The sequence below is a fragment of the Haemaphysalis longicornis genome, unplaced genomic scaffold, assembly GCF_048455015.1.
Source record: "Haemaphysalis longicornis isolate Haplotype H1 unplaced genomic scaffold, Haemaphysalis longicornis Haplotype H1 scaffold_7, whole genome shotgun sequence".
In the NCBI taxonomy this organism is placed as follows: Eukaryota; Metazoa; Arthropoda; class Arachnida; order Ixodida; family Ixodidae; genus Haemaphysalis; species Haemaphysalis longicornis.
Window position 1 is genome coordinate 119728841 of NW_027526422.1, and position 142890 is coordinate 119871730.

The 142890-nt window shown below is 47.9% G+C and overlaps 1 long non-coding RNA gene and 12 other non-coding genes across 13 annotated transcripts; 8 read left to right on the forward strand and 5 right to left on the reverse strand.

The window, feature by feature from the left end:
* Nucleotides 1-5880: 5880 nt before the first annotated feature.
* On the reverse strand, nucleotides 5881-5953 carry Trnak-cuu (transfer RNA lysine (anticodon CUU)). Its single transcript has one exon. It is a non-coding gene; the product is annotated as a tRNA-Lys (tRNA).
* A 2290-nt stretch (nucleotides 5954-8243) lies between these two features.
* Trnak-cuu (transfer RNA lysine (anticodon CUU)) lies at nucleotides 8244-8316 on the reverse strand. The gene has a single exon. It is a non-coding gene; the product is annotated as a tRNA-Lys (tRNA).
* A 5160-nt stretch (nucleotides 8317-13476) lies between these two features.
* On the reverse strand, nucleotides 13477-13548 carry Trnah-gug (transfer RNA histidin (anticodon GUG)). Its single transcript has one exon. It is a non-coding gene; the product is annotated as a tRNA-His (tRNA).
* A 7366-nt stretch (nucleotides 13549-20914) lies between these two features.
* LOC144144986 (uncharacterized) lies at nucleotides 20915-57885 on the reverse strand. The gene is made up of 3 exons (XR_013317393.1): nucleotides 57784-57885; nucleotides 24253-24506; nucleotides 20915-21363 (listed from the first exon to the last, which is right to left on the reverse strand). It is a non-coding gene; the product is annotated as an uncharacterized LOC144144986 (long non-coding RNA).
* Trnal-cag (transfer RNA leucine (anticodon CAG)) lies at nucleotides 48201-48284 on the reverse strand. The gene has a single exon. It is a non-coding gene; the product is annotated as a tRNA-Leu (tRNA).
* Trnah-gug (transfer RNA histidin (anticodon GUG)) lies at nucleotides 57082-57153 on the forward strand. The gene has a single exon. It is a non-coding gene; the product is annotated as a tRNA-His (tRNA).
* Nucleotides 57886-74621: 16736 nt separating the features above from the next.
* Nucleotides 74622-74694, forward strand: Trnak-cuu (transfer RNA lysine (anticodon CUU)). The gene has a single exon. It is a non-coding gene; the product is annotated as a tRNA-Lys (tRNA).
* A 7927-nt stretch (nucleotides 74695-82621) lies between these two features.
* Nucleotides 82622-82693, forward strand: Trnah-gug (transfer RNA histidin (anticodon GUG)). Its single transcript has one exon. It is a non-coding gene; the product is annotated as a tRNA-His (tRNA).
* A 4072-nt stretch (nucleotides 82694-86765) lies between these two features.
* On the forward strand, nucleotides 86766-86838 carry Trnak-cuu (transfer RNA lysine (anticodon CUU)). Its single transcript has one exon. It is a non-coding gene; the product is annotated as a tRNA-Lys (tRNA).
* A 985-nt stretch (nucleotides 86839-87823) lies between these two features.
* Nucleotides 87824-87895, forward strand: Trnah-gug (transfer RNA histidin (anticodon GUG)). Its single transcript has one exon. It is a non-coding gene; the product is annotated as a tRNA-His (tRNA).
* An 8063-nt stretch (nucleotides 87896-95958) lies between these two features.
* Nucleotides 95959-96030, forward strand: Trnah-gug (transfer RNA histidin (anticodon GUG)). Its single transcript has one exon. It is a non-coding gene; the product is annotated as a tRNA-His (tRNA).
* A 7698-nt stretch (nucleotides 96031-103728) lies between these two features.
* Nucleotides 103729-103801, forward strand: Trnak-cuu (transfer RNA lysine (anticodon CUU)). The gene has a single exon. It is a non-coding gene; the product is annotated as a tRNA-Lys (tRNA).
* A 2626-nt stretch (nucleotides 103802-106427) lies between these two features.
* On the forward strand, nucleotides 106428-106500 carry Trnak-cuu (transfer RNA lysine (anticodon CUU)). Its single transcript has one exon. It is a non-coding gene; the product is annotated as a tRNA-Lys (tRNA).
* Nucleotides 106501-142890: the final 36390 nt, after the last annotated feature.

Genomic DNA, 142890 nt, shown 5'->3' on the forward strand with positions numbered 1-142890 from the left:
TACTCTTTTACGCGCAGCGGAAAGCTCACACTTTTGTTGCAAAGTTTGTCGCTTTTTTCTCACCCTTTCCTTCGTGTTTTTGGACGCCGCCATCTTCACATGTCTACATCATCGATTCCCAGATGTTCGTCATGAGCTAGACATCCTGCTATTGGGCGGCTTTTTCACGCACTTCCGGCAAAGAGATGAGTCGTCTGCTCAGCGTCGGCTCGCCGGCTGATCTGCCAGCGGAGTGCCGGAGTGCTTTGACATTTTACGACAAACGAAACAAGTGTAAACAAACGCTTAACCGTTTGTACTGAATGCAACACGGCCATAACACGACGTGGATTTTATCTTACGTGAGTACGTACCATAAAGAAAGTCCCGTGGCACTTCTTTGGTGCAATCGCAGAAAACGCCCTGAGCCGAATGCCCGGGTTTGACGCGTACATTTTATTCAACTTCAAAACAATCCAGAGATGCGTTTCGAACGAACGCAACGTCACAACATGCGTTGCAAGTCTGAACCGCGATTGACAGACGATGAGTTGCCTCCTCCTGCCCGTCGTAAATTCGGCACTCACCTCACACCCGGTTTGCGGGGACGAGCAGCAAGTCACAACTCTGGCGCGCAAGCGAGAAGGCTTTTAGCCAGGCACACTGCACATACCCCATGCGAGGTTGAGTGGTACGTCGTTCGAGAAAGATAATCCAGACCATGGGAAGCACTATCCACCCGCAGAAGTACAATGTCGCATTTCATCGCGAAACGAACGCGTCCACAACACACAGGAGGCGATGCACACACACACACACACAGCTTCGGTCGCTGCATTGGCTTAGCTGCAAGCTTCGTTCGGACAATCAGCGATGCTACGACGATACAGAGCTGCGTGAGGACGACGTGCTAACCACTTCACGTATTTAAAAACACAGGGGCAAAGAACTAGGTTCATCGGAAGCAAAAAATCTTTCCTCCGATATAGTGCCTGAAATATACTGGCTAGTGTGCCGAGGGCGGGCTCCAGGCGGGCGCCGGGAGCGATGTACGCGGCCGTCTGCCGCTTGGGGCGCTGCCGTGCGGGAGTGTGCGCGTTCATCCGGCCCGAGCAGATCGCGCGGTTACCTCCGAGCTGCGTAGCAGACGGCAGCGGCAGAACTTTCCATTCCCGCTTGCGGCGAAAGCGAGCGAAAGCGACGGGAATTCTGTCGCGCAACCAAAATTTGTCCCGACCATTCGACAAAAACGATCGTCGCGCGACAAAGCGACGGAATTCCTGCCGCTCTCACTCGCTTTCGTCGCAAGTGCGAACGGGCCTTTATGCGCAATCTCCGCCCCACATAAAACAAGCTCTTGCTTGTCGCCTGAGCATACGGTTGATATCTAACTACGTTACACTGTGCTTGCCAGTGTATTTAAACGATGTCACTAGGTTTGAAACGTACGCGCTCGGCGTGCAGCTTTGTAAACGCAAGCGGTTTCACATACGCACGCTATTTTGCTGCTAATAGAGTTTTAGTACAGCGTTTGTGGCCTTTGCATACGCTAAACGCTAAATTTTTGCGTCCCGCTACGTGACACCGCGATGGGAGTTTTAGAAGAGCGTCTCATCAGTTTTGCGTAGCGACACACTAATGCATACGGCGCCATCTGTCAAATGTTTTCCGAAATGTCTCGCCGGCTGATCTGCTAGCGGAGTGCCGGAGTGTTTGGACATTTTACGACTATCCAAACAAGTGCAAACAAACGCTTTCCCGTCAGTGTTGAATGCAACACATCGGTGCAGCTTGTCAGAACACGGGTTCTCGCTGATCGAGTGCAGCGTTGGTTTGCTCTTCGCCTTCACGTTCATCGCCGCTGATAAAGCGATCCGATCCGGCGCGTTTTGTGCACGGGTTCTGTGTCGGTTGAAAATGTCTTTTTTCACATGCCGCCGGTAGTAGGAATTACAACCACCGCAAAATAACACCCGGCACCAGCGGGGCCACATCTGAGACCGCGCTTTTTGGATAAACAGTGCGCGGTGCACCAAAGGGAACGAGCGCACGATTCTCCCCACGCGGCTGCGAGTTCGCCGCCGATACCAACTGCACCTACGTACACCGCGAAAGGGCAAGGCCAGGCCGCACACATGCGGCCAGGTCATTCGTTCGCTTTTCCAGCCTGTGTCCATGGTGTCTACAGAGATGAAAAAGCCGAAAGAGCTGGCCCGTAGCAGACGGCAGTCGGTGGGAGCGCAATAGCGGAAGTACGTCACCGCTGAGGAGCGGAACATCATGGGAGGGGAGGCCAACAGCGAAGAAACAGTTGAAAGGAGGAGGAAATACGGTGCGACGATAATTCGCGGTTTTTGATTTACGATTTCTCAGCTAATACTCATCGCTTTAACAAAATTCTTGCAGGAGGAGATTGCTAATACATTGCTTTATTTGGTTACATGTACATCCATGCATCGGCGGAAGGCATTTCAGGACCCCTTTAAGGAGCAGCCCTTTGGCGGCCGTCTCTGGGCTGTACCGCGTTGTCGGCGCAACCGGGTGAATGTTGGCAAGTGAAACAAAAAACGAACGATGAAAGAAAGCAAAGGAGGATAGTGTCGCGAAATTGGGAGGGGAGGGCGGTTCGCCGCGGCGGCGCGAGCCAGCGCTCTCCGAAAGTGTGCGGTGTGGAGAGGGGAGGGGCAGTATGGTGAGCCCGCACGAGGCGCTCGACGGCGCGACGCTGGGGTGAAAACGTTAGGGAGGACGTGCGCGTGACTATGATTTGCGTTCGCTTAAGACGCAGTTCGCGTTCCCTTCCTGAGACGCACTTCGTGCCGCTACCGCAGAGGCTCATCATCGCTGTCCTCTTGTAATTCCCCGAGTGAATGCTGCCTCAGCGCACAGCTGCTGCGCCCAAATATCGCATTAGCCGGTATAGTAATCGCCAGCCAATTTTTGTGTAGCCTGGCAGGAGTTACATTATGTTGCGGCGGACATAGATAAATGATCCAGATGAAAAAGAAAGAGAGAGCGAGAATGAACGTCCTTAGTAGAAACAATATGGAGCGTCGGGATGGCTTCCTTAGTCCAGCATTCCTTGAGCACGGCCCGCGTCAACCACCCCCTCGACAGTTTGCGTTGGTCATCTAAGAGATGGCACATCATGGGGTAGCCATGGGTGCACAGAAGAGCGAACAGGAAGGTCGGAATCATCCGATGTCATATACCTTCCCCGCATTAGTAGTCAGTTCACTCTGAAACCCAGTTAATCATTGTTCATTGGGGCCGTGGACTCCTCTCTTTATGAAAAGGTGCTGACATGGGAGCAGCACGTCTGCTAGCCCCATCTGGGAAGCTTCCTATAGCACACAGGGGTTGCAGGTAAGGGAAGCTTTATTTATTTTCCAAAAAAGAAGAAAATAATTGTTTCAGTGCGACTATGTGTACAGCGGTAAATCAGAAGCTAAAAAGAAGCAGCCCTTAATTTCTGGTATCATATGCGTGAGTTCTTGACTGCTCTTCACACAGAACTGAAACTTTTATATCAATTGAGGATGCTGCAACGCCACCTCATATACTCCTCTATCGCCTGCTGGGAGGAAGGCTCAATAGCATCGCCAACAGCCCATTATTCCTAAAGGGGGTACGCACACTGAAAGCTACAAAGGAGAGACTTAGACGTGCGCAGCATCAGATAATTTACCACGTGCGGACGGATGTTATGGCCTTAGAGTTACTGGAACCAGTTGCTGCAATTCCGCGTGTCACTTTGTTCTTTATCGGAATCAGTGACCGTGAAGCGGCCTGGTGGCCTGATCATATGCGTTGCTTTAAAAATGTTGAGGCCCTGTAGATTACAAACCGACAGGCAGGAACGTCGCATTATCATTTGCCAATCGGACATTCTTGGCTATCTTTGAACGCTGTACCAACAGCGCTGGTGGGCGAAACTGCAAGCACCGCACTGAAATGACGTTCGGTCGTGTTGCCTTGCGTAATGCCCTGCCTGCACTACTTCACACTCCGAAACACGTTTTTAGATTGGGTGACCTAAAAATGCTAGGCTTCCCTTAACGCAATCTAACCTAACGTAACCTAACCTGACGTAACCTCACACAGCCTAATCTAACGTGACCAAATATAAAGTTATCTATCCGACACAACGGAATATTTAAAACGCTTAAAAGTTCGACACTAATCTAAACAAGGAAATAATTATCGCGAGAACAAAGATTCAAAAAGCCAAAAAAAAAAAAACACAGGTGACGAACTCGTACCTCGGCCCCTTGGTTCACGAAAATGAAACGCAACCGCTGCACCATTTGGCCAAACGTCCCCACTTATGAGCCTTGGCAGAGCGCCTTGAGAAGCTCCTCCCTCGACGTCCAGCGCAAGTCGGTAGAGAGGGCAGAAGACGCGGCCCGTGCCAATGAACTCCTGGAATGAGGTGGCCGCCCTAAAGAGTTTTCTTATGAAACAATAAATATGTTTACTTTCTCTCTCGCCCGCGCACCTCGCCAGCCAACCGTTAAAGTACTAGTGCCTGTCGCTGCAGCGCTGCAGCGCTAAACTGAAGCGCTGTCGATCGGCAATCTCGACACTGCGTCCTTGGCAAGTTATGCTTTGCCGCGAAGCCCGCTAATCAATGATGACACCACTTCCGGTTCTGATGCCACTTCCTCGTGTGATTCCCGACTTCCTCGTAAAGATTTTCATACGCGCCCACGGCTATAGCATGCAGACGCGTGTTCAGCCACCGGTCTAGTAGCATACGCAAGATGTCACTGCAGCCCCTGTACGCGACCGCTCGAAGTATCCACCCCTTGAGCCGGTCATCATCATCATCATCGTCGTCGTCGTCGTCATCATCATCATCACCAGCCTATCTACGCCCACTGCAGGGCAAAGGCCTCTCCCATTATTATCCAATTACCCCGGTCCTGTGCCAACTGTCACCAATTTATCCCCGCAAACTTCTTGATCTCATCTGCCCATCTAACTTTCTGCCGCCCCCTGCAACGCTTGCCACGCCTGCCTGTGCTTGAGCAGGTACATCCACACAACGGACAAAGTCCGTCACGTGATGGAAGGACCAGGGCCGTGTTGACGTAGACAGCATCCCCACGGCGCACAGCAGAGCAGAAGGCGAGCGGTCCAGCCGGCTAAACTCCCAAATATTCAGGGGAAGAGTGTAAGGGGAGGGAGGTGGAGCGAGGAAGCAGCGGCGACCGAAGACGCCTGTAGGTGACATGTGCAGCGAAGCAAACAGATGGCGGCCGATTTTTAATGTGAAAGCATTCTTGGTGGGACAGATGGCATCCTGTAAGAAAACTAATGCGTCACCCCATAGAGCGGTTGGTCGACTGATAAGCTCTGATAAGATCTCTGGATACACGGCGCGTGTGTGCGATCGGGCTTCCATTGTGTTAAAACGGTTACTTGAAAATCGCGAAAAAGAAACGGTTCTGGATGAGCCAATGCACGCATTAATCATGAAGAGGGACTACAATAGTATACCTTTATTTCATAAACAACGCATCGGAATCAATTGATCGTTAGTAGGTGCGTTTACGTAGAGCGTGATAAATCGTCCCATGGGTTCGATCTTCGTTTGCGATTTGGGTCTTTGAAGGTTTGAGGATCGATTGGGCGCAGTTTCAGTGAAGGTTGGATGCACTTTTAGCCTTTGCGGTTTTCTCAACTTTCCTTAGGAAGGGATGGAGAATTTCTCGCAGTCTTGTCCATGTAACGAAATCTTAATGTCGTTGTCGACAGAACGAAAAAACAAAACACCGTTTAAATAATCCTGACGTCCTTAGCAGAGCAGCTTACCTGGTGACGCAAGTGGGCTACGCACCTGGTGTTCTGGAGCTGCCTGCAATAATATTCTTCGGTGCAAAAAAAAAAAAAAAACCACGCCCAACGTGGGGCTCGAACCCACGACCCTGAGATTAAGAGTCTCATGCTCTACCGACTGAGCTAGCCGGGCGCCGGAAGTGGGAGTTGCACCGCCTGATGTCGCACTTGCAATAAGAAAATGGACCACACTATAGGCAGCGCAAAAGGTATCCCCGTTCCAAAGTGGCGTCTTCGAACCCCCGTCTCAGAGCTTAAAAGTCTCATGCTCTACACACAAACGTCTTTCCTACAGGTTGTCAACAAGTGGAACGAACTACGTACATTTCATGATGAGTTGATCGCGCGAACATTTCTGGCAAAATACAAACATGTAGACAAGCAGACAAGTATTTTGATGGCCACGCTCACTCAAAGCGCTGTTTAAATGTGACAAGGAATATTTTGGAACATTATTACATAATTTTGACGTAGTTTATATTGGGAGACGGACGTACAGGCGATTGCAACTCAACTCAAAGTTGTACCATTTTCACCGAACCCACGCTTATTACATAAAGGACGTGAAATTGTCACCACCGCGTTTTGTACAGCAGTGAAAGCCGTTGAATTACGAATGTCATTTTTTTTAAAGGATAAACGCCGTGCGACGTACCACAAGGTTCGTTATGAATATTCCGACGGTTAAGATCGTAATGAGGCGGAATTCAGGCGTTTTACAATAATGTAGTTACTCATTTGTTTGATGCTCAGTAGTCAGTTAGTACAATTCCCGAAATGTGAGTTATTTGTATTCGTTGTGGTCCTGTAATCCCCGCTTTTCAAAGTTTAAACACCGTTGGCTCTTTCAGGTTTCGTAGCGTATAGCTTGCAAGTATGCCTCGATCTCTATGTTTTTTTTTTTCTTTCTTATTTCGTACATACTTTCACGACTGACCTACGATGGACAAACGCACGCTCACAGCCACCGGCTGCCGGAGATCAAAGCCGAACGGGGAATATTCCCAACGTAGGCGCAATGAGGAATGCGTTAGCGTTTCTAGGCCCTGCACGGGTTCTGTATTATCCAACTTTGCGATATTTACGTGCTCCAGGAAACGCGTCATGGTCGAGTAAACTAGTGACAAGATAGTAGTCTTCGGTCTTTTTGAACCGTCATTATCATGCAGCCCTCTGGCAATCGAGTTTGAAAGCAGGTAGGAAAAAAAAAAACATCGAATAAAATAACAAGCGACAACTACAACTTATGCAGATGTTTATACATATAACCACAATTTATACGAAGATATTTAATGCAATAAAAGCATCTGCCATTGTGTCAAACGCAAAAGTGATAAAAAAAAACTACAGGGTTGCCATTAACTTTCTAAGATTCTGAAGGCAAAAGCTTAGTTGTACCTTCCGTTGATCGGCTCTTGAACTTTCTGTTGAACTTTGCTGCCGAGCCCATCACCACTGGTCCAGTCGTTCCGCTCGCTTGTCATAGCCAGGAGCCCGATGTTTGACCTTGTCGGTACCTTCACTAAGGTGGCTAGAATGCCACCATTCTAGCCACCTTGCCTTCACCTCTGAAGGCAGCTCACATTGCACTGGTGGCAGTGGCCTATTCTCCTCCGGCGCTGCTGTTTCCCTGTTCCTGAACGAACTCAGAGACTCTCAATCCTGTTTTGTGTATCTCCCAATTTTCCGGACCTCGCAACGCGTTCCATGAAAATTAAATGTTAAAAATAAACTTGCTGTGACGAGGACTTGAACCTGGATATTTCGGCCAGAACAATCAATCGCAACGAGTTGTATGGAAAATAAATATTAAAAAAAAACGTTGCCGTGACCAGGACTCGAACATGCCTGACAACTGGCCACGCTTTTAGCTGGCCCTTACGCTTGGTGGGAATTTAAAACCACAACAATCAATCACAACGAGTTGTATGAAAAAAAAAAAGAAAAAAAAATCGTGCCGTGACCAGGATTCGAACCTGGGTTATTGCGGCCACAACGCAAGGTACTAACCACTATACGATCTCGGCTGCCCGGGAGGACGGCGAGCTGCACGGAACGGAATGGGTTGCTCCGGAGTAGCGGGAACTGGTTCTCTCGCGAAACTGGGTGACGGTAAAAAAGAAAAACAAAATAAGACATGCGCAGAGCCACCCTAACGGCGCTGCTGCAGGTAAGGGTCACCACTTGCGTATTTCGTGGGCTTTTTCAAGTATGGACTTTCCCTAGGTTTCCCAGTTGTCTGTTCTCACCTGGGGTTGTCCACGCTTTCATCATCAGGCTCCTCAGCTGCTGTGTATACATGGTTAGCCAAACGGTTTTGCAACAGCTAAGCTGTTGTACATGCAAGTGTGAACCTGCGCTGGGTGGTCTCTACGTAAATGCAGAAACAATGTTCAGTTAACAAAAAAAAAAAAAAGAAACCACGCCCAACGTGGGGCTCGAACCCACGACCCTGAGATTAAGAGTCTCATGCTCTACCGACTGAGCTAGCCGGGCGACAGGAATCGGGGTTGCACCGGCGGTTCTCCACCGACGGGTCTCGCACTAATCATATGAAAACACTAGCCATCAGCGGTGCAAGAAAATTATCCCCATTCTTAACGTGGCGCTCGAATCACCTACTCCGAACTTAAAATGCCCATGGTGTAGTAACTAAACTTCGTTCCTAAACGTTGTCCACGCCATACTGGGCCACAGTTGGCTAAATTTAAATTTGTTTAAGTGGGAAGAGATGATTGCTATTCACGATAAGTTGGTCAGGCAGACATCACAGGCAAAATATGAAACACTTGCACACTATTTTTGAGCGGTGCGCTCCCTACACTTGATATCTAAATGTGACACGTCTTCTCAGGTTCTCAAATTATGTAAACGTTGCTTCGATTCTGGGACGGAAGTACAACCAATTCGTACCGAACTCAAGCTTATTACAAAGATGGCCTGATATTATCACCACGATTTTTTCTACAGCAGTAAAAACACTTTCATTGCGTACTCTCTTTCTATCTCTCTTGGGCTACTTAAAGCACTAGGGACACGAAATTTTCGTGTTATGTTTTAGTTTTTTTCGTTGTAATGGCACATTAGACAGTCGTTTACATCCTCATTTATTAGTATCAGTTTCGGTTTTGACAAAACGAACACCCAGGCGGCCTCCATTACAGGAAGGCGCTCGTGACGTCACCGTTCTAGTCGCACAACTGCCGGTGTGGACGCGCGAGCGCACGTGCACGTGCCCCGGCCCCCGACCAGCCGTGGCTTCCACCATCTCCACGAGACCGCGGAAAGCGTGACGTCAGCTCCAAAAGTCGTGACGTGTAACACAAGCAGGATCAGCTTGCGCCAACTGCAGCCAACGAGTTGGCCACGTCACGGGGGCCCCGACGTTGGCAGTTTGAGGTCCGGAGGAGCAGACGACTTCATGCTGACGCCAATTGTGAAATGTCATTTTTCTCGTGTGCGCATTATTTGAAGATCTTGGTTGTTTGAAGATCCTGGAAATGTTTTTGAGCGTGCCTACGAAAACGTCGCCCTCATAGTGAACCGGTGCACAGGCCGTCAGCTACAGTTCAACAAAACTTGTTGCTGAGCGAGTAACTTCATACTTGAAAAAGGAAAACGTGGCGTTAAATAGTTGTGGACGAAGACAAGATAGGACGGGTACAGGCGACCGTATCTGTCGTATCTTGTCTTCGGCGAAGCACGCTTGGTTTCTTTTTTGTTTTTGTCAGCTACAACTTTTGCGGCGCCGATTACCCGCTCAGTCATACATTCCTTCGGCTCCGGCATGACCAACGTTAGGTACGATCACGCACTGCTTGCTTTTTAACCGAACCCGCAGTTTCCACGGCTCACGGCTACCACAGAATAGAAAAGATTTGGGCTTGGAAAAGACGTAATGCTTAGTGGAGAAAAAAAATCCAGAAAACCGCTTATAAGAACGTAATTTTCATGCCAAGCCCAAGCCAGAAGCAGGAGTCTTCCCATAACCCCCTATGATGACATGGATTCCCAGGTGCAGTTTCCTCTCTATAGTATACGTACTAAGTAACTCTATGCTGTCACCTGGCAGCAGCCGTGGAAAAGACACGGACATGCCTGGAGCGAGGGTGCGTGTCCCACTGCGCCCTCTCCTCGCTTCCACGCTTGCCTTGTCGCCATGCCACAAGAGCGCTGAAAACAACTGTTTGCGATGCGGTGCGAGACGATTGCGGGCACTGCGTGCTCGGCGCACACGAGCGTTCACTCCCCGTCTGAGCCGGCGTCACATTGCCGACATAGCGTTGCATTTGGGGTGCAGTAACTTGAGCAAATAACGGTGGGCACCTGGGTCTCGCCCAAAACCATGTTCAGTGCTGCCCGCTCGGGCTCTATAAGCACTGAGCTGCCTGCAAAAAAAAAAGGGCTGCCAACGTTGTTGTGTAAGGGCAACTGGCCTGTAGAATGGTTGGAGCTGCCCAACTTAATTTTTGTGTATATTAGAATTCTTCCAGCCTACGCAATGCTTGCAGTTTATAAATATAACCGGAGACGAAGTCTGGCGGTATATTTATTGTTTGCTATCAGCACAGAATCTGCGAAGGGACTCAGCTATGACTGCGTCAAACAAAGGCGTGTTCTTGGCGGCTACCTCATTGTTCAATTCACGAGCCACTGCATCATGAACGCAAAACGATGCAGTGCCATCAGAAATTAGGAGGCGTGCTATTATTTTTGCCTTCATTTCTGTTTTCTTCAAGAAAGCATGATGAACTAAACAGTATGCCTTCCGACAGCGTGCACGCGTTTCCCGTGCAAGCGCCGCATTGCTCTCAGCGCAGTCAACACCCTCACCTGCGCCGGTAGTAGTACTTGCAGTGCTTGCAGCGCTCTTGCGGCATGGCGACAAGGCAAGCTGCGAGCGAGGAGACGGCAATATATCGCAGTGGGACACGCAACCTCGCGAGTCGCTACCGACATCTCAATTGCGCGTGTCCGTGTCATTTCCAGGGCCGCTGCCAGGTGGCGGCACCGGTATCTTCGGTCTTGCTTTCCGCGGTTTGTGTTTCAATTGTCCATGACTGTAGTACGTACGTGTATGCATATCCCCGGATTCAGCCGCCTGGTCAGATGCGGCTGAATCCTTATATAAACGGGTTTATATAAGGAAAATATTTTCAAATGACTAAATCTGTTTAAAAAGTACTAAATACGGCACGCCAGTTGTTTCCTGAGCCTTCACGACCATGTATCCCGCGACGTCACCTACCTGCACCATCTAGCCTACGTCGCTGGGCATCGTGTGACCTTACAATGGATACCCGCACATTGTGGCGTTCTCGGCAACGAGAAAGCAGATGAGGCGGCTCGCAGAGGGCTACAACTGCGCAGTGTAAGGAAAATTTTCTTTACGAAGCACGAGGCGGCTGCGCTAGCGAAGCAGCTTGCCTTGGTGGAACGAAACCACCTCTGGTCCTTTCCCGAAACTCATCACCCCTTTCTGTACCATATAGACTGGAACTCGGGAAAGAGACTCCCAAAGCGGAACCCACGTTCACTTCGTACGCTTTACCATTGGCTGCACCTCAACGCAGCACTTACGAACTCCTACCGACATCGCCTCGGTCAAACCACAAACCTTTCTGACGATAACTGTGGTCTGCAGAAACTGTTGAGCACATTTTATTAGAGTGTTCGCCGTACTAACAGGAAAGGAACCACCTCGCCAAGAATATGGAGTGCCTCAACAACGAACTTTTATCATTGAAAGCTCTTTTTGGACCATGGTTATCTTCATCATCCCAGCGAGAAGTGTTCGATGCACTGTCTGAGTATTAAACGACATCGGCGTCGGAGAGACAATGTAGAACTAGACATCGTCATCCTGTGAGACCACCTGCACTTTTATGTGACCCACGGAACACTACATGTTACCTTATTTTTTACCTCTTCCTTTTTTCCCCTCTCTGCCACCCTGCATCCTTAAGGGTCTTTATTCCCTTCACCCCATCCCCGCAGAGTAGAATGTAGGCGAATACATGCCTGCAGACCTCTCTGCTTTCTTCTAATAAAGAGTTATCTCTCTCTCTCTCTCTCTCTCTCTCTCTCTCTCTCTCTCTCTCTCTCTCAATCCTTACTAAATGTGGCAGCATATTCCATATTTTTCAACATTGTTCATCAAAAGGAAAGTATCAGCTATATATGAGGCAGATCATCAATGCATAAATAATACTAACGATGTCTTTTAATTAAAATAAATGTGGAAGCAATTTCTCGAGGGCGAACTAGACTAGAATCGCGTTAAGGGAAACACCGGATCACATTTTTATGGGGCTGACTAATTCATGACCCAAAGGCTTAAAAGGCATCGTGTACCGATCGTGTGTATGAGCTTGTGAAAAGTTTCGCAAGCTCATAAGAGATGTTCCTAACGGCCTAGTTTGCTTCTTTTAGAAATATATTACTTTTTACCGAGTCAAAAAAAAAAAACAGAAACACATTTTGGTTCATCCAGTTTTCAGTACACGGCGGTAGCTGTCTAGCAAGAAAGAGTTTAATTTTTTTATTCAGTACAGAAGGGCCATACCTTAAAAATAAGTTAACTATGCTGTTGGACGGATTAATGTTTATTTGCAAATCTTTTCCTGTTGCTGCGCGATGGTTTTTAAGTCCGTGGGGGATGTAGTAATAAATCCCATAAGAATGTTAACACGCGAGTCCCACTTTAGAACAATATTTTAACCAAAGAATACAAAAATAGCTAGCGCCCCAGCCTCGCGCTCGTGGCTCCACCCTCAAGCCCAACGGCAACAAATGAGTCCTAGCAGATGGCGCGCCAGCAGTGAAAATGAGAAAAAATTGAATTAAATCCTTATCAATCTTCATTGCGCTCATCATAGTAGCACTGAGACAGAAAGGGAACAGTGTGAGAGGTGGGCGGGGGACAGAGGACATACAATTACGTGGCAGAGGCGGCAGATGACTATTGTCTTCCGACGACATATGCAGCGAAGCGAGCAAATACGCGGCCATTTTTTTTTTGTTTTTTCGATGAACTTAATGCCTGGCGACGTACCACACCGATGGTTACAATCGTAACCAGCAGAAATTCTGGCAGTTTACTATAACTTGGTTACTCCTGTTTGAATTCACATTTATACCGCTACCGAATTCGTTATGGGTTTCCACACCCCCAACATTTCAAAGAGCAAAGGTGGGTATTCACATATTTCGTCGGGCTAGCTTGCAAGTCGGTAGCCGCAATAATTTTCTCTTCCTGATTGCGCACATGCCACTTTTATTACCTTCATAGGAATGTTGCAAGTGCGCTCACGGAGACCGGAGAACAAAGCAGAACAGGGAATGCTCCCGAAGTGTCCGCAATGGCAAACGAATTAGCGTTTTCAGTCCCTAAGCACGTTCTGTATACTCAACCTTCCGATTTTTGCGTACTACGAAAATCGCGTTTCGGATTTATTGAACTAGCGACAAACGGGCCATTTTTGGGCCCTTTAAATCACATTTATTGTGCGTCCCGCATAGCAACCGCGTTTCAAAGCAAGTAAAAAAAGGAAACATTGAAGTAATAGGTATCATTTATGCAGACGTCTCAAAGTTTCCGAATTGAACAAAATTTTCTGAGTGCAACAAGGCTAACACAATGGTAAAAAAAAAATATGCCGTGACCAGGATTCGAACCTGGGTTATTGCGGCCACAACGCAAGGTACTAACCACTATACGATCACGGCTGCCCGGGAGGACGACAAACAGAGGGAAAAAGATCGAGTGCTCTGGAGTTGCGCGAACTGGTTTTGCGACACTAGGTCAAGGTAAGCGGCAACACAACAAGGGGGGGGGGGGGGGGGGGGAAGAGGGGGAAGACCCAGAACGGGCACTACGGAAACACTCAGTGGAGCTTTCAACTTACGCAGCTTACTCGGTTTGACGAAACAAGGCCAAAAGAGCTCAGGTTATTTTTTCAAAACGAAAGCTTTTCTCGCGCTACGCAAACGCGAAATTTCTGTCCTTCTGTATATCTGTCACTCAATTCAACCGAGCGGTCAAGAAACGGGAAAGGTATGGTTCAACACGATGTATGCGCAGTCGAGGTGTTTCGAAACTACTGAAACTGATGACATGCCTCATCCTGTCAACCCATGGTTCCGCACACACACGAACACACACACACACACACACACAAAAACATTACGCGTACTTCAGATAAAGCCTCATTATATACTTGAGAGTTTGGCGTTATTTCAATTAAGAATGCACGTAAGAATTGTTTTTACAATTGCAAACATGAAGCATCGACTTAGAGTGGTCAATAAAAGCAAATACAAGTTTGGTTCATTCGAAAGATTGCGTCGTTAGAATAGCACGAATAAGCCATTCCAGGAGGAAAACATAGAATAGGCTGGCGACTCCCCAGCTACGTAACCGCACTAGAGCTCTGACGCATATCGGTCCGCTTGCAATATTGGCTGATGGAGACAAAACCAAGCGCCGCTAAACAGGTATTCTAAGCTTGTAACACGAGGGATGCGCTCTTGAAATGTAGTGAATATTTTTTATAGCAGTAAGAAAGGTAGGGTAAAGTTACGAGCCAACACGCACACATGTACGCTGCCTGCACCGACACAGTGAGGCAGGCTCGGGCTGCTGCAAGCCCAACGGAAACAAACGGTTCAAAGGTGAAGCGCACGAGCAGTGCGAACCGGGGAAAGTTGAACTGAGAAAATCTCCGTTGCAGTCATTACCTGAGGATCGAAAACGGCGGTGAAGAATGTGAGCTGTGAGAGGTAGAAAGAGGAGATGGTGTTGCGGGGCACGGGCCGCAGAAGAATAGAGAGTTTTAACACTCCATGTGCTCCGTGTTGTACGTGGTTACCGTGCTGACCGGGACCAGTCTGGGCACTTGCGCATACGTCGCGGTAGAGTGGATTAGTTTCGCGGGACGGCCCTCGCCATGCTCGCGCATTCGCCACGGTGGGGTGCGCCTCCTCGCCCTTCCCTCGCGCGCAGGCGCAGTCGGGTCTGGTCAACACGGGAACTACGTAACAGACAGATCATACACAGTGCTAAAACTCGGAGCGAGCAGAGCGAGCGATCAGATACGCGGCCAATGTTTTGTTGGCAATAGTACAGGCAGTTGTGACGCCCCAATTGTTTTTTTTTTTTAATTTGAGAAGAAAACCTTTCTTTGCCTATATTCACAAAATGAACCTCTTCTACTTTGCTGCATGTACCGGTGCAGGAGAAGAATTACCCTACAAGCGTTTCTCCTCAAACCAAAAATTGTATTTTGCATTGCTTTAAAAACCAGGACGCAGCTCCGGCGTTTTATTTTAAGCGAAGCCGACTAGTCCAGGTACTAACCCAGAAAACGCTTGTAGCGTCCCTTTGACCTTCTAGCTGTGCCAAGGTCGAGCAAACGTCTCGTGCGGGTTCGCGGCGCTGACGGAACCGCCACCAACTACGCTTCGACCGCCTGCCGAAGCAAACAACGTCGTCTGGCCTTGTGAGAGCAGCGCGTCTCGTTTTTCGGAGCAGAGATCTCGAAAAGCACTTTGTGAGGAACGAATTCGTAATGGCGCGCAATTAAGTCTTCGCCTTACGTCAATTGCGCCTTACGTCGCCCTCCCACCTACGTGTGGGATGCGTGAATTTTTAAACAAAATAGGCCATACACTGAGGCTTTTGGGCGGATTCGCAGAGTGGAGGGTGCAGCTGTTTGTAAATAAAAATTGTTGACAGACGCCCATTTATAGTGGCCCAACCATGTACATAATCTACCGGCTATCACAAATCAACGTTTACAAAAGATTATGATAAATTGCCGAGAAATTCTATTGCGTGTCGGAAACGTACCATTCCACATTTCGAGAAATCAAGTCCAAAAACACCTTAGCCCTTCTTAAGGGTTCTCAATGCGAAAGCATCACTGTCCGATTGATCGATTCTCTGCTTTCGCATCGCGTTCTCGAAATGCACTGTCCTCTTGTCGTTTGACACGATTTGCTCCGCAAATCACTTACCTCTTCCGATTTCGAATGGCTTTGATCTGCCTCCGAAACGCTGCCCCGCTGCTCGTTCCTGCGGCCATATATTGGGAGTGCCGACGGTGAAGGTGGATCTCGCTGCCTGTGCGCTCACTCGATAGCTTGCGTTTTAGAAGCGGAGCTGTTGTATGTCGAGCATTTTCGTCCGTCTGCTGTTGGTCGTGCGTCACACGGGGGTAAGAGCAGGTCTCATACCTGCCGGCCGGCCTCTATCGGTGGGTCTGGTAACCACCTCGCTGAAAATGGTTCCAACGCCCAACGACAGAGGGCGCAGTGGCCTCTCAGGACTGGGTTCATCTCCGTCCCGCAATGGGAGGGAGGCTCCTGCCACTGATGTTTAGCTGCCGCTTCCCTTGCGCGAACCTTGGAATTTGCGCGGCGAAGGCGCTGCGGTTCTCGGGAGAACGCCCGTTGGCGTTCAAGCCGGCCCGAGAGAACCACACTGAGCTGCGCTGTTTCAGCAGATTTCAGTACTGGTTGGAACTGGGTTTAGTTTCAGGGGCGAAGCCCCTTGGGGCTCGGGCTGTCGGCGTTTCCTGTCATCGTCGTCGTTTCATGTGGTCACGGTCCTAAAATACCGCGAAACTCGTTTTCGAACGCCTCGCGTTGGAACGCTTCGAGCTTCAAAGACACGAGACGTTTACACCAAAGCTATATACCTCTGCACCCCAACGGTTTCATTTCCGTGGGCAAAAACGCCAAGGCGCCCAGAATACACTAATGAACTGAATGCTTCGCTCCTCCCCAGGTTTCACGTTAGGGGAGATGGCCCGTGATTTTTCGTTATATGGGAAGGCGACTTGTATGTCCCGACGCGTGAATGAGGAGCAAAGGGAAGAAGAAGACGCTGAATACCGTGCCCATAATAGGTCTGCGATTTGCGTGTAGACGCGCACGCACATAAAACCGAAGCTGTGCATTTACAATTATTTGAGAGGTGTAGTTTCATGTCTCATTAAAAGAAGTGGTATACAACCACTGCGTACTACTGGTAATGAGAGAGAGAGAGAAATGACCTTTATTGATTAGTCCTGCGAGAAAGGTGCGGGTCAGGCCACGCAGGGCTTCGCCGCACCTCATCTAACTACCTGCGCTAGGTAGCGGGCGGAGCCCGAGGCATCGTGTCCGGCCGGCCGCGCGGGTTACTCGGATCTCCCGCGCCGTCGCCGTCCGCTCGACCCCCGCGGGGGCCGGGAGGCGAGGGGCGATAAGGGGCCCAATCGGGGGGTTTCGCTGAGCCCCTTGAAAGGAAACCTTCGGCTCAACGAGCCATGTAAAGAAAAATCATGAGCTATTCCAATCTGTGCAGGTGGCACGCGACACCGAGGTGACGCTGAATTTAGGTGGAACGTATGAACAGATTTGATTTCTTTTGAAAGTTAATGGCGGTCCTTCCTGCAAAGACACATAAACACCTTCATTCCGAATCTACTTATTTTTAAAACCGGTCTTGCCCACTATTGTTGTAGATCGAAGTGATGTCACGTAAAAGCTTGAGGTCCAAGTCATGTTTTGAACGGCGCACGACTTTAGTGGTGACCGCGTGCTAAAAGCGAGATAGATAGATAGATAGATAGATAGATAGATAGATAGATAGATAGATAGATAGATAGATAGATAGATAGATAGATAGATAGATAGATAGATAGATAGATAGATAGATAGATAGATAGATAGATAGATAGATAGATAGATAGATAGATAGATAGATAGATAGATAGATAGATAGATAGATAGATAGATAGATAGATAGATAGATAGATAGATAGATAGATAGATAGATAGATAGATAGATAGATAGATAGATAGATAGATAGATAGATAGATAGTGAGAGGGAGAGAGAGGGGGGGGGAGAGGGAGAGAGAGACTTTATTGAGCCTTTCAATTCATGGGGGGTGGCATCTCAATACAGATGTCCAAGCGTCGTCTTTGCCCGTTCCGCCCTCTCCGTCAGCATGACCTGGTCGGCGAGGTGTGCTCTGGACAGCGCAGTCTCCCATGCTCGAGGTTGTTTTCGTTTTCCAGCGCCTCTCGCTGTAGAACGCAGCGCGTTTCAAATACACGTGCAGCCTCGGGAGGTTTTGTCCTCAGACATGAAATGAGCATAACATCCTTTACTTATACAAGCTCTACTTAAAATGGTAGGGGAAGCATTCAGGGCTAAAAACACAACACGGATAAGCAACAAACTCGTGTAGGAGATATTCTACTTTATATTAATTTATTCCGCTGGGGAGTGGATATGCAGGCTACGTAATGCTGATGACGGACACCAGGTGGACCTTCTGTTGTACGGAAATAATATCAAGGGACGGTGAACGAGATAGAAGACCAAGAGCTCGACAAAGGGACTAACTGAGAATTGAGGGAGGGGGGTCAAAAAAGGCGGGACTCTGAAAACCCGCGATAAAAGTGTAGGAGGTTTTTGGGAGGGTCATTCGTCTTGCTGCGGGAACAGATGGGCTGCTGTTGATGATTCCGATGATTATTAGGAACATTGTCACAATTTTAACTATGGCGATGCTGATTATGACGATGAAAACGATGAAAGATTACGATTAATATAACTACAATGATGATTGATGGTTATTATGGTTGTTGTTGTTGACAAATAGAGGATGATTGTTTTATTGCTTCCAGCACAAACCCTTCTAGCTCCATCCTTCCGTGTTCCATCTTATTTTTAATAAGGTAACACTGAAGAAATCCCTAAGGTTGTCTAGTTATTTTATTGTGTGAAGACAAAAAAAATGCCACTAACCCGCTCTAGTCTCGTTCGGCTGCTTTACATTTTCTTAATGAAAATTGTAATTTTTAACAATCAAGATATCTGTTTTAATTGCGCCAGCATCCTCGCGGATTTGTTGGCGTTGGTCCGGAGTCCCAGGGTGTCGGAACGATGTGTTTTTCGTTCCGGTTTCTGTTTCGTTCCATAAATAAAATTTCCGTTTCGTTTCAGCTCCGGAACGAAAAAAATAATGGCTCGTAACGGCTCGTAGCGAGAAAAATTGATGTTTATGAAATTGTTAAAAAAGGATTGAGAATTGTGAAATTATGTTAAAGTGGATGAAGTGATGCTTAATGATTGTTTTGAAAAATATATAATTTTTGAAAAACTTGTATAGTTGTGATCTTATTGTTAAAAGTTTAAAACGGTCTGTCTCACGGAATACTGAAAAACGCCTGTTCTTAATCTCAAAAGAGATTGTGTGCAAGTATGTAGCAATGGATTACCTTCAGTACCTTCAACGAACCCCTCCCCCCCTCCCCCTTCTTCCACCGTATATATCCGAACGAAGGGATAACAGCATGGAAATTGGTGAATAAGTATTGCGCACTTCCGCATTGCAACCGTATTTTTCTAAAATACTATAATAGATAGGAGAGCCCTGCCCGACATTGTTGATTCCGCGCTCCTTATGAAATACTTTCCGCTGCGCTCTGGCAGCACTTGCTTACAAGTGCAAAATGACTTGTAGCTGTTTGCGTTGAGTGTGCGGCTGTAATCTGCTTTTTACGCTGCTAGTGGTGTATGCTGGTGTTCATGCAAAAGGTTGTACGCTTTGCTACTTGTTCTTATGTCGTGTTTTAGGATATTCCTGTTTATTTACGTATCACACCCCCTAAACAATGCTGTAGGGCTAATGTGGGTATTTTATTAAACTAAATAAATACAAAAATAAGGCCGCGACGTCTTCATCGAAGCCAGATGCCCGTGACAACCACGCGTGGACCTCAGCAGCGCGCCTATCGGCACAAATGGAGAGAGTATGGAAGCAGGCAGCAATCCTTCTGAAGGAGACTGGGTGCCATAGAGACGAAAGACGATTTCATGCCAGCAATCGACGGCAATTTCCCATTACGCTGAATGTAAATTCAATGAATCCTGAAACACATGAAATTGAAACTCAAACCAAAAACCGAAACAAATTTTTTTCGGTTTTGCTCTTGAACGAAGTAATAAATATCGTTGCGTTTTCGTTTTCGTTCCGGCCAAAAATTCCGTTTTTTTTCGTTTTTCGTTTCTGGTTTTCGTTTCGTTCCGACACCCCGGTCCGGACTACACGCTCGACCATGCGTCTTGCAAAAGTTAAGGAATTTTGAGCGCGGGTAACATGTACAAGCGCGGCATGAAGACACCAACAATCATTATTTACCACAAAACCTGTAGAAGTTCGATTTTGATCGCTTCAAATTGCACTGCAAGCCAGCGTGACATCACTGTGATAGTGGGTGAGGTGACGTAGACTTCGTTCAAAACAACAAAACGTATGGTCCCATAGATTTAACTACACAATGTGACCTCAGATGTTCGGTGAACTTAATTGCTCCTGATCAGTGTCTCATTGCTAATGGGGCCGCCCCGCCCCTCTACCCCCATCGTGTTCCGATTTCTGTCGCAACTGCTGTGGTATTACAGAGATCAGTTTTGGTAGCTATTAATAGTTTGTCTCTAAATGGCCCAACTTTGGGGAAAACGAGTTTCCACACTTGAATGGCGGTCCTATGATAACATTGAGACAGGAGGGCAAGAAGAGTGGTGGAGCCCGTAGTGACTTGTTGTGTCTCAAGATAGGGACTACAGCACCCTTTTTCCCCACTTAGACTCCTTGGTACTGCATGACATGGCGTCACAGCAGGTCTTTATATCACCGCTTTGGTTCGGTGTCGCACCCAGACACGTTCCCGGACATCACCCTGCCCTGCAAACTACACAACTGTAACTCTCTCAAACCCTTCACAGATGACCCCACAATTTCCATAAGCTCCTACACTGTCGATACCGCTACCCTCCCACTCACGCACAATTCTCGTTGAACAGTGGTCTTGCACGAGTAGTCTAGAGCTGCGAGTCTGCCACGCGCGCCTCCAGTGCTCTGTGCTGAGAACCACTCCATCTGAGCAGCGTCTAGCCTGGGTTGAAATGTGAATGCGTATGCCTGCATCCTCGGACGCCCATATACAGCTGGTTGTCCTCAACCACCACCGAGCACCACTGTACCCCTCCACCATTCTCTCCAAATAGGCCTAGAGCCTTCCCTTACCATAAAATTTTCCCCTGTAATTGCCGTTGAAGTAAGTTTATTCATTGCAGTGTCACGGAAAGTGCGAGACATGTATGTAATCAATTCTACGGGCTACTTCGCTAACACAAAGACTAAAAAGGTGGACATTCCAACAGTTGACGAGTAATACAGCCACAGCGACGTCCAACGGGACCAGGCCGCGCCAGCGCCGCTTGTAATAACCGGCTGTTCCCGGGTCGTTGGGAGGCTGACGACGGACTTGGCCTCGGCGTTCGAGCGGCAGAGCCCGGTCTCGTTGACGCACGTGGTGTGTAGCGGGCAGGCGCTGCACGGGGGTCCCGCAAGGTAGACGGGCGTGCCCGCGTGGTTCCCCGGCTGGTCGTAGTTGCACGCGTACAAGTTCCTCGTCTCGCCGTCTTGCGCGGAGACCAGGGCGAAACCGCAGCCCACGTACTGGCTCAGCGACCACACGAGCTGGAAAATCGGGAAGAATGAAAAACGAGGCAACTGATGTTGTACCAGAAGGACGGTTAACCAGCAGAGGTTTTCCAGATTACGAGTCCTTCGGTACGTTTTCCGACTTGACCTAGGGCGTAACAAGCACAAAATAAGGTAAATAAAAAATGCCAGCTGTAATTACTCAACCACTTAACCGACAAACTAACGTTCCTGAAAAATGAAACTTTTATAGGTGGTATGCAGCGAGGCTGGAGGTCTTTGGGAGAGTGGCCTGGTTGTGCTCTTCCGTGGACACAACCAGAATGATGATCACGATGATGATGATGCTGCTGACGATGACGATTCATTTACTGTTCCTTTATTTGCGGAAACGTTTCTGTACTCGGAAAGTACCATCACACGCTGACCTGCATAGTTTATGTTTATTATGCCCTTTCCGCGACCAATTTATCCCCGCAGACTTCTTGATCTCATTGGTCGCAGATAGCACAGGACTGGGATAATTAGATATCTATAGGAGAGGCTTATGCCCTGCAGTGGGTGTAGATAGGCTGACGATGATGATGATGCCCTTTCTTAATGGCAGCTGTCTACAGTTCAATCCTCCTGGTGTCATGAAGTACCACGTCATCTGTAGCAGTTGAAGGGATAACTCAACGTTTAGGGTATAGGAAAACCGGCACGTTCGATTGTTTACTTATTTAGAGACGGCCCGGAAAGATCCCCCCTATACAGCTTTCTTCACATTCGGCGAAACAACAGGTGATGTGTATGTGTACCACGCCAGTACTTTATCATTTATCTGGATGTCCTAAACACTGTGGTTTTAAGCCTGTTAAAGCTAGCATGTGAGAAATCTCCACGAAGAGTGCCAAATGGGTCCAGGACGGCAGTGCACAATGTTTCTCGAAGGCTGCAGTGGGGTAGACTGCAGGGGAAGGGCAAAGGCTTCATCAGTGCTGGAAAAACGCTTACGAAAGAGCGGTCATTGAGAGCGCTTGTCCTGTGTAGTTCTTCTCTTTGTCCCGCGTTTTTTCTGCGCTTTTAGTTAGCATGTCTCCGTACCAGCTTGCCCACTTGTCGGTGCTCCTAACATTGGGAGAAGGCGTCAAAATATTGGTACTGGAATATTAAATGCACACAGTCACAACAACCTACCAAAGCAATTACTACAGTCTAACCACAATTCCTGTACCAACTGTTTAATAACTTCGAATAGCCTATGGAGCGGAAAGGAAACTCTGAAGACATTCGAGTACTTCTTATGAGTTGTGAATGCGAAAGAATTGATTCCCAATTGCCGCTGAGTGTCAAATTAAATCTCACAGTGCGATCAATGGGCACGTAACAGACCGGAACGGCCAATATTCAGGCCAAAGTTTTTGCGGCTAGATAAGATGGACAAAGAGTACCACCACAATAAAGTTCCGGCGACAGACCTCTGTGGTTTCCTTTCGTTCTCTTGGCACTGACTTTAAAAATGTGGAAGTTGACACAACAAGTGGGCGTTATGATTGAAAGAAACAGAAACACGGGGCACCCATGTATACATTCAGCATACACTTCCTTATACGAAATAAGGGCGTCTCCATAATCGTATTCTAAGCCTGACTTTAAAATAGAGGCCTAGACCAAACACGGTAACCCACACGGTAAGGAACACGATCCCCATTGCTATTGTCATCATCATTTCTTGGATATTCGCTGTCAGACGGAGGTCCTTCCGAATGACTTCAGCCTTTTCCATTCAGCACTGAAAGTCCCATTTATTTATTCAATCTAAGCTTCCTGTCACGCTGATGGCATCTGCACCACAAAAGGCGCTGCAAGAACGCCAACTTTCTCTGTCGATGATGATGATCGTGGGTGAAGTGAAGGAAAATTGAAATGCTCTCAGTGGTTGGCCTCTTACCTAGGTCCCTCACGTTATGACGCCGACGTCTATCCAGTGGCGCCATTACCCATAGTCGAACCAGTTTCGATTGGGATATGGGTGCATACATGGACGTGCAAAACAAGACAGAAAAATCCTGTACCCCTCCGTCTGAGGGCGACGATAAATAAACGCGGAGCTTTCTGCGTGCGAAATCGAATGACGAAGAGTCAAAGTCGAAGCCGGTGCCATCAGAAGTCCAAATTGCGGGCGAGTCAAAGTGGAAGCTCAACGAGACAATGTCCAGACCATGTGCGAGTCAAGTCAAAACTCAGACGACAACCAAGGAATGCCCCACGAGAAAGCTTGACGTTCAATCATTGTCGTCGTTATGGGTGCATAATTTTTGCTCCTGCTTTCTTTAAAGGCCGTGTCTAGGGTGCCGTCCGACGGTATTATAAGCACTCCACTATATCGACGTCCACCGGCGTTTTGTAACAGAATTGCCTCGTCTGGCACTACTATCGCTCTAGATAACGTAAAGCTAGGCACCCTGACCTGAGCAAAAATTAACATAAAATGACCTAACGTACACAAAAAAAAATTTAAAACACCAAAACTATCCTAAGTCATAAAATTATAGTTCCATTTAAAGATGAAAAAAATCAAGGCAAAAGCCGGTCTCGAACCACCGTATTTCGGATGAAGAAGCTAAGACGGTCACTCTACACTACGACAGATGCTACGCCCTGTGCTAGCTTACTCTTAAATATTCGAACGCCGTCGCGCGGCACTCCAGCCATGCCTGCAGCAGAACTCTAGACACTGCGTTCTGTAAAACATCTCCTCCATCCACCTCGTATTCTCTCCCAATCAGCTTTGCTTAACATCTCTGTGCCAATATAGTTACTTGTCCCGTCTATATGTTGTCCACTGTTCTTTCTGCAGCATTAAACCGCAACCAGAAGTAGAAGGTAAGAATCGGGGTCACGTGGCTCCTCTCCGACTTTGAGATAAGTAATGTATCGCACCTGGGTGAAACCTTCGTAGGTACCGTTCGCGAACTCGCTGACATTTATAAAGGACTTGATGACCGCCGGCGATGACACAGCGTGCCCGCCGAACCAGGAATCGATGCAAGCCAGCACGCCCGTCTTCTGCGAGGACGCGGCCAGCGGCTGAATGCACAGGCTCTGGCCTTCCTCGATGAAGTTGCGCCTCGTTGCGACAGCGCCGGCATGGGGCGCGCACTGCTCTACGTACGATTGGGCGACAGACTCCAGTTCTGCGACATGCGGGTAGACGCGAAAAAAACTTGGTCATGCGTGACACTCCCTTGATGGAGGTATAAACAAGGACCCCAGTAAGTTCTACATTCCGCACAGATAAAGATTAGAGGGGGGGGCAAATAATTATTCCTCCGCACACTTTTTCCTATATATAATCCTATATACTTATACTTTTCCTATATACTATATACTTTTCCTATATATAATCCTATATATACTTCCTCTATACTTTTTCCTATCGCATAATGTGGGTGTAACTTTGGGGCCGGAAACTCAATTTGAGCTTTTAATTTTCCCCCACCTCGAAAGTAGACTCAAGCGTTCATAGAACTGCGGGGCATAACGAGATAATCAATTGTTACGGAGGTGGTGGACACTACATATCGCGTTCCTGCATCCACTATCACACACAGAAGCCATGCTAGATTAGACTGTCAGTAGAAAGGATGCGTGCTGGTGCAGAAGACAGCCAGGGCCACAACAGTAAAAACACGTTTTTTTTTCATGTAAGACCACCTATATTGATTCTAGAAAAAAATTATGCAATGCACTTGGGAGAAGTAGTGAAGCCTTAAGGGCGTATCTAATAAATGTTCCCAAGGTCATTATACGTTCACATTAAACTTCTTATGTTTCAACTAAGTTTGTCTCCCTAGGCTTGCATTTGGGTATCGTCCTCCGGGCGCTTCCCGCTTTTTGCGCCCGCGAAACTGATGTCTATCTGATTTTGATTCACTCAAAAGGTGCCGGCTTGTTACTCTCTCGCTTTTATTTACATTTTTTCTTGTGTAACTGCATAATAAACCACATGTATGTAACAACACAAATGATTTTCTGGTCACTTTGCGGTCACGCAAAAAAAAAATTTTGATTATTTTTTCTCGATATAGATTCGTCCGTAGAATTCAAATCAGCAATAAAAAAATCGACCCTGGGGGGACGCATTTGGCGAAAAAATTCGACCCTCAAAGGGTTAAAGGTACTAGGGATGTAGCGCTTCGTAGGGATACATTGTGTCACTGGACGTATTTCATACAAAGCTTAGGTCCAAGGGCGTCCGCAGAACTTTTTGCAAGGGGGGGAATCCATTAGCAGGGGGGAGGAGGTGTACGGTTGGATAGCACCACATGCGCTATTTGTGGTTACAAAAAGTACAAACAGAGAATTAGAACCAGACTTGGAGGATATACATTGGATTTTACTACCGAAAAAAGAAAAAAGTTAATAAAGAAAATGCGAAAAGTTACTGTTACTTTGTAGAGAGTGGCCAGTCTCGCTGCGTGAGGGCTCTCGGCTCACGCCAACTGATCACCAGCCCATGGAACAGTACAATACATTCACATACATAGAACTGCACTCCGTCAACCTTCCTTGAATAGCAGCTGCAGACGCTTCTGGTTTTTCTGGGCAAATTGCGAGATGACATGTGTGATGAAGTCTGTTGGAATAGCTCACGCAATAAAGATACTACTCGCCTCCCTGGCTTTCAATGCAATACAGGCGTACAAGCGTTTTGAGGGGCTCATTTATAGGTTTTGTTTCGGGGCTTCAGTGGTGCCGACATTTCGCAATTTCGAAGGAAAGGGTGTACAAGGGGATGGGACGGCACGGGAGGATGTTACACTCTCCCAACTAGGTGTAGCGGTGAAGATTTTTTGCTAGATATAGCTGCAACCTTGTCCGAAAACTGAAGTTTTTGCGGTAAGACGGCATAAATTTAGAGTTTAGAGAAAAAAAAAAAACGTGAAACCTTTCAGAATTGTTCGCTATCTTGAATAGCCAGCACAGGCAGTCTGTTTCACTGCCGTCACATGACCGGCAATGTTAGTGTCTAAAGTGCAATGTTGACCGCAGTCCTGAAGTGCGTTCCATACGGATACGCAGGGCCTGAGTGTGCTAGTTATTTGAGTAGCGTGGATTGTTGCGCTAGTTGGTTCACGTACATAATTAAAAAAAAAACTTTGCGCTAAAGGACGGGACAAAGGAGAGAACGTTGGTGTCGCTCTCTCCTCTCTTCCGTCCTTCAGGGCAAAGTTATTTTAATTATGGGCCAACCAAGCTGTGCAGCTTTTTTGTAGTGCATAAAAATATCCGAATTTCCAAGGGGGGGCAGTTGCCCCCCTTGCCCCACCTTCCGGACGCCCATGCTTAGGTCCTTCCTATTTTCCCAGAAGAATGTCCTCCCGGAATTATGTTTGTGTATAGTATTGAAACATCGTTTACAGGGGCTCGGTCCATTCCCACCGTAATTCGCACGGGAGTTTCTATAAATTTTGACGGTACTGCGTCATCGTCTCGGAGCAAGCACGGACGCGTGAATCTTTGTGCAGGGCACTACGATCGGTATCGGTGTATTCATATTTGTATTGCACATATAGGCGGAACTTTAAAAAAAAAAAAAACTAAATCATTCCTGACTCAACCCTCTCTACTTGCAGCAGGCGCACAAAGATGACATGGGCGCCGCTCAATTTATTTCGGGATTTTATGGGTAGTTAGCCCATTTATTTTCTAGGTGTTCTTTCCTCGTACAGACACCGCTGACTCTCTATATCTCGTCGTTAGGTTGCCATTGATTATGTGTGCACTTTCTCCGATCTCCGTTTGTGATCCGCATTTATCCAGAAGCAATATTCTAATCTCCGGCGCCATGTCTCTTCCAGACTTCAAGTAGGGTTTGCGTCTTTTTGCTACTTTCGTCTCCTTTTCTTGAGATCTAGTCTTGCTCTTATAGCCACCATCCTTGCATCATACTCTTGACACTGCTGCTGTTGATATATCTGCATAAAGGCGCTGTACGAAGGAAAAGAACAATGGCCATCTACTGGCTGCCGCCAGGATTAGAAACAAGCCGCTGGCTTAGAAACAATAAAAACGCAGATTGAGCTGGATAAATGTATCGACCGCCGCGTGCACCTTCATCCCAGATGACCTCGCACATGTCGGCCGCAGGCTCGAATCCGGGCAGTCCGCCCTTGGCCACCCGGCTGCGGTAGTCATTGTGCGCCTTCACGATGAGCCCACGCTGGTGGTCGGTGAAACCTCGCTCCGTGACTGTGCAGGGCGTTAAGAACTCTGGTGGCGGGTGTAGCCAGCCCCGCCGGTGCACTGCCCTCGCACCGTGCAGAGGCCGTGCGACGGCGACCAGGAGGAGAAACAGCCGGCGATGAAGGTCACACCCCATTGCTCCTTTTCTTCTTCTTCTTCTTCTTCTCGGAGGCATTTCTCGCCGTCATCTTATGCTTCGAGATACGCACAAGCCCGGCACTTCACGCGCGATGCAGAACGTTAATTAAAAGCGTTGATATTCCGCGCCCCGCACCTAGACAGACATAAAAGAAAACAAATCCCGGGCCATCTCCACTAACGTGAAACCTCGGGAGTGGCGAAGCATGCAGTGCAGAAGTGTATTCTTGACGCCTTGGCGTTTTGGCCATCGGAGATGAAAGCGTTGGGGGGGAGGGAGGGGGGGGGGGGTAGAGGTATCTTTGCTGTAAAATCTCTTGCCTTTGAAGCACGAAATTCTCTAGCTTGAGGCGTAAACGAGTGTCCCAAAATTAGGGGTCTCCCTCTGCCCGGACAAGGCTCGGTTAAAGTGTCTGCGTACGCAGATGACGTGACTATTTTTATCCGGGACACTGATAGCCTCACGGCTGTTTTAGGGGACTTCGAGTCTTATGCTTGACTTTCAGGTGCCGAGTTAAATGTCACAAAAAGTGCTGTACTCCCTCTGGGAAACGCTACACTCGCCCCCATCCATATCTTTAAAATAGTTCGAGACCTGAAGATTCTCGGCGTCAAATTTATCGAAGAAGGTGTTTCTCCAGACATGTGGCCCGAGTTAGTTGATGATATTCAAAAGAATGTTGCCAGGGCTAGGTCTTTGAACCTCTCGTTTTCGGAGAAATCATATCTGATTAAATGCGTTTTCCTTGCTAAATTCTTTTTTGTATCCAGGATTATGCTGCCTCCCAATCCTGTTACGCACAAAGTGTCCCGCGACATTTATTCTTTCTTTTGGAATGGAAGCACGGAGCGTTTAGCGAGGGACGCCCTGCGCCTCCCACGCCGCTCTGGGGGCTATAGTCTCTCTTGCATCGACCTTATGAGCCGGTTGTTGGCCCTTAAAGTCGTCTCTTTATTTCTCAGTGACGTAGAAGCTCCGGGCAGACCTCTGATCCTATACTTTCTCGGTTTGTCTAGACTTGTTCTTTGTCCAACTCTGGCCAGAAACCTGCACCCCAATGCAGTTATCCCGTCAAGACTCTTCAAGGCCGTCATTACTTTAGCTAAGAAAATTCGTGCACTGGATGCTGATCTCCATTTTGTGAATGAACAACCTGCCCGGCTGTGAGAAAAAATAGTTACTGCGAGATCGGGCAGACGTGTGGATCCACCAGATTTCCCCTGGTTACGGCTGGCTTCAGGTAGGCTGCCAGAGGACGCCAAAAACATCCAGTGGCAAAAAGCGTGGCGAATTCTTCCCACAAAAGACAGATTATTTCGCTGGGGAGTAACACAGAGCTATACCTGTCCCAACTGCGGTCAACCAGAATCCAAGGCTCACACTTTCTCAAGCTGCAGTGTTGCGCGTTGCTATTGGCGCATCATACACCGTGCCGCTCCAACTTTGGGGCTTGCACGGTATCAAATGAGAGAACCGTGCCCTGGCACACCCATAGGCAAACTATTCGTAGTAATGGGCGATTATATACTATGGCGTAATCGCTGCAGGGCTGTAGTACAGAATCGCAGGCTACTTATGCAGTGGCCCTTGCTTTCCTTTTTCAGACAACACCTCGTGACCTTTTTGGAAGGCGAGTTGGCCTTTTTGGTGAGGAAGAGTTTCTGCGACATTGGTCTACCCGGTTTATTGAGGTTTCGAACAAAAGGGTTATTATTCATGCCAGTTTTCCAGACCTGTGTCACGGATTTTCGTTGTAACAAGTGATTTTGGTGTTGATTTGTATGTTAGTGCGGTACAGTCCCCGTTGTGACATAAAAGCAAACCTTTTCTGTATATTGCTGCATTCTTGCAGCGAATGTTTTTGTATCATTGTTTACCTCGCATGTTAATCTTTTGGTTGGAAGCAACTCCAAATTGTTTGTATGTTAATCTTTTGTCTACAATCAACTTGAAGCTGTTTATGTGTTTCTGTAAGTGTCTGTTACTTGCAGCCTTCGCGCTCTATTAGTTTTGTAGCAACCGACGCTGCACTTGTTTAATTGTTTCTGGTTGTTACGTTGTATCATTGATACCAGGATTTTTTGGTAATAAATTTATCCTTTCAAAACGAGTGTCCCGGTGATTTTTAGTACGCATTACAATTAGCGGGGGGCGTGAACGAGTTTACGGGTGTTTTAGTACCATGACTACATTTATGACGATTACGACGCCGACATGAGACGCCGACAGCCCGAGTCTTTAAGGGGCTTCGCCCCTAAATCAAACTAACATAGTTTACTTAATTGGATTGGAAAAACGTTTATTTGACCTGCAGTAAAGCGCGCGCGCTTTAGACGCGGCCTACGTCGTCTTCTTGGCGCGCCTGCAAGTGTCTCGACTCGCCTTTTCAGGCTCGCCGAGTCCCTGCCTGGCTAACGCCTCGATGACCCGCTGGATGGCCTTGAGTTGCGTTTCTTGGTCTTCTGTCCGCGTCGCCCATTCGAGCGACGGCGGGAATATCCGTCTTCGTGCTTCATCCGGATGCTTTTTGTAATCCCACAGAATGTGTTCCATGGTGGCTCTTTCGTCACGGCACACCTTGCACTTGTCGTCTGGGTACGCGTCCGGGTACACCTTGTGTAGTACTGCTGGGTTCGGCAGCGTTCTTGTTTGTAGCTGTCTGAACAGGACAGCCTGTCTCCTGTTTAGGCTCTTGTGTGGTTGTGGCAGTTCTCTCCTTGCCAGTCTGTACAGTTTAGTGATTTCATCGTATCCTGTCATTCTGTCTTTGTTGATGTACCACAGCTCCGGGCATTCCTCTCGGCCGCGGTCCGTTAGCTCTCGCGCCCGAGCATTTGCCGTTTCGTTGTGGTTTGTGTTTTCCTCCGATACTTTTCCGGTGTGTGCCGGTATCCACTTGATTCTGACGTTTCGTTTTTTTATTTCTGTTGTCTCTAGGATGTTGATGGCCTTAGGGCTGATCCTTCCTTTGGCATAGTTCTTGACTGCTTGTCTTGAGTCACTGACAATTGTCATGCAGTCTTGATCAGCAAGGGCCAAGGCAATGGCTATTTCTTCGGCTTCTTCAGCCTTCTTACAGTTCACGCTGGCTGCTGTTCTTGTTTTCCCTTCGTTGTCCACCACTACTATGGCATAGCTGTCTCTGTTGGCGTACTCCGCCGCGTCCACGTATCTGACATATGTATCCGTTGCGTGCGTGTCCACCATGGCTTTCGCTCTAGCTTGCCTTCTGCCCGCGTTATGCTCTGGATGCATGTTCCGAGGGAGAGGGTCCACCCTGATGAATCTTCTGGCTTCGTCCGGTATTGAGCATTTGGGGCCTTGCTGTCTGTGATAGGTTAGGTTTAAATTGTCCAGAATTCTTTTTCCGGCCTTTGTTGTAGTGAGTCTCTCCAGTTGGGCTGCACGCTGCGCTTCCGCTATTTCGTCGAGCGTGTTGTGCATGCCTAGCCGGAGCAGTCTCTTCGTGCTCGTGTTTTCCGGTAGTCCTAGGGCCAGCTTATACGCTCTTCTGATGAGCACATTGAGCTTGTTCTTCTCGCTTTGGTTCCATCTGTGATACGCTGCCACGTACGTGATATGGCATATTACAAAGGAGTGGACTAGCCTTGTGAGGTTGTCTTCTCTCACTCCGCCTCTCCTGTTCGTGATCCGTTTGAGCATTCTTAGTGCGTTTGCTGCTTTGCCTGTTATTCGTGTGATTGTGCCGCCGTTTGTTCCGTGTGCTTCGATAAGCATACCGAGGATTTGGATCATGTTGACTGTTGGGATTTCGTTGCCGTCGCCGGTTCTGATCTTGATTTTTTCGCTCTCTCTGTTCTTGGTTCGGTGCGCTTTCGTTGGCTGGTAGATCAGCAGCTCTGATTTGCTCGGAGAGCATCTCAGGCCCGACCCTTCCAAGCTTTCTTCTATCGCCTCTACCGCCCTTTGCAATGTGGCCTCAATGTGCGCGTCGCTTCCGCCATTCACCCACAGTGTAATGTCGTCCGCGTAGATTGTATGGCACAGGTCTTTGATCTGGATCAATCTCTTGGCCACTCGGATCATCACAAGGTTAAAGAGCATGGGCGAGATGACTGCCCCTTGTGGGGTGCCCTGGCTGCCCAGCTCCTTTTCGTCTGCCTGTAGTTCTCCTGCCCTGAGTTCCGCTGTTCGGCCCGTCAGGAAGTCCTTGATATATTGGTATGATCGTTCTCCCATGTTAAGCTCCGACACTTGTCTTAGGACCGCCGCATGCGTGACCTTGTCAAAGGCGCTTTCCAGGTCTAGTCCTAGTATGGCCTTGTTGTCTCTTGTTTTGTCGTCAATGATTTGATGTCTGATTTGGATCATTGCGTCTTGTGTGCTGAGGTGCTGTCGGAAGCCGATGATTGTTTCCGGGTACAGCTCTTCTCCCTCCAGGTACTCTTGCCACCGATTGTGCAGGACGTGCTCCATGGCTTTGCCCACGCAAGATGTTAGTGCGATTGGGTGGAGGTTGTCCGTGCTCAGTGGCTTCCCTGGCTTGGGGATGAGGATTGTCTTGGATTTTTTTCACTGTTTTGGGAGCTTGCCGCTTCTCCAGCATTTGTTGTAATATGCTGTCAGGTTCTCGATGGATTTGTCGTCGAGGTTTCTGAGGATCTTGTTGGTGATGCGATCCGGCCCGGGCGCCGACCTGGTGTTTAGGTAGTGCAGCGCCGTCCGTACCTCTTCGACTTCGATGTCCCGATCGAGACGCTCGTTGGATCGGCCTCGGTACGCGCCGTGCACCACCGTGGGCGTCGTCGGCACGTACCTGTCTCTCAACTTCTGTGTGACGGCTTCGGCTCCATTCTCGGTGACTTCCCGGTGCAGAAGTTTGGCCAGTCTGTCTCGTTGATGCGACTTAGTCTTGGTTTCATCCATAAGGTGTTTGAGGAGATTCCACGCCTTACCGTTGTGTAGCTGGCCGTCGACCGCGCAGCACATCTCGTTCCATTTTTGGTTGCTCAGGACTCTGCAGTGGTTTTCGATTTCTTTGTTGAGCTCAGCCACTTTCTTTCGCAGTCTTCTGTTAAGTCGTTGCTTTTTCCACCTGTCTTGGATGGCTTTTTTCGCCTCGATCAGGTGTGCCAGCCTGCTATCCATGGCTTCCGTTTCCACGTCCGTTTCAATCTCCTTTGTTGCCTCTCGCACGTTGCGTGCGATTTTGTCGGTCCATTCGTCGATGTCGTCTATCTCTTCGACGTCCGCTTCTTCTCGGTTCCTGATCTTCCTGAACTCCGACCAGTCGATCCACGTGTATTTCTTTACGTTGTTCTTCTGGTCGCCCGGGACTGGCACCGTGATTTCCACTATTACATGATCACTGCCCAGGTCGTCTCCAGTGTTTCTCCACTTGATGACTGCGTCCGCGTCGTTCTTCACGAACGTAAGGTCTGGCGTGGTGTCCCTCGATATCGAGTTGCCGATCCTCGTCGGGTACGCTGGGCCCGTGATTAGGATGTAGTCGAGCTCGGTTGCGTCTTGTGCTAGATTCCTGCCTTTGACGTTGTTTTTGAGGTAGCCCCACGATTGGTGCATCGCGTTGAAGTCTCCGCAAGCGAGTAGTTTGGAGTCTTTAGCGATGTTTCCGGCCTTGTGGAGCAGTGACTTGAATCGCTGGTGCTTCTGGGACGGGCTGCTATATAGGTTCAGGATGAATAGGCTCTTTTTGTTGTTCTTGGTCGGTATAATTTCCGTGTAGACGTGTTCAATCTTGTTTTTGATTTCGTGTTCCAAAAAAGTCAGTCCTTTTCTGACCAGCGTGCATAGGCCTCTTCCACCTGCCGGGCCCACTTGCACTCTGTATCCGGGAAGGGTTGGCGTTGCGGTGAGCGTTTCTTGTAGTAGGATCACGTCCGGCTTTTTCTTGGCGTGTTCGATGTGCTGCTGTAGTACTGCCCGCTTTGGTTGGAGGCCGCGGCAGTTCCACTGCCATACGGTTATGCTTGGTGGATCGGGGGCCATGGTTGTCCTGATTGGTAGTTGTTGCCGGGTTCTTGGTTGATCTGGTGCATCACCGGTGTCATCATTTGATCTATGCTTGCTCTCATGTCTGCCAGTATGCTGTCTTGCTGTTGAATCTTTTTTTCGAGGGTTTCCGTAATCCTCTGGATTGTCTTGTTGAGTTGCTCCCGGATGTCGTGTATTGTTACTTTTTCTTCTTGTTCTTCAATAAGTCGTTTCTTTGCTGCTGGGCCCTCGTTCGTCTCTGTTATGACCTTGCTGATGCTTGGTTGGTCTGTCAGTTGCTGCCTGTCAGTCAACTCTCTCTTGAGGCTGTTCACGCTTTGGGTGAGTTGCTGAATCATCGCTCTCAGCTCCGCATTTTCTTTGCGAATGTCCTCGTTCTCTTTGCGTAGTATACCTATCATCTCCTCTTCCTTGCTCTGGATTCGCTGTTTCTTGTGTCCCGCGCTCTTCTCTGGGTTTCCCGTCTTGCCGCCGGTGACGCGCACCGTGTCTGCCCAGCTTACTTTTTCTCCGGATGGAGATCGTCCGCGTCGAGTGCTGTTGTCGCGGCTCTGCCTTCTTTGTTTGCTATTGTCCCGTGATTGCGAGCGGTTCCGAGAAGGCGTCCTTGGATTATGCGCAGCTGGAGTGTCGAGCGGTGGAAAATTCCATGCTTGCGTCAGCTGTTCTTCTGCTTTGCGCCTTTCCCACTGCCGCTTACGCACAACGTACGGGGTCTTATATCTTGCTCGGCACTGTTTATCTCCTGTGAGGTGCTTATCCCCACAAAGCTTGCACTTTGGCGTGCACGTATGACCTTCTTTGGGGTTTTTCTCACCGCAGCCTCTGCATGCCCGCTCGTTTGGTGTTGGGCACACATCTTTACGATGTCCTACTCGGCCGCATTGGTGGCACACGTCTACTTGTTTGCGATAAAGCTGACACTTGATGAGGGCGTTTCCATACCTGACATAGTTGGGAACCTTGCCTCCGCTGAAGGCTACGATGACTGTTGTTGACGTTCCGATGCGTTTAGCGCCCAAGGCTAGCGGGTTCCGTTCGTTGACGATTCTTGCGTCTATGTCTCTCGGCGTTTCGCTGAGCGGGATGCCTCTAATTACTCCTTTAACTGTGTCGTGCGGGGTCGTGCGATATGCGCTCACCTCGTGTTGGTTTCCGCTGACGACGATGCCTTGAATACCTTCATAGCGTCTTGCGTTCTCTTCTTTCGGCGTGCTGATGGCGACGATGTTTTGTTGCGCGTTTATGCACATCGTGTCTTCCTTTCCGGCCTCCTCGGTGATCCCGGCTGCCACGTGTATGGCGGCCATTACGTCAACTACTCCCGTCTTCGCCACGTGTATTCCGCCTCGTGGTCGGACTACAATCTTGGTTTCCTCCCTTGGCATCGCCGGCATCCTCGCTGCTTTGATTGCCGAGATCCTCGTATTTCTTGCCTGCTTTTCGGTTTTGCGTCTGTCGTCCCCTTCGTTGGTGGTTCCCGTCTTCTTCTGCCGACGCCTGGCGTATCGCTCGCCTGCGGTTCTCCATCCTGCTTCTTGGTTGAAATCTTCCGGTGGGATTTCCTCTCCCTCCACTTGCACATATTTTCCATGGCCCTGGTCTTGAGTGCAGGTTTCCATCTCTTGCTGTAATGACGCTCCCTCGGGCATGCCCAGACTCGCCGCCAGCATGGCGGCCCGTCTAGTCGTTCCTCGTTAGGCTTAGCGCTGCGTCGTCCAGCACTGACAGAAAAATCTAACAAGTCCGCAAATTTTCACTTGCCTGTTGGGATTTTGGTATCCACTGATGTCGCTTAACTCCCCGAACACGCTGATAAAGGTGGATGACCGTTGTGGCTAATTAGCACTGCATGATGAACCATCAATTGCGGAGCCGATGCGAGACACGTCCACTCACTTCGGCGATCGCAGCGCCCCCTCGATGCCCGAGGACGCAGGAGCGAAAGTCGCGGGCTAGTTTACTTAAAGAGTGCGCAGAATTAGAGTGCGCAGAATTCAGCTAAGGAGACATTTTACAGCAAAAAAAGAAATACAGGGGTCTTCAAAGAGGTCGGCGCTGCTGGGGCTCAAACCCAGGCCGTTCGCACCAAACCCCCGATTCTGCGTCTAGGCTATACTGGGGCCACACAGAGGAGGTCTCTTAGCAGTTGCTAAAAGACCTCCGGTTGATGGGTTGATCGAGTCTGATGCAACCAAGACAGTGAGTAATGTGCACAACTTGGCTCGTGCCTCTGAAGAAGACGTGGCGGACGCCTTGCTGTTTGTTGGAGAAAGTTCTGAGTTGATAGCACGTGAATCGGCATGGAACATTGCGTACAGTCATGGACAATTCAAATACAAACTGCGGAGCACACGGCCGAAGATACCGGTGCCGTCACCTGGCAGCGGCCGTGGAAAACGCACGGACATGCGCAGTTGAGATGTCGGGAGCGAGGCTGCGTGTCCCACTGCGATATGTTGCCGTCTGCTCGCTCGCATGCATGCTTGACTTGTCGCCATGCCGCAAGAGCGCTGCAAGCACTGAAAGGGCTACGGATTAATTTTGACCACCTGGGGACCTTTAACATGCGCCTAAATCTCGTACACACGGGCGTTTTTGCTTTTCGCCTCCATCAGAAAAGCGGCTGCCGCGGCTGGGAATAGAACCCACGTCCTCGTGCAAGCACTGAAAGTACTACCACCGCGGCAGCAGGAGGGGTTGGTCGCGTTGAGAGTACTGCGGAGCGTAATTGCCTGAACCTGCGGCCAGTGCCTGCGCTGGAAACGCGTGCACGCTCTCGTAAGGCATACTGTTGAGCTCATCATGCTTTTTTGAAGAAAAAAAATGCACAAAATGCATAGAAAAATAAATGCATGCCGGATAACTTGATGGCACTGCAACGTTTTGCGTTCGTGGTGCAGTGGCATGGCGCTTGGCTTGGCTTCTTGGCTTGGCGCCTTTGGTTAGCGGAGTCATGGGTGAGTCATTTCGTGGGTTCTGTGCTTGTAGCGAACAAAACATATACCATCAGAATTCGTCTCCAATAATATGCATTAACTGCAAGCATTGTGTGGGCTGGGAAAATTAGTGGCAGAATTCTAGTATTAACAAACATTACGAAGGTAAGTAGGTCCAACAATTCCAAGGCCAGTTACACTCGCACAACAATTTTGACGGGCCGAGTTTTTCGTGTTTATGTTTTGGAAGGCACCTCAGGGCTCACAGAAATCTGCGGAGCGGACAGTAATGAGCATGGTTTGGGTGTGACCCAGGTGTCCATCGTTTTTTTGCTCAAGTTACTGCCCCCATATGCAAAGCTACGTCGGCAATGTGACGACGAAACAAACGGGAAGCAGGTGCTCGTGTGAGCCGAGCACACAGTGGCCGCAGATACTATCTCGCGCCGCATCGCTAAAAACTGTTTTCAGCGCTCTTGCGGCTTGGCGACAAAGCAAGCATGCGAGCGAGCAGAGGGCGACATATCGCAGTGGGACACGCCGCCTCACTCCCGACATCTCAACTGCGCATGTCCGTGCGTTATCCACGGTCCCTGCCAGGTGACGGCACCGGTATCTTCGGCCGTGCGCTCCGCGGTTCGTATTTGAAATGTCCATGACTGTACGTAATTCGCCCAGGAGAGCGTTGTCGAACGCGAAAGTTCTGCATGCGCAGCTACTATTTGTTCCCGAGGTTCCTTCTTGTATGCGTTCAAGGGCGGCATATAGTTAGACGTGCACAAACCGCTCGAGGATATCGCAAGAAGATTCCGATTTTTGCCTTTATCGTATACCTTTAGTAAAGACAAGAAATGGCAGTCAAGGGTTTGTTTATGTTGTTACGAGACGACGAAAAGGCTAACAGTGAAACACGCCGCTGTGGTTCTAGACTATGACGACAAAGAAGGTGCGTCTCTGCGCAACACGTCTCGCTCACACATGCTTCGGCGGCGTACGGCGAGGGTGAAGTGTTCGTGTATTCGTGGCTCTCTCTACCCCTATCCGACAGATAACATATCTTGCCCGCGTCGGAGGCAAACTTTTGCGGCATATTCCATCCAATTTTTGTAGTTTTTTGCTTCTAACATGCATTTGGCCGGTAACTTCGAATGAGTACGCCACAACAGATAACAAATTAGGCCAAAAAAGAGTTTATTATGCGAAATTGGAAAATACGCGAGAAAAAAAAATCACGCCATATCCACGGAATGAATGATGATAAGTGGGGCGAAGCTCGAGAGGGGGAGATCATCGGTAACCGTAACTCTCCCGTGAAAGTTTGCCCATTACATCATTTAAAAAGACGTAGGACTGTGTGCGTACATTGTACAAATCAACTTTTATTTTCGGAGTCAATGCTCCCAGGCCCAGACCTGGTGAAAGACCCCGCGCCATCGAGGACTACCCCGCACCTCTACCACAATTTTTCACGTAGGATGGGACACAACGGTAAAGAAAGAACTTTTATTTAGGGCGAACTTGTGCCCGAACAAGACGAGAGGAAACGAGCAAAGGTCCTTGCGTCTCGTTCGATCTCCGAGAACGACTGCCTGCGTTCGTGGCGTGATCTCTTGCGTGATCTCCCCCTCGCAGTGCACGTGCGCTCGCGCCTCCGTTGGCGAAGACAGACAAGCTCGCGCTCCCGGTGCCGAGTTTGCGCTGCCGGTTGCAGCCGGTTCTTGCGCGTGCAACGCGGCCCACTTTGCGACATCTCCGAAAGCATGCGGTGGTCACGTACCACGAGACACAAGGGATGGACAGACCCATGACTTAAGGAGCTTCGCCCCTAAAACGCCAATTAAGTTTGATAAGTGGTCACCTTGCACACGTACTAAAGTATGCAATTGGAAAATACGCGACCAGAGATCGGCACGGTCAGAACCACAATGAAAGTCGGTATTCTACACCAATCCTTAACGTGAAAATATAAGCCCCGTGAAAAGGAAAGCGTCGCAAAAATGAAAGTGGCCACTATCGCCAAACGCGGAATGTAATAAGCTTTGCAGCTTGAAGTAAAGGAAAAGACAGGGCAACGCGCGTTGTTGGGCGCGCACGCGCACATCCATTTCTCGACACTAGAATTGTGCAACGACAGATGGCGCGGCGAACCTTACGTCGATCGCTTCTCTTTGTGAATACAGCTAACACCGCTGTAACGAAGTCACCGGGAACCGCAAATTACATGGTTAAATCGAGAACTTCGTAAAATCGTTACTGCCACTTTCCAAGCAGTTCATTCCATAAATTAGATGTCTAAAGGGAGGCCCATCCCAGCCGCCATGGCATTGTAATTGCGGCGGCCGGGACGCACGCCTTCCGATAATTTAGAAATGCGCTAAATGTCCGCGGTGAAAACAATAAGCCAGCCAGGGCTAGCCCTGAAGTCGTCGCGCCCCATCAAAAGCGCGAAACAGCTATTTTTGTCGTACCACCTCCCCGCTGAGCGGAACGTTCTTGGCTCTCGTATCCTTGAACCACGTAAACAGGGCTTCCTCCAACTTCTCTGCCGGGGTGGTCTTGAGGTTCTTTTTCTTCGACGAAATTCCAGACAAAGTGGCATGAATGACGGCGTCCTTTCCCTTTAAGATTGTTGAAAGCGTCTTGGCCAGGACGCCGTGATCTGAGGTCATGGGGTTGCTGAGTTTGCTCGTAGAGCTGCGTAAAAACGAAACTAGATGCGTCGTTTTTTTATTCTTTTTTTCCCTGACGTGGCTCAGTGTGCTGTTCGAGGTCTGAGGAAACCCATTAGAATTTGCTCCTTTTTTAATTGTGTCTGTTTCTCGAAATACTTCGTTAAGTCGGGAACGGCGCAAAATCTATTTCGTTAGTTCGAATTCAAAAAAGCATTGAGCCGTATAGGCACCCGCGGGGTAATCTGAATTTGTTTGTTCGATCTGGAAATTCGTAAGATCGGCTCTCGTTATATCGAGTTTTGACTGTAGATCACTTCACCATCAATCATGGATGACCTCACCTGTTCTGCCTCCATGTAAGAATATCTACGGGACGTCGAAAAAGTAACGTCCATTACTCCGGCTTTTTAAGCCCCACAACTTTAAGAAATTTGGGGAAAGCAAAGACGCCCGTGTGTACAAGATTTCGGCGCACGTTAAAGATCCTCAGGTGGTCGAAATTAATCCGGAGCCCTCCACTACGGCGCGCCTCATCGCCTGCGTTGCGTCAGCGCGTTAAACCATACAATCAATCAAATCAACTTTAAGAAATTTTCGCAGTTCGAAATTGGAATCAAAACACTATAAATCAGCGTCCGTTAGATTTTAACTCTGCAGCAATCGGTGTCGCACTAAATAGAAAACTATCACAACGTTAGCATTGATTTCAAACTTTACCGCTGAGGCTTCTATTAGATTACATGGCTGGGGGTGGGGAGGCGTTAACGAACGCAGTTCGTCGCGTCCGGTTCAATAGACGTGAGCGCAGTTAGGCGCACTTTCTTTCAGGCGGTCAGCGACCCCATAGAAGAAACGTAGAGAGAAGAAAAAGGCCATAAACCGTTCTAAATAAAATGTGAACAGCAGCACAAGAACCCGTAAATGCCCCGTCGATCTTCTCAACGGTTCCGGATGCGAGCGGCGACTGGAAGCAGGCTGGTGGGAATCGGCCCGCAGTTCCGGAAATCGACCCGGCGTCGATTTGCCGTAACGCGGCCGGCCGACGCCACCCTGACGTTTTCATCTCCACCGCCTCCCTCGCAAACGCACTGAGCTCATTCCCAGTCGTTTTACGCACCACTCGCGACCGATCAACTCCACGCTTCGCGCCCATACTCGATCGCTACCCCCCCTCTCACTTTCCCGCCAAAATTCCCCCGCCTTCCTGTCGTCTGCTGCTGGTCGTCTGCGAGCACCCAACGGGCGCCCCCTCTACACATTACTCCGTTTCTTTCTTTTTTTTTTTTTCTGGCTTCTGCTCGGATGCCCGTGCGTCAGCTCAGCCACGCGTGTTCCCCTTTTCGTCGTTGTCCGACCGCCTCGCAGTCACTTTCGAATGCGTCGTTACGTGTTCGCCCCCGGAGAACATCCGAGCGTTGTCGGAGGCGCCCTCGAAAGAGCACGGTGTTGAACGCCCGTCGAATGGCACCGCTAGACGCGCGCACCGTTAGCACGCCCAAGGCGGACGGCGAAAACGTTGGCGCAATCCATCACAAGCTCCTTAGCGCCGTTCACCATCGCGAAGACTCCACCATTACGCGACGCCGAAGCTCTCCCGCTCGCGAGGCGTGGTGTGTGGAAAGCCGGCGACGAACGGTAGTTCGCCCCCGGTAACTGGATCGCGCTTCCTTTGAATGCGTCATCATTGCGCAAACGGAAGCGAATAACATCTCCGCGATGTGGTCTCTCACCCGCTTCGCTTTCCCCCGTTGTGCTTCCTCGCGAACTTTTCCACGGAGTAACAAAACATGCCTCGCCGGGCTTGCTCGCTTCTCCTAGCGGCTTCAGAAAGTATGCACGCGTACACAAAATGGCGGCTGTTTTGCCTCCGCAGAAGATTGCTTGCACGTCGTCCCCGCTTTCGTGTTTCCTCCCTTCGTTTTGTTTGCTTGCGTTCGCTCGCTGAAGGCGCCTCCCAGATCTCGTACGAGGTATCGGGGAAGAAAAGGGTGGGAGCAAACACGGCGTCTGCTTGGATGGAACACGCGCAGCGACGGAGCGAGAGGTGTTGAAAAGTTGCGCGGAAGTCGCTGTGGCCGGGGACCCGTGAAAGCGTTGCAGTAGCTGTGGCGGCATTACGAATGGCTGGCTCCTACGAACTACCCCGAGGCGTTGTAACGGTGCGTGCGGAGACAGGATGCGGGAGCTTAGGAGGTGGTTTGGGCTGTTCTCAATTTATTTTGGAAGACGCGCCTAGAAGTTCAAATTAGGATAGGGTGGGAGCTCAAGAACTTTGGAAGAGGCGAGACGGAGATTTGTTCGGTTGCGTAACATCCCACCCCCTTCTCTAGTTTTTCGCACGATGTGCATTACAGGTGAGGCGAATTGGCGACAGTTCTCTAAGAACGCGGGATTCTGCTTGAACTATTAGAAGCGCTTGACACGTGTAAAAAATTATACTGCTATGCATTTTTGAAACGAGGTGTCATCATGTTACGTTGTAGAAGGCTCGTATTTAAACCAATAAAGAAAGCTTTCCTTGTTTCCGGCGAACGTTTCCGGAGGGCTTTGTAGTCTCGCCACTTGAGTCGCTTTGCTCTGCTTAACACTTTCGAATGGCTTCGGTCTGCCTCCTACGTGTTGCACCGCTGCTCGTTTCTGCGGCCGTGCATTTGGGAGAGCTGAAGACGGTGGCGAATTTCTATGCTTGTCTATTCGCTCGTTCGGCTGCAGTTTCCACTCTCTCCATCACAGGTGTACTGGCGTGGACGGCCATATCCAACTGAGTTTATGCTCGCGGTGTGGACCTGCTTGCTTCGCTGCCAATGTCGTCGAAAGGCGATAGTCCACGGCCGGCCCTGCTACATAAGTCATCGTCTCTCCTCCTCAACGAGGTCGCGGGTTCGATTCCCGGCCGCGGCGGCCGCTTTTCTGATGGAGGCGAAAAGCAAAAACGCCCGTGTGTACGATATTTCGGCGCACGATAAAGATCCCCAGGTGGTCAAAATTAATCCGGAGCCCTCCACTACGGCGCGCCTCATCGCCTGTGTTGCGTCGGCGCGTTAAACCCCAGAATCAATCAATCTCCTCCTCACCCCCCCCCCCCCCTCCCCTGAGACGACGAGTGCCGGCATGCCGGCGTTTCTCCGCCGCAATCTCCTCATCGTTGTTTCCTTGCGTTGTCTGGGCATGTTTTCGCGTCTAGACTTTCCACTTCATGACCACTGCCATGGTCACTGATGGGGAGAAAACCGCGTGATTTGGCACCGTCCTTTTCAGGGCTATGTGCACTCCGCACACAATGTATGCACGAATAGTACAGTTTTGTCACCGTGTACAGTCACGGAGAAAGCAAATACGAACCGCGGAGCGCACCGCCGAAGATACTGAGGGCGACATGGATGACGCCACCTGGCAGTGGACCTGGAAAACACACGGACATGCGCACCGAGGGCCATCGCCAGGTGGCGCCACCAGAACCGCAAAAGTCAAGAATCATCCAGCATGCGTACATTTTTAATAAAATAACCCTGTAAATATTACTGTTGTGTTGGTGGTTTGCCTGAGATACGCGTGATGTTCCTTTTTGGTCATCAATATTGACAAGTACGAACATTGCCGCCAGATTTAAATGATGATGAGATTTGCCTATATAAACCTCAAGCTTCATTAACTTCGGTCGGGCGGCTGGACAGACAGACAGACGGCAGACAGACAGACAGACAGACAGACAGACAGACAGACAGACAGACAGACAGACAGACAGACAGACAGACACAGACAGACAGACAGACAGACACAGACAGACAGACAGACAGACAGACCAATATTTCGGCGTTAAAGTAGCCCAATAAAGACTATCGTCTTTAAAGAAAACAAGATTTGAACGCATTCAACGCAGCTAGCTATACAGCTGGCGTCGTAGCGGCGTCGTCGGCTCGCTCAGATGGTCTCCCGTGATATCGGACGAGCCGAGCGAAAGGCACGCGATTGCGTCGCCGGCAGCTCGGCGGAACCAGCGGGCCTTGGGAGCGGCCCACATTCCCCGGCAGCCGGCGGCTCCATCACAGTCAGGGTCGCCAGAGCCGACGCGCTGATCCTGTCTGGCGTCTCTCGTCCGCGGACAGCGACATCGCCGCTGCGCTGATCTCGCCGCCGGGTAACCGCCGTCTACGACTACTGAGCCCCAAAGCAGCCAGGGACAAAGTCTTTCCCGCTTGCAGCGGCTACCACCCGTACCCGAACTCGCACCACCCGTCACGAACGAAGGTGGCACAATCATGTTCATTAGCGAAATGGAAGTTCGTTTGTTGTCCACTCCTGCTCTTAATGAGATAGCAAATGAGGCGTGGCCGGATAGACAAGCCGTGTCCTGTGCGCGGAAAAGATATACCTGGAAACCACCATTCGTTGGATGAAGCGTGGGGTAACTGCCTATGGTAGTATGTGTAACATATCATACCACCCCGCAAATCTTTCTTCCAACGTGTCACACCGCCGTTTTGACAGAGCGGTATAATACAGACATTCTTTTCGGGGTGAGAGTTCAGTAGCAGAGGAAGCAACAAAATTGCAGAAGCCACCAAGTGGGCAGTGTCCAAAAAATGCGCAAGCCTCTAAAGTCAGCTTCTGTCGTATGCACAAGTGATTTGCTATGAAGACTCTTTTAAGGACAATGTAAGAAATTTTGCACGAACTTACGAAAGACCTTTGGACTTATAATAAATACCTCCATAAAACCCCAAGTAATTTTATCATGCGCCGCATACATAGAGCCGTCTCGTTGTCGGGTAAAACCCGATTGTACTCTATTTTTACACCCCGAACATGCTTCATAAGAATCGGGGTTTTCCCCCGAATGGACCTTTGTTAAGTAGCGATCTGCACAATCGTGCGCTATCCGTCCGCCGTCCTCAACCAGTACTTGCTGGAAGCAAGCCCAGAAAACACAGATTTGTGCATTCTTTGTACATTCTTTTCACTTGTTTCCTTTAATTTATTTTTTTCTGCGTGTTGTTTTTTTCCTTCAGAGACGACAATATTTGCATTCGCTGCGTCTGTAATGGCCAGCAACTGCCGGGCACAGCCCCACAAGCCTTTTTTGGCTTTGGCTGGCCAGAATATGTATTCAGTGCAGTAAAATAAAGATTATTGTTATTATTTCGAACTCATTGAGTATTGACATGACTACCACTCGCTGCCCAGGCTGGGAAATGCTGCACTGACGTTGCTGTGCTATAGCTGACGGAAGCTGTGATGTTGAGAGAACTTTCTCCCGGCTGAGATGCGTTCAGCGATAGGATAGGTCCCGAATGGTGGTTGACATGTTGCGTATGCAGGTGATAATGTACGTAAACAAGGATGTGTAATGGATCGATGACGAGCGTTTTGTGAATAAAATAGTTCATTTCTTAGAAGTTACCAGTGCCCTTTACTGTCATCATTACTGATCCATTTTCAAACAAACGCCAAACTGAGGATAGCATTTTCTAGAAAATTCTGATATCCTTTCGATTACCAGCTTGAAACAAACACAAATGTTGGTAGCGCCTTAGAGTTAACAGGTTCGTGATACCTTCTGATAAAATTAACTGAGTGTGTTACGTAGTAGATGTGTAGGTTTAACCCGTGAAAAACCTGAATTCCAGAATGATTTAACTACAAACCCGATTGGTCCGCGGTTATCACTTTGAAAAATACCACCCGATTTTAAAAATATATAATACCAGAAAACGAACAGTCTTGCGCATACGGATTCCCTTTAACGTCAGCTTCACCGCTGCACACAAGTGCATTGCTAGAGAGACTTTTTTTTCTTTTCAGAGCAATACAACAGTGGTCTTGCATGAAAATGGAAAGGCCTTAGGGCCTCTTGTTAAGAGCATTTTCGTGCAAAAGTGTTACCATCAAGCGTTAGAGACGGAGAAATACAGGTTTCCCTGTTGAGTCCACATGAAAATGCTCCAGCATCTACAGCACATCAAGACCTCGGGCTTGAAAGGCACTGGTTACATCGTCAGCGACATGAATTTGGATCCAGTCGTCGCGAGGTACCATCAGGCGCCGCTTAGCCGCTAGATGCACTGCGCGATGCACTGCGCTTTGCTTTTAATTGTCCCGAAGAATCCAGACGATTAATGACCAGAGGGTTTTAGGCCAGGACTCGAATGCTTAGCATCATTTGCGAATTATAAGGGTTGGCCGAGGAAACACAATGCCTACACGTCCTACCATTTTCTTGTTTAGCCTCAGCTCCAGCCAATTCTCTTACCTTTTGCCTGTCGCACTCATCAGAACGGAGAAACTCTTCACTTTTCCGAAAGGGGCCCTAAACTGGGTTCCAAAAGTTGCGATTTTACGTCGCAATCGCTGGAGTCATATCCCAGTTACAACCTCCCGCAAAAATGGTTTACGAGCGTTATATATTATCCTAGTTGTCGTTCATTAAAACGGCCAGCATTAAGGCCTGGAGCGTTCGCCCTTTCTTCGCGCCTCCAAAGCACTGTAGAAGCTACGAGTTCCCTAGCCCGGCGGAAGGCCACCTAGAGAAACAGGACAAGGGCTTGCCACTCCAACATACGCGCAGTCATTGGCCCCACTCGGTGGTACGTCACGCTTTTTTTAGCAGTCCACGTGTACCATGGAGGAAAGAAAAGTTTAGGAGAGGCCCTGACGTCACATTTGTGAAGCCGAGTCCCGCCATGACTTGAGCCCACTGATCCCAGCACTCTATCCCATCATCCTTTGCTGCCTCCGGGTTGATTTGACTAAGATGGCGTCGCCCTGCCCTCCCGCTTCGCAGCGAAAACAGCTTCGTCGCTAATTCCTCGGTGCGATGTCATGTTCTAAGCTGTTGATTTCGCCTTCAATTTGCCCATTCTAACCCTCACCCAAAGTTTCAATCGAAAAACGGCCTTCGTTTTTGAGGTAGAAGGACGATTTTTCAGCTCTTAAGCCTGGCAAAGTAGCGTTTGTCGTCGTCATAGCAACAGGCTCGCGGGATGGCGAACGCATGCGAGTTAAGGCCGCCTCCGATGGCGGAGTTTTCAAACTGGCCTAATCTAAAAACGTTTGTCGTAGCGACTGTGCTGGTTTGCAAGCGTTGCGAGGCAGCCACATACCAAGCGCCTTAAAAATTTGTCCGTTCTATTTGCCCAAATTTGGCCGCCGCAGTTGTAAACAAGTAAGCAACATTGTCCATGGGCTCAAGAAAAATGACGCCACTTCCTCCACACTTTTCGCAATGCATTGGGATGCTAGGGGCCTCTCCTGAGTTTCTTTCCTCCATGACGTGTACCGCCCACTATTTTCTGGGAGAAGGGGGGTCGCCGGTCGGCCCGCTCGCGATGCCGGGCTTCTCGCGTTAGCCGTTCTTGCATCGTCACGTCAGTTTTAGAATTGGGGAAAGGAGCGCTTGAAAGCCTGATTGGGGTGGTTCCAAACACAACATGCGCGCTCACGGCAGTAATTGAAGATTTAGATCAACGATTGGACCGCGGCGGACCGTGACGTCGCATCACGTGACCGATTGGACCGCGGTTCCGTCGTGTGGATCGGCCTTTAGCGTTCTTGCATGCAGCGCTGTCGCGGCGAACAGGTCCCTCCGGGGCCGGGTCGCGCAGAAAAGGCTTAGCATCACCACAGTTATTCGGTCACTGCTTTGCGAAGCCGCGCCGACGATGATCCCAAGCGTAATTTTGCTACACCATCAGTCCCTTTCCCACATTTGTAAACTGATTTTCAGCAATAGTCCAGCTGTAGTGGGCGGTGACAAATTTTAGCTGCTGCGGTGTATTCCATATCCTGCATACGCCCCGGAGGGCTCCCTGTCGACCGTGCAGGCAGATGCTTGCCGCGGTCGAGCGTGTAGCGGTGTTTCCTCCTGCAGAGGGTTATTCATATCTTGTAAACCAGGCGCTACATCTACAAAACCAGCTAAGATCGTGTGACGGATGGCGGCGATCGACGTTCGCCCCTTAAAAGATACGACGTGCCGGAGTTTCGCTAGCATAAACGGCCGCCCAAACCGTCGAAACGTTCCCCGGCGGCTTCCCCCAATGCCGGAACGCGCAAACGCGCCCACAGCGGCGCCGTAGTCTCCAGCGCCAGCTGCGTTATAGAGTCTACGTCATCTCCGTAAAAGTTACATCAGTGCTTCCCTGAATGGTTGCTAGGGCTCACATGTAAACAAGGAAATAAAGAGCGATCTGTTTTGCTTGTCGGTAGGGCCCCTGCTATACGCAGAGGTGTAATATTTGGTATATATTGTCGTGAACATGTAGTCTAGCGATTGCGCGATTGCAATCACGACCTTCGGAAGTCTGTTTAGGGCCCATTTAATTTCGCAATAGCCGCGATGAACGCTCGGTTATGCTTCATGCATATGTGGAGAGAACGCTTGCCCAGCGAAGTGTTCCGGTGTCTGTCGGAATATAGGCCAGAGGCTAGATAACGCCACTGCTGCAAGATGGCGGCGCTCTGAAAAAAAAAAAAAAAGACAGTGTACGGACAGTTGATTTGCCGAGAGTGGAGACGCGGAGTGGAGTGTGCCTGTTCACATTTAAGGTGTCGCAAAGCACAGAAAAAAAAAAAAAGAAAAACGAAGTAAAGAGAAAACATGAAATTAGCGTTACCTGTGTTTCAACTTTGTTGCTCATGGGGTACGGAGAAGAATGCAGAAAACCGGGCAATGTTTCTTTTGGCGGCCGCCGCAAGCCCCCGCGCTCGCCGTCCCGTAGAAAACCGCCGCTAGTCTTGAGCGGGCGCTCCTTTGAAATACAGCATAGAAAATGCGGACGGGGCGCCGCGGCTGTGGCTACAGTGGAATAATAACGGCAGTCAGAACGGCGAGATGCTGATTCTGCGGCTCTTCGCTCCTCATCCTGTCGGGCTTTGTGTAAAACAAAATTAAAAAAAAAACGAAAAAAAAAACACAGCTGTCAGAAGTGGGATTCGAACCCACGCCCGGAAGACCGGACTGCGACCTGAACGCAGCGCCTTGGACCGCTCGGCCATCCTGACAGGACGTTCAGCAGCATCGCCGGGCTCGTTGTCACTCGACGTGCTATCACGACGGGTACACAAAGACAAAGTGAAGTTGTCGCGAGCGGGTCTAGAGCAGGCCTAGAGCGGGGAGTGGTGGTGGTGGTAGAGGGGGCGGGGTCGGATATAAAAGCGCTGGAGAACGTATAGTGCAGAAAATAAGATGTACTTCTGAAATATTTAGAGGACCCCTCCCCCCCCCCCTCCGCACGCACATACATGCACAAGCACACCCCTCAACATTTGTTGTCACGCCGCGTACGCGGGACGCCTTGTCTGTGCAAATGCTGGACGATTGCGAACAACCTGACTGGTCGCGTGCGAGGTCGAATTTTGTGCTTGGAAATAAATAAAAATTAAGATGACCACAAGGTAGTTCGGGGTGTTGGTGATAAATCATGGTAATGGTGACAATCCTCACCTTCTCCGCTGGAACGTACCTTCTGCTGGAGGTATAGGCACAGGCATTCTATTTTATTGTGTTGGACATATAAGTTGAAGCAGATGGCGTACCATGAGGGCAACCATGGGTCAACAGAAGAAGACGATGCCATACTTATGAGAAGGAATAGACCTAATCTAATGTATAATTTACAGTTAAAATTATCTCCACGGTATTCAACTCAGTTCTGACACAAAAACACCCACGTTAATGCCCATCAGAAAATGGAAGGAAGGAAGGAAGGAAGGAAGGAATAGTACAGGAAAGGCAAGGAGGTTAACCAGAATACTGTCCGGTTGGCTACCCTACTCAGGGGGGAGGGGATACGGGAAATGAACGGGAAAGAAAGGACAGCGGTACATATTAAAGGAGAAAATGAGAGAAAGAAAAGTAGAAAAAACACAAGGCGTGACCAGGCAACTATAAAGGCGGTACAAACAACGCACACAACCAGAAAATGCACAAAACTAATACGCTCCACTGATAAAATGGGCGAACTAAGGGCACTGCACTATAGTAATGTCCCTACAATCGTTCAGACAGGCCCGTGTCCTTCAAAAAGAGCAGTAGGGCTTTTATAGCCTTTTCGGCCTGTGTCGGACAGCGCCTATGGCACAAAATTGTCTGCGCCGTAAAGGGGAGGTCGTCGAGTCGGCGAAGTGTGGTGGAGAGCTGTTGCCTCGGCGTTATGAAGCGGTCACAATGGCACAGAAGGTGTTCAATCGTCTCGTCGGTGGCGCACGCATCACAAGCAGGGCTGTTGGCCATTCCAATGGTGTAGGAGTAAGCACCGGTGAAGGCAACACCTAGCCACAGGCGACAAAGTAAGGTGACGTCCGAGCGTGGCACGTTATTAGGTAGGTGGCGCTGCAAATCTGGGTCGAGCGAGTAAAGACGAGCGTTAGAGAACTCGGGTGTATTCCACTTAGCGAGAGTGATTTCCCGGGCAATGGACCGCAGCGACCTTGCAGCATCAGTGCGTGATAGAGGGACGCGGGTCAATCTTGCACTTGTGTGGGCGCCATGAGCCGCTCTATCCGCCTGTTCGTTCCCAGTAATGCCGCAGTGGCTTGGGAGCCACTGGAAAACGATATCATGTCTATGCCTGACTAATGTGTCATATAAGCACCGGATTTCAGCCACAAGTTGTTCGTATGGGCCGCGGCGGAGGGCAGATTGGATGCACTGAAGAGCGGACCTCGAGTCGCATAGCACAACCCATTTTTCTGGCGATTCCTGCTGGATGAATAGAAGGGCCTCCCGAATAGCAGCCAATTCAGAAGCGGTTGACGTCGTCGAGTTTGAAAGCTTAAAATAAATTTCGGTCGACTTCTGTGGTATCAAAACAGCGCCGGCAGAACTGGACGTGGTGACCGACCCATCCGTGTAGACGTGGACCCGGTCTCTGTATGCCTCATGTAGAAAGAGTAGGGATAGCTGTTGAAGACCGCTAGGTGGAAGGTCCGCTTTCTTTTTTATTCCCGGGATGTTTAAGTGCAGTTGTGGCTGTGACAGGCACCAAAGTGGCGACGAGGGCCGAGACGGAGGTGCTCGATGGCAAGCTCCCACTGTGAGCGGCAACCACCTTACAAAAAGATGCCTGCGGTCGTGTTGAAGGCAGGGATGCAAGGTGGTGATGGGGCAACCGGGTGAGTTGCCTAATGTGTGCCCTCAGTGTCTCCACTGTCATGTGGGTTGTGATCGGGTGATCCCTTGCAACGCAAATTGTGGCCACAGTTGAGGCGCAACGCGGGAGACCGAGACATGTACGAAGACCCTGGGCCTGTATGGCCTGAATTGCCTGTAGGTTGGTTTTACATGTGTTGGTTAATACAGGCAGGCTGTAACGCAAAACACCGAGAAACAGGGCATCGTACAGGCGTAACATTGAGTGCACGGAGACACCCCACGTCTTTCCGGCCAGAAACTTGAATAGCTGGACCACTGCAGTTAGCCTTTTTTTCAGGTATGAAACCTGAGGAGTCCATGATAAATCCCGGTCCACGATAACTCCCAGAAAACGGTGACTTTTGACGTAAGGAATATGTTGTCCATTTAAAGAAATCTTATATTGCGACATTTTTTTGCGGGTGAAAGCAACCAGTGTACATTTCTCCGGAGTGAATGGGGTGAAAGAAAAAATATGGCTGACGATTACGATACTTCCTAATGTGAAATTTGTGCGCAGGGCGGCTACAGCCTTCTGCCTGACGGCGCATAGCTGCTGCGACTCACGAATTGATCGACGCATCAGCGAACGCACGAAGGCGCGCGATATACTCTGGCGTTGTCTCGTAGCGCGTCGCCGCGGGGGACCATGAGTCGCACATTTCGCCGTACTTTCATCCTCCGCTTTCATGCTCGCTCCATCTTAGATGGCCTCCTCGTTCTCTCGGTTATCTCGTAACCTGTCCACGCCGTAGAGAATGTCTCGCGCCGCCTCGGCATACCACCCTCCCCCTCACACTTTCTCCGTGTTTTCCTGCTCCGCTTTCCTGCTCGTTCCGTCTCGTTTGTCTTCGGTGTCCCCTTCGTTCCCTCGGTTACAACGAGGAACGACGGTGCCGTGAAACCACAGGAGCGGGCGCTTTTAAGTGCTGCGCACTTAAATGAATGAATGAATGAATGAATGAATGAATGAATGAATGAATGAATGAATGAATGAACGTCGTTTAACTTCGATGTTGAGCAAGCTGATGGCGTGCCTGAGGCGCGCATTGTGACGCTTTGGACTAAATTACGCATGAAGCCATCGGTAAAGGTATTGGAATCCGGTCGGCGAGAGAGGGCTTCGTCCTGCAGTGGACTTAAATGGGCTGTCGTTGTTGTTTATGATGATGATGTTGATGATGAATCCGGGAGAAAAAAGGAAAGAACCCCACACTAACGCGTCAGACTTGAAGGTAACGAGGCTGTAAGCAACCTTCACGGCCGTCCTTCGCTGCCGCAACGACCTTTACTACACCATTGTTGTTAAAAGTGTGAGCTTCTTTCATTTATTTGGCAGTAATAATTATTGGACATCACCTTGGAGGGGCGTACGCTATGGGGTTGTAGTGACACCATCGTCATCACCAGCAACACAATCATCATCAGCGGTGTCTGGCCAGTGCCAGCAGTTCCACGCGCCGCACGAACGCGGCTGTGCAGCTGGGTTGTAGCACGTCTCCGCCGCTTCCACTTCTGGCCGGGCGTACGGTCTCCAAATAAATGTAGGGAGCCGCATCAGCCCCAACGACCGAGTCCGCTCCCTACAAGGGGTCTTTCTCGTTGGGAGCAGATGTTGCAGCCCCGATTACAGTGAACGTGGGTTTTTTGAATATGGAAAAACAGCGCTAAAACGGGACAAAAGAACGTGACAAGACTGGGCGCTGTCCCATTCTTTTGTCCCGTTTTAGCGCTGTTTTTCCATATTCAGTTATGTACCAACAAGCCCGCACCAACACACTTTTTCAGTGGGTTTTTTTTGTTTTTGCCAATCTTGGCCAATCCCTTAAAGGAACACTGACACGAAAATTTCATGTTATACTTTTATTGGTTTTATCGATGCTTAATGGTCTGGCGAACCTGAAACAGCACTTCAAATACTTCAGCGTGCGATAGTTAATTACATTGAACTACCTAAAAATCGTTTTTTTTTTCTCCAAATTTCCGCGCTTCCATCCCGAACGGCGCATATGACAGAATCCCGGCCTGACCTCACCGCTTTATGCCGTCGTCACCGCCGTCCGCTTGACAGGGTGTTGCTCCCGCTCTCCGCTCGTGCGGCCGCGCGCGTGAGGTGACGTCACGAGTTTTTGACGAGCGCTGTCGCGTCACTTCGTTTGGCTTCACGGGGTGATGTCACCCCACGGCCGGGCTGGAGGAGCGCCGGGCGCGCAGCGCGTTCGCCGCTCCTCCAGTCCGGCCGTGGTCACCCTGATGTCCATTTGCTGAGCGCCGCTCCGGGCGCTGCTCCGTCGGCGCGATAAACGAGATCCAATTGAACTATGTTCGCGTCGCAGGACGCTCATATTTCAGCCGGGGTATTCTGTTGAGTGAAGGAAGTGAACTGTGCAATAATGGGGATCCTCGATTTACCAGTCCCGGACGGTCCGCGGGCAGTCCGAGGACTGCGTTCGGACCGGAACTCCCATAGGAATATACAGGAGAATCGAGCGCCGGATCGCGTCTCGGGCAGTCCGCGGACGACCAGGGACTGATAATCGAGGAGGCCCAATATTAACGCCGAAAATTGGTGTCAGCGCTCCTTTAAGTGAGTACGCTTGGCTTGACAAACGCGTGCCGGGGACGCCAAGCGGTTGCCGCGAAGTCCGCACAAATGAACACTGGGCATTTTCTTGGTTTTGTTAACTACCGGGCGGTCGCCGCGAGGTCACGTGCGCGCGCTCGGCAATTTCTTGGTATTTTTAACCACGGACACGGAGAATTACGATTCGCTTAACAGCTTCGCTGTTAAAATAGTCGCAACCCCGAACATAGACGGTACTAATTGCACTACGGACATGAGGAGTGGCAGAAGATCAGCGCGAATGCCTTATTTAGCACGAAGCTGCCGCCGATACGAAGTGTGTAGAAGAAAGGAAAGCGGAATCTCGGCAGTGTCTCAGTGAGAGCGCCAGGTTACGGCGTCGATAAGGCAGGAAAATGAATGCGGGAAAAAAAGAACGCCAACATGGGCCCTGCCCTAGCTAACTATAAGGCATGCCGGGCGCCGCTGGGCAACGTGCATGCCGAAGATATTGACGGCGTACACGTCAAGGCCTCACCGATGACTAATGGTCGCTCGCTCCATTGTAAACTGTAACGAGTCCGCTCCATTGTAAGCCCACCGCTATCGCTACCCCGGACGTGTATGCATGCATATACCGGCTCAGCTCGACGGTCAAGGACGCGGTAAGTTTAAAACTAGATCGCGCCTCCGATATTTCCTGCGGCGCATACGCTGCATCGCCGTTGTCTACGAAGCGGCTATGACGAACAAAATGTTCAATGATCCGCATGAGTATAGTCGACCAAGCGGAGGACCTAACTCTTTTGTTTATTTCTTTCGTTCGTTTTGTTTCCGACCAGCGCCCTTATCTGTGTTTCTCTATTTTCTCACGGCATATAAAATGGCGCCTGTACCAAACAAAGGTATCGACATGAACAAAGATAACGTCGGGCCAGGCTTTGTTGAACACACATCCGCGAGCAATTAGGCGGCTTTGGGCTTTATCTCGCCGCCATTCCTGCCAAGCGTGACGCCATACATCTCGATTGCAATGCCAGCAACCACCCCCACAAAGCAGTACGGTTCAGACGCGTTAGAGAATGATCGAAGGTTTGTGCAACTTACCGTACATTCTAATGAGTATCACGATCTTGGGTTACAGCCTATTCGACAAGCTCTGAGCAAGGCTATGGTTACGTTTTATTTAAATGCGAGAGCTTCTCTTGGCTTCGATTAACTGCTGTACACGAGTAGCATATAAATAAAGCCAAGGAGCGATGCACAAATAAGAAATACGCCTTGTACAGCGAATACAGTTCGCTGGTGTGGGGAACTGAGAGAATACTATACTTACGTGTATACCGCCTGCCATGGCACCTTGCAGTAGCTGTGATTCTGAAGTATTGCACCTTGCGCACGCGCAATCAAACATAAACTGAGCAAAGTTTGGAGAATATAACGCAGTTTCTCCAACATGTGACCAGCTAGAAGCCTTTGAGTGACATTTTAAGAAAGTTCCTCTAAATCCAAATCCCCCGGCATCAATGAATTTTTTCATTTTCCATATGTTCATATGGTTGTTCATTTTCGGGTTTTTATAAATTTTTTGAAAAACCGGGGATCGAGTTGATAATCGGGCAGAAATCGTTTTTTTTTTTTTTCTAAGACTATTCCGACATTCAGCTTTTTATGGTTTGTATCTACAGATATACTAATTAATACTCAGTTTATTTTATCAGAAAGTATCACGAGCTTCTTAACCCTAACGGGTGAAAATTGTTTTTTTTAAGCTGGTAATCGGGGGGCACCAGGGTTTTCTAGCAAACACTCTGCGAAATTTGGCGTTTGTTTGGAAATGAATATCAGTAAGGATGACAGTAAAGAGGATTGATAGCCTGCAAGAAAAAAAAAAACATTTTATTCATGAAAGCTGGCCATTGATTTTTTTTTACGCATCCTCGTTTGCGTACATTATCATCTGAATGCGCAACATGTCGGTCTCCATTCGAGACCTGTCCGATCGTTGAACGTACCTCAGTCGCAAGAAACTTATTTCGACATCTCAACTTCCATTAACTAGGCACAACAATGTCACTGCCGCATTTGCCAGCCTGCAACAGCGAGTGGTAGAGCCATGCTAACACTCAATAATTCGAAAACTGTGTTTGTGGGGCTTGCTTCCAACAAATACTGGTTGAGAACGGCGGACCATCAGCGCCCGATTGGTCAGGTCGCTACTTCGAAAATCGATTTTTCATCGCGCGTAGTTTCGCTGATAGTGAACGGATTTTCATAATTCTTGCGGGAGGAGATTGCTGGGACAATAGACTTTACCCCTAAATACATTCCGAGTAGTCAATGGTAAGTGTTGCAGGGTCCCTTTAAAGGGACCCTTCAACACTTTCGATAAACGCTTTCACGCTTGCCTTCGCGCCTGGAAGCACTGCGAAAGCTACAGTTACCGCCAGCGGGGAGCGGCACTGCGTGATTGTCTCGTCGCACCAGATACGCTCCCTTTATGCTTTGTTTTTGTGGCTTTATTTTTACAGTTGTTGTCGAAAAGCGTTCATTGCTAAAACTACGTGAAATCCGGCCAACAGCCGCTACATGGCCTCAGTGACGTAATTCGGGCCGTCGAAGAACATCAAGACTGGGATAGAGTGAAAAACAAGAAAGAGGTTTATAAACTACTAAATCTGAGCTACTAAAACTACACGGGCTCCCCAGAGCCCGTTCCCAGAGGGTGGGGCAAGGGGAAGCGATATTAGGAAGCTGGACACTCACAAAGGGAATGGCAGCGGCTTGACAGCACCACATGCAGAGCATTTACGGGACGGGAAAAAAAAAAGAGGGGGGGGGGGGGGTGTTGGACAAGTTGGGTGCGATGGGGGAAGGTGTGTGGTTGGAGAACGCACCACGTGGGAGCTGCAGGGAGGGGGGGGGGGGGGGGGGAGGGCGAAGGTGGACTGGGCGAAAGCACGGTTTGGCGGAAGAGGCTGTGGTGTAGGGTAATGTCCCAGCTAGTGGCTCAGAAGCCACCGGTTCAGAGCGCCCGTGTGTAGCCGTAAAAGAACAAAGATCCCCAGTTGGTCAAAATTAAGCCGGATCCCTCCACTACGACGCACCTCATCGCCTGTGTAGCGTCGGCGCGTTAAGCCTTATAACCAACCAACCAGCCGTAAGAGGAGCGGGAGCCCGGAGAGTCAAAGCTCGGGCATGGTCGTGTACCGACTCATCAGCACCTATGCCAGTGTGGGCCGGAGTACACACCAGTGTCACGGGGGCGAAAAGACGATTTGCGAGAAGAATTTTAAAACACTACAGTCTCTCGGCCGTCGCTGCCCAGTAACACCCTTCCATCTCTCCCCTTCCTAACTTTCACGCCTATACCCCCCACTTTCGCTCCACCCCAAGGAGCAAAAGTGGGAGGCGCGATATGGAGGTTTTGTTATTCCAACTCAATTCTCCAGCGTTGGCTCTGCTCTCATCGCACGCGCCATCGGTGGGGACCTTTTGCTTTTGCTGGGTTTTGGCTCGAGGCGATATCTTTTGTCTCAGGGTTTCCCTTTACCTCGGATCTCTTCGACACTGTTTTTAACCGTTGCCTTCTATTTGCTATCATAATAAGTGACTCCACGTCCGAATCAAAATAACGCTACTAGTCGCGCATGCGTACTAATGGTTTGCCTCAAATATACCTGAAATTTTCTTCGTGCCGAAAAATGTTGACATTCGCGAGGCAGTGCAATAGATTTAGTGGTTTAGAAACCTTTTCCTTGCATATACTTCGTGTTCAAGCATTCCTTCACCTGTTTTTTGAGCGGGCGGCTGAATCGAGTGACAGACAGACAGACAGACAGACAGACCAAAATTGTCACATTTTGGTAGGACAAGGAAGGCTACCGTCTTAAATGATGAGTAGAACTCCCTCGACATTGTCTCGTCAAAGCGAGCAAGTTACGCACGCAGAGAACTCGCCGAGCGCTGCTCTATAGTCCACCTTTCCGTGTATGCCCCACCCCCGTCCTTTTTTTTCTGTGTTCCAGTTTCGCGAAAAAACCAGTTCCCGCTACTCCGGAGCAACCGATTCCATTCCGAGCGGCCCGCCGTCCTCCCGGGCAGCCGTGATCGTATAGTGGTTAGTACCTTGCGTTGTGGCCGCAATAACCCAGGTTCGAATCCTGGTCACGGCATTATTTTTTTTTCTTTCTTCATTTGTTTCACTGTAGTGTTCGCTCCGATGGCTGATACGTTTAATGGCATTAAAAGCCTTTTGGACATCTGCAGAAACGGTATTTATACGTTTCACTTTTTTTTTCTTTCAAGTACATCATGAACTAACTAGCCCAGCATTCTGTTTGTCCTGCTTTACTGACATGGGCATAGGCGTACCAACCGTCTTCTGAGATGGGTCACGCATGCTATAGAGGGCGATTGACAAATGCGTGAAAGTCATCTTAACAAGTACAAATGGTACAAGCCGTCATAGCAAATACAAACGCAGGGATGGCCGCTTTTTGATGGAGGCGAAAAGCGGAACCGCCCGTGTGTTCCGAGATTTTGGCGCGCGTTAAAGCTCCCCAGGAGGTCAAAATTATTCCGGAGCCCTTCACTAGGCGCCCCTCATCGCCTGTGTAGCGTCGTGCGTTAAACATCATGATCAATCAATCAATCAATCAATCAATCAATCAATCAATCAATCAATCAATCAATCAATCAATCAATCAATCAATCAATCAATCAATCAATCAATCAATCAATCAATCAATCAATCAATCAATCAATCAATCAATCAATCAAATGCAAACGCACAGGCTACTCACCCACTGACGTTTTAGAATCCTGTGTCGTATTTTCCTCGTGGCAAGACCAAATCTGGCAGGTTTGAAATCACTGCACCGTCTTCTTCACAACCACGCACGGCCAGGAAGGTGCGTCCAAATACATATCTCTAGCAGAATCGCGAACACAAAGTCACAAAGATGCACCGTACACTGTCAGAGAAAAAGCTTCTAACGACGGCTGCTGTAATGATTCGTTGCTTTTGCTGTCCATCAGCGAATGGGATGGATTAGACCCCTCCATTACCAACACACAATTATTGGCACAACTCACCTCGGAAAGTGAGCCAAATAACTGTTTTCCAGGTGTGTTTCTTGGGATGTAAAAATGTACACGCTTACCTGTTGCACAGAACTGTACAATTGCTTGTTCCTTCTTTCCAGGTAGCGACGAGTGGTTTAACTGCTTCCGACATGCATGATTTTTTTTGGGGGGCGTCAATGTTTACGGCCCCCTGTAAACGCGTCGTCTTATATCCAGCGTTTCAGAAGGCTGTTAGCGTTAGCTGTACCCTCGAACTGATGCCCACTTGCTTTTGTGCTTTTGTCTCGTAAGAGACTGGTAGCATAATAAATAAATAAATAAATAAATAAATAAATAAATAAATAAATAAATAAATAAATAAATAAATAAATAAATAAATAAATAAATAAATAAATAAATAAATAAATGCATAAATAAATAAATAAATAAATAAATAAATAAATAAATGCATAAATAAATAAATAAATAAATAAATAAATAAATAAATAAATAAATATTATTCAGAATCTCGCAAGCCAGCTTTTCTTATCCACAACCTTACATGATGTCTTCATGCTCGAGCTTCCTCTTTTAGTGGAGTAGGCAAGCACATGTAACTACTTGTGCAGTCTGTATACGTCAATAGGATCCCCGCCATGTGTAATATTACAGGCAACAGCCGTGGCTGTATACCGTCCAGCGCAAGGAGAAACGACGGCAGAAAGCGGAAGGCTGTCAGTCGGCTTTGCCACTGCACTCTGCTACCATGCGCGGGTGTTCCTTGTCTTGGGAGGAAGACGCGGAAGGCTGCCCAGTATAGATGTCCCTCTGTCGCCATTATCTCTCCTCCATTGGATCGGTGCTAGCGATTCAAATGTCTGAGAAATCCGCGTAACCAAAACAAAGCTTACGGAGCTGAGCATCTTGAGTAAACAGCGCAAAGCGACACGGACATGGTACGGAAGGTAAACACACCTCAAGGCTATAGCGTGCGGGACGGCGTCTAACGAAAGCGAAATAAACGTAGGCGTACTGAGAAAAAAAGAGAAGAAAAAAGATCTGCCGATATAAGCCCTTCTCAGATAGCGGCCGTAGGGTCTAAATTAATTCGCAGCGCACCTTAAAAGCGCACCGGTGCAGCTTCGGCGCATCATTCCGTAATTTGAATAAAACGAATAACGCACAGGTACAAGAGCACACGAGACAAACATAAACTGGCAGAAGGAAAATTACTCCCACCTCCCCTCGCGGGAACCCCTGTGTAGATGCGACGCATAGGGGGTTCCGTTGTTGTTTCCGTTAGGTTGATTCTCCCATCGCGTGAAACGTGCCGTGAACCCCTGCCGCGGCTATGACGCAACGTGGCGCGGCTATGACGCAACACAATCCAACACAATCCACTTTAATCAATCCAATCCAAATCCAATCATATTCAATCCAATCCAACCCAATCCAGTCCAATCCAATCCAATCCAAGCCAAGCCAAGCCAATCGAATCCAATCCAATGCCCCTCGCGAGAGAGTGTTCGCTATCGGAGAGGAGAGGGTGTGAGCGGCGGAGAGCGCAGCTCGCGCGGCGAGAAGAATGGGGGAGGGGTGTGGACGGACAACGACAACGCCGTATGGAGGGACAAGGCGAGTGAATGAAATGCCGTTGCATCTAAAAGTTACAAGAGGAGAAGTTGAAGCAGGGTGAAGCGGACCATTATCCATTGTATCCATTCATGTATCCATGTATCCATTGATATTTTTGTATATCTCCGCTTTGCACAGCCTGTAGCTTTCGCTTCTTTCAGTTTACACGCCAGCGAGCGTAAACACAGCTTTCAGTCGGCGCCGCGGATCGGGCAGAATTAGCAGGCCGCCAAGTCTGAGAGCGCGGCCAGTGTCCGTCAGCGAGAGAGAGCACAAACACGATGACGGTGATTAGCGGTTTCTTTGTCCCGTTTCCGATCCGCGCCAGCGGGGGGTGCCTCGCCCAAAACGCCTCGCCCAGCGCGCGGGGAGCATTGTTTCGGTTTCCCACGCTCCCATATGCACCGGCCGCCGGCGGCGCTGGTCAGCCACGCCGGGGCCGATTTGTCACGAGTTAATCGCGCAACCGTGTGCGCCGCCGCTGCCGCGCTTAGAGGCTGCTGCAGCCGCTCTTATGTATATGCGCGCACGGCGGCCGTGTGTCCATACTCACGCGTGAGTCAGCGCCGCGTAGCGGCGGCGCCGGCGTGCGTGTGTGCGTGCACGCGTAGCTTATGGACGCTCACAGCTGCCAGCCACTTTACGTACGCACGCACTCACGGTGCTTGGTCAGTCAGCGCTGCTGGTTATCCAGACCACCTGTGCGCACAAACATCTTTTGTATATTTGCGCCGCGGCTAGGCCGAAAAGCCTCTCTAATCTCCTTCCCACAACTGTTTGTCTTTGTTTTTTAATCGTTAACTGAAAGGCGGCGTTTAACGGTGTCCTCGTCGGTTTTCAGGGCTGTCGTGATGACGTAGCAGAGAGTCCGTGCGTCTCATGTAGGAGCCGTCGGCAATTCACTGCAGTGGTTCACTCACGCACGCATCTGCGTGCGCTGAAATTCAAACAGCAAAGAGAGAGAAAGATTAAGAGAGGGGTAGAGCCGATACGGCGCCCACCTTGAGCTTCAAGTGTAAGTCCACTCCGTCTCACTACCTGCGGAACGCTCATAACATTGTTGTGTCCACGGCTGCCTTGTCCTGAAGAAGAAGGATAACGAACCGTTTTATCGCTTTCCCTCTCCGGAAAGGAATAACCCAGGTTCTCCCTTTCTCGTCGTTTTATGTTAATCGAGTTTGAATCAATGCACATCGTTAAGACACGAACAAGAGGCGTCAGGGGTGACCTTGTTTTGCGGGCATGCGTGTTACAGTTCTAGAGGAATTTGGTGGCGTGTGTCGGCCCACCGTGCTCTGCGCAAATTTAAATGAGGCCGTTATGATCCCGCGTAATGAAGCGGCTGGCCTCATTAGCATCGCGGTCGCGGGGAAATCGGAAGATTAATTTCTTCGAGTAAAAGGAAAAGCTATAAAACACAGAGCTCGCGTGTGTTCCCACCATTCAAACGTAATGTGTACGAGATAAACGAAAGACCGCGAGAAAGAACGCCGGCATAATCTGATTTTCGTAGCGCTATTAATGAAGCCGTGAGGGTATTATACGAAATCCTAAGCTTGGAAGGTACAGTAATTGGCTTGCGGTTGATTGCGACGGATAAAATCAAACAACAAAACGAATCCTCTAAGTCTGGTCAATGCCAAGCGGCCTTAAATAAGCTGCGAAGGCAGTGCAAGCTTAAAACCCAGTTTGAATGCTTTACGTTTCTCGAGCATTTTATAAAATGGATGCAAAGAATTGTTTAATGCTACGCAAGTCTGTTTTGTACACGACACTGCAGTCATGGACAAATCAAACACGAACACAAAAATATGAACGAGAACTCACAATATAGTTAACCAGAGCTTGAAATGGGGCTAGTTGGTTTTTTACTCGGAACATTGCTAGCGCCAGCAATGTTCCGGGAACTCACAAATAGCGCGATTCTTTCCATGTAAGCCAAAATACCGCGTGACATAATTACAAAAACAAAGTTTAAAATATGGCTCTCCACATATACCAATAGCGCCCCATCATTAGACCCCCCCGAACAGTATTTTTTTGTTTAATTTTGCGTGTTGTGGTTCATATTTTCGCCTTCGCATTTCAGTTGTCCATGACTGTACTCTGGGTTTAGGCGGGGCCAGGGTGGTTTAACGTGCGTTTGATTGGCGCAATGGCGCCTGAGAGGAAACAGCTCCTACTGTGATGCTGATGCTGAAACTGTTACTGAAATCAGCTGCATGATTCCTGATCAGCCGTTCACCAAGAATGAAATATCTACAAATTAATCAACCGCATTTCGATGAACATCTCCTTTCGCCGTCGTCGCCACCCGTGATGCCAATTTAATCGGGCGCAATGCAGCAACAGTGAGCTCATAAATTGTCTGTTCAATTTCCGAAGAAAGTCTTAAAGGTTTAATAAACACGCCGCGTTTGTCGCTCACAAAACAATACCTACCCGCAGCTTCTCTAGACATAAAAAAAAAAAGTTATGGTGTTAAAATACGTAAAATTTCACTCTTTTCGTCTTTCGTTCTTTTGTGCGCCGTTCAAGATAAATCCGAGCAGTCCTCGTTCTCATGTGACATTTGTTTTACTCCCAAATGCGTCGTGACTAGCTGTGCACTTGAAATTCTTTTATCATGGTAGCCTCTACGTCTGTGGGAGAATAAAAAAAAAAACAGGTCCCGTATCTGATGTTTTCACGGGAAATATTGTCGGAAGGCGATATTCTTTTGGCGCCCCCGGCTCGTATTCCCTTTCCTCTCTCCCTCTTCCACCCCTCACAGTCATCGCCTCAATTTTCGCTCCTCCTGTGATGAGAATGCAATGGAGATTTTATCTGTTCAATTCAGAGTCTGTTCGATTCTCTTGCACCACGAGAACCAGTTCAGGCGGTGTAGCACTTCCCCGTTCGTTTCAGTGGTGCAGCCCGCGGCACCTGGACTCGATTCACCGATGGTGCCTACGGGTGCAGGACGACTTCACGGCTTTGTCTGCAGACGAAAAAAAATGCAGGCCTAGTTCAGCCGCTTATGCAGGGAGGCGGAACGGGCTTCGCACCGCTGTGAACTGGTTCAAGAGGTGCAAGGTGAATCGAACGGACCCTGAATCTTTTCGAGGTTGCACGCGCCGTTTGTTGAGGCATTTGGCTTGATGCAGCCAGAGGCGGTATTCTTTGCTTTAGTGTTTGCTTTTATTTTGCCTCTCTTCGACACCCTCTTTAACTCGTTGTGTTTTTTATTTGCAGTCGTAAGAACCAATCGCAAGTGGTTGCTGAAGACCGGCTATCCTCACCAAAAGAAAAATCGAACCCCTTCGGCCTTGTTTGGAGAGAGAGAGAGAGAGAGAGAGAGAGAGAGAGAGAGAGAGAGAGAGAGAGAGAGAGAGAGAGAGAGAGAGAGAGAGAGAGAGAACGTATTAAAACAGCGTGGGATGCACGAGGTTTAAGGAACAGGGCACACAGGACTAGCGCTGGAGCCCTTCTTTAAGTGTCATCCTTACCGCGCTGTCTTAAAATGTTTCACCGCTCCAGCAAGCTACTCGCCCACAATCATGTGTTGCAAAGAAAGTAAGATATGGAACTTCAGACCTCGACGGAGCGCTGACTTGTATCGATGTGACCTAGTTTCACAACGAAAAAAAAAATACAGCCCCGTTACTCCGGAGCAAGTCGTTCCAAAGGGCCGCTTTCTCCGTCCTCCCGGACAGCCGTGATCGTATAGTGGTTAGTACCTTGCGTTGTGGCCGCAATAACCCAGGTTCGAATCCTGGTCACATCATGTTTTTTTTTTTTTCCTTTTGACTGTTGCGTTCGCGACGACGGACGGTACTTTTGCTGCACTGAAAACTTTATGATATCTGCGTAAGTCATATTTAACTTTTAACAGCGGAGTTGTTGTTACTCACCGTAAGTTCGGTGTTCGTGCGCGCCGAAAACTCCCCGCGTGGGACGTAATCGTGTAGGCGTCGCGCAGCTGTCGCATTCCCACTCAACAACGAAAAGACACGTGATAGCGGCCGCCGCAACACTCGAGAGGAGCGTGCGCATGCGCATGCGCTCAGTATCGTATGGGAGCCTTTCGCGCGGGAACTCGCATCGTCGTGCTCATGCCCTCAGAAGCGTACAAGAGACCTTGCACGCAGCGTCTGCGCAGTTCTCGGCATGGCCCGGCCGCGCATACAGTAAAATCCCGAGAGATAGCCCTCCTAAGATCGAGAGCAAATCGAGTGAAAATATGACGTGGGCTAACTTTCGGTGTGCAGTAAAAAAAGTTGAGAGATGTATCGAGCGCCAAAGAACGAAAACGAATTTATTACCACTGTATTCATTCGTCTTCAAAACCGTCAAACGAACAGTCGCTCTCACTGTCAAACAAAAGGTCGACTATCTCCTCACGCACGGAGTTCGACGCGGTTGGCAGGCAGCAGAAGAAGGGATCGCCGAAAAGAGCCGCTCAGAAGCTCTGAGTCTTATCCATCGAGGGCTGTGGATATACCGCACCTTTGCAGGTTCCTGTGACCTGTTACCTGTTATCTCACCCTACCCACGCTAGCTAACCTCGTTTCCCCGGGCGTCATCCCCGGCTGGGATGATGCTATTGTCAGGGGTGGGTTATCTTTCGGTGTTTTTGAAAAAATTGGAAAATTGTGCCAAAAACAGGGGTGGGTTATCTTTCGCGGGCGGGGCTCCTCTCGGGATTTTACGGTAGTTAGGCAAACATGGCTGATGAAGAAGCCGCGAAGCGAAAGGCAGAGCGTGCTACTGAAACTATGCGTCCTTCAATGTCCTACTGCAAGAGCTTCGCAATTAAAATCTTGCGTATGAGTGCAAGCTTCCCTTGATTTTTTTGTTATTGTTTTTTCTCCTGCGTGCTCTTGAACACTGTTAACGGCGTATTATAAAGACATTTCGAAAAGGCATAGGACGACTCGTTTGTCGCTAGTTAATTCGACCAAAACACGAATGTTGGAGCGAGTAATTTAGTAAGTAAATACCGTAAGATGTAGCACACAGAACCAGGGCTTACACAGTTCTGGACCTAAAAGCGCTAATTGATTTCTCATCGCGTTCACGTTGCGAATATTCCCCGTTCTGCGTTGCTCTTGGCTGCCGGGGATTGTGAGCGTGCGTTTGGCCATCTTATGTCAGTCATGCATACGTCGCCAGCAACGTGACAATCAATCAATCAATCAATCAATCAATCAATCAATCAATCAATCAATCAATCAATCAATCAATCAATCAATCAATCAATCAATCAATCAATCAATCAATCAATCAATCAATCAATCAATCAATCAATCAATCAATCAATCAATCAATCAATCAATCAATCAATCTTTATTTTCGGTGCCCAGGAACTACCCTAGGGTCTTGGTACTGATACACCATATACAAATATTCATAAAAACAAACTAAAATCAAGACGACACAACACAGAAAATCATATGTATGACAGAAACAATAAAGTAAAAATAGTTACAGAGATCCCAGAAAGCAAAACAGCAAAAAAAAAGGAAGCCTACTGTTAGAAGCCATGACACGCGGCCAGCAAAACGCTGAAGGCACTTGAAAAATTGAAAATACACAAGAAAATACTCAATGAACATGACGGAGATAGATTATACCCATAAAAAAGAAGGTCTTGTAATAAAATTTTAGGAAGTTTCAAAATGGAAAAACGAAGTTCAGCGTTACAATCACTGACACTCAAACCTACAGAAATTCAAGCGACACAAAACCGGGTATAGTGAAAGGCAAACCAGCAGGAAGATGATTTGCATAAAATAAATACGGCACATAAATTTGGAATGACGTAAAGGCACTTAAGCTACAACAATTCATTAGAGAACAAAGAAAAAAAGCTCTGGAATATATCAAGACGATCGGAATATTCATTATATGCACATTGTATTCTGAAGATGGACGAGCGTCGTGTACTTAAATAATTTGTTCTGAAAGCTCGAAATGTTCGGAAAAGTTTGTACGGCAAGTTGACATTGGTAAGTGCAACCAAGTCATCACACAAAATATTACCATGAAGAAGTTTATGGCAATATCACCAAGTTTTCTCCTTCCGGCATCACCCGATCCCCATTCACAACCCTACCCCATAGCAGCGGAGTGACTTCTAACCTGCAGCTCGGCACCGGCTCGACAACTCACCCCGGTGAAACGAGCACTGGAACCCGCGACGCTCGCGTCCTCCCAGACATGGGAGCCGGACCACTTCCCGTTCCCCTCAAGCTCAAATAAAATTTTACGGCGCAGCCTTTTGGCGGCCGTCTCTGTGCCGAGCCGCGTTGTCGGCGTAACCGAGTGAACGATGGCAAGTGAAAGAAAAATCGAACGATGAAAGAAAGCAAAGGAGGAGAGTGTCGCCAAATTCCTGGTTATGACAGGACTAGTACATCGTTTGTAGCCGTCGTGCCTTGGACGAGACGAACGCGACATAGACTCTCCACCACTCACCTCTTTATTCCCTCTTTCTCTCTTCCTGTCCTGAAACCCCTCTTCCCTTCCCTGGACTGGGCTGTATGAGGGTGAACTCCCCGTCGAGTTCAACAATATCCCAGTTCTTTTCTCTACCATGCTTTCTTAATAAATCACCACCACTGGGGCAGTTCGCCGTGGCGGCGCGAGTCAGCGCTCTCCGAAAGTGTGCGGTGTTGGAGGGGATGGGGCAGTATGTTGTGCCGGCACGAGGCGCTCGACGGCGCGACCCTTGGCGAAAAAGTGAAGGAGGCGTGCGCGTGACTATAATGTCTGTTCGCTTAAGACGCAGTTCGCGGTCCCTTCCTGTGACTCACTTCACACCGCCGACGCAGAGGCTCATCATCGCTGCCGCCGAGAGAACCCACGAGTGAGTGGTGCCTCAGCGCGCTGCTGCTGCGGCCAAATATCGCATTAGGGAATATTATAATCGCCAGCCAATTTTGTTAGCCACCACCAATGTCCATTTATTTTGAATGGTGGGTTGCACAAATTTCGCCTAATCGGTCATCTTGCATAAGTTTTCGCGGCGCTTTCTTCGTATTCGCATCGCCACTTCCATAAAGCAGCGATAGAAGAGCACAAAAAGAAATAGGGGAGAAAGCGCGTGTAGAGAGGACAACTGCCTTCACTACACTGAAGACGTCGTCACGGAGACGACATGTCGAAGCGGGGTGCGCCAGCTGCTTGTGCCATCGACTAAGCTTCTGACTCGTGCACCACCGCATGTACACATTGTAGAACCGAGTCTTCGGCCACTCGGGGTGGCAAAAGACGAACGAGGGGGAATTGCGGCGATGGAATGCCTTACTGGTCGGCAACAGAAGGAGTGACAGAGCCGATGCCCCAACTAAAAAAATTAGCAGTGGCTTAGCTCGGCTATGCCAGGATATACGTAGCGTGAGCAAAGGTTCAGCTGGCTATTTTTAGGTTTCCTGGTTGTCTAGGATTAGCTGATTATCATGCTTACTGCTGCTAAAACGATTTCCAATCCAATCCAGTCCAGTCCAGTCCAGTCCAGTCCAGTCCAGTCCGGTCCAGCCCGGTCCAGTCAAGTCCAGTCGCTGCTCCTCGCGCATGCGCAGCACGGGCTCAGGCACCGTCAGACTCGGCTACAACGCAACGGAGGCGCACAGCTGGCCACGCGCCGGCGCCAGTGCGTCTGCCACGGCTATGACGTCACTCCTCTGGAATGCGCAGACTGGCGAAAGTGCAGACCCAATTCTCTACACACCCGTAGTCCAATTGGACTGGATTTCCAATCCAATCCAATGCTCCTCGCGTTTGCGCAGCACGGGCTCATGCACCGTCAGACTCGGCTACTACGCAACGGAGGCGCACAGCTGGCCACGCGCCGGCGCCAGTGCGTCTGCCACGGCTATGACGTCACTCCTCTGGAATGCGCAGACTGGCGAAAGTGCAGACCCAATTCTCTACACACCCGTAGTCCAATTGGACTGGATTTCCAATCCAATCCAATGCTCCTCGCGTTTGCGCAGCACGGCCCTTCAAGGTCCACGCGAAACTGCTCAGCCTCGGCCAGTGCAGCTTACGCTACAAAACTAGCAAACGTGGCCACTGAGGCAGTTCGAGCGCTAAGCACGGCTTGCGCGGTGTACAAAGGACCTAGCGAGAAACGGTGCGTTGCGGACTTAGGTAGCTGGAGGAAGGCGGGCTCATCAGGCCGAGCCTCAATGTTCACTCATTAATAAAGATCCTCCAAAGGATCAATTATTTTTTTTTACTGATGTTACTTTCAGGCGATCCGGTGCAGGGTCTGTTTCCGTCGCCCGGCTAGCTCAGTCGGTAGAGCATGAGACTCTTAAAGGGACACTGAAGTGATATGTAAACATTGCGGGATTACTAGCGCAAATTGTAGTCCGGAGTCCCCAGGCCATGTTTCGACCACTCTAGGCGCGTTTACGCGATTTTATTTAGTAGAAAAACTAATTCGAAAACGCTGTCCTCCTCTCTTTACGCTCGCCCATTTTCTGTGGCGTTTTCGTGTGACGTCAGGAGGGGATGAGCTGGCAATTGGCTGCGGCGCTACTGCACGGCTCCCCGGCCAACAGAGTCAGTCGGCCCAGCGTTTCGTCCGCCGGCCGCCGGCGGGTCGTCGCAGTCCAGGGGGTTAAAAAAAATTGCTTTGTCGCAATTCGTTCGCTTAGTTGAAACGAAGCCAGGACACGTTTGTGAATGGAAGAATGTGCCTTTCTTTACTTGGTTTGTTTGTACACTGTATCTAGCTCCAAGTCAAGGTCGCTTCACAGAAGCGCTGCACAAGCGCACATGCGACGCTTCGCTGACTGGTACGCCAGTAGGAAAATATAAGGCCTCTTGAAGGCGGGAGAAGGGTCAGTGAAGTCAATATAGGTACTATGGAAATAAAATCAACTGATATTTTTACCGTACAGCGTAAAACTAGGGCGCGGGAAGCACTTTTTTGCGCTGGGCGAACAAGCACAGCGGTCAGCAGCACGACTACGCATCTGCGAACGCTTTTCCGTCTACGAAATGCAATTGCTAGACGTGAGCTACTGTGGAAACTCGGGCGACGCTTACTGCACGAGCGCAGTACAACAAATAGTCACCTAAGCTGCTTGAAATGCCAAAACTAAATAAAAGTGTAAACCGGTTGTAGAATATATACCCTATACTAGCCATGCCTTCGTATCCCGCTCCGTGGTTCAGTTGTCTGAGGCGCTAGGTATGTCACCGCAAGTGTTTTGCAAGTCACGAGTTCAAATCCCCCCGGGTACGTGCTTTTTTTTTTTTTTGTAAGTAAACTTTTTTGTTTTCCGCCGATGTTTTCTATATTGAGTTCACCTTTTTTTGGGCCACAACGTTCATGGCTACACGAACTAGTTCACAAAACGCGCGCAGGCTGGCACTGGCGCGCTAGCGAGTTCTCGTTGGCGTGCTGTTGCCATAAGCACCGACTGCTTGCAGGCAGTGGGCACATGCTAGAATGAACAGACCCTTGGCCTGGTGCGAACACGCTTTTTACGATACAGGCATGAGGGAGGCAAGCTCCAAATATGGGGGAAAAGCGCACGACATTTGGGCGTCTGCGGGTACGCGGAGGGCGTTCATGCACTGCGTAGGTCTCGGCTAGTGAATGCTACGACTACAAGCCGTCCTGGGAGGCTTATCTTGTGCATTTTACAGCCGACAACATGGCAGAAGCGCGGTACGATGATTACTGAGATATTGAGAATGACCATCCAACAACGCCATCGGTTGTGTTTTACAAAACCGAAACCGAAACCAAAACTTGTTTGATTGCTAACGTTGGGCATCGTCCAATTACGGCGCCCCTCCTCCCAACGTCACAGCCTTAGTTGGTGCGGCCGCCGCAAACCGCGCATAGTAGTTTTTCTTCTTTCGTGCTTTGTAAAATAATTACCGATTTGTCAACCGGATAAACGATGAAAAGTGTGCTAATTTGAGCCAGTCTACGCAGTGCAAGCAAAAACGGGAGCTTGACAAATTCACTTCAGTGTCCCTTTAATCTCAGGGTCGTGGGTTCGAGCCCCACGTTGGGCGCTTTTTTTTTTTTTCACCGGATATTTTTATCGTAGTCAGCTCGAGATCAGACAAAACAGACCACGCTTCCGTCACTGGCTATCTCCTCTGTTAGCGAATACAGGGTTGAAAAAATTTGCTTTCGCTCCGTGAACGACCAAATTCGTTCCGATGACAAAACTCAGTAGAAATTGGCCGCGTATCTGCTTGCTTAACTGCAAATGTCGTGAAGCTGCGAATGTCGGGTGGTGAAACACCCGGCATGCTCTACCACTCCACTTTCGCTCCTCCTAAGATGAATGAAATGGATATTTGTTAAACTCAATTGGCACCTTTTTTGTGTGCTTGTAAAAGCTCGAACAGACTTTGTTTGTTTTAGTATTGGCCTACCATCGCCTCTTTGTGACCCCGTTTTTGCACTCTCCTTTTTTGTTTGCGGCGAAACAAATCTTACGTGTCATCATCACCAGCCTATCTACGCCCACTGCAGGGCAAAGGCCTCTCCTATTAGTCACCGACTACCCCGGTCCTGCATGTGCTAACTGCGACCAATTTATCCCCGCAAACTTCTTGATCTCATCTGCCCATCTAACTTTCTGCCGCCCCCTGCAACGCTTGCCTTCTCTACGTATCCACTCTGGTACCCTTAATGACCAACGGTTATCTTGCCTTCGCATTGCACGCCCTGCCCACGTACATTTCTTCATCTTAATCTCTACTAATATGTCCTTAACATGTGCTTGTTCTCTGACCCATTCCGCTCTCTTCTTGTCCGTTAATGTTACACCTATCATTTTCCGCTCCATTGCCCGCTGAGTGGTTCTCAATTTAAGTTGAACCCTCTTAGTGAGCCTCCAAGTTTCTGAATCGTAGATGAGTACCGGTAAGATGCAGCTGTCATACACTTTCTTCTACAGGGACAATGGTAGGCTGCCATTCATTATCTGAGAATGTCTGCCGTTTGCAATCCACCCCATTCTTATCCTTCTAATTATCTCTGCCTCATGGTTGGAAAGTAGATATATTCTTTTACCACTTCCACTGCCTCGCCACCTGTCTCAAACCGCTGTGCTGTCCCCAGGTTATTGAGCCTTACTTTAAATTTCTGCATATTGATTTTCAGGCCCACGGTTCTACTCTGTTCGTCCAGTGCGGAAAGCATGCTTTGCAATTCGTCCCCCGAGTTACTTAGCAAGGCAACGTTACGTGTATGCCTAATTAAAAGAACGCCACTACTCTCAGCAACCTGCTTAAGGTTTGCCTCAGGTATGCTTAATGCATGGGTTGTGCTAACAACTTTGACATAAAAGAGGGACGCCGCAAGCCCTACTACGTTGGAAAACGTCATGCTTACATACACTTCGTGTTCAAGCACCATTTATCTTGCTTTTTTTAAGGGGGGGGGGGTTCAATGTAGGGGACAGACAGACAGACAGACAGACCGACCAACCGACAGACCGACAGACAGACAGACAGACAGACAGACAGACAGACAGACAGACAGACAGACAGACAGACAGACAGACAGACAGACAGACAGACAGACTATGTTATTGGGCGACCTAAGTGCGATAGAAAATTGTCGGGCTTGGGTAGCCCCAGCAAGGCTATTGTTTTAAAAAAAGATCACTCGAACTGAATATTTTGGCCTTGTCTCGTAAAATAGAGTAAGAATTGCGCAAGTAGGCCGTTCCAGCGAGCGCTGCTCCGTATGTCCGTTCTGTGATGTAAATTTTTACCTTGATCCAGTGTTGCGAAAAAACCAGTCCTCGCTACTTCGGAGCGCCCGATTCTCTTGCACTAGCTTCGCCGTCCCTTGTGGCAGCCGTGATCGTATAGTGGTTAGTACCTTTTGTTGTGGCCGCAATAACCCAAGTTCGAATCCTGGTCACGGCACATGTTTTTTGTTTGACTGGGTGGTTGGGTACGATGGAAAATACTTTCCTGCACTCAACAACTTCGTTGAGTTCTGCGTGCGTTAGAATGGTTGCTTGGTTCTTTTTTGTCATGTTTATTTCTACCTGGTGTGGAACAGGGTTTGTATAGGGGGCATTCCCAGCCCACTATAAAGGCTTTAGGAAGGAGCAGGAGCCCATTCTTCTTTTGTAAGTTTAATTCGACCAAAGCGCGAGTTCTGCAGAAACTAAATATGGGTAGATGGAGTAGAGAGAACTCGCTCATGGCCTAGAAACGCTCTTGTATTGGTAATTGTATCCACATTGGGAGGTTCCTGCTCTGGGTCGTTCTCCCTGCCGGTAAGGGGTTTGTCTGACTTTACGTCAGTCTTAACTGTACGCGCGCACTGAGAAAGGAAAGAACAGCGTCTGTACATCTCGGAAGCTAACTCGATGAAACCGGTAAGCTCCCACACTTGCCCTTTCATGTTTTGTAGGATTTAGGGACCACTACGAAGACTTTAAAAACCTTACATTACAGCTGGTGCGTCCGACGTATACCCAAACAGAAATAACTTTATTATTGTAAATTGCCCAAATTCCTGCTGACGGCGAACTTTACCGTCGAGCTTACTCATGAAAAGCCTAGTGGTACGTAGTGTTTATAGTTCAAAAAGGAGTTTGTAATACAGAAAAAGGAGGTTGTAATACCGCCGTAGAAAACACCATGGTGATCATTTTAGGCCCGTTTTGTAATAGCTTGAGTTCGGTACAAACGGAACAATTGTGAGTTGGATAGGCTGTACTTTTGCCACACAAGAGAAACTACGGTGCAATGTGAGGACTTTTCAACTCTTGCTTTGTCACATTCGAACCGCATTGGAAGGAAAGGTACGATCAAAAATGGCCATCTTTATGCTTTCATTTTGCAGCTATGTTTGCGTGGCTAAAGTATTCTTGGCAAAAAGCCGCAATAAAAAAGTTTGTTTGTTTGTTTGTTTGTTTGTCTTTCTCATTATTCGCATCTTGTACAACGTACATGACACTGGGAGCGAGCAGTAAAAGCTGTCAAAATCGACAGCTTGACAGAGCTGCAAGCCCCCAAGCACTGGACAGCGTTACGGCAAGATTAAATACAACTTGTATCTTGAAAAGAAAAGGAAAACAAAACAAAATGGACGAAATTAAGTATTCCTTAATTGTACGCAATCCGTTCCACTTATACTTGTGCACGACAGGCCTTAAAACGCGTTCGAACCGAACGTCATGTGGCTCAAATGATCGACTAAAATTTTGTTGTCTCTTCAAAGCTTCAACAAATACGCGCCATGGTATACAGTGGCGCTACTGCCCACAGAATTTCGTTTTCTTGCACTTGGGCCAGATTCGGAATCTTAGGTGATCTTTCGCAATGAAAACATTGCTACTGGTATATAGAGTAGCTATAAATGCACTTTGGCAGTTTTTCTTGTATACATTTACAATCACTTCCAATGCGTTAGTTAGCCTTTTGCTTGTTGGTATGGAGAGTATATATAATGTTAGTATAAAAGTTGCAACAGTTTTCTCAGTTATACAAAATCAATAGCGCGTTGCCCTCGGTAAAAATTGTTTTGTTTAACTCAACATGCTGTTTTCAATATTAATTTCCCGGAAGTTGCGTGCAGGCACTCGGAGGAAAGTAAAGCATTTGTCTCTGAAAGGTGTTTTAGGAACTCGAATGCCATTGGCCAATGACGAATGTCGTTCGCCTCGAATAGGCGTCAAGCGCGTTTGAACCGAATGCCGTTGACAAACATAGTGGAGAAGCATAAGATTGGCATTTCAATAGAATGACATTAGGCTCGAACGCATGCAAGACGAAAGTAGGTATTGTCAAATGTGTGCCGTGGACAAGCTTTAGAAATGAAGTTTAGTAGGTCGTATGACACTTTTAAGCTCAGGGTTGTGGGCATCGAGCCCCACGTTGGGAAATGGGAGGAGACTTCTTGCCACCGCTAATGTCCGTTGGTTTTTAGATGCAGAGCATCTGATTCACTCGCCTTGTCCCTCCGGCGTCGTCGTCGTTGTTGTCGGCGTTGTCCACCCCTCTGCCATTCTCCTCGCCGAGCGAGCTGCGCTCTCCGCCGCTCACCCCCTCTCCTCTCCGATAACGAACACTCTCTCGCGAGGGGCATTGGATTGGATTTGATTTGATTTGATTTGATTTGATTTGATTGGATTGGATTGGATTGGATTGGATTGGCTTGGCTTGGCTTGGCTTGGCTTGGATTCGGTTGGATTGGATTTGGATTGGATTGGATTAAAGTGGATTGTGTTGGATTGTGTTGTGTCATAGCCGCGGCACGTTGCGTCATAGCCGCGGCAGACGCGCTGGGGCCGGCGCATGTGCAGTACTCTCTCTTCCGCGGTTTCCTCTCCTTCGGGCGCGCTGCGCATATAACCGGTGTGCCGTTCTCCGGCGAAGCAACATCCACGCTTTGCTCAAACACCTAGAGTCCACGCCGCTTTACAAGTACGCCAACGTCGTCATCGACTGGGACCAGCTTACGCAGTCCCCTCAACGTTATGCGCGCTATAAAACGCGTTCCCTTCGCCGCTCCGCCTATGCGTCGCATCTACACAGGGGTTCCCGCGAGGGGAGGTGGGAGTTTTTTTATGATTGCTAGCTGTAGACCAGCCGGGGCAGCGCGTCCTCTCGAGGCACGGACGGAGGATCGCCGGTCGGGTGATGCCATTTGCGTGTGATGTGGGGAGTCAATGCAGCGTTCGCGCGAATTTTGTTAATAAAAACTCCGACAGGACGAGTTAGTAATGGGGCGTTATACAGGAAACCTACAGCAGTGGGAGAAGCAAGGTGGTTGTGCCTAGTCTGACGAGCGTGATCCAGCTGTTGCCTGAGGGAGAGTGGGGGAGCAGGACTGTCAACCAGTGGAGGAGTCACTTGAAGATTCTCCTGCGAGAATTTTTTCTACCGCCAATGTCTGTTGGGTTTTATTACTGTTAATTGTAGGTCGGCCAGTGCGGCACTTCCTCTCGTCGCCCGGCTAGCTCAGTCGGTAGAGCATGAGACTCTTAATCTCAGGGTCGTGGGTTCGAGCCCCACGTTGGGCGAATTTTTTTTTTTTTTTGCCGGCTTTTTGTAACCAGTTCGGCACCATCTCTGGCAGACCACACTTCCGTCGCCGAATAGGTTTGTACGTAGGGAATACACGGCTAACCAAATCGGTTTTTACATTCCATCAACAGCCGATTTCTTTCCGTGGGCAAGCATATGTAAAAACTTGGCCGCGTATCTACTCGCTTCGATTAAATTACCGCCTGTAGACGATAGTCTTCTGCACCCCTGCCTCTTAGAGAGACTCTGAAGACGAAATCACGCCTTGCTCTGTTTGCTCTGTTTGAATGAACTATACTTTGGTAGCTCGCAGAGCTCCGTTCCAGCCACAAAAGACGCCATTTTAGCAAAAAAAGCTATAAATATTCAACAAATTCAAAATTATCCGCCATAGTTGCGTGGTATGAGGAGCAGTGACGTGTTATCTACGGGAACTAAAACCATTTTTATTAGTGTAATAACTGGGCATTAGCGTATAAGCGATAGGATCAAACGAAACTAAGGGCTAAGGTACAATCTCTCAGTCATTATTTTTGGTGGTGGCTTGGATCGGCGGCCTCCAGTCGTGCAAACAAGGTTCTGTGACGTCATGGAAAAATTGCCGGGAAGGGGCGAGGGGGTCGCCACTGTAGAAAATGTTTTCTTTAATATATATCTCGATTACTTCTTCGAAGTTCGAGGCAAACTTGGTATTGTTGTTATCGGAACAAAACAGCCTTTTTAATAATTCGAACTTGTATTTTGTCTTCCTGGACCTTTAAACACCGTATCTTCATCTTCCTCCCCTCACGCTTTCCTCGTCTTCTGTCGCCCCTCCTTCGATGGAAGCAATTGTGGTTTGCTTAATTCAATTTTCCCGCGTTCGCATAGCTCGCGTGGCACCTGTTGGGACCGTTTGTTCCTTTCGTGCCTGTGACAAATCCAACAGGTATTCTGTTGTAGTGTTTTTTTATTTTATTTCGCCTCTGTGCGGCACTCTTTCTGCGTGGCCCATAAAGACAACATTTATCTTTGTCTTATTCTATGGATATCGTGTTTTATAGCCCCCTCTGTATTTGTCAAACAGCGCACGATGATTTATTCCCCGAGAAATTGAAGAATTCATGCCAAGATTTCAGTTCTCCCGCTGTATCGTATGTTTTCTGACATCAGTAATGATGAATAGATGAACATGGACCTTGTGCGATTTTATGAGTGCCTGCACCAAGCTGGGGAGCGTTAAAAAGGCGTCTGCGAAACCTATGCTGGAACTCGACTGAAGTTGTGCTGTTAGTTTCTAGCCATTTGTCACTCAAAAGAGTTATGATGGGTCGTAGTATTTTGCAACAGGTTTATGTAAGCGAGATGTCTCGTTTTTTTTTTAAATTGCCAGAATACGAGCTAGGCTCCATTCGTGCGGTGTGACTTCCCGACGCAATCTAAACAAAAAACAGCTGTCACAATGTGATATATCGGCTCCACATAACGGCACAGAAAAGAATTCCCCCCCCCCCTCGGGAGTTATGCATAGCGACAAAGATATGCGAACACTATAAAAAGCACGAACCTGGACAAGTGGGGTAACGCCCATTAGGGTTATGTGTCGAATTGCATATGGGTGAACGTTTGTGTACCGCATTAGGGTCATTTTGTATATTTTGTGTACACACATAATAATAATACTACATCACATTCTGTCGTTCTAAGAAAAAGTGCGTATACGTAATGTTCATAGGTGCATCCATTCTAATGGCGTATCATTGTATATTACCGTATATACTGCTCGTAGCCTATTGCTCAGTAAGGGTACACGACATGTTTCAGTAGTTATGATTTCTAATGGGTTTTATCAACTCGTTTATTCGGCTTTCTCTCATTCCAACGTTTGGAGTAGCCCGCTCCTCTTTTGTTTAGAGCTAACTAATACAAGTAATAAAATCTCTCTCTACTGGTCTGGTCCCTCTGATGACTATTCTTTTGCGTTTAACACAAGTGCAAGGACGCTTTAGCAAAATAAAAAATAAAGTGCAATATCCGTATGACCAGCATGGCAGGTTATTTTGAGTATGGGGAGAGAATAACAAATAAAACAACTCGTTAGTTGCATTAGAAATGGCTTTTGGTTGTGTTATAGAAACATTGCGCCCTCCTTTTAAGTGAAAGGAAAATAAACGATTCGATTTGATTTGATTTGATTGTTTCGTTGTATTTGCTCCAAACATTTCTTAGTGCTGCCCAGAAAGCGCCAAAATTATTCAGCTTGTGTTGTTGTGTTTCTTTCGGGCAGGAGATAAACTAGCGGAAAGCTGCGTCTTTTAAGCTCTTAAAGAGATCACCTCCGCCTGAAGTTGTTTTCTTTTTTATTACAGAAACTTGATAATAAGCCTAACAAAAACTATATAGGAAGTGGCCATCGTCCTCGCCGTTGTACAAACTAATGCAGCGGTCAATGTCACTGACTCGCCGCAGGCTTTCTCAGAATTTCGCTAGGGGACGCCTGCACACAACAACGCTACGCATCATCCAGCAGCAGCCCCCGAAGAGCATAATCAGGATTGTCCGGGCTCCGGCACGTCACGGTATCCCTGCAAACGAGGTGGCTGGCGCCATCGCTCGAGAATTGACCCACCGAGCGGGCGCCGAGAGCAGCGTTGCCGAACCCGAGCGCATGCAGCCCTTGACCTCTTACACAGAGTTCACGCAGCACTACAGGCTGTCGCGTCAGAGACTCGCCCCCCCCCCCCCCAAATCTCTACCCCGAGAGCACGAACGTCATTTACGTGCTCTCCAGATGAATACATTCCCCCATCCTATCCGGTTTTCACCTTTTCAACCGCCAGAACTCCCGCTTTCCGATTTTGTGGAGAACCCGGAACGTATCGAAGTTCGATACACTTCGATATAAGTGTATCGAAGTTTCCCGATTAAATCAGTTGGTAGTCCAGCGCTGTGTTTGTGTCCCTCCTTCTCTTGTCCTGCGTGTGCTTGCCGCTGGTTTCTTTTTTGCAACAGTATGAACCAACAAGCCCAGCATTTCTCTCTCTTGAACCCGGAACGCTACGCCATATCGTCGGAGGGTGTGACCAATCCCTACTCATTCCCTCCAACCTGCGACTTTCTACTACCGAGCTTTGCGAGAGCGCCTTCGGGAGCACCTGCCTGGACGACCAGCTTCGGCTGGCTCAAAGGGATGTCGATGCTGCCCACGCTCAAGGCATCTTGGACTGGGGACGCCTGCTTCAAGCTTCAGCACAATTCCCTCTGTTGATTGAAATAAACGTCTATTCTCTCTCTCTGTCCCTCCCGAAGAAACCAGAAAAGTTGCCCCGTATCAGTGAACGCTTTAAATAAATGACATTCCTATCAACCCGGGGATTGACAGAACTTGTTTTCATTTTGCTACAACGGAAATAAAAACTAAAATAAAAAATAGCGCCTGTTCCGTCTCTTTTTGTGTGTACCGTCTTTGATTTTTGCGTTAAACATATTTTTTTATTTAAATACCTTAAGGGCCCCGAGGGCATTGCATAAGAGGGTTTCATACAGCAACCAATGACAACATCAATTATTTTTTTAACAAGAAAACAAGAAGACAAAAAAACATGCGCAGTATATACAGTCCATCAACCAAAATGAGCAAGAAAGAACACAGCGAGGTTCTGACGAGTGAGCACACTGAAAAAATTACGCCCACCTCCCCTCGCGGGAACCCCGGTGTAATGCGACGCTGAGGGGGGTTCAAGCGCAAGCGGAGAGCAACCGTCGACCGAAAGGCAGCCGGAGAGCGGCACACCGGTTATATGCGCAGCGCGCCCGAAGGACAGGAGACCGCGGAGAGAGAGAGTGCCGCGGCTATGACGCAACACAATCCAACACAATCCACTTTAATCCAATCCAAATCCAATCCAATCCAAGTCAAGCCAAACCAAGCCAAGCCAATCCAATTGAATCCAATCCAATGCCCCTCGCGAGAGAGTGTTCGCTATCGGAGAGGAGAGGGGGAGGGTGGCTGCGGACAACAACAACGGACGCACGCAGGAAGGACAGGGCCGCCGACAAGAGATGCTCTCATCGTCACATCTAAAAGTTGCACATCACGTTATACAGCAGCAACAAATAAATGGTAATGGCTAAGATTGTCTATCACATTCAAGGAACGTAAATAATGCAGTCTGGAAAGTTGATTGCTGTGTATGTGTTACAATGCTAGCAGCTAGGCAGGTCATTCCACTCGTTTATTGACAAAACAAGGGGTGAGTGTTGGCGTTTCTTTGTGCGAGAAAATATAGGATGTATCTTCTGATTATGGTCGACGCGTGTGGAAATGTACAAAGCTTGGTGAATGAACCTATGGTGGAACAAGGAATCACTGTAATGTAATCTGTGGAAGAGAGATTTTCTTCCGCAAGATTTAAGAAAATATTTTAATGTAATATTACATTTTTAGAAAACGTTACATTTAAGAAAGATATAAGAACATAAAAACGAATACATCTCACGACAACCCTTTTAAATGTCAAGCCACAATGAAGCATGATCATCCTCTCACATACTGTTGGCAAATGCCAACAGTTCATCTAGGATTGCCTGGTCGTCAGAGTGGGTAAAATCATTCGCTATTTTTGCATTAGGCTTCGCACTTTTATCACAGTTATTAACCGAACAATAATAAAAACAAGCTTGTGATCTGATACGCGCTCATCTATAAGTACACCATCTTGCGCCATAAAAAACCCAACCATCATCATCATCATAAGTACACCATACCGGAATGCAGCTTTGCTCATAAAAACGGGTTCCACCATCACGCCACCATCGCCGTCTACTGTTACCTTCTGTACTACTTGCTCCAAGTCGCACGCCATCGTGTCAAGAAGCGGGTCATCGAGTGCTTGGGACGTGTGGTCGTCTGTCCAATTTACTGATGACAGGTTAAAATCTCCCGCTACACTAATCTCGCCGAGGATTGTTGCTAGCGTACAATACGAAAGTAATGTCAAGAACTATATATAGGGTTGGGAAGATGGTGGCCTGTGTGGTGCTCAAACTGTAAACACACGGCCCCAGCAAGTAAGTAACTTTCAAAAAGAGGCTTTCGTGAGCAGCAGTCCGATGAATCCCAGTGGCTGAAATGAGTTTTTGTTAACATGACAGCGAGCTCCCTCCTTACCGGCTTTCCAAAGAAACGATCGCTACAGAATATTCAGTGCGCTTCAGGTATACCATACCGTCGTCGATCATACCATTATACAAAGACGTTTAACTCATGGCTCTTCTTACATTAGGTCCATGTGACTAAAGAAAGCATTCTAACTCTGCAGTTTTATTGAGTATATTTTCGGCATTCAAATTTTTTACCGCGCTTAGCTGTTTTGCTACCGCGAAGTCTGGCCGTCAAGGGTGAGCACGTGCGACTGGATTAGCGCATGCTATGTCGGCGGCACCCGCGAAAGGCTTAGTACGAGTAACATGAGTGCGCGTTGCAACACATTCTTGCCTGGCATCGTTCCTGCTATATATGGTGCCATCCACCGTCAACATACCGCAGATTAGCGAAGCGCTGTTGCCGCGCCCCTCACCCGCTAGAGGATTGTCGCAGTATTCCGCGCTTGCGTAGTGTAGATTGGTTAAAGTTATTTTGAACAAAAAATTACGAATCCTCCATAAAAAAAAAAAAGTTCAGAGAAGCGAAACAGCTTTCCAACGTCAAAACTGCGCCAAAAGTGACCTAAGAACTTCGCTGAAAGTGCGTCAAATCGATCGCCAAACCTTCAAAGGCTCAAATCGCAAAGGAAGAGAGTACACAATTAAGCGACGATTTTTCGCGCACTAAGTAAACACATCTATAAACGAACGATGTAAATGCGTACCGATGCATTGATTGATTGTAGGGTTTCACGCACCTACGCAACGCAGGCGATGAGGCGCGCCGTAGTGGAGGGCTCTGGATTAATTTTGACCGCCTGGGGATCTTTAACGTGCGCCCAAATCTCGTACACACGGGCGTTTTTGCTTTTCGCCTCCATCAGAAAAGCGGCCGCCGCGGCCGGGAATCGAACCCGCGACCTCGTGCTCAGCAGCGCAATGCCTTAGCTCCTGAGCCGCTGCGGCGGATTGCGTATCGATACGGGATTTATAAAATAAAGGCATACAATTTTACTTCTTCATGATCGATGCGTGTGTTGTCATACCTAGAACCATTCCTGTTTTTGAGATTTTCATGTAACCGCTTTGATCACACAATGGAAGCTCGGTTTGACGCACGCGCCGTGTGTCCAGATATTTTACCAGAGCCTCTCGGTCTGATTTAGTCATTTGTTTTTTGACAGGACGTCATTGATCCAACGTAGAAAGCATTCGCTTTAAAAAGCTTTCGCTTTAAAATAACTACATCAATCTGGTTCAACTTTCTGGCGCTCCGTAGAATAGCTTCTTTTTCCAGAAAATACTAAATTTAAACGATCACCAGCCAGTACTGCTGCGAAGGGAGATGCAACGTTTGGCCGCGTTGAGGCGGAGCCGTAAATTGGCTCCCGCCTACTGAAGGATCGTCGTCAATAAATACTTTGCCAATCCAATCCAATCCTTCTTTCCACCGCTTTTTCCATCCGCGCTACGGGGTGACCTCGCAACGGACTCTCTAAGCTGCATGCGGCCGCAATGTTTCATCACTTTTCTTATCTCATTCCTCGATATCACACACCGCAAGGTTAGACTGTCGGCTGCGATTTTCGAGGCAAGTCATTTTGTTGACCCGCACTTCAATTAGGTTATCGGCAACGTTCCTTCAGCTTCGCCGGGCCCACTATTACTAATTATGTATTTGCCTTCATTACCCTTGTAAACCGATGATTTTTTTTTTTTGCTATAATATAAACGAGCCCCGCCTGTATTTTCAATGTCAAGAACGTTGCTGATCTCAGCTGCCTACTTCGTTTTGCTTCATATATGCCTCGTATGAGACATGCACCTCCAGCTTTAGCAGTCTGGAAATTATTGCTAAAAATACCGTTGCTTTATTTATTCTGAGCATTCGTTTACTTCTGTTTCGGCTGGGCGGCTGATTCGAATGACAGAAACAGACTGGCGAAGGTTTTGGCGTTTAAGATAGTCAAATAAAGGCTATCGTTTTCGGAGGATAACGCAAACTCTAGGACCTGTCTCGTTAAAATGAGTAGCTTACGAAAGCTGAAAGTTCGACTGAGGGCTGCTACGTAGTAACAGTTCTGTGTGTGCTCTTTTAAAGCGAAGATTTCGTGCCCTCACCAGTGCTGTTGTACGCCAATACGCCCTGCAGTAAAGCCAACTTTCTTTGACGATGGTGATGATGACTGATCGAGGGCGAAGTGAAAAAAAAAAAAAAAAAAAAAAAAAAAACGCGTCGCACGGCCGGAATCAAATCTGGGTCCAGAGGAGACATTTTTTGATTTTATTTCGCCTCTCTCTGACACCGTCTTTAACGCGTTGTGTTTTTTATTCACAGTCGTAAGAACCAACCGCTCGTGGTAGCTGAAGACAGGCTATCCTCATCGAAAGATAAATCGAACCCCTTTGACCTTGTCTGGAGAGAGCGAGCAACACAGAAACATAATAAAACCACGCGGGATGGACCAGACTTAAGGAAGAGGACACACAGGACTAGCGCCGGAGCCCATCTTTAAGTGTCGCCCTCGCCGCGCTGTTTTAACATGTTTCACTGCTCCAGCAAGCAACTCGCCCACAATAATGCATTGCAAAGAAAGTAAGCTACGCAACTTCAGAGCTCGACGGAGCGCTGCTCCGTAGTGCCCATTTTGTGTCTACACCTCTCCCCATCACCCCCCCCCCCCCTCCACCCCCGTTTTGTTTTCGATGTGACCTAGTTGCACGACGAAACAAAAATACAGCCTCCGTTACTCCGGAGAAACTCGTTCCAAAGGGCTACTTTCGCCGTCCTGCCGGATAGCCGTGATCGTATAGTGGTTAGTACCTTGCGTTGTGGCCGCAATAACCCAGGTTCGAATCCTGGTCACGGCATTTTCTTTTTGGACTGTCCCGTTCGCGACAACGGAAGGTACTTTTTTGCACTGAAAACTTTCAGATGTCTGCGTGAGTCATATTTAACTTTTGTTATCGTTTTTTTCCCTACGTTCTAGGTTTTTCTAGAGTTCAATACTAACCCAGAGCTTTTTCTTTTTAATTTCAATAACACTGAAGTGGCGTATAATTTCCGGCATATAAACTTTATAAAAGCACGAACTAGAACTAATTATGGCACTCAAACACTTAAATGGCAAATTCCTACTCTTTTGAACAATCACGCTGTACTATTTGACATGGTTGAACACACTTCCTCGGCATACGCTTTTAAACGGAAAACCAAAATGTATTTTCTCCATGATGTGTAAGATTTTTCTTGTAGATCTGTTGACTTTGTGATTTTTTACGCTATATTACTTTTTCTGCGCAAAAACGAAGAGTGGGCACGGTAATTTTATTTCTGTTACATTTTGTTACGCAAGAAAAGCGTGTAATTCTCTTCAGTTATGTCTTCTTGGTATGCTTTATTTTGGCATATGTTGCTGTTGTTACACCGGAAGTGTGCATGCTTGTTGTTTGTATTTTGGCATGTATAGCTGCTTCTGCTGTCGCTTGTGCTGTCAGGTGCTAGGGGCCTAGTCAGGCTAGTATTGCAGTCGTCTTTGGCGGCTGCTGCTGCACCTGGGGCGACTGCAATGCCTCAATCGCCTTTTGCCTCAGCACCTTGGCAATTTTGTTGTCAGAAGTTCAATAAACAACAACAACGTGCTCTTGAACACTGTTACCAGCGCATGATAAAGACATTTGGAAGAGACACACGGCGACTCGTTTGCCGCTAGTTAATTCGAGCAAAACAGAAGTGTTGGAAGAAGTGAGTAAGTAAATACCACAAGATGTAGTACACAGAACCTGTTCTGGGCCTAAAAATTCGAATTGATTTGTCATGGCGTCCACGTTGGGAATATTTTCTGTTCTGCTTTGCTCTCGGCTGCCGGGGGTTGTGGGCGTGCGTTTGGCCATCTTATGTCAGTCATGCATACATACGTATGTGCGCAGTAATAAATCGAAAAATAGTTAGCCTTACACTTGCCAGCTATTTCGACGAAACTTGTAGGCGCCCCCGCTTCGCTTACTGAACTATTGAGATAAACTTTATTAGCGCATAGCATCCAAGAGGAAGAGTGGGGAAGGCCCAAGTAGCTTCCGCGACCCTGATACCTCGGGAGGCGGCAATCACCTGATCCGAGACCTTCGGGCTCCTCAGGGTCCGCTCCCAGTAGGTGGGGTGGGTAAGGGTAAGCTGGACATTGGAAGAGGGAGTGGTGTTTAGGTGGCCACTGGATGGACTGTATGGAGGGCGTAAATCGGTGTTGGGGGGGGGGGGGGGGTCGGAAGGGGTGCAGGTGGGCATTAGGGTAGGGCAAGGAAAAAAGTAAGTTGGTTACATTCCGGCAGGTGTTTTTAACGTACATTCAAAAATGAGTAGTTACATTATTGGGAAACGCCACCGACTTCTGGTGTTGACGATTTTTACCGTCGAGCGTACTCAGAACCAACCTGTACTTAATACTTCGCGACATTTTTGTTTTCGCTGAAAACAAAAGTTCGCATTACACGGGCTTTACTGCTGTAGAAAATATCGTGGTGATAATATCGGGACGTTTTTTGTAATAACACTGAGTTTAGTATAAATGAAACAGCTTTTAGAAGGATCGCCTGTACTTCCATCGCATCATTTGATGTTATACGTTCAAGTAATGTAAGAACCATTCAATGCGGGCTTTGTCACATTTAGACAGCGCGTTAAAGGAGAGCAACGATCAAAAATAGTTATGCATGCATATTATATTTTGCCAGTTATGTTAACGTTAGCAGCTCACCGTGAATAGTTCTTAGCTCGTGCCACTTAAACAAACGTTATATTGTCACGAAGCAAAAGATGACACAGTCGTCTTGAAGGGAAAATAACTTTATTGGAGCGAACTTGTGCTCCCCTAACAACTAAGAAAGTACACATGCGGCGAAGCAGCAGTCAACAAAGTGACGTGTGTAGGCGAGCGTCGGCGAGCCGAATACCGCGGCGTCTTCTCTGCAGGCTTTTTACCTTTCGGCACGAATGTTTCTCGAACCGTCGATTTACATCCAGAACATTGTAGATCAAAGAAGAATATTCTAGGCTAGTGACGTTAAGGCGAAACAGTCTCCTTATCCGAACGAGATAGCCCGTGCGGCATAAAAATAAAGAATGGAACAATCGCTTCGCTTGGGACACAGATAACAGAGCCGGGCGCGGCCCGGCAGTGAAAACAAACAATAAATAAACAAACCCATACATGGTTCGCGTCAATATTGCCAATGCGTTAGAGCATATTGTGGACGTTCGGAAACGAAGTTCAGTCGGTATAGCAGACCTTCAGGCTCAAGGGAGGGGGGGGGGGGGGGGTCGAGAACTACGTTAGGGGGGGAGAAGGTAATTTCCTTTCGCACCCTACCTCACCATCATCACCGATTCCCAGCAAAGCATGCCGAGGGCACCAAACTGGCCAGGCACTCCTTCAAGCTCCTTCAAGAGAGGAGAACTGCTTTCGCTACGTTGGAGACGTTGTCACGGAGACGACATATCGAAGCATGGTGCGCCAGCTGCTTGTGCCACCGACCAAGCCTCGAACTCCCACCAACGCTTGTAGGTTGTATTCACTGGCGTTGCACGTATGCGGGCAACCATGTGCGTGCGCCGCTATGAGTTTGTCCAAGCGTCTGTGTTGATAAGACGACGCCGCAATGGTTACGTCGGGCTCCACGAGGTGTCAGTACCCGTCCGTGCTAGCTAGAGTTCCTCTATATAGCTTATATAGAGGAACTCTAGTGCTAGCGCCCGAAAAAGCTAGCACGACTGCAGCGAGCTTTTCGATGTTCCAAATTATGCACCACCGAACGCGAAGTAATACCTCGGCGCCAAACGCTGTTATATGCAGCGCCATACGATATTCTTGTCCTCGGGCACGGTTTAAATCGTCGCACGGCTGGGTAGAGCGGTAAGAACTTCGGAGCCTACGTAGGAGCGCAACTGCGTGGCAGCGTCGTAATGGACAGAGTCGAGTGCATGTGCATGTGAAAGCGGATTGTCACCCAAGGTTTGTCACCTGTTTAAGAACAAGGAAAACAACGGAAATATTGTTGTCGAAAATTTTGCCGCGTGGAAACCAAACTCAAGTGATTTGTGCAAAGGTCGCTAGCGATTAGCCAGCGCTTGCGGCGGCTGGGCAGTACGAGCATGGCACGGATCGGGAGACGGCCTCGCATACACTACCTGCTCCGCTACCATCGTATCTAAATCGGCGTAGGCGTGAAACATTTCTTCAAACCCATTTTTCCGTTTTTTGTACTCAACCACGCATTAGAAGGCACTTGTGGTGACGTCCGGGGTCTCAGGCAACTGCAGCGCCGGCCTCTTGCGGGCCGCGTAGCTTCCGTTCGCAGGCGCGGTTTCATTCTCCGGGAATGCGAACAGCTCGAGGGCAAATAGAGCGCCACCACATAATAAAATATCTGTTGACGCCCCCACCAAGAATTGGGTTGAAACGCGGCAGTCGATGCATGCTGGTGCTTTTTTTTGTTCTGCGAGATGCGGACGGAAAGCGCATGCGCAGACACAGCGGGCACGGTCATGGCGGCTAAGAGAAGAAATCGTCCGCTAAACGTTTCAGTGAATGCTGTCTATACACATTGTAGGATCGAGCCTTCGGCCTCTGAGGGTTGCAAAATACGAATGAGTGGGAATCACGGCGACAGAATGCAATACTGGTTGGCAAAATAAAAAAGAAGTGACAGAACCGATGCGCTACTAAGACTAGCAAACGTGGCCACTGAGACGGTGAGAACTAAGCACGGCCTGCGCGCTGCACAAAGGACCTGCGGGAAACGCCGCGTTGCGGACTTCGGAAGCCGGAGGAACGACCACACATCAGGCCGAGCCTCAATGTTCACTAATTAATAAAGACCCTCCAAAGGATCAATTGTTTTTATTGTTGTTACTTCCAGGCCATCCGGTGAAGCCCCAGCTTCCACCGCCCGGCTAGCTCAGTCGGTAGAGCATGAGACTCTTAATCTCAGGGTCGTGGGTTCGAGCCCCACGTTGGGCGACTTTTTTTTTTTTTTTTTTTTTTTCGCCGAATCTTATTGCAGTCAGTTCAAGACCAACCAAGGCAGACCATGCGTCCGCCACGGACTGTCTCCACGGTTAGTAAATGCACAGTTCGAATAACTTAATTTTTTCGCTCCGCAAACAACCCAATTCGTTCCGATGACAAGCCTTAGTAAAAATTAGCCGCGCATCTGCTTGCTTCACTCCAAATGTCATGAAGCTGCAAATGTCGTGTAGTGAAACACCCCACACCCTATACCCCTCCACTTTCGCTCCCCCTATGACGAATGCAATGTACCTCCGCAAAACTCATTTGGGACCTTTTTGTGTGCTTGTAAAAGCTCGAACAGACTTTTTGTTTTAGTATTGGCATACCATCGCCTCTTTCTGACCCCGTTTTTACACCCGCCCCCCCTTTTTTTTGTTTGTTTGCGTAGAAACCAATTTTACGTGCATTCACAATTAAAAGAACGCAACTGCTCTCAGCAACCTACTTAATGTTTGACTCAGGTATACTTAATATCTTCGTTGTGCTAACAACGTTGACATAAATGAGGAATGCCCCAAGCGCTACTACGTTAAAAACGTCATGCCTATATACACTTCGTGTTCAAGCACCATTTATGCTTTTTTTTTCTGGGGGAGGGGGGGGGGGGGGTTGAATGTAGGCGACAGACAGGCAGACAGACAGAAAGACAGTCTATATATGTGATTGGGTGACCAAAGTACGATAGAAAAATGTTGGGCTTGGGTAGCCCAAGCAAGGCTATCGTCTTAAAAAGATCACTCGAACTGAATATTTCGGCCTTGTCTCGTCAAAGCGAGTAAGAATTGCGCAAGTAGGCAGTTCCACCGAGCGCTGCTCCGTAGTGTTTGTTCTGTGATGCAAATGTTGTACCGTGATCCAGTGTTGCTAAAAAACCAGTTCTCGCTACTTCGCAGCAACCGATTTTAATCCGGACGGGTTCCCGTCCGTTGTGGCAGCCGTGATCGTATAGTGGTTAGTACTTTGCGTTGTGGCCGCAAAAACCCAGGTTGGAATCCTGGTCACGGCAAGATTTGTTTTGTTTCACTAAGGTGTTTGTAATGGTGGAAGATACTTTCGCCGTACTTAACAATTTTGAGATTTATGCATACATTAGGCTCCTCGCTTGGTTCTTTTTGTGGTGTTTATTTCTAACTGGGTTGGAACAGGGTGGCTATAGAGGGCATTCACAGCTCACGATAAAGACAATTGTAAGGGAAGCGAACCTACTCTACTTTCGCAAGTTTAATTCGACCAAAGGCGAATACCGCAGTAACTAAATATTGTAAGATGGTGTATATAGAGATCCCGTTCAGGGCCTAGAAACGTTAGTCCATTTCTAATTTGCATTCACGTTGGTAGTTCCCTGCTCTGGTTCGCTCCCCGGCCGCCAGGGGCTGTGAATGCTTTTATGACCTTCTCAGGTCTGTCATACAATTGTACGAGCGCGATAACAAAGAAGAAAAAAAAAACAGAACGGATGTACACTTGGAAGCTAACGCGATGAAGCCGGTAAGCGCCCACACGTGCCCGTTGATGTTTTGTGGGTTCTGGAGGACCTTAACGAAGAGTTCAAAAGCCTTACATTAGGGCTGGCTTGTTCTCCATATACCAAAACAGGAACAACTTAATTATTGTGATATGCCCGAATTCTTGCTGATGTCGATCTTTACCGTCGAGCTTACTCACGAAAAACCGAGTGGAAGGTCGCGCGGATTTATTTGTTGAAAAAAAAGGAGTTCGTAATACATACAAAGGAGTTTGTAACGCTGCTGCAGAAAACACCGTGTTAATCTTTATAGGCCCCTTTTGTAATACCTTGAGTTCGGTGCAAACGAAACAGTTACGAGTTGGATCGGCTGTATATTCGCGTCACAAAAGAAACTACAGCATAACGATAAGAACCGTTCAATTCTTGCTTTGTCACATAAAGCATCACTTGAAGGGAGGGCATGATCATGAATAGTCATCCCTGTGTTGGAATTTTGCAAAGCTATGTTTGCGTCAGTAAAGTATTCATTATTTGTACGCAACCCGTTGCACTTATACCCGTGCACTACACGCGTTCGAAAAACGCGTTCAAACTGAACTTCATGCGACTCAAATGAGAGACTTCGAATGCCGTTGGGAATTCACACTGCTAGACTAAACTTTCGATGGCAATCGAAAACTTTAACAAACATGCACCGCTGTTTCCGTAAAGTTTCGTTTTTATACAGTTGGGCCACATTTGGAGTCATATAATCATTCGCAACAAAAACATTGGCGCTGGTCCGTAACATCAGCTATAAATGCAATTTTGAGTTTTTCTTTTATAAATAGCAAATCCCTTTCAATGCGTTAGTTGGCCTCCTGCTTGTTGGTATGGACAGTATATACAATGTCAGTATAAAAATTGTAGCGCTATTTTAAGTTCTACAAAATCATTCGCGTGAGGCAGTTGTTAAGAATTGTTTTGTTCAATTCAACATACTGTTTTCAATACTATTTTTCGGAGAGTTCCGTGCACGCCTTGGGAAGAGCGTTAAAACATTTGTGTCTTAAGGGTATTTTAGGGGCTCGAATGCCGTTGGCCATTGGCGACGATCATTGGCTTTGAATAGGCTACAAGGGTATTTCAACAGAATCCCGTTGAAAAACATAGTGGGGCAGTAGAGGATTCGCATTTGAATAGAATGACAGTAGGCTCGTCCGCATGCGAGACGGAGTTGCTATTGCCAATTATGTGCTTAGTAACGAAGTTCAGTCGGTAGGGAATGAGACTTCTAAGCTCAGGGTCGTGACTCGTGGGGTTCGAGTATCATGTTGAGAAGTGGGAGGAGAAATTTTCCCACCACATTCTTTTATTTTTATTTATATAATTTTATTTATTTTTATTCTTTATTTTCTTTTCTCTGACAATTTACGCTGATGTAATTGCTTAGTAATGTATTCCTTTCCGATGTTTTGTGTACTTGTAGTTCATATTCTGGTATTTATTATTCCTACATGTTTGTCATAATTATAGAGTTTCTTTCCATGTCATAGTTAATTATTATTACTGCAGTTGTCCGTTTATGCATATTATTCGCGTTCATGACTGCTACTAAATGCTTAGTTGTGTACAATAAATAAAAGGGGTCCCATTACCGTTTATAACTCTGGGACCCCTTTCTGTATATGTATTTTTACACACTGTATTTTCAATACGAGAATAAACTGAACTGAACTGAACTGAACTGAACCACCAATGTCAATTGGTTTTTAAGTTTCGAAGTTGCAGACCAACCGGTGCAGCCCGTGCGAACGTCGCCTCCTCAGTCTTCATAGTATAGGGAGGAAGAGAATGGCAGTGAGGAATGCGGACATAAATGCCCGGTCTGTTAGAGAAAACTTCATCGAAAGCGTGCAGTATATAGGGTAAGCGTTTCGTGCAGAGGGTGAACCCGCTTAGTGGTTGCCTGTGCTTGACGATGTAGTGTGACTCAGAAAGTTTTAAAGCCACTGAGTCAGCCAAGTAGGGTTGAAGGATCTTAACAATATGACATGATGTGTGATGTAGTGTAAAAATGTCGAAGAAGGCAATTGACTTTAAGAGCGCATAAGTTACCATTTACCTTTTCTTCTTGTTTTTACGGGTGAGGCGAACAAGAAGCCGCCATAGGTTTTCTAAAAGAAGTTGTGGATACTTTTCATTTCTTTACTGCGCGGTTTTTTCTGGAGTACCTGTTTAGGAAGGCTATGACGACCACTTCAATTCATAATCTGTTCCCCGTGCCGCTTTATCGCCAGCCATACTAGCGGGATCATAAGAATAATGTTTTAGACCGTGTCAAGCGTATGTGCGTGCCGCCAAATGCCAAAACGTTTTTCTTTAAGCTTCATTCGCAAACGCTTCCAGTTAAAACATATCTGCGCGAAAAAGGAATTTGGATCCCGTGGTAAGACAATTGCCGCTTGTGCAATCAACCAGAGACTATTGACCATTGTTTTGTGGTGTGCCGTGACGCGGTGTTTTTCTGGGACGTTTTGCAACGCACACTAAAGAAGGACATTAACGTCACCCCCTACACCATTCGCTTCTTGCCATTTGAAGATGTTAATCGGGTGCCATATGACGTTTTCGTTCTCCTAGGATTGTTTAGCTTGTGGAAGTGCCGCATGACTGATCGGCATGCGGAACCCCCTAGGCCGACCAAGTGCATTTTTCGGGAACAGGCGGCGTTGGTGCGGAGCGTTTATGCTGCGCAGAGTGATCCACCAGAGTGGCTGCCTCTTTTGGATGCGTGCGTTTGCTTGCCTGAGTTTTGAAATGGTGCCAACCTTTGTTAGACCGACGGGCTTGCCGTTTGCTGTCTTTTAGTGTTTTTACTGTGTGTGAATTGTCTCGTCTGAGTTTTTTCTAAAATTTCCATGCACTAAAGAAAAAACAAAAACAGAAAAAAGCGCGGCGAGCTCAGTCGGTAGAGCATGAGACTCTTAATCTCAGGGTCGCGGGTTCGAGCCCCACGTTCGGCGGCTTTCATTTTTTTTCCGCCAACATTGTAATTGTCAGTACGGCACCACCTCCGGCAGACCACACTGCCGTCTCCGGCTAGCTCCGTTCGTGGGAATACAAGGGTAGCCAAATGGTTTTTTTTGTTCCATCCACAACCAATTTTTTTTTCTGTGGGCAAGCATAAAATAATTCGCCGCGTATCCACTTGCTTCAATGCAAATGCCGTCTATAGACGATAGTCTTCTGCACCGCTACCCTTAAAGGGTACATGCAGACAAAATGCAATTTTTTTTTTCTGTTTGAAAGAAGCAAACTTTGGTAGCTCACTCAGCTCCGTTCCAGCCCGCAAGACGTTTTTTAGCCAAAAATATGCAATAAATGCTGAACAACTTTAAAATTTCGTGCCGTAGTGACGTAATCTGGGCAGCAGTGACTTGTTAGGTACCGGAACAATAAAAAAACATTTTTATCAATGTATTAACGGCGTGTTCGCATACAGGTGATACGGCCAAATGGAACTTGAGGCCTCACTACAATTCCTCAGTCATGTTTTTCGTGGTGGCTTAGGTCGACGGCATCCAATCGAGCGAACAAGATTCTGTGACGTCATGGAAAAGTTGCCAGAAACTGGCTGGGGAGACGCCAGTGTTGAACACGTTTTCTTTAATATCTCCATTGTTTCTTTGAAGCTGGCGATAAAATTGGTATTGTTGTTATCGGTACGAAAAAGCCTTTTTAGTGACCCGAGCTTGTATTTTTCTTCACAAGCCCATCAACACCGTCGTGCTTTTCCCGTCTTCTCTTGCTCCTTCAATGATTATTGCAAGTGTGGTTTGCTGAATTCAATTTTCCCGCGTTCGCGTCGCTCGCGCAGCACTTGTTGGGACCGTTAGTTCCATTTGTGCCTGTTAGAGCTCGAGCAACGTCTTTTGTTTTAGTGTTTACTTTTAATTTGCTTCTCTTCGGCACTCTTTCTTCTACGGGGCCCATAAAGACGACATACAACTTGGTCTCATTGAAAATATTTCGTGTTTTATAGCCCCCTTCGCATTTTTACGGTATATTTCATAGGTGTATTTACCGAGACATAGAACAATTTAAGCCAAAATTTAGATTCTCCCGCTGTATTGCATGTTTTCTGATGTCAGCAATTATGGAATAAATCTTCACCTTGCTGCAACAAGCTGTGGATTGGTATTAAAGCCTCTGCGGAGCCTTAGTTAGCACTCGGAAGTTGCGGTGTTAGTTTTGAGAAATTTGTCAATAAAAAAGATAATGATGTGTCGTAGCATGTTTTTGCAACATATTTATGTAGGTGAGATGGCGCAATATTTTGCTATTTGCAAGGTGCTTCCTTTTTTATAAATTTCCACAACACGATCTAGGCTCCAATCATGTGGTATGACTTCCCGGCGCAACCTAAACGAAAAACATGTGTCACAACGTGGGATATCGACTCCACGAAAGGGCACAGGAAAGCATTTCCTCGCCCCCAGAGAGTTCTGCATAGCGACAAAGATATACGAACCCGATAAAAAAGCACGAACCTTCCCTAGACAAGCGTGGCAACAGACATCAGGTTTATGTATCGCAACGTAAATCACGGTCTACAAGTAAATCACTGCATATAGGTGAACGTATGTCTACTGCATTACGGCCATTTTGTATTGTTTGTATATAGGTGTATATAAGATTACTACATTACACTCCGTTCTTGTAAGAAAAAGTGCATATACGTACTGCGTATAGGTGCATCCATTCTAATGGAGCACTGTTGCTGTATATTACTGTACATAGCATATTATTTACTGAACGTACACGACAGGTTTCAGTAGTTAATATTTCAATTTTAATCTTATTACCTCGTTTACTATTAAGAAAAAACGACTGTACCTTTCCCTTACTCAAATGTTTGTTCTAGCCAGCTCCTGTTTTGTTTGGAGCTAACTTCTACAATAAACAAATATTTCTCTCTTACTCTCTCTTGGTCTGGCCCCACTGACAGCTTTGCATTTACATTTAACAGAAGTGCGCGAACGCTTTCACAAGATATAAAATAAAGGTCAATATCGCTCTGATCAGCAAGCTGCAGGCTCTTTTGAATATTCCTTTGCAAAAGCCCCCACCCCCTCCCCCACCGAGGGGGGCGACTGCGAAGGAAGGAAGATTGGGTGCAAGACAGGTACAATGCGGTTGTCGCCCATATCGTGTAACTTTGTTTAAATAATGACTGTCACACGAGGTTCATTTTGGTTAATATGCTTTCTAACTCTGCAGTTTTCGTGAGTATACTTCCGCCATTCCAATTTAACCGTCTTAGCCGTTTTGGTACGGCGCGGGCTCCCCGTGAGTGGTCAGCCCGTGCGACGAGATTAGCGCATTTCATGTATCCAGTACTCGGGAAATGCTTAGTATACGAGTGACATGGGTACGCACAGCGAGGCGTTCTTGCCCTATATCGTTGCAGGTACAGGTGACGCCATTCACCTTCACCTTATATAGGGGGCCGAAACGTCCTGCTATCCGGATACCTTGTCCGCTTTCGCTGACTGCTACAATAGTTAGCACTTGTGTAGCGTAGATTGACTGCAGTTTTTTTTTTTTAGTTTATATATCAGTGCCACTTAGTTTCCTAACGGTACGTATAAGAGATTTATGACTGAATTTAACTAGCGAAAAAGAAACGCGGACGAAGAAGAAGCGGCCTCCAATCAAACAAACGGCTGTGACGTCACACAAGATGCTGTGACGTCATAGAGGGTTCACCTGGAAGTGGCTGGGGATTCGCCGCTGCTTCACACAGTTTCTTCGATATCTCGGTTATTTGTGAAGTTTGCAATCAAATTGGTATTATTGTTATGTATTAGGACAAAGGAGTCTTTATAATTAACCATACTTGCATTTCGCGTTCATGGCCGCTTTAACAAAGTAACAGTATTTTCGATTACTGTACGCCTATTTCGGATGTCGGAAAGTTCTATTTAACTTGTGGCTTGGTATTCTGAAGTTTTTCGAACTGTGCCCAGTGGAAACACATGACAGTAAGCACGCTATAGGAAGCAGCATACGATCATCACTGAGAAACCTGAATTAAATGCAAAATGCACTATTTTTGTTATAATTAACACCCTTACACCCTATCAAAAAGAAATCAAAGGAAATTACCCTTTGAAAGCGTGTAATTACCGATAAAACACCCTTTAAAAGGGTACATTTTAAAGTTTTTGCGAGGATGATGATGATTGGGGGTTAACGCGCCGACGCAACGCAGGCGATGAGGCACGCCGTAGTGGAGGGTCCGGATTAATCTTGACCACTTGGGGATCTTTAACGTCCGCCTGAATCTCCTACACACGGGCATTTTTGCTTCTCGTCTCCATCAGAAAAGCGGCTACCGCGGCCGGGTTTTTGCGAGGGTGTGAGAGTGTTAGTTATACAAAATCCAATTTTCAAGGTAAAAACAAAATACCCTGCCAATAACCTGTAGTGGGGTCGTTCCGATCAACCGGAGGGGAGTAGGAAAAAAACTTATAGGTCTTTTTCTGCGTGGTTGGGCGGCACCCCGCCGGGGTCTTGTGCCGCGTGTTTCAGCTCACGATACGGTCGAGAGTATATCAAGTGGTTTATCCAAATGTAGACCTCTCGGCGACCAGCCCTGGAGGAATACCATGTCCTCTCCAACGTCAACTGCAGGAAGCAGTTGAAACGGTGACTACCAGGAAGGTCTGCTCAGTGAACAAGAATTTCTAGGTTATCGGCATCCTCCCATTCACTTCACAGTGCTCAATATCATCATCATCAGCGTCGTCGTCGTCATCACCATCATTATCAGCCCGTCTACGCCCACTGCAGGGCAAAGGCCTCTCCCATTATTCTCCAATTACCTCGGTCCTGTGCCAACTGTGACCAATTTATCCCCGCAAACTTCTTGATCTCATCTGCCCATCTAACTTTCTGCCGCCCCCTGCAACGCTTGCCTTCTCTAGGGATCCACTCTGTTACCCCGTTACCCGTAATGACCAAAAGTGCTCAATATAGCTTAGTTTATATTTGTCTTCATGGCCCGTTCATATCGTTGTTCCGTTTTATTTGCAATAGGAAATAGTAAACACCAATCTCACGTGTATTTCCAATTAAAACAACGATGCTATTATACGCTATTACTTCGTTTATCCTGGGATATGACTAATGTTTCCTTCGGGGCCAGCAGTGTCAACGTGCATCAAGCAAGCCACGAGCTTTAGAACGGTGAAACCTTTCGCCTATACATAACACGTGTTCAAACATTCTTTCACTTGTTTGTTGGTCGGGCGGTTGATTTGAGTTATGTAGAGACAGTCAGGCCATGATTTTGGCGTTTAAGTAGTCCGAGAAAGCCTGCCGTCCCTAAATGATGACGCCTTGTCGAAATGAGTGAGCTACGCTAGTGTCACTAAATAAGGTGACACTAAGCTACGCGAGTTGGCGGTTGAGCTGAGCGCTGCTGCGCGGTGTCTGTACCGTGCGAGCCCTTTTTCTTCCTATGATCCTCTATCGCGAGAAGAAAAAAGAAAACCAGTTCCCGCTACTCCGGAGCAACCCGTTCCGTTCGCAGCAGCTCGCCGTCCTCCCGGGCAGCCGTGATCGTATAGTGGTTAGTACCTTGCGTTGTGGCCGCAATAACCCAGGTTCGAATCCTGGTCACGGCACGTTTTTTTTTTTTTGTCGCTGTCCGTGTTGGCGAAGATATTATAGCGCTTTCCATTGGGCGAACAGGAGCACTTCTAACTGCACCCAAAGTGCTCTCGCGACTTCTGGCGTCTTCGAGTGGTCGGGCAGGAGCAGGGGCGTTGTGTTTCATTGGTCGATGAGGAGCACTTCTTTGGCGCCGAGAGCAGCCGAGAGCAGTTCTAAGTGCGCCGTCGCCAGCGGCGGAGTAGCAGGGAACGCCGAGGAAGTCACATGACCTCTTTTGCGTCACTTCTGGTTTTATCCCCGGGTGGCGGAGGAAAAATGGCGGAATCCAGCAGCCGCGGTAGTCGCTCAGTGCGTACGGCAGCAGCTAAGCGCGGCCGTCTGGACAAGGAATTGCTGCTACTTTTAGATGATGAAAGCACCACAGATTCAAGCGCAAGCTCATCATCGGACAGCAGCAGCAGCGACGACGACGACGACGATTTGACATTGCATGAGTTTATGTTCGAGCACCTGTTTACCCCGCCGGAGCAGCGACCGAAGGTAGAGTCGTATCTGGAAAAGACGGTGGACGCTGTAATCGTTCGCAGCTAATTTTTGGGAGACACGATGGTGACCCCTTTATCATGAATATGAACATCCTCTCGGCTTCTTCATTCGTCGCCATGCGGAAGGCAGACACAAAACCACCGGCACGTATCTGGCGAGGAATAACTGCGTGCGGACATCACGAGCGCGCGAAATGCTCCGGGAAGCGAGCGCGGGAAACGTTTGGTCACATGACTCTTGACATCTCGCCCTCCCCCTCTTTTCGCTGCTCCCGGAGCAGCGCGAATGTTTCATTCGCGGAACGAAAGCACACGTATCCGTTACTCCCGTGTGCTGTTTTGGCTGCTCGCTCCACTTGCTCCTGTTCGCCCAATGGAATTCGCCATTAGATACTATTATTCCAGAACTGCGAGTTGGGCGTGTTGGTAAAGGCACGGCTAGGTCAGCTGGTATACCCCCAGGTAACCGATAATTGCGTCGCTAGCGCCAGTTTGTCCCCTGGTGCTTCGTAGGCCAAACTGTCAAAACAAAAACTAACAAAAAATCACTGATGTTGCTATAGCAACGCTTTCGTTGATGCGCGAGGAGGAGACGCCGTACCTCGTATCGTGTGCTATGGGCTGAACGAGAGCGACTGTCTGTGTGCGCAAGCGTGAACAAACACCTCTTGCATTTTTCGTTACAGATTGCGGTGCTGCTGCACATCTTGTTTTCGACAGCTTTCAGTTGCTGATTTGCTTGGACTCCCAGCACATGCACAAAACATTTGTTTGGAAATCTTTTTTAGTTCAATACTCGCGAGCCAGCACGCCCTGAAGCGTGACAATTTTGTTGGGGCAAGAAAAAGGAGTAGGCGGCAAATGTTGTTATTCACTGATTTTATTAGCAACGTATCGTAAGCAAAGTTCAATGCATGCCACAACAGCACAGAGCTGTGTATCTCGTATAGTAAGTACAAATGTCGGCATTCTGCATCGGCTACACGAACATAAGAGGCATCGTACAATTCGTCGTATACAGAAAAGTGCTGCAGAGGTCACCACGTTAATTTGCTGTACACAATACAATTCTACAGAAAGGATGTTTCATAAAAACACGGGTTCCTGAATAATAAGTTGATTATGGAGTGAGATGACCAGCAAATTTCGCCACCATTAACAACCGCTCCATATTCTTATTCTTGTAAACTTGCTAGCCCAAAAAACATTTTATAGCTAGCAAATTTTCTATGGAATTAAGACCTTACGCCACACCTAGAAAATGGAAGAAATACCACCATGGATATAAATTAACAACACGTAAAAACCAAATAAATATTCAGATTGCAAACAAGGCACAAAATATGTGTCCTAGCACAGATTCAAAAGCGAAGCGCAGCTCGGTTGTCGTGCAGGTAACTCGAACTTTTCGTAACACGGAATGCAAGCGGTCAGCTGTCACGTATATAATTTTGGAGGCTTCTTTCGTGTTGATAAACGTTCAAAGGTGGCAATGTCACTATAAGAAACTGATCGTCGGAATGCTCCAAAGCCTAACCAGTTCGTTAAAGAAACATTTAGACAGATTGGGCGAACCTAATTTCCAAGCTTTTCTCTGGCGGAAAGAAAATGAAAAGCAACCGCTCACCAATCCGATACCGAAGCGAAATTGCCGTCTGCGTGTCCGCTGGCATCAATCGGCTCATGAGAAACTGTCGACAAGTAGCTTTACATGTTTACAACATTACCGACAAGTGCGCCGTACCAAACAAAAAGAAATTCACTGTAAAACAACAGCAGCAGATTTTTAGGTTCGCCCTGCAGCTTTTTTGATAAGGATAGTGCTTGCTTCTTCATAACTTTATCTGATTAAAAAGTGTGCTGACCTGCCGTTCGCTAAAAAGCGGAAAAATTTTGCTGTGCTATTCCTTCCCGAGTTTTGTCGCACCGCACATCAGCGAAGCACGCGTTGTGTTCTCTTCTCATTTTGAGCCCGTTCGCACTCACAGACACAAAAATTTTCGCCTTCAAGGCATACTACAAAACTTCTACACGTGCACACAGTGAAAGCGGTGGGAGCAGACGGACAGGATGGAAGCAGAAGAGATAAGAGTGAAAGCGCCGCCCTGCGGCGCAACGAATGAAGCGACTAAACAAACAAATAGCGTGTCAAAAAAAAAAGGGGAAATAATCAAGAACGTTTTATTTCTACACGTACTAGCATCACTTCACTTTATTGCTGCGTATGTTGGAAGGATAAAGCCACATATGCAAACGCTGCTGAATTTTCGCTTGGCTACCGGCGTCATGGCGGCGCTTTATTTCCAATACCGAAACTAGCCGAAGTGTCCGGCCCCTGGTAAAGGTTCATGCTGGGAAAAGCGCGAACAATACTTGGGACAAGAAAGAAGATAGTTATGACGGTGGCTTTGATTGTATGTATGTATGTAAGCTTGTTCGCGATTAAAATTTTCAGTTGCTAATAGCGCTTCGTCCTGTATTCTTTGTTGTCCAAGTATTGTTCGCGCTTTTCCCAACACGGACTAATATTTCGTTCGAAAGCGTTGACACGGCTGCATAAATCTGATTACATCTTGTTATTTTTTCGTGTTATTTTAACCTTAACCGCGGTTGCTTGAGTGAATTAAAAGCACACGATCAAGGCAGTTGGAGGGGACTGGAAATGGCTCGTTTGTCGCGAGTTTAATTAGACCAAAAGGTAACTTCCACATAAGTGAATGTAATATGAAAGTATAAAAAACATCCTATGGGGCCTTCTAACGCTAATCTATTTCCTGTTGCATACACGCTGGAAATATTCCCGGTTGATCTCTTTCTTCCGGCCGCCTGGGGCAGTGAGCGTGCGTCGGACCATCTTAGGTCAGTCTTAAAATTGCATTTGCCCAATAATAAACGGAAAGCCAGAGCGTCGGCACACTCGCAAGATAACACGATGAAGTCGGGGGTATTACAGCACCGCAACGAAAAGTACAAATACCTTAAATTTTGGAAGGTGTACTCAACGTTCGTTTTGAAAGGAGTACAATCCACTCTCGGTGATTTGAAGGCGTCTAATTGGGATTTAAGGGTAATTACAGGGCGATGTGTTTGCCTCTTCAAATATGTATGTACTACGTAGTTAGGTGTCATAGAAAAAAGTATACCACCAGGCTAACAGAGCGGATACCGAGAGACGGATCTAAAAGAAGGGGAAGGCCAATTCGAAGCAGATCCAAAATAAGGAAGTTCGAAGGCAAAGAATGGACTCAAGCAGCGCAGGACAGGAGCGGCTGGAGGTCGATGGGAGAGTTATTCGTCCTGCAGTGGACTTGAGTAGGCTGATGATGATAAGGAGGACGACAACAGAAGAAATTTCTTGATAATACGAAGCTATAAGATTATTTCGTCAATTAATATGAGTTGTTCTTAAATCAAAAGCATCTACGCTACAGCCATTTCTCGACAAAATCTGAAAATTTGAAGCACAGAAACAGTGCAGCAACAGTGCCGTGTTCTGTGCTGATATTAGGTATCTCAGCTGACAGCTGAGTCGAACGGTGCAGTTTTATGATAAAGCGACAGTACAATCTCATTCGAGGCTGTCGGCAGCTGACGCATCTTTCTCTTTCAGCTCTTCAGTCTTGTTTGTTACGCACAGCACCGCGCAGGCAGTTTGTGAGTTTCGCGGACTGTCGGATGCTTCAGAAGTCGACGGTGGCGATAAGACTCAACGGTCATGGCAACCCGTGGCCCGTGTCGCACGCTCAACTTGGTGTCAAAAAACGACAATAGAGAGTTTTAGCAGTCCGTCCGTTCCGTCCGGTACGTTGTTAGCGTGTTGACCGGGACCCGTCTGGGCACTCTGGCATTCGCCACGGTAGGGGGATTAGTTCCGCTGGCCTGCCTTCGCCATGTCCGCGCCTCCTCGCCCTTCCTCCTCGCCCTTCCGCGCGCGCAGGCGCAGGCGGGTCCCAGTAAACCCGGTAGCAACGTACGTGACGGAATGGACGGACTGCTAAAACTCTCTAATAGCGAGTTTTAGCTGACCGTTTTTCACGGTCCGCTCCGCTCCGATAGCAGGCGGGAGAGCCATTGCGCATGAGTGGCGCACTTGGCCGCGAACGGCACTGGCTCTGGTTTCGCTGAGCGGGTCGCCGATACCGCAACGGACCTTCGAAAACGGTCAGCTAAAACTATCTATTCCGAAAAGTGCCCCAAAGCAGGAGATTGGGCGCAGATACGGCATCAAAACTAGCACGCTTTCGAATACAATCACAAATAAGCGCTTAATAATTAAAACTAGTGTCACTATATAAGGTTACAGAGTATCGGCACTCTTTTCTCCCATTGTTCCGTGTCGCCGCCATGATAATCGGTTCGTCCGCATCACGTAACATTTGTTTAAACTGCGACGGTTCATGGACGCCACCGTTTTGTTGTTTATGTGCTGTCGGTCAACTCTGGTAGGCTTAGCTTGTCCTTTCTGCTCTGCGGCTGCGCGCAACTGACGTCGTTTCGAATGCGAATCAAAGATAGCGCGTGTCGATGCATTTCCGCAGCAGAAGTGTGTCCGAAGATGTCGTTTTGTTGCATCTTCGGTAGTGTTGTTAACAAAGGACCCGGTCAAGTTAGCGGTCAGGCAGTAGATGCAGCAATCTCGCAACTCTGATAAACACCAAACTGGTCGCCGTTGCTGACTTGTGTGCCTCAGTGACGGCAATCTGACACCTGATCTGGTGACACTAAGCTCAACTAGACCCGGAGACGAACGCGCACTGGAGCTTATCATGAGTGGAAGAAGGCTCCGATTTCTTAGGTGAATGAAGCACGGAACAACAAAGTTCTTTGTTCTGTGTTGTGGAGTAATAAAGGTGCCGTTTTCGAGCGCTTCGTTTATTATTCACGGTCTCTATGGCTAGTATCCAGCCGATCGTACCCGGTGACAGACCGAGCGTAGACGAACAATTTTTAGCCTGCGCAAAAAATCGTAGAAATGAAAAAAAAAAAAAAAAAAAACGCGCCCTAAGGCTTTCTTTTAGTTTATACAAGACGGCTTATACTGCCGCTGGAAGAACGTCTTTCTAGCACGGCTGTAGTGTTTATAAGTGAAGCCGACTTAAAGAAGGGCAATGTAGGCTTGGTCTCTGCATGCATGGCCATCACCGGAAGAGGTGTGGTTACAACCCACTTTATTCTCCTCTCCACCACCACGGCCTTTTTCCCGAGTCGTGTATAATGGTCGCCACGCGCGGCGTCTCTCTGTCTCCCCTGACATCGCGCAATGCTGCGCGCTCATTGGCGGCCACCTGTGCGGCGCTCTAGAGACGTCATTGTCACTACACGCCAATTTTTGGAGTCCTTTGTGACGCAGAGCTCGCGCCACTGTCCCTATAACCCAGCATAGCAAATCTCCTATATTGCTAAACCACAACATGGCAAATTATTCTAGAACGCCGGCCTCGCTAGACTTCCCTCTTCCCCGTGTGGCGTGGAAGAGCTCTGATTTTCTGGAAGTTTGCTTCACTCAAGTCGTTTCGCAGCCCACTAGGATGCAATTGTAACGGGAGTAAGTTGTTAACAAATCATTCTGAAGTGCGCGAATTCCTGATGTTGACGATCTTTACCGTCGAGCGTACTCATAATGAACACTGTGGTACGTACATAGCACCGCATTTACTCAGTGAAAAAGAAAAAAAAGAAGGAAAAGACAAAGCACTGGAAAACACCGTGATTGTAATTTCAGGTTCCTTTCGCAATACGCGTGAGTTCTGAAACGAATAGACACTAGAAGGGTCAGCTGTATTTCCGTCGCATCGACATAAAATACATTTACATACTGCAAGAACCTTTAAATTCCGGCTTTCTCAGATTTAAACAGCGCTTGAATGAGCACAACTAGTAGAAGTGGTTATCCGACAACTATTTTTTATCCAGCTCCTGTTGGCATACAACTAGAGCGGGGAACATTGGAAGCCGGTGTCGGTTTTAGGCCCGATTTTAACGCGGACGCAAATTTTAGGGCTACTAGCTTTAAGCGAAAAAATGGGGCACGTTGGAATCATGAAAATGCGGCACTACTGGAACTGCTATACTACTACTACTATTACTACTACTACTACTACTACTACTACTACTACTACTACTACTACTACTACTACTACTACTACTACTACTACTACTACTACTACTACTAGCCCTATTTTAATCGTATTCCAAGTAGTTCATGAGCCGGTTATTTATCAGTCGATCTACGAGTTTGCATAAAACTTGAGTCAGAGAGATAGGAGGGAGGTTCGGGAAGTCCTTGGTGGAGGTAGCGGCTTTGTCAGGCTGTGGTATTGGGTAGATCAGAGTGAATTTAAGTTGAGTCGGAAAGGTCCCTTCTTCCCAGATGTCGTCAATATGCGCAAGGAGATCAAGAAGGAATTAATTAGGTGTACCGCGAAGATGTTGATATGTTTCCAGCTAATGCAGTCGGGTCCAGGAACGGATTGGGGTCTATCTTGCATGATGGCATTACGGAGTTCGTTCGGAGTGAAAGACGGGTCAAGATTTGGGTCCACGTCATCAATGGACACGTTTGGTAGGGGCGCAGGTACATCAGTGGTGACGTGAGGAAAAAGGACGATGAATTGATGTTTTATTGTCTTTGGTTCCGTAGAGAGAGCAAGGGATAAAAAAAAGGGGGGTGAGGTTTTTGGATTTCTCAGATAGACTGCGGTGAAACTTCCTTCCAGAGGGCAGGAACGCCACGATTGTGACAGAGTCATCCAGTGTGTTTGAAGACGATTGCCTGGAGGCACTGGGACGAGGGTACAAACATTTGCGTCTCGAAGGCATTCGAGGGCCTCGAGTGTCACCTGGGGCGACCATTGGGTTCGGAGAGGCTCAAAGCACATTTGAACTGAATTCCCTTGAAAAACCTAGTTTAGGACATAACGACAGGCGTTTGAGTCGAACGTCATTCGGTTCAAACGCATTTGAGACGCCAGTCAACTGTGATGCTACCAAGTGTACTTAGGCAACGTTTAGGGACACAGTTTACGTAGCACATGAGACATTCAGGCTCAGAGTGAGGGATCCGAGCACCACGTTAAGAATGGAGATAATTTATTGCGTCGCCAGTGCCGATCGCTTTTCCTTGGTGTTAGTCCCAGACCAGCCGGTGCTCGACGTCGTTCCGTCGCCCGGCTAGCTCAGTCGGTAGAGCATGAGACTCTTAATCTCAGGGTCGTGGGTTCGAGCCCCACGTTGGGCGTAGTTTCTTTTTTTCTTTTCAGTAATGTTGACAAAGTTGGAGACCACCCTGTGCTAAGCCATTTTCTTTTTCACATTGTGCATAAGCTTCTGTAAAAATTTTACCCGTATCTGCTTGATTAGCTGCAAATGTCGTTGGAAAACCGTCGTCTCCTGCCACCATGTTGACAAAGTTGGAGACCACCCTGTTCTAAGCCATTTTCTTTTTCACATTGTGCATAAGCTTCTGTAAAATTTTTACCCGTATCTGCTTGATTCGCTGCAAATGTCGAAAAACCGTTGTCTCCTGCCCCTCCAGTCCCGTCACACCCACTCCTCTATTGACCTTCCACCCCTCACGCTCTTCCCCTCTTTCTTCGTTGCTCCCACGATGAATGCAATGGAAGTTCTCTCAGTTCCGTTCAGTTTGCCCTCTTTCCCTCTGCTCGCACGTCACGTGGTGGCCCCAGTTTTTTTTCCTTAAGCTTGGCGCAGTGCGACAGGACATCTTTTCCCTGGAAAAATTACCAATTGACAAAATCAATAGCCTATTGGGTTTAAGTTTTCCTTTTCCTTTTGGGTTACTGACACCAAAACCTATTCGTTTAACAGTCTGTAGGTGCATTGGTATATTGGCCTAGTCCTATAGGTCTATTGGTACGTCTGGTGTATTGGTACGTTAGTTAGGTACATTAAACGCTTGGGTTGGGGGCTCTACATGCCTACCTGTAGTATAAGGACGCCATAGTGGAGGATTCCTGTTAAATGTTGACCACCTAAGGATCTAACCACTCTACTTTTTATCAGTGCCTGTAACCAATAGCACCGGATGGTGTACTTCACTGTGTATTTGACCTTTATTGGTCTATCAGGCTGATACAACCAATAGCTATTGGTCCAGTAGACTGATACAACCAACAGATATTGGCCTAATAGAACTATTTTTGTAACGGTCCTATAGGTACTCAAATGGAACCAATACCATCACCTATAGAGCCAATACATTATTTTTATGGAACCTATACAATTTCTGTTGGAAGTTTTGCTAAATGTTGTTTTGGTGCTTGCTTCTACATTGGTAGTCTTCGGAACGAATTTCACCCGTTTTTTTATTCGCTCTCGCAAAAACCAATCCAAAGTCTATTCTTAATTAGAAAAAGGCTGCTACCCGGCTATGTACACATTTTTTGCCTCAGATATGCATTTTCTTAGTGCGGAACAATGTTGGCATGTATGAGGTATGCCATCAGTTTTAGTACTTTCGAAACGTGTTGCTATGTATACTTTGTGTTTAAACATTATTGCGCTTGTCTTGCACAGACAGACAGACAGACAGACAGACAGACAGACAGACAGACAGACAGACAGACAGACAGACAGACAGACAGACAGACAGACAGACAGACAGACAGAGAGACAGACAGACAGACAGACAGACAGAGTTACGAGGCAGTCCAAGAGAGGCCGTCACCTTGAAAAGATGACTAACTCTTTCGACGTTGCCACGCAAAAGCGAGTAAGTTACGCAAGAGAGCTCAACAGAGCGCTGCTCGGTTGTGACCCGTCTACGTGCGCCCACACCATGTCTTTTTTTTTTTACCGTGATCCACTTTCGCGAAAAAAACCAGTTCCCGGTACTTCGTAGCATTCATTTCTACTTCAGGAGTGCTTCACACCGTCCTCCCGGGCAGCCGTGATCGTATAGTGGTTAGTACCTTGCGTTGTGGCTGCAATAACCCAGGTTCTAATCCTGGTCACGGCAGGATTTTTTTTTTTTACTTATTGGTTTTACGGACGTGTTCGCTATGCTGTGAATACCTTTATGCATTCGTAACTTCGAAATATCTCCATAAATAATATGTAAAAATATGAAGTAACCGTAGACCGGGTATGCTATGGCCCTCTAACATTTATTGCAAATGCGTACATAGTCCCGGCCCCAACTATGAACGGCAATGGCGTGCGACCGTCCAGGCATGCAGTCGGATTCCATTTGTTATCCCGCGGTATTGCTGACACTCCAGGCCACTCTCCGCTGATGATTATGGCAGGATGCCGTTCATGATGATGATGGTGGCATCGATAGTAAGTGAGGAGGCCTCCTCAGCAAATATTTACCGCCTGTTAATATTGTTCATTGTTTTTACTACTTACTCCGGAACGTAGTTGCTAGAGTGTTTAAAAGCGCATGCTAAAGATTCAGAGATACGGTTCTAGAAGAAGTCGATGACCAATGAGTAGGTTCAGAAACAAAATAAGAATATTTAAATGCAAAAAATTGACTCGGGTAGCGCAAGACAGGAGCGATTGGTTGGTTGGTTGGATGGATGGATGGATGGATGGATGGATGGATGGATGGATGGATGGATGGATGGATGGATGGAGGTTGAAGAAAAATTCAGTCGTGGACCAGGATGGACAAGGACAAATTTTTCTGCAATTGCGAATTTCCTGATGAAGCTGTATAGCTTTCCTTTGTAGCCGTACACGGCTGCATTTCATGCGGGTGGCAAATTTTCCTTCGCAGAAATTTACTCCACCTTGGGGACTTCCCCTCAATCTGGTTGATTAACTTTAGATATTTTTTCACCGGGAATACGATTTCCTGCTGTTCGTTCGAGACCAGCCGATGCTGCTACGCCGCCGTCGCCCGGCTAGCTCAGTCGGTAGAGCATGAGACTCTTAATCTCAGGGTCGTGGGTTCGAGCCCCACGTTGGGCGGATTGTTTTTTCTTTTATAACTGTAATGTTTTCTTTTTTAGTGTGTTCCGCAGCAGACAACCCATTTTGTTCTGTGGATAAACATCTGTACTAAAAACTGGCAGCTTGCTTCGTTGCAAAACACCGTGGGGAGAGAATAGCCTTGTGGCACATTTAACTCAACGCTTTCTCCTCTTTCCACCTCATTTTCTCTCACCTCTCGCTCCTACCATGAGGAATGCAATGAGATTTCCCCAACACAATTCAACTTTTCCAGCTTTAGCACTGCTCGCGTGGCATCTGTCGGGATCTCCTGCTTCCCTTGTGCTTGTTTACTTCTTGTCGAAAGCAGCTTCAAACATGACTTCTGTAATAGCGTTCCGTTCTCTCTTCAAAGCCGAAAGGAACCGTGCGGCCCCATAAACCTGATGCTAACAGGCACAGTTCTGTAAGCATGCATACTAATATGAATTCTTGGGTCACCTGACGAACAGATCCTGGTGGTTTCCGTGAGCGAATTCGTTGAGGAATGGCCAAATAGTAGACAAACCCTTCACGTGGTGGAGTAGCCTAGGAAAGCTTCCAGTTTTCGCCTGTCACGGAGTCCACGTAGGAAGGCTGCGATGCTGACGTCATCATTCGTCTGCGGAGAACACGGAGACGCCGCTCAACCCCCTGGAGAAAACCCATTCGCGATGAATGTGATGCAGCCTCCCAATGCGAACGCTATTCTGAGTCGTCGTTATCAACGAGTGTAGAATGGGCGGGGGGGGGGGGTCGACAACGCTATCGCATACCACCTTTAACGCGGCCATGAAGACAAAATACAATTTTTTTTCCATCTGAAACAACTAGCCTTTTGTAACTCATTAGGCGCTCCCAGACAAGAAAGACATTTTTTAAACTGAAATAAGTGCGAAAACTATTGGAAAGACTCAAATTTCGTGCTGCACTGACGTATTATGCGCAGGAGTGACGTAATATAGGTCAGCCCTCAAAACAGTATGATTGTGGATTCTACATTAACATTGAAGGCATGCGGTCAAACAGAACTAGAGGCCCTACTACAATCACCTATCCATGTTAAGCTGGCGGGGGCCTATAGGTCGGAGGCCACCAATAGCAAGGACAAGATTCTGTGACGTCACACAGAAATCGCCGGACAGTGGCTGGGGAGTCAGCACTGTTGCATCTGTTTCCCCTAATATCTCCATTATTTCTTTTTTTGTTGTTTCCGATTAAATTTCTACCATCGTTGTCGGGACAAAGCAGTGTCTTTAATGAACAAAACTTGTATTTTGATTTCATTGCTCGTTTAAAGGCTAAGCTCATGCTTGCTCCAAGTCCTTTTTTGTTGTTGTTGATGATGTTGCGTGAGCAGTAGATGAGGCTAGGCTAGTGTCACTAGATAAGGTTACAGAATACCCGAACTCTTTTCTCCTATTGTTCCGTGCCGCGGCGTGATCATTCGTCAGTTCCCATCACGTGACATTTGTTTACACTGCGGTGGTTGATGGGCACCGCCCTTTTGTTGTGAAAGCATTTTCTGTCGGTGAACTGCGGAAAGCCTAAGCTTTTCCTCCCAGCTCTGCGGCTGCGCGCGACTGGCGTCGTTCCGAAAGCGAATCAAAGATTACGCACTTCGCAGCATTTCCGCTTCAGAAGTGTTCGACGATGCCGTGTTGCTGCATTCTTCGGCAGCGGCGTTTTTACAAATGACCTCGTCTAAGTTAGCGGTGAGGGTGCAGAAGCGGCAGTCTGGCCGCTTATGAACACGGATAAACTATGATAAATTACGAACACGGATAAACACCAAAATGGCCGCCGTTGCTCACTTGCGTGCCGCAGTGACGGAACTCTGTATCTTATCGAGTGACACTAGATGGGGCATGTCGGCAAGCTTTTAGCAGCGCTTTGTTCGTTTTTGCGTCGTTCTGTCATCAGAGCGATTGATGGAGGAGGCAGAGAATGACGGAGCTGAGATAGCGCGTGGACAGAGTTGCAGATTCGCAGCCCGGCTGGTGCTACCAGAGAGACGTCAAGTCGAAACGCAGCTCGCCAGTTAGCGCTGACTGTACGGATATTGCGACTCCCGCCACCCCTCGTACGCTTCGTAGGATCGAGTCTTCTGCCAGCGCGGCGACAAAAGAGGAAGGAGTGCGAATGACGGCGGCGAAATGCCGGTACTGGGTGGGAAGCAAAAGGAGAGGCAGGAAGGCAATGCCGCTGCTAAAGTAAGCAAACGTGACCACTGACAGGGTTAGAGCGCTAAGCATTTATGACGCGGTGTACGAGGCATGCGAATTCGGCCTAGCCTCGTGTTCGCGAGGGGGGCGGACGCGATGCTTACGCACTAGCGGACATGCAATAATTTTTATTTTTAATAAATGCCACATTTTCGTTTAGAAACTAATTTAGTGCGTCACGTACAGATAAAAGTGTTCGGGCTCTAGCGCTCCGTTGTTTGAGCTTTGCACAAGAATGTAGCGTGGGCCAAAACGTCGAAGAGGTTCGAGTATCGAGCTAACAGTAGTTTTAAACGATGTTACGTCCATTTTCAAACGCTGGCCCGAGGCGGCGGCTAGGATGTCTTGGTAGGCTTTCAATCTTTGTTTTCCATTCGTGCCGTGCACAATCATGAAACCTGAGGGTAATGTTCTGATATCCTAGAGGAATAAAAAAAAGAGAGCCTTTCCACTCAGTGCAGATGGAAGCGAGCAAAGGTGTAGCTGCGGTGGGTTTTCGAGTTCCCGGTGTATCTTCGAATACTTCCCCTTAAAACCGAACACCAAGGCTCCTTCGATTCCAGCTCTTCTTCTTCCGAGCGAACGACGCGCATCGCGTGTGTGCTTATATACATGTATACTTCGCTGCAAATGTCGTCGAAAGGCGACAGTGTTCTGCCACCCCTGCCACGTAAGTGCATCTCCATTCTCCCCCGCCAACCTCTCCCGCTCAATACCTTCTCGCCTCGCTCTTCCCCACGATAACCACGACAGAGGCTTGTTAAAGTCAATTCAATTTTTCCCGCGTTGCACTCCTCGCGTGCATCTACTTGTACCTTTCGTTATTGTTGGAGCTGGATTGGCGCCACGAGGTGTAGGGTCAAGCGCGAGAGCTTTTTTCGTATTTTCGATTCGAAGTATTGTATTGAACACGTATTTTTTAAATTAGTTATCGCAAAAATCAAGCCCACACACACACACCTCCTGTTCAACTAAAAGAACACCGGAGGTACCAGTTATGTGCAGCCGCCGAATTTTTGATAATAGCGAGTTTTAACTGACCGTTTTTCACGGTCCGCTCCGCTCCGACAGCAAGCGGGAGCGCCATTGCGCATGCGTGGCGCGCTTGGCCGCGGACGGCATTAGCTCCGGTTTCGCTGAGCGGGCCGCCGATATCGGCGCGGACCGTCGAAAACGGTCAGCTAGAACTTGAATATCGCGGGAGCGTTGACCGACGCCTGGATCAGCCCCTTATTACGGTGGACAACGGCGAAACAAGCAAGGGTAGTTAGCACAGTTCGCATGCACAGAGCAAACCCACAAGGGCAACCGTCGTCTGATAGGCTGCTACCGCATCCACGACACAACCCCTCTCCACTCAGCCGTCTTGCTGTGAACAAGAACCAGCTGTCACCACCCAGCCATGAAGATAGCCGGCTGATTATAAGGGGAAGAGTTGTGTCGTGCTTGCGGGAGAAGCTAGCATACGACGGATGCACTGGCGGGGTCGCTCGGCTCAAGCGAAGTACTCTCGCTCGTTTCGCCCCTTTCTACCGTGGTAAGGCGATGACCCACACGCCGGTCGACGATCCCGCGATATTATTAAAAACTTCGGCGTCTCTACTGACGCAGAATGTACGTACACTTGTCTTTTTTCTCAACAATGCTGGCAGTTATGAAGTATGGTTCGATATTGAGGGGTTTGGAAAGCTTTCGCTGTATAAACTTATCCATCTGTGGATCAATCACAGAAAAGCCACACGACCGTACTTCGCCCGCACGAAAATATTTCAAAAGTCTTTTTTTCCTAACACCATAGAGCAATGGAACTCTTTGCCCCTATCGACTATAAAATGTACAAGTGTTGGTGCATTTCAACTTGCATTGTATACTCACCTTCTGTAACCATCTCCTGCTTGGGCATCCATGCTGCCTGCAGTATTTCTAAATAAATAAATAAATAAATAAAATTCGGAGTTTTTACATCTTGTGTGACAGAGGCGTCGGAGGTGGCGAGGAGGAAAATTGTTGGCCGTCCACAGAGGCGATTTGCTGGATCTGAAGCGCGAGACACATGCACCACTCGAGCACGCGATTGGCATGCGACTGATCTTTACGACTGATCTGCAGGACCGGTTTTGGCGTCGTTCGCTGGTCGGAGAAGGCTCACGACGTACGACTGGCGAACCATATGCAATCTTGCGATCTGTTATGGTCGTTGCGACCATCGTGCGGCCGCAGCCAATGAGAGCTTGGAGGTGTCATCATAATGACGTCACCGTAAAAGTTTCTTTCAAAGCCTGGAGAAGGCGCTTGTGGCAGTTTCGAAAATTTTAAGGGGAGCAGCTCTTGGTAGACACCTGGTAGACACATGTTTCCAGCGGTGCCAACAGCATGGACGAGCGGAATCGTCGGTGCTAAACACCCTCACACCACTTTACCGAACATATGAAATCCAAATGTATAACGCAATAGGACTATTCATTTTTACTTCAAGTTAATTAATGTTTTTTTTCCTACTCGGATTTCTTATGCGCTTTCTAAATAGTCGGGAGTGCGCTTAAAAAGGGGCCGGAGCGGCCCGGACGACGCATTGCACGTATGCACGTATGTATACACGTATCCATGTGTCTCAAATTCCGGCATACGACAAGTCGTGGCGGTCGTCGTAACGATCAGTCGCATGCCAATTGCACGCTGTAGTCGTGCATGTGTCTCGCGCTTTATTCAGAAGCAGCTTCGCTGTAAAAAACACTACAATATTAAAAATATTTCGTTTGAGGGGGGGGGGGGGGGGGGATTTGGTCCTGTGGACACGCAAGATTTTGCGGAGCTTTAGAAATGAGTTGGCGGCACATTGAGGATACATTCAATTGAGCTTTCCCTCTTTTCCCCTCGGTATTACTCTTTCTCAGATTTCTTCTCGCGAAGAAGGAAAGTGCGAGCGCTAATTTGTTCCGTGAAGTAACGGCAGAAACGGACGCTCATGAATACTAAGGAAGGCGGGAAATGAGACGCTTGTCATTTATGTAAGAACGTTTCCTTCACGCCGTTCCGGGCCGTCACGACTCCCCTCGTGGCTTCCTTCATTATTTCGGAGCTAGACATGAACAGAAAACGCTAGGTCTAACTTTAGTAGCCTCGCCACAAGTTATCCGCTCATCGTCTTGTGCTTGAACACTGTTCTTCCAGAGCGACTGTTTTCCTCCGGCGCCGAGCCCAGCCGCTGGAATTCCCTCTTTTCCGCGAAGCTGTCGTCACCGGCAAGATTTATGGGCTGCCATCATTTAGTAAGTCGCCGTGCTTGCCTTAACACGGTGACCAGGCTGCAGAGAGTTTTTCGTCGTTTTTTTCGGTTTCTTTTTAGTGAAGCTGCCACTCGTTAACGCTTTACAAGAAACATCCCCGCATCTTAGCAGAACAACAACAGCAACAACGACAGCAAAAAGGCCCAGCCGCCTTTCTACCCTCTTTTGCTTTTGCGAGAAGCAATTTACGATAGTAGAGCAGGCAAGCGCCAGGCTTGAAGCACAAAAGGACTTGAGAGCACAAAGCCTGTACTGAGACTCAAAGTAAGAGTCTCTCGTTACTGTTTGGACGCCGTTAAGACCGAAGGATCTCAACTGGCGGCTATTATTACTGTAATAAACGATTTTCATTATTAAGCACGTGTGGTTTAACCGCTAGACTTTCTTCTAGTAACAATCAGTGCCTCTTAGAACTACATTTAAATTAACTGGCTTGCTGATGCGTATCTTTGTGTAGTATGTATGCCTTTGGGTTAATAAAGAAATTGGCGCTGCTTGCATTAGTGGTGCAAGCAGCGCCAATTTCTTGGGTACCCCGGATCCCAATCATGAGGCAGAGATAATTCGAAGGAAAAAAATGGGGTGGAATGCATTCGGCAGGAATTCTCAGGTAATGAATGGCAGCCTACCATTGTCCCTGAAGAAGAAAAGTGTGGTATTGGGCTAGTTGGTGATTCATCTTAACAATACAGCGCAACAGAAACAAAGACTTAAGCGAGGCACACAGGTGCCTCGCTTAAAGTGCCTCCTGTGTGCCTCGCTTAAGTCTTTGTTTCTGTTGCGCTGTATTGTTAAGCTGAAGAAGAAAGTGTATGACAGCTGCATCTTACCGGTACTGACCTCCGGGGCAGAAACTTGGAGGCTCACTAAGAGGGTTCAACTTAAATTGAGGGCAACTCAGCGCGCAATGGAACGGAAGATGATAGGTGAAACATTAAGGGACAAGAAGAGAGCGGAGTGGGTCAGGGAGCAAACTGGTGTTAAAGACATATTAGTAGAAATCAAGAAGAACCCGCCGCGGTGGCTCAGTGGCTAAGGCGTTGCGCTGCTGAGCACGAGGTCGCGGGTTCGATTCCCGGCCGCGGCGGCCGCTTTTCTGATGGAGGCGGAAAGCAAAAACGCCCGTGTGTACGAGATTTCGGCGCACGATAAAGATCCCCAGGTGGTCAAAATTAATCCGGAGCCCTCCACTACGGCGCGCCTCATCGTCTTCGTTGCGTCGGCGCGTTAAACCCTACAATCAATCAAAATCAATAAGAAATTAAGAAGAAGAAATGGACGTGGGCAGGGCATGTAATGCGAAGGCAAGATCACCGTTGGTCAATTAAGGGTAGCAGAGTGGATCCCTAGAGAAGGCAAGCGTGGCAGGGGGCGGGCAGAAAGTTAGATGGGCAGATGAGACCAAGAAGTTTGCGGAGATAAATTGGTCGCAGTTAGCGCATGACCGGGGTAATTGGAGATCAATAATGGGAGGGGCCTTTGCCCTGCAGTGGGCGTAGATAGGCTGGTGATGATGCACCAGTGGTTCAAGGCTGGAGAAACAGCAGAGCTGGGGGACGACCGAGCTTCTCCCCACACTGACAGCGGATCCCAGGCGAGAGGGAGCAGCCGAACCCCAGACGTGCAAATCAGTTGTGGACGGCACCGTAAAGCAAAGACTATTAAAGTATGCACAGTGTTTTATTCAGTAGCAATCGTCGTCATCCCTTTCGTCGTAGTCTCTCGACGGCACAGGCGCGTGGGGCAAACCTTGTTGATGGCGTTATCGCCTCGGTAGACCTCCACTTCATCATCAGCTGGTTCGGTGGCCGTCTCCACGTGTAGATTGGGAAGGGATGGGTTGACAGAGTCGTCGTCATTGTCTTCGGCGCGGCGGACCTATGGCGCGCTGGTCGCTACATGACGACGACGATGAAGGCGGGAGAGAGAGAGAGAATAAACTTCTTTATTAGCAAAAATAGGAAAAAAAAATGTGGAGTGGTGTCCTCATTTCAGGACCCCATTCGTGGTGCCAGCTGCGACAGCCCTTTCAACCAACCGAAGCTGGTCTTCCGGACTGGAACTGGACAACACGCTCTCCCACTGCTCATAAGACGGACGAGGAATTCTGTCCAACTTGGGGTTTTTCTGACAACCCCACACCATATGGTAGAGCGTGCCAGGTTCGCCACAAAACTGACACAGAGCGGAGTACTGGGTCGGGTACATTAGGCGCAATTTCGTCAAGTGGGGAAACGTATTCGTTTGAAGCAGCCTAAGTATTCTTTCCTGGGCTTTCGTTAAGGATTCGTGGGCCGGGGGGTAAATCCTGCGCTCGAGCCTGTAATGCTGGCTGATCTCGTGGTAGGTGAGCAATGGGCTCGCAGCCTCTATCCCTCGTGGTGCCCGGCGGGATAGCTCTCGGGCAGTATTATGGGTGGTGTTGTTGCCCTGGAGGATCGAATGGGCTGGAGTCCAGAGTATTTTGACTCGTCGGTGAAGCGGACGTTGAAGAAGAATATTTAAGGCACATTTGGATATTCTTCCATGCAGGGAGCTCGCATCCGCCTAAGAAATTCTTTCTTCTGCTCCATTATTTTGCCTCGCTTGATTGATTGTAATGAAAACATAACTCTTCTTGGCCAATCCCCCTAAGTGGGTATGCGCCATTTCTCGGGTCACCACCACCACCACCAACACAGGATCCTGTGGGCTTCGGCGCGCTCGGGAATAGAAGGAAACACAGAGGCGGACAGGGTAGCTCGAGACTATACTACCAACCGAGCCCCCGATGATTCCGACCTTGAAAAACCCAGGCCAGTCCCCTCGGAATACATTGGCATACTACAGGGGTATCAGGAAAAGGTACCCTCCGCCTCACGAATCCCTCACGAGGGCAGAAGCCACCGACTGGAAGCAGCTGCAGACAGGCACTTTCCCAAGCCTAAACGTGCTGAGTAAAATTTATCCGACTCGATATGCAGACGCACGCCCATTGTGCCATCAAGAAAAACCCCCCCTCTACCACACCACATGGGAATGCCAAAGCACAACGGCTGTCCCCAAAATCAGGAACCCTAACGCGGAGCAATGGGAGGCACTGCTGGCCAACGCCTGCTGTGAAGACCAGATTGGTCTGATTCAGCGGGCACGCAAAGCAGCAGAGGCCGTTGGAGCCATGGACCAAGGGTACCACCCCTGCTGACCCCGTAGGGAACTGTCGCACGTGGCACGAGCCCTCCGTGGAGTGCCACCCAACCACTAAAAAAATATAAATAAACGTTTTGCCTCCTTCCCTCCTCCTCACGTGGCGTAAGCTCACGCGCAAGCCTGGAAGACGCCGGGCTGTCGCCGCGAGGCACGCGCTCACGTGCGCTCGGGGTGTTCTGTCTACACACGACGGATTTGTGTCGGCCTGAACAGCTGGGCTGTTAAGACTCAATGTCAAACTTTCAAGCTGATATAATGGTCCCGATATAAATAATTAACAGCCGTGCAAACGTATCACAGCAGGTACATTCTTTGTACGAGCGGTTGTAAAATGTTTTTCTGAGCTGGCATCCATCGTGTCCCTTAACTTTCTTTTCTAAGATATTTGCAGCCTCCTTCCACCAAAAAGGAAGTCTAGGGAGCTTTCGCAAATACTGGGAAGCTTGTCAATCCATTGAGGCTGTTTTAGGGCAGGCGGCGTGTGCGATACGGACTTGTTTCTCAACGCATCTCCCGCGTATCCCAAATTCACTCACTCACTCACTCACTCACTCACTCACTCACTCACTCACTCACTCACTCACTCACTCACTCACTCACTCACTCACTCACTCACTCACTCACTCACTCACTCACTCACTCACTCACTCACTCACTCACTCACTCACTCACTCACTCACTCACTCACTCACTCATTGATGTCGCGTCAGTAGTCAGCTTTCCTTGTCTCCGAATTACCTGATCTCGTGCATCCGCCTGCGGTCCCCTGCGGCGTTCTAATTCGTATATCGTTTCTCCGAGTCCCTTGTTAGATGCGTGCGTTGCTATTCTACTGTCTGTGGTCATCATCCCTTGCGTCATCATCATATTAGGCCCAACGTTAGTCTTTGATGATGATACGACACGTGGTTGCCGCAGCAGGCAGCGCACCCACATTCCCAACTACCACCGCTTCCGATCCTCTCTGCCTGGACTGGGACTGGTTCGGCGTCTTCGGGCCCTTAGACATAGAGTGTGGCTGTGGCAGCTCCTGCATCCCAATGTGCGAGGGCACACCGCAAACCAGTCTCGTAACCACCGCGAACGACACTTGTGCTGTCGCATCCTCACGCTCAGCCGTGTTAGGCAGGGGTGGGCAAATTACCTCCCGAGTCTGGGCCTCACCTGAACCTCCAATCACCTTCACCAATCCCACCCCAACCTCAACCTCATGGTTGACGTCGAGGTTTGGTTAGGGATAACCACACCAGCATGAGTTATGCACCATATATAGACGTCACCTAAACCTCACCTCTCCTCTAACCTCACCTTCACGCCGACCTCACCTCAACGGCACCTGAACGTCAACACGTATTTACATTTTATTATTATCCAAGTTGCAAACATTTTTCAGGCCCAAAACGAGGGTAGATGCATTGCGTATAAAGCGTGTTCATGGAGAAAGCAGAGGCACACGCCGGCGAGCGAGGAAATGGATCCGCTGACAAGTTCGCCCGAGAAGCGCTTTAATGTGTTTTATTGTTGAAAGCAATGCCAGACGAACCACACATTGTAAACAGACAATTGCCGAACCATTTAGAACTACTTGGAGCCCATGGTAGGAACCTCGTATTACGAAGGGAATTAGAAGGACAGATTCAGCAATACCGTGCTCCGCATGCGGACGAACTCAACAAGAATCGTTACCAGCGTGGCTTTCAGAGATTAGTCTTATCTCATCGCTCCTCTGTCCAACGTCTGGTGCACTGCTTGGAGAGATCAGGATCGCAGGAAGTGAACACTTTGAAACAGACATAACACAGATATAGATACTACGCAGAGTTACGCTCCAGTGCTAGACGCTTTCACACAGTACAATACCACACCTGAACGGAGAACTAGACAGTTGGATTTACCTTTTCAAAGATATTAAGCTTGGACAGCTTACGCGAAATACTGCCGGCGCAACCCGATTCTTCGGCCTTTTTTGGCATGCTGAAAACTGGAGTCAAATGCGAAAGCGAACGGGAACTGCAAGAAGTCTGTTTGTAAATCGAGGTATTTCGATTTCGTCGCCTCTCTCGCTCAACTTTTCCTGCAACTCCTCCAGAACCATCAGGCGTCAGTGTCACGAATCGCACTGAGTCATTCACGATCCTTGCCATCTCCCTTTCTAAACGGGCGCCAGCATGAAACACGTCGTGTTACGCTACAGGGCAATCAGAACGAACGAATCCATTTCAGCACCAGGGCAGTCCTTGCAGCGCTGAGCGGTGATTACCGAGGAAACGCACACGCAAGCAGCATGGGTAATTCGCCGTGCGTGACTCGGAATATGCGACCGACCGGCGTATCGAAGTATGTCTCCTCGAGTCCGAACCTACACTGCCGCTAACGGGTTAGTTGTACAATGAAGCTAGCACTGAATTGACAGTCGTTGCAGGACAACGAAATCGCACAGTGGCCACTGCGCGGATTCGTAAGCGAACGTCAATAAACACAATGGCGCACAATGAGCGCCAGACGTCCACGAAGCACGCATTGATGGACGCCGTCCGCATGGAAATCAGGGCCCAGCGCTGCCGGTCACGCCTTCACGTACGCATGTACTCGAAGGGCTCATTGGCGCCGCCAGGGAAAACCGCGATCGCGCTTTGAAGGGCAGCCTTCGACCTTCGGCCAGCTCCGCTACGAGCTGATCACCGCCGCAAAGCGTACCACCCTCCGGCCGCAACATCAAGGTGACGACGCCGCTTTGCCGCTGCGAATGAATCCGCGGTGCTCTTGAGCCACGAAATATACTCCCGACACTAAGTCTCCGAACGTTACGCTTCGCCCCGTGTGCGGGATTCGAAAAGGCAAGAACCGCCTCCGCAGTTCCATAGCTATACGGAATACCAATCGTCTCAACATCGTGTCGAGTTTTTCGCCGGTGTACAATACACGCGCACGCGCTCGAAGTAGGTCGATCGAGTAACAAAACGGGTTAGTTTATGCGTGTACTCAGTAGCTGGTTGGCCGGTGAAAACAAAACAGAAAGCCGTAGAGGATTTAATGGTTTTTATGGGGAGAGTGTTTACGCATACGTACTCGGCAGTTCGCCTCTGACGAAACAATCTATATACAAATTTTCGAAAACGTGCTCCGCATTTCCGAAAAAACGGCTACGTTCCTGTCGGAACCCGATTTCTTTTCATGGCCGGCTGCTGACGCGCGTCTGTTTCTCCCAAGTGAGACGTTAATGGTAACGCTAAGCGAAAGGCCAGTGCTGTCGGAGGGCAGCGGCCAGCGAACGGACGTAAGGTCTGAGCGTCCGGTTAGTTGTTAGCTGCCCAAGAGGAGAGCAGAAACGGCGGAGGCAACGGACTGCCGAGAATTCTTTTCCCTCTTGGCCTGTTCGTGACTCAGAGAATGCGCCGGACAAGGGAAAACCATTTGTTAGGAGGGGTAGCGTATACCCCACCGAGCCCTCAGCGGCCGCCGCCGACAGCGCCCCTGCAGGTCGCCGAATTATCCCGGTGTGTGCGCTAATCGACTCGGTCGGTAGCGGCGGCTGCGGTTGCGTGCGGTTGCTGCTGTTCTTTTCGTGAGTGCGAAACGCGCAATACGGTGTCTCGCGGTGAACTATACCATGGCGTCCCTTTTGTTGTGGCCGTTTCGCTTTCGCCACGCAGCCCTGTGCCGGGGAAGTTTATACTTTTTTCTTCTATTTATTTCTCTTCTTCTCGCGTTTGCTATACACCGCTACACTTTTTGGACATCTCATGTTCATTGCGTCTCTATTTTTTGTTCTTTTTTTTCTTTTTCTGCCGTTGTTCATAGACTGAGACTCAACTTTTCCCATACGTCTAGGCGAGAAGGTATACAGAGCGATGTCGAAACTGCGGACGAATTCATTTGCCCGGACGCATTTCGACGCACGTTGCGTTAATGCCACTCGCGCTGCGCGATATGCGGCTTGTAAGCGGGCTCGGTTCGTTGCGTGCCTGTGCATGCATACGGTGGACCGAGAGTTCACGACACGCATTTGTTGTATACATCACGGCCAGTGCTGCGTGCTTTGCGTAAGACACGGCTTCGACCCGTTGATCTGAATGAGCGGAACTTCCAAATGCCGCCACCGCCGTGGACGAGCCGAATTTCGTTCCGATTATCCCCTTTCGAATGATAAGAACCCTGCCGAGGGCGGCTCGAGCGATTCTTGGTTTTCTCGCTTCATATCTCAGAGAGTCCCTCCACCTATATCGACGGCACGCTTACGCCTCCGTCAGCAGCTCCGTTATTTTCCCGCCGGTAGCAACCTCGGAGCTGTTCCGTCCAACTTTTGTACAATCTTCTCGTTCGAGGCCTGATTTGCGCGCGTAGATGAAATGATGGCAGCTCGGAAGTGGTGGAAAGGGGGCATCAGCCCCGAACGGGGTGGGAAAGGCGACGTCGTTTGTTCTAACGACGCTGGGCGCGTTTGGTCTCTAAAAGACACCTAATGCGACTGCCGGAATAGCTTGGCTTGGCTCCGTACTCTCGGGCGAGACAATGAAGGGGCAGCGCTCTGGCTTCCGCTCAGCGCTCGCAACGCCCGTTACGTGCCAATTTTCATCCCCTCTCCCGCTTCGAACGTGTGTTCTCGTTAGGGCCGCGTACTCAGGGTAGTTATTGGTCGCACGGCGGGGGTGCGCGTCTCATTGTTTGCTTTATGTGGGGCACGTGCTGAGTTGTACGGGACAGCGTCGATTTACCTTGAAAGTGGAAGGTGGTATGACGGAGAGATAGATATTGAGGCTAGGCGCTTTATGCGAAGCTGTCGGAAGTTTGGGGAAAAGAGGAGGTTTTGAGCCTGATGGAGACGCGAGCGCGGAGTATGCCAGACTAATGGGAACAAAATGCTTGTACGGTACAAAGAAATGTGTCACGCCTTTGTTTGCCACGCATCACAATTCAGACCACCGAAGCGAAGTGAATTTTCGTTTGGTGTAGAATGTAGAGCAGGGACTTGCTTGAAATGTGAAAATGACAAAAAAAAAAAAAACTAAAAAAGAAAAGGAGGAACGAGTGCCCGTTATGTGCAAAGTTTTGGACGGAAACTTCGCAATTTTCGTATTATTTAAGATTACGTATAATTTCGTATAATTAAGAAAAACACATTCAGAGCGCCACAGCTTCCCCAAATACTCCGGCACAAGACGACGTTTCAAGGAAGAAAATAAAGAAAAACTGAAAAACAGAGCGCGTTTCGAATACTAACTTGATTGTCGAGGTCAACCAGTTGTTAACAAGGCATCGTGTTGCTATTCTCTTTGTTTTTGTGACTGGGGGAAAACGCAAGCGCCGCCATTGAGACATTTCGCTCTAAGTTAAGGAAAAGCAAATGCACTAAATAACCGATAGCTCTCCGCTGCTCATCGCTCTCTCGGCCACCCCACCCGCATTTTCTCGTACACGCAGAAACAAAAAAGGTGAGTGAAAAGGCGAATATCAAAAAACATTCACGTATCAGTTACGTCTTTCCCCTTTCACAAGTGATCGGTGCAGAGACAGGGACGTCGTAAACGGCAGAAATGGCAGAACCGTTAGGTTCACCACAAAACGCAAGGTGGAGTTTTTCTTCACATGTTTGGTGATTTAAACCTGATTGCTTGGTACAAATAAACGCACCTACAACAATCGGCCGGCGTCCGCGTAATAAAATACAGTAGCCTACCGTTTTTAAGGACTCAAAAAATTTGTACTTGGTGGACGTTTCGTACTTCGCCGAGGAACCGCGAGTTGTACGTCCCATAAGAGTAATGCATATGAACAACGGGTATTTCGGGCAAAATGAAGCCACAAGCTCGATTTTACAGACAAAATTTTTTTGTGACAGAGCCATGGTGCGACTCCAGGACGACGCCATTTTGAATCCTAAGCCACCTGGCTGGCTTCGGATTGGATGGGGATTGGCTTGACACCTGCCCAAAACTTTGATCTTGGAGGCCATAATTTTGCATGTGGTCTGCGGAGGAGGCAATCTCTAAATCCGGAAATATTTGGCCATTTTATTTAGACACCAGTTTTTTGTGCGCGATGCTAACGGGCGAGAAAATCGTGCGCCAAGTGACCGCGCTGCCGCAAAGCGACTCTGACTGCAACGTAGACACTCCCGACCTCCCGCAACCATCAACGCAAGAAATTGCCAACGCTTTGGCGTTGTTGTCCAATGGTTACGAAGGAAACAAGACGCTTGCGGAGTTGCAATCAATGCGTTCTCACAAGAAGGAGGCATTTAAGGCAAGGAACCATTCGCGACTTCTTCAGTCCTATTTAAATAAAATAGCGTTCGTTTTTGCGACTCTAATTTTTCGGACTGCTCTTTTTATTCCGATATTTTCCCTTCCCCTACAGGTCCCCAAAATCGGTCGGCTACTGTACTACTTCATTTCCGCATTGCCCCGTACGGCGGCCCAAGACCCTCTCACCCAGGAGTTCCTCGCTTCAAGACAAGGAGCCCCAAGAGGCGTGGTCTACGAAACTACCAACAATGTTCCACTAGATTACACCTGCGGTTCACTTTTATCGCATTATTCTCAAACGAAAAGAACATACCCTGCTCCGCATCACACAGTATCCGACCATCATGCATAAACCTATCTCACATTTCAAACGGAAACATTCTACAAACATGTAATCTCCCCATCCATCTTCCCCTATAACTGTCCGCGCTTAATTTTGATACTGCCCTGACTGCGTCCCACCTAGTCTATTCACGCTCTCACCGCCCCAATCCCATCACCTATACTTCCCCAGAGCTGTGGGTGTTTGCGCAGGCCGACTCGGCAACGGAGTGACAACAAATCCTGCTGCAAAGAGCCCTGGATTCGGCACAGGCTCGCGGCCGCCTGTACTTAGGACGCTGACTGCTATCCCACATTCCCACCCGTTCTGCTCACTAAAGAAATGTCTGTCTCCTTCTGCTCCTCCTACGAATAAAGCCCGATGCTGAATAAACATTTTTTCTTCGGTGTGAATATACAAAATTTAAGGATCCCAGACACGCAAAAGCCTTAGTAATCCACGGTAAAACAAAGCTGAAAGCTACGGAGCTCGACATGTATGCAAACTAAGGTGCTTTTAGAGTGTACATTTTGGTCGGTCCCTCGCCAACGGACAGAGGCCTACCGTGAAGGAGCAGGGCTTCCCAGAGGCACCAAGAAAACTAAGAGCGCGCAGGTGCTTCATATGCAGTTGACCAAGTGAAAGAGATATCTTCTGCCAAGACGTTCGGTCGTCTGAAGACGTTAGAACTTGCAAGACGTTCGAAGTTCATTTTATGTATAGTACGTAATTTTCTTTATGTATTGCATCATTGTATGAACATGTTTTATTACTGTTACATTACTGTTGTGTATTGTGCTGCATTGATAATAAATAAATAAATAAATAAATAAATAAATAAACATAACACTAGCCGCCTGTTGTAGACCACAATTAGTAAGTGCCGGGAAAATGCGCAAAAGTGATCGGGTTCGAGCCCATCGATGTCAGTTCTTTTTTCTACCGAGGCTCCAAAAGTACTGGGTGAGAAGTGTAACGGATACTTCTACGAGTAGTGAAGAAGCATGTTTTTTCCAACTATTATAATCCCGCAGCATGAAGTAGACGACAGCCCAGAAGGAGGAGCTGCTAACATTCCAGGCAGGCTGCAGCAAGGCTACACACCAACGTATTTATGTCGGTAGAGAGAGAGGGGCTCTTTAATGCTAACTCGAGATGTGTAGATGTCCACAAATATGAGAATGAATCAAAATATACGCCGAAAGGAGCACAAATAGCTCCATATCTTTCCGCTTTCGGGAATAATCCATGTCGCCATCTTATTAAAGTGCAAGCCTTGGGTGTGTCATTAAATGTGGAAAGTGGCCGTGTGAGTCGTCGTCGGCGGTGGCGGCGTCAGCCCGAATGGCAACAAAATTGGCGACGCTTTCAAAATAGAGAGAGAGAGAGAGAGAGAGAGAGAGAGAGAGAGAGAGAGAGAGAGAGAGAGAGAGAGAGAGAGAGAGAGAGAGAGAGAGAGAGAATCAAACCACTCAACGTGAAAGCTGTCGGAAGGGCAGAGCTGTGATTCGCCATATGGGCTGTGGCGCCATTCTTCGTTTTTAGCTACCACCCCTCACGTTCTTCCACTCAATGTCTCAATCTTCGCTTGATGAATTGAACAGGGGTTTGTTAAATGAAATTCAATTTTCCCGCCGTCGCAGGGCTGGCACGCCTCCTCCTGGCACGGATCACGTCCTTTTCTTTATCTTTTGTTTCATGTTATGCCTGAAACCCCACAAGCGGGATCTTTTTTCTTTTTTTTTTGCTGTAGCTTTCACCTCGCACATGCTGGAACCTGTCTGCGTCATTTTGAAGGCGTCGTTTTTTGTTCGGCGATCCCTTTTTTTCGCTTAATCGTAAAAGCCAACCCAAGGAGCGTTAGTAACTAAATGGACGCTGGCGCGGCTGGTTAATTACGCCGATTTTGCGTCAAATGTGCCGGCAGTTTTTCATGCGCTGAATAATAGGCGCATGTATAAGTGGCAGCGGTTCCAGGGGTTTCGAACGGTTCTGCGCATATGAACCTCTTGTTCAAGTATCCTCTTAACTCTTGGCCGGAGTGAGTGAGCGCGTGAAAAACGTTTCATTGAGCCGGTGAAGCGGGAGTGGTTCCCTATCCCAGGAAGCCATGTGATGAGCGGGCAGCCTTCGCTCTGGAGGCCAAAAGCGCCTGGACATCGAGATCGCTGCTGGTCACCAGGTTCTCCCACAGCTCAGAGGTGGGAAGGGGGGATGGAAGAGGTGGGAGGTTGTGTTTGTGCTTGCACTCTAATATGATGTGGGGAAGAGTACCGGGTTTTAAATAGAACTTGTATTCTGCCGGAAATACCGTCCATCCTTTCTGGCCGGAAGGCTGAGCCGAGCTCATTGTGTTTAAAGGTTAAGAAGTGGGGCGGTGCTGTCTTGTACGGTTAGAGCATGGTCAGCTGGGAAAGATATTTGTGGGGCCATGCATAAAAAAGCACCCTTGCAAACACCGTATTTAATTTTGCCGTGTGCAACTTTCTTTTGGAACTGCCAGTTCCAAAAGAAAGAGAATTTGCAACGCGTCCTGCTGATACGCGCCGCATGTTGTTCCTTTTTAACGACCAATTAACGTACATATAATAGGTGGGGCTTTTTTACAACTTTTGTACCCACGTTGGTGAGAAATTATTTCTGCCATCGGCAGTGAAGTGATGTTATGCAGGTAGCAATTTCGCGAGACGATGCATCCAAACAAGCAGAGAAAATATTCCCGAACTGAAGTCGAGAGGATCGGATACTTTTATTAATGCGTATTATATTTAGAGTTAAAAGTTGCTGTGCTTTTACAAAAGTTGGAGATTCACATAAGAAACGGTTGAAAGGCGGAAATAAAAATATTAATACTGCTGGCCGTCAAAAATCGTTTGCGGGGCAAAGAACACAATTTATGAGCCCGCAATCCGTAAGAAGAATCCGAGAGGTTGACACGCTCGAGACGTGAAAAAATTAAGTAAATAAGAAGCCGAGCAAAAATTTCCAGTTTATTCTGCAATTGTTCATACATATCTCCACCTTTTTAATCAGAACTTTACAGAGTTTGTTTTCGACCTAGTAGCAACACTGTGTCCGACATCATCATCAGCATCAACACTACTGCTCCATCATGATCTGGAAAAAATACGACCATTGCCGTCTAAATGTGATCGCACTAAAAAAATACCTAGTCATTGTTCTAGTAGCGCAATATTTTATACATCAGGAAATCTCGATCATTTCACATGCAAATTAGACAGCCATGCTCCAAACGTATGAAGCTTATACTCTTTGTCCAGAAAGGTCCTTTGGTTTTCATCGGTGCCTTGGTTCAAAGAAGGCCACTGGCGGGATAATTGCATGATCGACACGACGTATCCACCACGAGCGGCGTTTAGCGCGAAAACACAAGTGACACGAGAAAGGGCAGCCCTGTCTTTGACATAGTGCGTTCATTACAACGAGCTTGGTTGACCCTGCGCATGACCTGACCGACAGTGACACAAGCTACCACTAGAGGAGCAGTAATAGAGAGGCCGGGGGTGCTGACATTGCGAGTGAAAGTTTCCCGTGCTTTGCGTTTGAGTGGCAGCTCGGGTTAGCCGAACTTCAAAGGTAGAAAGCACAATGTCAAAGGGTGGGTCGAGGAGGCTTTCACGGGGTGTTGACAGTCCGGATCAAACCTAAGAAGTGACCTCATCGAGGGCGGCTTGCGTTCCGTTTATCCCTACCGACAGTGCAGGCGTCAACTTTTGGACAGGGCAATTTCTGCTGCCCTCGCCCGACTCCACAGGGCAAACACGCTAGTTTCGGCCGGCGAATGATGGGGACAATAAACAACTTTCCTTGGTCCAAAACCTATGAGTGTAGGGCGTGGGAGATCGTAGAAACTGCTACCTCTCTTAGACAACCGCCTGTAGCCCTTCAGCGTAGGCGGCGTCCGAGGACAGGAGCTTTTAGATGCGAAGCATCTCATGCTCGGGGCTGTGTCCCTCCCTCCCTCGTTGTCCGCCGTCCGCACTCTACTGCGCATGCGCGTCTCTTCAGCCCCGTCAGCGTTTGGGCTGACGTCAGCGCAGTCCACTATAAAAAGAAATGGTTGGGCGGCGCCAGGTTTCGATCCCACGACTCTCTGGCCGCAACGGGAGGTACCAGGCGCTCTTCCCGCTATGCTACAAACCGAGATTGGAGCGTGTCCTACGAACGCGCCTTATGTACTTCACTCATTAAAACTACGTCAAGAAGCTACTGATACAACGAAGGCACGCGAAGCTGAACGCCAACGGAAACTACGAACTGAAAACTACTGGGAACTTCAGTCGACCCCATGGCTGCTTCGCATACTACTCAGGGTTCCCCTACGGGAAGATGGTGTAATTTTTTTGAAGGTCCGCATATGAGCTGAGCAGGCATGTGTTCAGCTGCTCTAGTGTGAAGATCGGGACAGGGGGTGTAAACGGGGAGGGTGTAGAACAACATTCCCATTTAATGTACGCCATTAAATGATCCTTCCCAGCACTTCCACATCCTGCACGATGCCAGGGTTATCGCATAATATGAAGTCTATTTCATTTTTGTGCTCCCCATTCGGGCTCCTCCAGGTCCACTTCCGACTCTCCCGTTTTCAGAAGAAGGTATTCATTATGCGTAGGTTATTCCGTTCTGCAAACTCAACTAGTAGGTCCCCCCTGCTATTTCTACAGCCCAGACCATAGTTCCCAACTGCCTTGTCTCCAGCCTGATTCTTGCCTAATTTAGCATTAAAGTCTCCCATAACTACGGTATACCGTGTTTTTACTTTAGCCATTGCCGATTCCACATCTTCATAGAAGCGCTCCACTACTTGGTCGTCGTGGCTGGATGTGGGCGCGTAGCCCTGCACTACCTTGAGCTTGTACCTCTTATTGAGCCTAATTACAAGACCTGCTGCCCTTTCGTTAATGCTATAGTATTCGTCTATGTTGCCAGCTATGCTTTTATTGACTAGAAATCCCACTCCCAGTTCTCGTCTGTCCTCTAGACCACGGTAACATAGGACGTGTCCATTTTTCAGCACCGTAAAGGCTTCGCCTGCCCTCCTAACCTCGGTAAGCCCTATTAAATCCCATTTAATTCCCTCGAATTCCTCGAAAAGCACCTCGAGACTTGCTTCGCTAGATAAGGTTCGCGCGTTAAACGTTGCCAGGTTCAGATTCCATTGGCGGCCTGTCCGGATCCAGGGATTCTTAGCACCCTCTGCTGCGTCGCAGGTCTGACCGCCGCCGTGGTCAGTTGCTTCGCAGCCGCTGGGGACTGAGGGCCGAGGGTTAATTGGCGTATTCATGGGAGGTTGCGGCCGTTACTACACCAGGGTGGCCAATCCTGCTCTGGTGAGGGAGTGCATTACCGGCAATGGTCGCCGGGGTCAGGCCGCACCCCAAGCCCCTTTGTGCCATTCCATCAATACGCGGATTTTATTTTTAATCCGGTGGGAATTGTCCAGAACCGGGATTTGAACCACGGTCCTTCTGCACGCGAGGCGGGAAGTGCTCGGAAGGGTAAGGTGTAGTGACCACCGTATGGTAAGATCTCGAATTAGGCTAGATTTGAGGAGGGACCGCAACAAGCTAGTACGAAAGAAGCCGATAAATGAGCTAACAGTAAGACGTAAAGTAGAAGAATTCAGGATCGCGCTGCAGAACCGATATTCCGCCCTAAACGAGGAAGCCGAGCCTACGACACAGGAAGCCAGCGACAACCTTACACGCATTATCACGGAGTCTGCAGTAGAAGTCGGGGGCACTATGGCTAGACAGGATACTGGTAAACTTTCACAGGAGACGAAAGATCTAATCAGGAAACGGCAAACCATGAGAATCTCCACCGCAGCTGACAGAATAGAACTAGCCGAGCTCTCAAAGTTAATCAATAAGCGTAAGACGGCTGACATACGGAAGTATAATATGGAGAGGATCGAATACGCTGTAAAGAACGGAGGTAGCCTGAAAGCAGTGAAGAGACGTCTTGGCGTGGGGAAAAATCAGATGTATGCACTTAAGGATAAGCAAGGCAATGTCATCACAAATAGGGATAAAATCGTCACAGTGGCCGAGGAGTTCTATAGGGATCTGTACAGTAGCAGGGACATACAGGATAATGCCGAACGAGACAGTAGTTCAGAGGAGATAGACATCCCACCAGTAACGACCGAAGAAGTAAGGAAGGCCTTGAAATAAATGAAAGGGGGCAAAGCAACCGGTGAGGATCAGATAACAGCAGACCTCTTGAAGGATGGCGGAGAAATTGTACTTGAAAATTTGGCAAACCTGTATACGCAATGCCTAATGACCGCAATGGTACCGGAATCTTGAAAGAACGCGAACATCATCCTAATCCATAAGAAAGGCGACATGAAGGACTTGAAAAATTACAGGCCGATCAGCTTACTGTCAGTCGTCTACAAGGTATTTACCAAGGCAATCGCTAACCGAATCTCTGCAACCTTAGATTTCAGTCAACCTAAAGAACAAGCAGGGTTCCGTAAAGGTTATTCAACAATGGACCATATTCACACGATCAATCAGGTGATAGAGAAGTGCGCTGAGTATACTGAACCCCTATATATAGCCTTCATAGATTATGAGAAAGCATTTGACTCGGTCGAAACCCTAGCAGTCATTCAGGCATTACGGAACCAGAGGGTAAATGAGCATTATGTAAGAATACTAGAGGATATCTACAATGGGTCTACAGCTACCATCATCCTCCATAGGGAGAGCAGTAAAATACCTATAAGGAAGGGTGTCAGACAAGGAGACACAATCTCTCCAATGTTATTCACAGCATGCTTACAAGAAGTATTCAGAACGTTGGATTGGGAACCGGTGGGAGTAAGGGTTATTGGAGAATACCTCAGTAACCTCAGATTTGCTGATGACGTTGCCTTGCTAAGTAACTCGGGGGACGAATTGCAAAGCATGCTTTCCGAACTGGGCAAACAGAGTAGAACCGTGGGCCTGAAAATTAATATGCAGAAAACTAAAGTAATGATCAAGAACCTCGGGACAGCACAGCAGTTTGAGATGGGTGACGAGGCAGTGGAAGTGGTAAGCGAATATATCTACTTAGGCCAAGTTGTGACCCCAGATCCCAACCATGAGGCAGAGATAATTAGAAGAATCAGAATGGGGTGGGGTGCATATGGCAGACATTCTCAGATAATGAATAGCAGCCTAGCATTGTCGCTGAAGAAGAAAGTGTATGACAGCTGTATCTTACCTGTACTCACCTACGGGGCAGAAACTTGGAGGCTCACTAAGAGGGTTCAACTTAAATTGAGAACGACTCAGCGGGCAATGGAGCGGAAAATGATAAGTGTAACATTAAGGGACAAGAAGAGAGAGGAGTGGGTCAGGGAGCAAACTGGTGTTAAAGACGTATTAGTAGAAATTAAGAAGAAGAAATGGACGTGGGCAGGGCATGTAATGCGAAGGCAAGATAACCGCTGGTCATTAAGGGTAACAGAGTGGATCCCTAGAGAAGGCAAGCGTTGCAGGGGGCGGCAGAAAGTTAGATGGGCAGATGAGATCAACAAGTTTGCGGGGATAAATTGGTCACAGTTGGCACAGATGCGAGATAATTGGAGAATAATGGGAGATGCCTTTGCCCTGCAGTGGGCGTAGATAGGCTGGTGATGATGATGATGATGATTATGATTAAATGATCCATGGTTCTGCGCCCATTTACATGTGTACTTGTGTTATGTGGCCATGGAAAGAAGAATGATAGGAGTAGCATTAAAGGAGGGGAAACGAGCTTCCTGCATCGGAGAACAAACTAAAATACAGAACGTCATACTTCAAATAAAGAAAAAGAAATGAACTTGGACTGGCCATGTAGTAAGACGAACCGACAACCGGTGGGCAATTAGGGTAACAGAGTGGATAACAAGAAACGGGCCTAGAAGAAGGGGAAGACCCTTAATCCGATGGAGAGATGAAATAAGAAAATTCGGGGGTAAACTGTTGACTCCAGCCGCGCAGGACAGGAGCGGTTGGAGGTCGATGGTAGAGGCCTTTGGCCTGCAGTGAGCCTGAGTAGGCTGCTGCTGCTGCTGACGATGATGATAGGTTTCAGGGTGTATGCGACTCAAGTCTACGGGACTTGGAAGGTACCGGCATGTATTTCAAACCGTTCTTCCAGACAGCATGACTTTGGTGTATTTATGGTCGCATGCTCGCAGAAAGCGCCGGCAAAATGACCATACGCTTGAAAGACCTTGCTCACTCAGCGCTTCTCAGAATCTAAGAGTAACGAAACGGGTTCATATCGAAAAAAAAAAAACCAGCGCACGCAAGACGGGAAGAAGGAAGTACAGCGCTGAAGCGGGAGCGGTAAACACTGGGGAAACAACAACAAAAAATGCAATGTTTCACGTGGTGCATTCGGAATCAGCGTGATAGTGGGGTGGTGCCCCTTGGTCAGTCATTGTTTGGAAACGTTGTGCGTATGTTAAAGGGGGTTGTGCATATACGAATTAGCAAAGAGAGCACACATTTTGAGAGACGTTCCGCAGATGGATGAGGTTGCAGTGCGACTGCTGCAGATATATCCGTGGCTGGTATACCGGGTTATTGTGCACATGATTGAGGAAGGCTGCACTAACAGGCAGGGTTGTTGCTAGGTTTGGCAATGCTGGTAAAGGCATCGACACGCTTATCCGCTGCACACATCTGTTGATGTAGCGGTGGTGTCGATAGATACACGTTGCTTGTGCCTCCGTTTTTTCAGCTGCTCCGCAACTTAGCCTGCCGTTCTGCGGTGGGATCAACTGCTGGTGGAGCGGATCTGTCCATTCTCGCAACTGAGGATATATATCGCTTTGCACAATGGTTATATACGCGGTCTTAGCCCCAGCCTCTGAGCGCCGATGTCATTGCGGCTAGTCGCTTGACAGCGGACAAGCAGTAGACAGACGCGGCTTTCGCACTCGGCTCACGCGTGCTACGGAAGCGACCACAGGCAGCAACATGAGACGTTAACGTGCCTGTGCAATGCCTGGTAGCGGAGACTCAGCATCCTCTTTCTTGCTGGCCCGGCATTCTTTCGCTCAGGTTGGATTCGCACACAGGACAAGTTTTCCGCTCCGCATGGACAATGAGGTGCGCCGTAGCGGAGGGCTACAAATTAATTTAGACCATCAGCGCACCATGTATGTGCGCCGACATCTCGGACATACTGCCATCCTCGTTTTTCATCTTCATAAGAAAAACGGCTATGGCGGCCAGGATGGAACCCGCATCTTTATGCTCAGCAGCACATCGTCTTATATCCGCAAACTACCGCGGAAGGTACAAGGTTTTCGCATGTGGTACAGCCAACGCAAAAACAAGAATACAGGTCCTTATTTCTAATGTGCAGTTGATACGTGCTGTCACTCAGTCCGTGTGCAGCAAACAAACGCAATGGACATTGCCAAATCTCGGCCAATGACTACAAAAAGGAGTATCAAGCGCTCTTGCTAGGCACTTCGTATATAACTCGAACCAACTTTGGGAAATCTGGTTAGTAGGTACCTAATCTAACTCATGAACCTACTGAATGGTTCACGTCGTCGCTGAAAGCGGCCGAGCCGGCGACCTGGAAGCCTATTTTTGTTCTAGTACTGCCATGGGCATTCATTGGTCCCAATAACAACCAACCAAGCTAATCTTCCAAGCTTAATGGGACTCAACCGTTAACATTCCCATGAAGCTTACGACCTCATGACGCGCACGTCTAAAATTAAATCAAATCAATCAATCAAATCAAATATTTGTTTTTCTCTTGAGAGACAGAGAGGGAGAAGAAGGGAAAAAGCTGCACATTTGCAGCTTGCCGGAGCCCAAGACCCCCCATTTTATCTTGTCTGGGACGGTTTTGTAATATCCAATAGTTTTCGCGTAGCGTCTCGAGTGACCATGGGGCATCAATACGAAAAGTTTTACAAATACATATCAGCGTTCACAACGGCATAGCTTGCTTATTTTAGAAATATGTCACTCCAGTACTGAAATTAAAAAAAAAATAAATGTCTCGCATTCTGGACCGCTAACGCCGTCTAATGAGGACTAGATAAACTAAAATGCATTTATTGTTCATTTTTATTTAAGTAAATATGTGCTATATTTCTAAGAGAAGCAAACTAGGCCGTTAGGAACATGTTCATGTCTCTGTAAAACGTTTTGTATCGGTACACGATGTTTTTTAAGCCCGTAGGTCATGAGTTATTAATCCCCGTAAGAATGTGATCAAGTGAGTCCTTTTTAAATAGATGGCTTAAATCATGCATTCAGTATCGTAATATATTAAGCTCACATTGGTGGCTCGAATGTAAATAGTCTAATCCGTATTAGGCCCATAAAAATGGGAGTTCATGTCCCTTTAGGGTTTTGGGCATATATGGATGGATGGCGGATGCATTTTTGGTGATGCTCTGTGACCTTGGCAGTGCCCGTCGCCGCACCTCCATGAACGCTACACACACATTCAAGTGCAAGCGCAAGGGAAAAATCAAAGAAGAAAACAGTAGTAACGTATCTGAAAAATGTCGCGTTGAAAATACACAAAGGAATAATTAGAATCCCTTACCCGCATCGTCAAGACTGGCAATAGGTGCGGAAAAAATATTGAGTCAAGGCAGCAAAACACATTCCACTTCATTGTGCGTTTAACGAAAAGCCGCAGTTTTTAGCCGTGTAACATTTTACTTATGTTTGCCTTCTGCACAACTGTTCAGGTGAAGCTCCATGCACATGTTCCTCTGCTCCCCCTGTTTCTAGGTTGCAAGCGTGAGGAAAATTTAATTGGCTATTTATGGTTACTCGTGTATGGCAGTTTCGGTTACAATTTAAAGAAAAAAAAGCGGTGTATTTGAGGCTAACGAAACAGAGAACGAGACAAAATATTGCAACTTGTCTTTTGGAGGCAGCCTTGAAGACGACGAGATCTAGCCACCACTAAGCGTTTTGCGCGGCTGGCTGATCAAAGCGAATAAAAACGGACCCTATTCGCTCGGCTGTCTTCTGGGACGCCGCCGCAAAGTGTCCCGGCAGTCTTGCAGAAACTGTAAATACACGTAACGTCTCCGCGTCGTCTTGTAACAACACTAAAGCGATGCGTTGTGCCTCCTAGAGCAGCCGCATTCAAGACACAATAACAGGCGGAAATAGCCGACGTGTACACATACTCCACCTCACTAGCCGGTTGCAGCACTGTGAAAGCTACCAAGCGGGCAGCGGCGCTGTTTCTGTGCAGCGCCATGTAGTGTTCTATTCGCCGCCCGTTCTGTTCATGGACTCCGTCACTAAACGATGCATTGTCGGGCATGTTAATATAATTTAAGACCAACGAAGAAGCCCAAACGTTGGGACCTCCAAACTAGCGCTTGCATTCATCACTTGTCCTAAAGCACGAAGGCACAAAACCTGATGTATTAGCGCCAATTTTTGGTCACTCAGGCACCTTTTTTAATGGTTGTTGTTGTTTTTGTTCAGATTACATTTATTCTATATCGTCGGGGGGATAGTGGATGAGGAGCGAGTTGGAGTTACCTTGAAGAAGCTTGGTTTAATGCTATTATACAACGTGCCCTTGGTTTGCATCAAGTGGGGTGTGGTGACTAATCCTTTTGAGTAGGAGTGCGAAAACTTTATGTGTATAGCGGCAAATATTATTGACGATTTTTTTTCTGCAAAAGGCAAAAGGCGGTTATTGTTTTTTTTTTTGTACTCATTCCCACCTCCTGCACCATCGAGGAGTTTGCCTGCCTTCAGTATTTCAAGCCTTGCAGTGGAACAGGTAGTTTCAGATCGCGGACGGCGTGGCAGAGCGGTACTCCCCTTGTATAAACCCTGAAAGGCGTTCACATGTCGCTGTAACGGCGAACATCGTCCTTCTTTGGGGGGCCAGAAAATATTGCAAAGATTGCGGTGCATGTAGCTGTCAAAAGAGCATTAGTAGGAGACGGTGGGAGGATTACGGGTGCAGACGTATAGCACACAGAAAGGCAAATCAAGATCCTGTATATAATTCGCAATTGTTGAGCAAACACTGCCTCGCCAGAGTATAAAATATACACTGCGCGTTCTAGCAGTTGTTCAGTTGACAATATCTACTGCAGGCACCCTATAAGAACATATAAGGAATTAAAACGTCCAGATACGACGGGAAAGCTGTCAGGCGTAATGCATGCACATTTACTGCTTCTTTCTGTACCGCCACAAGTTTTACTCGTATGAAAGTTTCGCCAAGTTCAGCGCAGCACCCCAGTGGGTGATGAATTCAAGCTCTAAAAACAAACTCGATGACAGCCGTTGTCGCTGTATCTCCGTGTTGCCGCCCTTGTTTAATTACGGAGCAAGTTCGCAAGACGGGACGACAACACTGCTTTTAAAGCAGGACGCTAGGAGTTACGCTCATAAGCAAAACAAGCTAGGTCGACATGAAGAATTTTCGTTCTTCACTTAAAGGGTCCTGCAACACTTTCCTTGGCCTTTTTCTAAACCCTAAATGCTTTCGGAATGTAGTCAAGCAACGCATCTAGTTCTTAGAATAGGCGGTCCCAAGGTACCTCAGCCAAAAACTACTGCTCTATGCCCATCAGATAACTCAGAAACTTGCTGAAAAGATTTTTCTCTCTTTCCCGGTCCTGGAATTAATCAAGCGCCCAAATTACGTCATTACAGCACTGCAGGCTAGCAATAAATGCTTTCGATAGCCACTTTTGACAAAAAAGCTACAAAAGCAAAGCAGAAAAGGTAGGCGGGTCTCCGGCGACGAGCAAATCACCCAGTGCTTCTCTGTGGTGGCGACAACTCTTTCACAACGCTTCAATACGCGAATGAAAGCTTAAAATCGTTTATCGGAAGCGTCGCAGAGTCCCTTTGAGAGCAATAAGCAAACCGACGTAAATTACAAAAAATATTTCGCAATTTTTATCAGAACCACATCCCATGCATTCTGTTCACCATGTCGATATGCAGCAGTGTATCAGGATAGAGAGCTAGGCTCATACTATCAGAAAATACAGAGAATGACGCGCAGTACGCGCCTTGTATTATGCCCATCTCCCAACCGCCTTTCACGCACGATAAGGGCACTATCGGCGTACCTGCGAAATACGGTACGCCACTTCCACTTATTTACAGGGTTCAGACCAAACCCTGTAAACAAGTAAAAGCATGCGTACGCCTCATAATCATTATCATTACCATCGCCATCGTGATCACGATCATCTTTCGTAGCAAGGTGGATATATCTCATCTCGGCTGACGTCACCGGTCCCATTAAAGGTCACCCTCTCTCTTTCTCTCTCCTTTTCTCTCTGTTCGTAACTTTCCCGTTCAGCCGGAAACCGCCCATTTCGGTCACGTAACAATTCATTAGTCTTATTGGTCTTCGACCCGGCTTTGCAGTGGTGCAGCAGACGGGACGAACCCTCTAAACAGAGAAGAGAAAGCGACGGCAAGCAAAGCGAAGCGCCGCATGGCGAAAAGCACAAAGCAGTTCCCGCCGGAGGCGAACCTTTTCTCTTCGGCCGCGGCGCAAAGCTGCAAATATAACTCGCTCCAGACGACTTCGCGCTTTTCCGCTTCGTCGAGCGTGGCGTGAATATATTCATGTTCGCCTGTTCTGCTCCTTTTTATTTCCTTTGTCTTCCTTACCTCACGTTTCTCTCCTTTTTACATTTTATCGCGAAGTCGTCGTCCCTTCGGGCTGTCGCGCTGTCGTTGTGCGGCGCTCCGACTGAATACATCTGGTTGGAACAGTTCCCGCTTTCTTGTTTCTCTCTGTGATATCTTCCGCACGTCACTCGTGTTTGTTTTTCTGGCTCGTTTGCGTTCGTCTTGATGAACTAATCACCACAACAAGCGCCCACACTGTGGTTCGTCGTGTTTTGACTTTGTTTGGTTTCCGTTTGATCTTCGAATGCGGCGGCCGGCGAATGCAAAGCAGAGTCGTAGTTAGCATATGTTCGCGTCCAGACGACGGCGCACAATGCGCAGTCTCGTCCTCCGGGGCTGCCTCACGTCTTCGTCGCTGTCTTCACCGAAAATAGAGCGGCAAACTCTGGGGCCTTTCTCTTTCGTCAGCGTGCTAGTGGGTGGTCGCACGCGTTCGGAAGTAGTGCCTCGTTCGGTTATAGGTCGCAAACCGGTCGCGCCCTGGCCGACCCCGCATCTGGTGTGGGATCGGAAGAAAGAAAGAAGGAAAAAAGAACGAGCGACGAGAAGAAAGAAAAAGAGTACTTTGCCGATGCGGGCTGGGAAGACGGAACTGTCGTCGTAGGCTGGAGCGACAGCTGCGGCCTCGGACATCGCCGCAGCGGCCGTAACAGGAATAACGAAGTGACCGCGTTTGACGACGACTCAAGGTCCCCACCCGTCCGATGGTCCGAACTGGTTCGGCGGCCCCCCGACGCGTCGGCGGACAGCAGACGTCGCCGAGCTGGCCGCCCGACGATGGACGTCTATTGCGGCTACTAGAGTATACATACACACACGTACATAAGTACACACATGTATACATATGTATACATACATAAATACGTACATACATACATGTATACATATCTATACACACACATACATACATACATACATACATACATACATACATACATACATACATACATACATACATACATACATACATACATACATACATACATACGTACATACATACATTCATACGTACGCACATACGTACATACATACATACATACATGCATGCATACATACATACATGCATGCATACAAACACGCGAATTATCCATTTTTCCCGTTTTGACGCTAAGAAATTACATCGCGGGAAAACGTATTTTTACAGCGCGAACCCGCTGGATCGCGCGTCTTTCATGCAGGCAAGCGCATGCCATGCAGAGAAGACTCTCTGTCGAACAATGTGGTGAAGTAGTATCGGCGTACAAATTCAAAACATCTTTTCTCTGATAAAACAAAACATGTTCTCATTAAACTTTCTGAAATAAACTGCGATAATGTTTACTAGCGAATGCCTTGTATTTGATATTTTTACTACGAGCACAACAATGCGCAATTTTGGGGTGAACACGGGACAAAAAGAAGATTTTTCCAAATTTTACAAATGTTTTTTCACACATTTCTCCGTTTTTCGTGTCAATATATTTAACCCTATTATCCACAATGATTCAATTATCCACAATGAAACAATTGCTTCATTCTCTGAGAGAAGCTGCTTGTATTTGCTAAAGATGTGTGAAAATGCTCAATATCGCGTGTTTTCCGAATGGCGTAATGACAGGAAAAAAAGCAAAAATATTTTAAAATGCGGCAGAGAGCAGCCCAGGGATTCAAAATTATGTCCACGAAAAAATGAAGATTGAAAAAGATATGATTGTTTAATGAATTTTTCGGCAGACCTAACTCTGTTCTAAACCCTGGACATAAAAGGGTGGCTAGAAAAAGAACAAACTTTTTTTGTACATATACACTTTAAGGGAATATTACGGGCCGCGCGAGGGTGACCCACACCTTTTACTGGACAGATCCGTGATGGTCGAGTTTACGGCTTTGACGTTTGGCGTGGAATGACCCAGTTGGGAGACAGACGCCGCGGGTGACTAGCAGTGCACACGGCTCGGGAAAGAGGCGGCGGTGGAGGTGGAGAGGAGTATAAAGTTGGGCTGTAAACATAACACTCCCTTCGTAGATGACTATGCTTCACTGCGCAACTTACAATGTGGGAAAGCCAGCTTGCAAGAACCAAACTTTTTTATTCATTTACCCTGAAGGCCCTTACGGGCGTCACATATGGGTCGCATTGAAAAAGAAAAGACATTGTAACATTAAAAACAGCAACACCAATATAAATGCGAATACACCCACATTCATGTCGAAATGCATAGTTAGAAGAAAAGGGTACACAAAAAGGCGAACAACAGTTATCCAATTTCTAAGATGCGAGGGTTAAAATGACCCAGGTTCGAAATGACATGAACATCGAACATTGAACCAATCTAAGAGGTTCAAAAATGACACGAACACTGAAAAATGATTTATACATTGAGAAATACCTGTATATATTTCATAAATGAGTCGTGGTTAATGAGGGTGCCGATGTTACCTGGGAGCTGATTCTTAAGTGACGAATAGCAAGTAAGGGTGGCGAGAAGAAAAATAGGTTGGTACGTGAGAATAGCGAATATTGGTTGAACTTTAAATGCATGATCTAAACGGGAAAAAAACGCGACTAGCGGGTCTTATGTGCGAGGCAGCGAAAGAAGACTGGCTTTGGTATAGCCTATGAAAAACCGATAAAAGACTATGAAGCCGGCGTTGTTGTAGAGGTGGTAAGTTCAGGAATTGTTTCATTTCTGTTATACTTGATGTCCGTGAGTAGTTACTGAGAATAAATCGGGCAGCTTTATTTTGGAGTGCCTCAAGTTTATTTACGAGATACGACTGATGGGGGTTCCAGATTAGCGCTGCATATTCAATCTTTGATCGAACAAGTGTTTGGCTTACACCGATTTTTTTTTAAGTCGGCTAAGCCTCTAAACACAAATGTATTACGGGGAACACAAGTTTTCAGGGGCAATATAAGACATTGAAATACTGATGCGCTAAGTCATTTTTTATTTGTTATAATTTTTTTTCCTACGCTGGACACAAGTCCCTTAGCTTTTGTTCCACGCCTACTTTTCGTTGCAAGTGGGCGCGAGAACTGGGGGAATTACACATAAATACAGCGTTGCTGTAAAACAAGCTCCCTAGTGTGACCCAAACCCGCGACCCTGGGAATACGTGCCGGATGGTATACCAGATAGGTTACCGGAGAGGCTAAGCTCCTGTCCGCTTTCTTGGGTATTTATGTGAATGTAATAGTTTCGGCCGCTTGGGGGTGGTAGCCAGCGCCTCTCCAGCACCTCGGGGTGTAGGGGACGACTTCTTTTTAACCACCGAACCGTAACTCGAGACCCCTAGGTAGCAAAGAGAGTTGCCCACGTTTTGACCAGAGCAGTTGTCTTAAGACAATACAAACACGTAGAGCATCCGCGGTTGTTCTATGACTTAAATACAGTAGCTGTTTCAAGTTTGCTATTCCGTATCTTGTGGCACTGCGCACTAAAATCGCTACGATGTAACTTCAAGTAACTCGATGATTAAATAACTCGGCTTTCGTAGGTGTTTTAAGGCTACATTAAAACTAATTAAATAGGTAACCTAAAATTTCGATACTTCCCAACCGTTGCGGAACAAAATGCCGGTATTCAGGCGCAAAAAGGGGACCGCAGTACAAAGCGGCGAAAAGGTCACGTCATGGGCTATTGACCAACTTTCGAGCTCTAACAACCCGACACGGAGCCGCTGTCAGCAGCAGCCGATCTCTTATTCGACAGCATCTAGCGAAGTATGGGCGTGGTTAACAAGCCACAAATTCCACCTGTCATTTAAACGAGCCGGTTGATGATCCGTGAAGAAAGATTGCGCACGCTCGCTGAAGATTGTCGGACCTCTGACCCTGGCGAGTGCTGGGAACCTCGCTCGTGCTACGGAGCGTCGTGTGATGACGCCAATACGGACTGACGGCGAAGACAGGGTCGGCGCAAATGCCGGCATCGTTGGCGATTCCGTGCTGACCGTAAAGGTCGCGAGCTTGTCCTTCACTGGCTCCGGGTAGCGCCCTAATCACGCCAGTCGTTGTGGGGGCAGAAATGTCGTATCGAGATGCGTTTTGAAGTCTTTCTTGCACCTTTCTGAGGTGGGACGGGGAAGAGAGAACGGTCTTTAAGGCTGGCCGTTTTAGCCGAGCCAATCACCAGTCTTCCAACTGCGAATGAGGCAGGACACGGTGGGTCGAAAAGATCTTCTTTCGTTTATTAAAAAGCTCCCATCAACTAAAATTATTGCACCGATCTTTCACGCAGTGGAGAATGAAACGAGCATAAAAGGTAACATTAGAGTGGGGCGTCGTATCAAGAGGGGAATAATTTTGAACGGCCAGCTTCCGTGACTATCAGCACGTTGTCGTCGATACTGGGAGATTTTATTTTTAATTTTTTTTCAGTCGAATACCCGGTAAAGGATACCATTCGGTCCGCAATTAGAATCCCACATACCTGCATACCCATCAACGCTATTGCTTCATGTTTTGTTGGCCTAATATTTTGGGAGGTATCTCATCTAGTTTAAGGTGAACAGGGTCGGAAGTTTTTTTTCATCGTAAGTTGGTAAGAAAGATACATGCTTACAGGTTTTCCTGTGAAGGAGGAGGCCTAATATTGACAGGCTGAACTTTCACTTCGCAACTTTTAAATTTCACTTTCAATAAACAAACACAATTTTCTCAATAAAGGCAGCTGTGATGTCCAGGATTGTCGCATTCCTGCTGTACTGGCTTGAATGTGCCCTGGTGTACGTACATTGACCGACGTACAAAGAGTAGTATACGTGAACAGAAGGTGATTGGTCTAGGCTTGGAAATAATTATCAATCAATCAATCAATCAATCAATCAATCAATCAATCAATCAATCAATCAATCAATCAATCAATCAATCAATCAATCAATCAATCAATCAATCAATCAATCAATCAATCAATCAATTGCTCCTGGCGCTCATTGCGCAGTATAGCGGACATGTGGTGGGGCGGTAGGTCACTGACAGATGGTAGGAAGTGGCGTCTACAGAGGTGTCGCGTCATTGTAGTACTGGTTACGCGAATGTCACATATCACGTGCAAGGCAGGCAGAGGAGGAACGAGGCGAACGGCGACGCCTGGCGTAAATGTATACGCTCTTCAGAAAAGATGGAGTGGGAGAGAGCATATGCCAGTACATGCTAGAGAGAAGTCTGTCGTTGCAATCGCTTGCCGTCATAGACACCGCCACAGCAGCTGGAAGCGTTCATCTCCTAATTGGCCTGGATTACAACATGCCTTCTTGTGTTCCATAAATGACAAAGGTAACAACAGAACAAAAACATATCTGGCTTTTTTCAGGTCGCACAAAGCTTTTTAAGACGTCCCGATGGACAAGTCTTACATGAATCTTGATAACAAAACCTTAACTAGTCTTTTAGAACAATTATTACGTTAAGCAGCCGCAGGAAACTTTTGAGCTTGCTGGCGAGCTATGCCAAGTGAGGTAGGAACGCTTCTCCGCGGTACGTGAAGGCACGCTCGGAAGCGCAGCTCATGTCGACGAAGCGCCTGATTTGGTCGCGGGTTCGATTCCCGGCCGCGGCGGCCGCTTTTCTGATGGAGGCGAAAAGCAAAAACGCCCGTGTGTACGAGATTTCGGCGCACGTTAAAGATCCCCGGGTGGTCAAAATTATTCCGGAGCCCTCCACTACGGCGCGCCTCATCGCCTGCGTTGCGTCGGCGCGTTAAACCCTGAAATCAATCAATCAAATCAAGCACCAGATTTCCCTGGAGTACTTTATATGGTAGTACCAAGCCATGAAGGAGATACGGGTGTTCACTGGTAATCTCCCGTTCTAGGGAACAAACAGTAATCACATCTGGAATAAAACTTTTGCGTGTCTTCAGTCAACGGGACCAGGCTACAGTTAGGTCAACGCGCGAAACCCGATATTCGCACAATTTGGGCTATACGTCTTTTTCTAGCTTCCAGAATTGTTTCGCACAGAAACATGAAGTTGCTTCCCGAAAAGCAAACACTCATCACACAAAAAAGTGCTCGTTTGCTGAAATATCGGCACGCTTTTTGAAATGTATGGCGTATTCTAAAGAACTTCATGGCATAAGCAAGTCGTCCATAATCGCACATCCATGCTTTTTCTATTCACTTACCCCTGGCCCCAACAGAAATAGGGTCCCTTTAAGTCAATTTAGCTGTTCAGAGCTGTGATTCAGCGGCTTATATACATGCTTCTAAAAATGGAATAATAATTCTCTGCGCATGGAAACGCAAAACAAGGAAGAATGAAGTTTTCTATGGCCCAAATATGCCCGGCCTATGCGGACAAATGTCCGCATAGGCCGGGCATATCCGATGCCTAAAATCAAATCAGCTGAGAAAACAAAACAAACTCCTGTGCGTTGTCTGAGTAACGACGGGTCTCGCTGCAGCTGTCTGGTGAAGCCACAAACTTGCACTTTATTTCCGTTTCCTTTTAGGTATGCTGTGTTGTGTTAGAATTCATGACACCCAAATAAGTTATGGTTTTACAACCACAAACAGAACGCTCCAGATTATTTATTACTAGAGCTCAACGTCATGAAATGTATGGTTCATAACCTTGCTTAATCAGTATATTGTCTAAAAGAGACATTGAAAACAAATGAAGGTCTTTGCAGGCCACATTCTCGAAACGAAGAACCGTCTAGCTGATCCGCAGCTTCATAATTTCCGAAAACAATGACGCGACGTGGAGAGAAATTTTTATTTTTTTACCTTCCCCAACACTTTTACTCTTTGTTCTTCTGCAGCGGAAAACATTTTTCAATGTCTCCTGCAGTTGCTTCGATTTGAAAGTGTCTGGTTAAAACTCAGTCGCTGGCTGGTCATGGTGTGTGAAATGCACTGGCATTTCGAGTAGTGAGCACTGTAAATTATTCGGCACTTCAGTCTTCACCGAAAGTACAACTAAGGAACACTGTTAAAGTGTAAACTGGAAAGGCTCCCGGCAACATTTTCAGTTTTCACTTTCCTCAAAGGCCTACATGCTATTAAAGGATGGGATATATTCCGGCATCCACTTAGCAAATTTGCTGGCCACAAAATATTCTAGCGAAATATTACTGCTCTACGTGCCTTAGACCACCTGGAAGCTCGCTCCAAAGATTTTTCTCTTTCTCGGCGTTCTAGTGCCAACGTTGTTTATGCGCTTGAGTGATTCCAGCTATCTATCTTGGTCTCAGAATATTAACTTTATCTGCACAAAATCTTTTAAAAAATTTGGTTATTTAACACAAACCCTGTCCCAATCCCCAAAAAGCACTAAATTACTAAGGTATAAAGCTCTGATTCGTCCTGTGCTTGACTACGCATGCCCCGTATGGAATCCAGTCAAGCAGGGTGAAATCGATATAATCGAGGCCGTTCAAAAAATGCTATCAGATTTATTTGTAATCGCTATGACCGCTACTTTTCGTCTTCCCTTTCCCTGTACTCTCT